A 144,179-nucleotide genomic window follows, 5' to 3' on the forward strand; every position below is an offset into this window, starting at 1 on the left:
ATCATCCTTGTGCTATAACCCTTCCCCTGTACATGACCTGCTCCCCTCCGAAGGCCTTCTGTGAGGTATCTCACAGCTTGGGATAGAAGTCGGGAAATATGCTTCCCATTCCTGTTGTTTTAAAACATAGGGGCAAAATATGCCAGGCTTTGTTGAGCAATTTGCTTCTGGGAGTTTTGCTCAATTAAGGATTCAGAAGTTGTCTTGTGGTTTGGCTGGCTAGTTCGGAGAGAACTGACCAATAGTCAAAAATTATTCAAAACCATGTGACCTTGTCTGCACCAACCGGCCAGTTCAGCAGGAGCTCTGCCTGAACCACTTAAAGAAAACTGGTTCAGAACATGGCCTCTCTTTCCATAGAATTTTCGCCTAGGACAGACCAAAAGTTGAACAATGCCCTGTGATTTGTTTTTATTTCTTACCTTTTTTTTTTCTCCAGTAGAATTGACAGTGTAAGAAAAGAAACTGTACAACCCTCTAATTCAAACTAGAGCATGTCATTTCAAAATAAAAATATCTGCTTACTTAAATGTCAAATTGAGATAAATGTTCAGACATACCTCAATTTATAAGAAATGCAGGCAAAAATCAAGCTCCTGAGAAAAACATGTAAATTACAACAATATGGATGAAGCTTTACCAGGTTAATTAAATGAATGAAATACTTTCACTTTTAGAAGAGTCGCGTTGAAGTAACTGCTCTCGCTGCAGGCAGTACACTTCTCCTGAATATTAAATGCCATATTCTGAATTGCTCTGGAAGACTGCAGAATTTGCCATACAAAAGGCATGTGAAAAATATCGCTAAATGGTAACCCACTTCTTAATTATGTTAACCAAATATTACCCACCTTTGTTGTGCTAAAAGCAAAATCTCGGGATTGTCAGTATGTTATGATGCAATAGAATGCTCTTGGAAAAGGTGCCTGACTCCATAAGACCTCATTAATAATGATCAACACAATTGGTTTTCTACAAATTGCCAAATACTGTTCTTGTCTTTCAAGGACATCTCACTTGCAGATGTGAAGAGCACTGGTAAAAGTGCTCTTCTATTGAACCACTTTCAGAAGACTAATCACATTCCTCTTTCATTTAAGTGAAAGACCTTAATTCAAAAGCAAAATACTTAACTGTTATCCATCCATATGGGCAATATGAGAACATTAATCCAATGTATAATTATGCTAAATGGTGCATATGCACATCTGTATGCCTTGTGCTGCTTACTCCCTGCTTTTCATGGTTTGCATTGGTAAGATTCGCAAACTATTTTATTGCAAAATTAATGAAGATATAGTGATTCCACTTATATGATCCAGTCTGCTCCCAACCTAGTGCCAGTGTTAGGGCACAGACATTCTCCTGAGCTATGCTCTGAGGTCATGCAACATCAAGATTTTCTTCTGCATGGATGCCACTTAACTCGAGATAGCTAAGCACCTGAGTATGCATAAGCACATTAACAGACAGTAAATCTACAGTGGAAAATGTGAGAGGCTGGATAGGAAAATATCTCACTATCAACTATTGAATTTATAATGGTAAATTATAAATATGTGCATATTTTTCATTGCTTTTGAGCTCAGGTAGATAGATGACAAATCATTCCTGTGCAAAACACTAAAAGAAACCCCACCCCAAAACCCAAGAAAAAAACTCTCATGCAGCCAGCCCTATCCCCACAAGCAATTCATACACAACATCCCATCTATACAGTTCTTATTAGGCCTCTGTTTTAACAAACAATATTCTTTCTGTGACTTTCACTGCCCTTTCCTCAACAGCCAGCATTAATCGTAACTCTTCATCATGCTTTCTAATGGCTAAATATTCAGATATTTGGATTACTGGTGCATGGTTAGGCTACTGTCTATGTAATCACATCATGTGGTTTTCTGCAGTAGAAGATTTATTGGTATTTTAGACACAGTAATACTTAAGTGGAATTGCATGGGATGGATATCTATTTCCTCTTCTTCCTACTGGGTGATGCCACTGATTACAAGCATGCCAGTGTATCAGAAAAGATTAACAGTTGCAAGACATTTGGTAGGATATTTCATTTGTGCACTCACTTGTGATGATACACGTTAGTGACAGTCCTAGATGTATGTCAAACTATGGAAATTATTATTTCATATTTTGGAGGATGGATATGCTCTATTAATAATCACAATTGTCATTACATATTAGCCCTTCAGGATATAAACTGAGACACCTGCACTGAAAGCAGTGGAAGGGCAGTAAGCTCAAAGTGAGAAATAAAACACAGAAGCGGACAGTGCTCTGTGACTGAGACATTTAATTATTTTCTTTTCATACAGTGAGCAACTATAACTGTTACAGTCTTGCCTGAAGTTCAATGGTGATTTTCTACAGAAATATCCACATTTGTTAAGAATTGCATCATACTGGTACTGAAATGTTCCCTCCCTGTACAATTACTTTCCCTCTCTCCAGTTCTCCTCCCCATCAGTACCCCTGTCTAGCAACTTCTTTCTTATAATCTCTCCATTGGCTCCTGAAAGATATATTGGTAAATCTATTCCCTCAGGAATATGGGAGCCCAGAGCTTTTACAGCATGGGGAAAGCTGGAAACAGACCCAGTGCCTCTGTGTCACCAGTGCTGGAAGAGCATCTCCGCAGATGTTGCAGCAGTAGCATGCCAGAGCATTACAGCATCCGCATTATGAAGACTGCAGGATAGCACAATCTGCTCTCATCTAGACTCCACCATACTGAACTCTGTGGTCTGGAGTAGAATGTTAGTATGAGAGCAGCTCATATGGGGTTCATAATCTCAGTATAGGCAAGAACTCAAATTCTGAAGAATTGAAAGGAAGGAGTATTAGAGAAACAGCTGCCCAACTCCAGCCAATTTTCAGTTGAACTTAATTCCTATTAGCTGACAGTCATGATTTTGCACACAGTATTTCTGTATCACATCTATACTTAAAAGGTCCCTCAAGACTGTTGCTTTTATACTGGGAGAACAGGTATTAGGGTAAAGCACAGGCCTTCATGTATCTTTGCAGTAGCAAGCAGTTGTTCTTAACCCTGAAACGCTACTGCATCTGGAGCCATCTCTCCCTCTTAGATAATCCCTCTCTTTCTAAGATGAAAGTTTATTCAGTCATTTCAACAAATGCTGTGGAAGCAACATTTCCACAAGGCCATTTGTGTCAATGCTATTTCCCCAGGCTTTTTAAGCCTAAGGATCTTTGGTGACCTGTAGACACTTTCTGAGGTGTTACTGACAGCTTAGAAAAAAGATACCTAAAAAAAAATCTACTAGTCATGTCAAAAGACGGCATATAGGAAACCAAAAGAGGCTGGAAAAGTTTTAGGATTTTGCAAGTCAAGGAAAAATAGCATACCATGACTAGTCCTCTGAAGTGAAGTCATTAACCATTCTTCTGTGGCTCCGGTCCGTTTTGAGTAACTCTTAAAAAAGGTGATAAAACCATGTCTTCTATACTTGTACAGCCTCCTTGCTAAAAAAACACATGTTTTGCATATGTATGTCACTCACAACCTACTCATTCTCTGTGCATGGCCCTAATCTGGTGAAATCTGACACAAAGACATCCTTTTAAATGTAAGTATTGCCATTGACTTCAAAGGGACTATTTCTAGGAATAAACGTAGTCATGTGCGTGACAACAGGATCGGGGAGCTGGTATGAGCATGTGTCCTCGTTTACTGTACAAAGCAGATACACATTGCTCTTTTTGCTGTTGTCTCCTGTGGTGGAGACCTCATTCTGAAACAGACTGAAGTGTGATAGGTTGGCAGGTGGTCTTTATTAGAACGGTCATTGACATTGTCAAGCACCTTTTGAAAGGTGACATTGCACCTAGAAGGTTATCAGGCCAGAGCCATGAAGTCTACAACAATTTCTCTAACAACATTGTAAACAGGTAATATCTCTGACCCTTTTTAAGACCTAACAAAACACCGGAGATTGAAGTTCTTCTGAGTGTCTTTCATCCCTCTGTCACCCATGTATACACTTCCCCTAAGCTTTGTCTTGAAGTACCCTGCAGAGTAGTGAAGTTGTGAGAGAGATACTTTAATTATAAGTACCACAGTAATGAATTCAAGTACACTCATTTATCATAAAGGGCTTCCCCATCTGTCTCTAAAGTATGCTCAAAAATGTTGTGTATTTGATAACATGAAGGTTGAGAATTTAACACATTTTAGTTTCAAACACTCCATTTTGGCTAGCTTTCTGAAGGATTGTACAAAAGCATTTTGACTGAAACAGCAGATGGGGGGGGGTGGGGGTGGGGGTGCGTGCGCACATGCACGTGCGTGTGTGTGGTCTGTTCCTAATTTATTTGCAGTTCCACCCATTGGGATCAAGCTGCAATCCCTGTAGGCAAAAGGAGATTAGGGAAAGCAACTGACTGTTTTTTCCCAGACACAGAAGGGAAAGCGACTTCTCAAGTACCGCAAGTTTTTCTGGCCACTGTACAAATTGTTCATGAGTATGGAGAGTTTCCAAAAGACCTAATTAGCAACTCGCTACAAACATTTCTTTGCATTAGCTAATGATCCGACTACACTTGTAAGCAAACAGTACCAACGTATCTAATCAATGCAGAAAAACCAACAGAATGCCTATTAAACATCTGGATGTAATTTTCTAGTTAGACATAGAATAAAATGAAAACATATGCAGGTTTCTTTGATCCATGCCTCAACAAAGAAATTGTTGATAAAAAAAAACCCACACACTGGCCAGTCAATGTGTCATTTTCATAAAGCCTGGTCATTTCTCTTCAAATGTTCCCAGTTTAATTTTGTTGGTTTCCTGCAATCTCTAATTTTACCATATTGTGTGAAACCACAAGGGATTCTTTGGATCTGATTTTTTTTTTTGAGGTTTTACTGCTGCACGATCTGCTACTGACTGTTGTTTTGTTGTTTTTTTTTTAATTCAACTAGGGGAATTTTTAAGGGCGAAAGAATGGGGGAAGGGACGATGAAATGACCTAGCATAACTTTTTGAACATTCCTGCCTTCAAGGAAAGCTACTAATTAAAAAGAAATCAAATTACAAAGAGGGTATGCAATGGCTATCAGCCAAAAGATAGTTAATAATTAGAAATGTAATTGCTTTACCCTGCTCATATCATTTGCACTTCATAAATAAAGAAATATTTTTAAAGTGATATTGTTTTGCATGCTCTCACAATAATTATTATTCTTGCAGCTGTATAGGTAGTCACTACTATACCACATGCACTCTGTGACTCAGACACCATTTTTAACTCTATTCTATACTTGTGCCATCCTGCCATTAATAAAGAACAGTCCCATCCTCCATGCACATACACATAATTCTTAAACATACACTGTTTCTCTTTCAGTTGAAAATCAAACGATCTCTCAATCTAAAATTTCAAAAGCTTAAAATCTATTGAATTCTGTAATTGCTTCCCCTACTGATTTTCTCTCACTGTATAGATAGTAGAACAGTGGGATAAATCAAAATTTGCTAAATAGTTTCCCGCCCACCTGCAGCCAACTCCTAGTGATTAACATCATCAACATTTTTATTATATGTGCCAGCCTGTGGGAAGTTAAAAAATATTGTGTGCAATAGTACTGTTAACAGCAAAGGAAAAAAAACCCTCAACCAAACAGTATGGTAAACAGAACATCATACAATAGGTCATTTCCCTAAAGAACAGATGCTATATCTGAAACCCTTCCAATATGTTCAAACTGCATTTTGAACCCAGTACTTGTTTTTTGGCTCAAAGCTCCAGCTGCTTCCAGTGTGAGCTTTCATTACATAGTAAACGCAGGATTAGGTCCTTGGCTATATGAGATAGGAGCACTACATTAAAATGCTTACGGATGATTAAACAGAACAGTTTTTGGGGGGTTAATACTGAATGCAATTTTTTAATTGCATTTTTAAAACATAAGACAAAGGTTTAAACACAATTACACTTAATCCAATTTGAGAATTCTGTAGCATATGTATAGTTTTGTGGCATAATGATCCGGTATAAAATACTACCTTCAGCTGAATAAGGCTCTTTACTATATGCTCAGACATATTTTGGGCTGTTTTTCACTGGTGTAAGTAGTGAGTACTGCCATGGAATGAGCATGTTCAGTTTTCCTGGACTAACCTCGATTTATACATGACTAACAAAAGGAAATTTTTATGCTGTAGTCGGCCAACGATGATGCATTATAAATAAAATATCAGATCATATTGGTTATGGTTCATGTCATGTAATGTCAGTGGCTCTCATTTTGAAAAAAAAAAAAAAGTACAAATAATTACATTTGATTCCACTACTGCTTTTACAGCTCTTTATCTTGATTATAATGAAGAAGATTCAAAATGCCCTAAAGTGTGTGAATTCTGAATCTAAGTAGGTTAAAAACACTTGTTAAAAATAAAAAAGAAACAAAACCAACAAACAACAACCTTAAACCTAACAGTAAAATACAGCAATTCTCTTTCTGTTAAAACATGCCTTGGACATTTTAATGATGACAAGTAAAGGTTACAAGACATTTCACATAGGCAAGCAATCAAAATAAAAAAAAAAAAAAAAAAAAGCTTCTGTTTACATTCCAAAATGTTGTAATGTCGTATCTGTTAATATCTCATTAACAACTTGCACCGGCAGGTTAAGCAAAGTACAACCAAAGTTAGGTAAGTGTTACATTATTACAGACTCCATAGCTACTAGGTATACACACAAAGTATATTTTTACGGCACCTTTGATCTGAAGAGCTAAGTACTTTATAAGCATGAACTAATTAAGCTTTCCAATGCCATAAACAGAGGAGTGATTTGGCTTGTCCAAGACTTCAAGGAAAGAGCTGGGAACAGAAAGCAAGATTTTTAGCTTTACTTAGGCAGGCAGACCAACAGACAAGTTCTCATTCCCTTCCTGGGAACCACAAGCTATCAAAGGTCATTATCAAGGGTATTCTGCCTCATCCCTTAAAAAAATTAAGACCCAAAATATTCAAAGGCCTCACATCTATGTATGCATAAATGTATTGTATAATACATACAGACAAACACACACATATTCATAGGTACAGACACTATTACTCATACACATATACATATACACGCATAAAGACACATGCACTCAAGCATATATGGATTCATTCAGTCTGGATTCCCAAACAAAACCCAAAACTTCATTGCAAAAGACTGGGGGAAGTTTAATTTTCTTTTCCTTTGGTCGTTTCTATGTAAAACTGGGAATAATGTTGTACGGAAATAAGCACTCTGAACAAGAAAAGCGGTATCTTGATATTGCAACACAGAATCATAGAATAGTTTGGGTTGGAAGGGACCTTCAAAGGTTGTCTAGTTCAATCCCACTGCAATGATCAGGGAACATACCGAATTGTGTATCAAATTTGAAAGAGAGACTGCTCTTTCCTTAGGATACAAGGTGAAGCATAATACAATTCTAAGTAAGTGTGTTTAGAAAACATTAATGCGGAATTGTAAGAAAAAGCAAATTATAAAAATTGTCGAGTTTAAATGATCCAACATTTTGAGGCCTCTTTTTAGGGAGTATAAAGGCGCGCTAACAGCATAAATACATCTTAACGCATTAAGTCTGAAGGTACTGGTATTTCACACTCTACCGCGTAATTCTGGTACGAATAGGGTGGTTGTTAACAGAGGGTACGTTTAGAAGTTTACTTCCCACTGCAAGCTGCATCGCCGTTTGTCATCTCATTAGCGCCACACGCAGAGTCTGTGGGATTTGTCTGACCCTCACCAACCTCGAGTGGGCCTATAAAACAAGTTACTGCAGCAAAGCTCTTGACAGCTTTCCCCCGTGAGACCCCTCTTACGCACAAAACCACTTTCCCCCAAAGGACGCCGTCCGCCCTACAGGCGGGCACCGTGACCCACACTTCAGCTGCCGCGCTGGAGGTTCTGTCCTCCACACAGCTTTCCTGTGCCGCCGGCAGCACCGTCAGCAGGTGCTACCACGCGCACCGGTACCGCCGTGCACGCAGGACGGGTGAAGAGGCCGTGACGGCCTGCCCGACCCACAGCTCCGGCTCCCCGGATGGGGAAGCCTGGGCGCGCGTGCGGGCCGCCGGCAGACGCCGACCCGCGCTCGGTGAACGCCCGCGGGGGAGGGCAGCGCAGCCGCACCGCCGCCGGACAGCCCGCCTTTGACCAAGGGGCCCTCGGACTGGAGGCGCGGAGTCCCCGCTCGCGAAGAACGGCGGCCCCCTCACGACGGGCATGAGCACCCCGGGCCGCGGCCCTGCCACAGCGGACGCGCAGCCGCTCCTGCCCGCCGCTCCCCTCCGACCCCGCCCACCGCGCCCGCTCGCTCTCTCGCCCCACGTTACTTTGACTGACAGCCCAACCTCTCCACTCCTTCCCGTCGACCTTCCTCCCTCCCAGGCGCTCCGCGCGCTTCGCGCCCTCCGATTGGTTGGCTCGCGGAGCCCCTGCCGCTCCGCCACAAACGGCTCCCAGCGAAAGGCCGAGGCGGTGAGAGACGCCTTCTCACCATTGGTCCGCGGCGCACTCGCGCATCACGGCCCCACGTTGGCTCCGGGATCGGCGATTGCTAATGTAAGCGGCGCGGGCGAGCGCGGTGTGTCCGGCTCCCGTCCCGTCCCGTCCCGCGCCTCCCGCCGGGCCCTCCGCGATCCACAACGCTCCCGCGGCGGTCGGTCGGGGCGAACTTTGTCCCGGGCCGGCCGGGAGCGGTGAGGCAGGGCCAGGAGGAGGAGGACGATGATGATGATGATGATGGTGGTGGTGGTGTCGCCGCCGCGATGTACCGCGCTCGGGGGGCTCTGGTGAGACACGCAGCTCCCCGATGTGCGCTCGCCTAGAGGAGGCCGCAGTGGTACCCTTGCACGAAGGAGCTTCCCGTCTGAACTAGCCCCGATACGGACGCTTTTGTGTTTTTTTCGTTCTTCTTTTTCTTCTCCCCCGACGGGTCGGGCGGATTGGCCAGTCGGGCTAGCGGGCTTTAGCGTTAAGTGTTCTATTCGTTTCTCTTTTGTCCGAGGGACCTATCTGCAAGTAACGGAGGAGTCTCGGCAGCGTGTGTGGCTCCCTCTCCCTGCCCCCTTGCGTGTCGTGCATGTGCTACTGGAGCGGCTCCGGTCGGGGCCGGCTGCGCAAAGCTCTCCCCCGCCGCCTCCCGCCTTCCTCCCTTGTTCGCCGCTCCGTGTCTTGCTGATGACCTCGTCCGTTCACCGACTCCCGGGAGCAGCGCGGCTGTCTGCGGAGACTTTCTCTCGCCCCCACCGCTTGCGACGGTCCCGCCGCTGACACCGCGTTTTCCCGGCTGGATTGCCCCCCCCCCCCCCCCCCCCCCCGCCCTTGGTGAGGGGCAGGAGTGGGGAGAGGAGTTGGCTCCGCCCGGGCTTTCCAGCCTTACAGCTACATTTGCAATTCCAGAGCCCAGGAAGGGGAGCCGACCGTTCATCCGGACGGCGGTTGTGCCCCATCGTTACGCCGGATCCCGTCCTGTCCTGCCGCACCCAGGCGCTGCGGAGCGGCGGTGAGAGTGTCCAGCGGAGCCCACCCACCTCTCCCGGGCCCCCCAACCCAGAGCAGCAGCAACAAAAGACTCCGCGGCCGGAGGATGTTCACGCGGCGGGCGCACTGAAAGGCGCAGCAGAGGAGGGAAGGCGGCTGGCGGGCGTAGCTGCTCCTGCCCCTTCGGCGCCCCGGGCGTGAAGCCGGGGCAGGGGGGGGGCTCCCCGCCAGAGCCGCGCTGCGAGGGAGATCCTCCGCGACCATGTTTCCTCAGAGCCGGCACCCTGTAAGTACGACCCGGGCGCCCCTCCGCGGGGCTGGAGGCGCGGGGCTGGGCATTGCTAGCTGTCGGCGCTGCCCGTCGGTGTGCACCCCCTGCTCCCCGCCCGAATGGGGGACCAGAGTGGCTGGATGCCCTCTCAAGCTTGTCCTCTCCAGGGAGGAGCGGCACATCCTGCCTGCGGGCGTGGCCGGAGAGGGGACGTTTCCCCTGATCCCCCACTTCCCCCCCATCCCTTCTGCTTCGCGGGCAACTTATTTGCCTTGGGGATGCGGCGGGGGGTCGCCGCCCGCCCGAGCAGCACCCCCATCCCCGCCGGATGCGACACCCAGCTGTGCCCCTGCGGCGAGGGTCTGCGGGGAGGAGCCGGCACGCCTCGCTCTCCCGTAGGCGGTGGCGGCAGGATCGGGTGGGCCGGGGCCGGAGCGGCTCCCTGAGCGTGGCTAGCGTCACCTCGCAGGTGAGGGACGGGAAGGTGGGTAACAAGTGAGCAGCTCCCCGGGGCGGCGGCAGCCGGGCCGGGCTCCCCTCTGCCTCCTCGCTTCACTCTCTGCTTCTTCACATCCCTGCGGCCCTGCCGCGGCGGGCAGCGCCGTTCTCCCCTCTTCCCGCGGGGCGGCCGCGCCGTGACTGAACGTGCCTCTCTCTCCCGTGCCGGCCGCCGCCGCGCCAGACCCCGCACCAGGCTGCGGGCCAGCCTTTCAAATTCACCATTCCGGAGTCGCTGGACCGCATCAAGGAGGAGTTCCAGTTCCTCCAGGCGCAGTACCACAGGTGAGGGACGGCGGGCCGCTTCGGGCCGGGGGGTTGTTCTCTCCGTGCCCGGCGGGCATGGGGGACTGCACTGAGCGGCGGCGTCCAGGCGGTGGCGTGTGGCGTTGCGGTTCAGCGCCGCCGCGCGGCCGGGCCCGGCCCCCGGCAGCGTCGATTAGCGCGAGAGTGGAGTGGAGAGCCCGGGCCCCAGCAGCAGCGGCGGCGGAGGGTCCGGGGCGCTCGGAGCCCGGGGGGGGAGGGGGGTGTGGGTCAGGACGGGACAGAGCTGAGGCCCAGGCAGCGAAGGGAGGGTGGTACAGTGGAAGCTGGAGCTGTTCAGCGCTTGTATGCACTTAACCCCCCCTATTTGTTTGGGATCCTTAAGTGGAAGATTTTTTAAAGTATAGAGAGAGGACCTGCGCTAATTCTGTGGCATAGAGCATTAAGGAGGCAAATTCTCATATTTGCTCATTTTGTGTGTGGTGATAATGGAAAGGTTAATAAATTGCCAACATACGGTGCTTAAAGAACTGAGAAGGATTGTGAAAGTACTCAAGTACTGGAGTACTAACACAGAGTTGATGTGAATATACTGATGTGTTTGACTGCTGTGCTGTCCTTTAGGTGTTCTTGTTGAGTTTTACGTTCTTGCTGATGAAGTCCCAATAGAGATTTAGGCTATTTGGTTCTTGGCATACGCAGGGCTAGTGCCATTAAAGGGCATTGATCTTACTTAATTTTGTACTTGCATGCACCAGCAAGATCTAGCTAGGAATAAAGCGCTTTGCAGGTTTCTCAGGTAGAAATAGCCTGGTGTTGCTTGGGCTTCCTTTTTATTACCTAAGATGCTGCATTTTTAGTTTTACCTAAAATTGTTTGCTTGTTAAAATCATTTATTACTTTAGAAATACAGTGTAAATTGTAAACATTCAGTATTGCAACGGTAAGTGAAAAATGCTGACTTACACACTTAATAGTTCGCCAGGATGCTTACTACTGTCACTAAAAACGAACAAACAAAAAAAAAATCCAAACAAATATCCAAACCAAAACAACAGTAGAAGACCCAAAACAAGAATAGTTTGCAGAGAACAAAGGGACCATGGAGGCATTTGGCCTCAATGAAATTAATCAGAACTGTGCTGTGGTTAGTGATGAGATACGCAAGTACCAAATTTAACTTTTTTTCATTTATGGAAACAAAAATAAAAAACAAACCTGCTATCAATTGATCGAGATACCGATTTTCAAACTGTGGGAAGATAAAGCTAGCTTGAGATTACTTAACCTTAAGAATTATAGACGTACTCAGTTGTAATTCTAAACTTGAGTGGTGTTACTTGGCAGTAATTTACTAAATGCTGTGTACAAAGAAATGCCTCTGACTTCTGAGAAGTAGTACTTGAGAGAAATTCAGATCCTTTTATAGCTTTAAAGTTGTAGCACTTCATGGCAGCTCCCCTGTCAAAGCATGAATATTGGATATATTTGAGTTCTGGAGGCAGTTTGGGTTTCACACAGCACCCACGAAATGCCTTTTAAATTTCCTGTTCGGCCTTTGTGTTTTATGTATGAATTAAGTTTTTCTCTCTGTATTTGCCTGTTAGTTTATGATTTTTTTAATTAGCTGCTTCTGTCAAAATACAAATAAAGAGGGTACATGTCAAAACAAATGACATGTTACATTAAAGTGTGATCTGTTTTGTAGCCTTAAATTGGAATGTGAGAAACTGGCAAGCGAAAAGACAGAAATGCAGAGGCACTATGTGATGGTAAGTATATTTGGTTTTTCTTTATTTCAGTAAATATCTCCTAATATAGTGTAAGTCAGCATAACAAGATAACGTATGCTCCTTTATTTGCAGTATTATGAAATGTCGTATGGATTAAACATTGAAATGCACAAACAGGTAAGGTGCTTTGTTTTCTAAACCACAAAATATTCAGTCTGTCTAGTGCATTTAAATGTAGCCATTCTGTTTACCTTCAAAGGACTGTATCATGTGTCTGAATCAATAGCTGTGATTTGTAGCTGTGATTAGTAAACCCTTGCCTACCTACTGTCAAATGAGGTATAGATTAGGTTGAGCAACAAGGCTTTCTTGGTATTGGTCCTGTAAGACCTTGGCAAAAAAAAGAAAGGTTTTGTGTCTGAAGCTTCAAAATACAATTCGGTGCTTTACACTGTTTTATTTTGTTAGTGATAGAGCCTTTGATGTGCAGAACTGGTCTTATGCTTGTGTAGCATACCTATTGACAGTTGCTCAAATCCCTGCCGTTTAAAGGTATGAAAAGATTAGTGACTTGGAAAGCTCTAGTTATGACTATGAGCTTTCAAGTTCCCATAAAATTCACACTTATGGCCACTATAATGGTGAATAAAAAGAGTATTGAACTGGAACAAGACACTAAGGACCTCAAAAGAGAAGAAAAGCTAAATGATTGCTCAGCCCAGAGGACCCTCAATTGAGTAGTCATTGTCTGCCAAATAAAGCATTAATGGCAGGGTGTAAGTATTCTGTAGATATGCTGACATTCACTTTTTCATCAAGATGCTAGTACAATAAGTCTTTCAGAAATCGATGGCCTCTTAAAAAAAATTATCATTAGATGAAGTTGCACAGTTGGACACATTTCAAAGTGCAACAATACAATTCTTTCTTGATGTGTATGTGCTATTTCATCTAAAACTGTTGTTTCATTAAATTAAAGAGCATGGCTGACCGGCTAGGGCACAGTGAAGAAATTGATTAGTTCAGGCTCGAGATCTTAAGTATATTCAAAGACTTTCATTAAGCAAGTGAATTGCAGAGTTGAATTTTGCTTTTGTAACTGGACTCTTGATTTTATTTTTTTATATATATATACATTTTCTTTTCCCCCTGAAAACACTATATTTGGTAAGATGGTATTGTAATTCCATGGCAACTTTTTGTCTGCAAAGCTGAGTAGGTGTTTTCTTGGTTCTTAGAAGTATACTTGCTTGAATCCAAAATGGCAGTGAAAAAAGAAATATTATGACAACCTCTTTTGGTGTGTTCTTTTAAGGCAGAGCAGCTACAGTTGTGTTTGACTTTGTTCTCTGCTTAGCTGCATTAGTCTGCATGTTTCTAATGTTCAAAAAGAACTTAAAAGTTTTTCTGTGATGTGACTTTTCCACGCTTTGTGATTTGGAGATTTCCATCTTGAATTTCTTTTTTTTTTTTTTTTTTTTTTTTTTCTTAAACAACTTTCTGGCACACTGTATCCCATGAGGAAGCCAACATCACCTGTGTAGGAGCCTTGTTTGGTGTGAAGTGGATGTTGTTTTCAGAAGACATTTGAAGAGAACATGTGACTTCAGGAAATGTACTGGGAGTTAATTTTAGATGAAATCAATTAAGCCCAAAGGACTAAAGAGTGGAAACTGAGGTTTCCACTTCGACCTTAACATCTGTGTATTGCAAGGGTTTAATGTTCTGTATGTATGGCAACTATAATTCCATACCCAGTAGGCAGTGATACTCTGGGAGCTTTTAAGATTTACGACAGGGCAGTATACTTATATGGATTCTAGCCAAGGAGAGCAGAGCACCCTTGCTCTGTGTAGGCTGCTAAAAGAGTAATAAGCATTTGAAGGGGTAATACATTTCCCTGCATACGAGTCTTAGATACTATGCTTTTACGTGTTAAGTTGTTCCAATTTCTAATAAAAGTAGCGCCTTCACGTTAAAGACTCCTGATTTAGATTCCTGCAGTGAGGATGCCAAATGGTGTTACAGTGTTGTGTGTAGGTGGTCTTAGATTACAGGAAACAAAAAAAAAACCCTACCAGTGACATTCTTCTGTATTTCCACCGTTAACAATAAGTTCTGAGGAGGCTTTTGGCAGATAGTAATCATAATTCTTATTAAAACTGGTGACGTCTAGCCCCAAGTGTGTAGCCAGGCTCAAATTGATGCTTTTTGCTGGCTGATCACCAGCATGGCCTAAGTGCTCATTATGTTGTAGAGAGGGCCTTTGGAGCTCTCATTACATTTGACAGGAATTCTCTCTAAGGGGAAACTGGGCATTAGCTAGACTCCTGACAGGCTGAAATTATTCCTGCTTTATGGCTTATAACCAAATGCTAGCAAGGCATCATCAAGGGACGTGAAAAATTGCCATTTCTGACAACATCTTTGTTACCGAAAAATGCAGTGATGGGGAAACTTTCCACTGAACAAGCTTTAATGTTTTTAAGGCCTGCCTGCTATGTGGATGCTGCACTCAGTCTGTGTGAAACCCTTCAGAATGCTTGGGCTGCTGATTGAAAACCCAAAAATTAGACTGCGGCAGTGTTTCCTTATGCAGTGTGGTGTGTAAGTAATTGTTAAGGTAGAGTCATGTGGATAAAATGAAGTAGTCACAGTTTGCCCGCATGTGAGAAGGTTGACTTGTACTGATACAGTGGCATCAGCCAGTTTCTCTTCATTTAATTTGGTAATTGTTTTGATGAAACAAAGTTACTTGGGACTTAAATGTTGTTATAAACAGATTTAAATTGAGGTGAACTTCCCATACATACTGAGCTTTCCACTTGAATATGTTGCATTTAAGTCCAGAAGTGGCCGTGTAAGGCTTCCTTCACAACTTCAGCTTTGTATCTTAGCTGTGTTTAATTGTTTAACTGCATGCTTAAATTGAGGTACTGCTCCTGCATTTCAACTTGCTGTCTAAACAGTGGTCAGGAAATAATGTTTTTGGCATATTTGTGTCTAGTGGGTTTTGTGGTTTAGTGTGTGGGGGTTTGTTTTTTGTTTGTTTTTTTTTTCCCTAGTTTCTCTGAGTTGTTTTTTTTGGTGGGTTGTTTTTTTGTCTTTTGTGTGGTTTTTTTTTTTTTAAGAATTTCAGAGGTTAGCTAGTAAGAGGATGCTGTGTGTGGATTCTTCTGTCTTGTTTACAGATAAATTATTTTAAGGTGAATAGTCACTTAAGTTTTGCACACCTGAAACAGAAACAAGCGCCTGAAGATTCTTTTAGGATACATGCAAATATTGTTTTCATATGTGTCAAGAAGACTGAATGAGTTAAGGATATATTAGGTGGTCTTAAATTTCTCTTCTGTGATACATGGTCTGAGTCAGATTTTTCCACTGTGACATCTGTGGCTGGCAAAACAGATGCATCAGCTGCTAGTGCCAAGATGTGGAGTTGGTTGGGTGTTAAAAATCACACTGTACTTAAAGAGTTGCTGCGCTTGGCTATTCAGGGCAGCGCCTCTTTATTTTCACCAGCTGTGTGTGTCATCTTATGTCATAAGCCAGAAGATAAGGCTTCCTGTGCATTCAATGCCTTGATTGTTTAGGTGAAAGATTAGCTTTTGTTCAGTGGCAGACAGCCAAAGAAAGAGAAATTCATCACTGCTGAACCAACTGACAGACTATATAAACTACTACAGCATGTGGGTTTCTGCTATCCCAGCGGTGACAGCTAAGTTTCCTTTTGTTTGGGTGGGTTATTGTGATCTCTGTGACCTGCCTGAAGGCAAATCTGTCATTCAGTACCTAGCCTCTTGTAGAAGAGTATACAAACTCTAAAACTGTATTATGTTAACGAGTTATGCAAAAGTCTGGTTTAACCTGGACTGTTTTGTGGAATAATTGCTAGTGTTTTACAGCAAAGGACAGAATCTTGCACTGATACCTCATTAGAACATCATGATGTTCTTTAGAAGTGGGTTAAATAGGAGGGATTTAAGGATCTTAGTTAGCTCTCTACAGCTTCTGAGTAGGATGGCTGTGCTGTGGAAAAGGGTTTAAAGAGAATTTTCTTCCTACTTGCATCTCAATTGTTGAAATGAAAGACTTGAATCATTAAGGTTTTGGTGGTGTGCAGTGGGTGTTTTAAGAACATTTTACAGTTGGCACTGCCACATAAGATGTGCAAAACCTCCTGTTTTGTTTTCTTTTTTTAAAGAGGAAATGGTAAGGTTGATTGGGACATAATACTTTTCACTCAAAAAGTTGTACGTATTATACAAATGTTAGTTTTTTAAATGAGTATGGTTGTTTCAGCAGTGCAGCCTATTCTACCACAACTGGAGTTGCCAGTTTGAATGTAGAGAAAAGAATAATGACCTCAACTTCTGAACCACATTATAAGGTCAAGGCCAGAGTTACTGTGAGGAATTATCTGACAGATTCAGGGCACTGTGTGAAATACATTTCTATGTGTTTTTTAGATAACCAGGTTGTCAGGTACTGTCTCCTATGTCAACTTCATATATGACTTGATCTGAAAGTATGTCACAGTGTAAAAACTGTACTTACGTTAAACACTGCCTGATTATCTCTCATTTTAGACTTGATCTACAAGATTTTTGGTTCCTCATAGAACCATGGAAAGAGAGATGAAACGTGTTCCTCCAGCATTCCTCCTTCCTTGCGTTGCTGGAATGTACATTACCAAATGTCTGATGATGCACTTTATATATTGGTTAAAGTGGGCAAAAGAAAAAAAAAAAACCCTGGTAATTTTTGGGGTAGGAAGAGGAGTAAGGGAGTAAGAGGGAAGATGTTTTGTGAATGTATAGTACCTTTCTGTCTGAACAGATTCCAGGGAAAAGAACTTAATGCTTTTCCTCCTGCTGGTTGTTACACCAATTCAAGCTATGCATTTGAATTGCTTTTCCTCCCACCCTACTCAAGCACTTAGGTGTTCCTAGCCAAGCAATAAAATTGCATTGTGTCTCCTGTGCAAAATGAAAGAGGAACTTTCAGGGTTGATAGTAGGTCACCATTGGCATACAGTAAAAGCCTTTAAAAACAGCTTTAGGTTAACTGGCTCTTACCAAAAGACTGCACAGTACTATTATTTTAAAAATGATAACAGCTTTGAGTAGAACTGGTGAGGTTATCTTGCCACTCGAGGTAAGATTTAGGGAAATACAATGGCAATTACGTCAAACACTACTATTTTTGTCTTTTGCTTCACACTTCTTAGTTGGACTCTGAATGTAGCTATTTGAGCAATAGTAGTTTCTTATGTAGTTTCTTTCAGAAAGGGGAAAAACAACAACCAACAGGGAGAAGTTCCCATTTTCCCTCATGTATTTGTCAAAACAGATAATTTAACAGATTAGTCCTCAGGATTACCTGTAGGCCATGGCTTTTGAAGTACTTGCAAGTTGGTTCCATGTTCAAACAACCTTCTGCGAGTATCAGGTTTCCATCTTAAGTATTTTGTGGGGGTAACACGGTGTGACATTTTCTGGGCAACACTTTTCAGTGTTTGACCCACCCTCATAGGGAAGAATTTTTTCTTTCACTAACTGTGACTTTGCCTTTCTGCACCGATGATCGTTGTATGCCTTTTGTTACTGGCTGAGCACCTCTCAGAAGAGTCTGGTTTAGTCTTCTCTATAATCATCTCTGTCAGCAATCAAATCACCTCTCCCATTACTCCTCCTCTTCTTGAAACTAAACAAATCTAACTTCTTCCTGGTACATTGCATGCTTCGATTGCCTGATCGTCGTACTGGTGTCACTTAGTGACTTGCTCCACTTTGTCAGCATCTTCCTTTTTGCCAAACAGCGGGAACACTTTTAATTTTTAAGCAGGTAGCTGCTTGCAGTCATACCATTGCATTCTAATATGGGGTGTAGCCTTCACCAACATGAGGGTTAGGGGCTGATGCATATTCAAGAACCAGGACACCTCTTGACCCCTTCTACACAATTGCTTTATGGTGTGTTTCCACCCTGGCTGTGGTGGAGAGGAGGTTGGCCCAGGTGTAGGGCAAAAACCCAACCTTTCTTTGCTTTGAACTTTGTTTGGTTGCCCCTAGTTCTCAGAATAGACAAGTCGTTGATGCCTACCTGCTTTTTTCAATTAACTCAAAATTTGGTATCTGTGTTGGGTCCTTTTCAGGTTGGGCAGTCCCAACCTACACAGTTGTTTGGCTTTCTTTGGTCATCTTCCTTGCTTTTCCCTCAACCTTTCTAATTTTTAACTTAGCCTGTTGAAATGAGGGGACTAGAACTACATGCAGTTCTAAGGTGCAGGTGAACAAGAAATTTATATTATCACATAATTCTGTTTTCTGTATGCTTTTGTGTATTTTTTTTTAATATTTTGTTTTGTTCCCCCCCCATTTCTTCTTTAAATTTCCCAACATTTTATTTCTCTTTAGACTGCCATGAAATGCTGAACTGCTGGACTTGCCTTTTACATTTGAGTTTTGGCTCATGAAGGATGATTTTAATCCCAGGAGCCATCATTTAACATTGAGGCTAGGGATGGCTACTCCCATCGTGTGAAAACTTTGTCTAGGTAAAATTCTTTTCATTACCCACTTAGACTTCAGCCATTGTTTTTACTTTGAATGAATTATCTTATGGAGCAAGCTTTCTTACTGCTGGCTGTCTTTTCCAACTCACAGCTGAACATACTCTTTAAGTGGATTGCAGTAAAGGCCCCAGTGAAGCTCCACTGGTGACCTGTTGATGGTACAGTGCTGGAGATGACTGAAGAGTAGAGCTTGCTGAAATTGGATATATTCTTAACAGAACTCTAGTTTAAATCTGACTAAGTTTGAAAATCTGTTATTTCCTAAGGTTGTCCCTTTTAAAGAAGGCCTAGTGATGCATCTTTTTTGGTACTTAAGAAAAATGGCCTGTCCTGTTGCTGTTTCAAGATTCATATAAACAAATTGAAATAATGTTGAATTCTCTCAGTTGGAACCATAATCACAGTATGTTTAAGTGAAATTGGAATACAGAAAGGTTTATAGCATTATTTCATAGGGTAGTAGTGGTACTTCAACCTTGTGTTGAGTATTTCAGTTGTTAGCAAGCCTAGCTGTTACAAAACATACTTTCTAGTATGGGGGAAACAGTTCAGGAAATGAACCTGTTTGGTAGGTTTCACTGAACTTTTATAATGGCAGTAGTATTCTGTGGGTAATGATGGTTTGCACAGTGTTTAAAGACTGTCCAGTCTCTAACTGGGGTTAGCCAGTAGCATTCACCTTTTCTTTATATTCTGCAGATGTGTGAACAAATTAGCACAGATGATTAAACTGCAGATTAAAGTTCTTTGAGGGGCGTTGGGTAAACTTTGTGTCGCGGCTGCTTATCTGAAAATATTTCCTACTTAGGTGATCCAAAGAGCTAACAATGTGATAACAAAACAGAAACTGAGGTTAACTTGTGTTTTGATGTAGGGGGTTTTGGTATGTGGTTTTCTTAATTTATTTTGTTTGGTTAGTTGTTTCATTTGGTTTTTGGTTGTGTTTTTTTTTTTCCTTTTCCCTTCCCCAAGCAGTATTGATGTTGGTTTTTTTCTGTTCAGTCTTTTCTTATTCCTCTTGAAGCTTTTTGATGTTTATGTAAACAGCCGGTCAAAGCAACTCACTTGTAAGATGACCAATCAGTGTATTGACAAGAACAGACAGAATAGAAAACTGCATTAGGAGGCAAGCTGTTGGGATTTGCAGTAAATATATTACAGAACACAAGTGAATTGCCGATACTGCTTGTTTAGCAGTTTGCAAGGGCAATGGTACTATGGATTTTTGAATTAGAAGGGAAGGACTGTTCTTTCTCTGTGCTGGAACATCTAGTTGATGGCTGAGGATAAAATTGATTTAGAGAACAAAGTGCTGCTGCCTCTATTTGTGCCATTTTAAAGGCTTCTATGGATTAGCAAGCAAAACCAAAAAAGATAGCTTTCACTTTTGGAGATGGGGAGCAAGAACTGGTATGCTTGTTCAGCTGCATCTTGATTAGGTGTTAAGTCTGTGAGGAAACCTGTATTTTTTAGGTCAAGAAAAAGAAAGGACATTTGAAGTTAGGTAGGGCTTATGATCTGTGGAAATCTGCCTATTCATGAAATTGGTTTTAAGTCTTCTAAACCCCCTGAATTGCTGTGCTCTATGCTTCATGGTATGATGATCTCAACTTTTTTAAATGTAAAACTTTGAATTAAATCCTGGGGTGGGGGAGGGAATAAAAATTCCATGATTTCTTTTGGAAAATTACTAATGGATCATTCTTTTGCAGTATTGCCACAACAGTTCTCATTCACAACATTTTTGCTTTGTTAACACACTTCCCCCACCCCCCCCAAAAAAAAAAAAACAACCCACAACTGACTCCCCCCCCACCCTGAAAAAATCCCCAAATCCAACAAAGCCAAATCACAAAACCCAAACAAACTTGAAATGTTTACTGCTATTTTTCATGTGTGAGTTTGGGTGTAAGGTCACTGAATTTGTTTTTTTGAATTGGTTGTCAGGTTTCCAGCTGTTACTTTGCAGACAGCTAGCTGTCTGTGACCTCAAATGATGGACATAAACTGCCAGTTAAGCAAACACAAAATCTTCGGTTAACAAGAGCAGTGGAAAGGTCTTAGGTTTTTTCCTTTAAACTGAAATATGAACTAGAATTGCAGCACTAGAAAGGACCTACTGCACCCTGTGTCCTAGCAGGGTTGGCTAAACCAGTGTCATTGCTAATAGGGTGCTTGTCCTATCTGTTAGCAAAGACTTAACAGCAGGGACGACTTGCAAGCTCTCAAGGTAGTAGGATGCTTTTATGTCCTTGCTGTTGAAATGCTGCTTCAGTTACAGCTTCAATCTGCTCTTTACTATTCATTTTCTTCACCCGGGGTAGGGAGAGCAGATCCCTTCCAGAGCCTTCCAGAACCATTTTGTATACTTGCGCAGTCTAATGTTCATTCTCTGAATGTTGTTGCCCAGCTGATGTACAGTGCCTGAAATAAGTGCAGTACTCCAGGGGAGGAAATGCCATGCTGAGTAGCATAGAAAGCTTACTTAGCATATGGCTTACTGTGGCGACAGTCTTTTTTGCCACAGCATGCTTTTGACTTACGTTCAGCTTCTGATCTGCTGTGACCAAGAGATTCCTTCCTGGCCCATTATTTCCTTTTCCTTTATGTTTCTGTCTAGGCATGCTATGGTCCTTTATCCTCATTTATCCCTATCCTTCTTTCTCCTTTGTAGTCCATTTTCCCATTCACTGCAGAGTGAGTTCTGAAGCTATTCTCCAGCATATTCTGTCTCAGTTCGAAGCTCTCAGCAAATTAAGGATTAGGGCAAATGAAGAAATCTTTACTCTTGTTAGTGGGAAATACTTAAAAATACTGGACCTATCAAGCATGCAGATCTTCTTAATTTGCAGAAGAGAAGAATGTATTCATACATAGGTTAATTATCAAGCAGTTTTAGCTGTGCTCTGCTGTTTGTGTCGCTTCTAATAGCGCTACCAGTGTCATTCTTAGTGTAGATGTTAACATCATCTGCCTCTCTTAGCCATAATTTTTGGACATTGCATAATTATGGTGGTGTTTATCCTGAAAGTACTTCTGAGTTGAGATTTATATCCCTGTTTCACAGAGATGTTTATGGATAAGAAGCTTTTCACTGCCCCAGACTTCAAGAATAGTGATTAAGCTGGAGTATCTTTGCTCCTTCATTTTCTGTTTTCTGTCCATTAGGCACTGTTGTTTCTTAATTTCCTATCCACTTGACATTGGCAGGTTCTGCAAGGTGTCCACAGTCTTCTCTAATTTGCTTTTTTTTTAATTTCATCAGGCCTGGTCAATTTGAAGACTCTGTTTTACTTTGAACTCTCTGACCTATTGCTTTTCTGCTTAAGCTGCAGTGTTGACCTTACATGACTATCAATTTGTATTAATTATGTGCTTGGTGGTAGTTTTTGTATAGTTAAGATGGATGCAAAAATGTATAGACTTTCTGGCCTTCTCAGTGTCCCTTGATTATATCTTTTCTAATTGAAGGGATTGCACCTCTTTTGTTCTCCTCCAACTATTCCAATCTGTAGAGCAGAAGCTTTACTTCAGTTGTTATTTACTAGTGGCAAATAGTTATGTACTTGTATGTGTGTGCTCATACTGCCTCACTTGACCTAGTTTACACTTCCTGCACATTTTCCTGTATGTCAGTTAAGAATTTGGGATTTAGTCTGTTGGCACAATTCCATTCCTTCCCTTTTTTCTCTGTCCCTTCCTCTTCCATTCTCAGATGTATTAACTATCATCCATGTCCTTAGTCTTGTTCCATAAAGAAAATGTGAGTTCTCCATAATGCCATTTTATCTACCTCCTTAGTAATGGGTCTTACAAAGCTGATCTTACAAGTTGTCATTTGCTTTCCTGAAGTCTTGCTGGCTTTCTCATTCTTTGCTCTTGACCGCATAATGATGAACTCTGCAGTGATTGTTGGGTTTTAACAAATTAGTTAACTGTTTGGAGAGTTTCATTCAGTTGTTCTCTCTTAGTAGTTATAGTATCAAGTTTACATTCTATCTTTCTATTCTGTGTGCAACAGAATATATATAAAACCGAATAAAATGGGCAAGAAATTGCTGACATGTTCCCAAAGTTTTGCTTGAAAGATTTTCAGACCCTTTTCCCACATAGTGAAAATCTGTTATTTTCACCTTTCTTCTCCCAAATCCTATGTGGTAGATAACTCTGCTAGTTGCTGACAAAAGGGTTGTCGGTCTTCTTAACTTGTTACTCTATTAGTGAGTCGCCTGATGGCACCTGAAGCACTGACATGAACACGGCTTTAAGGCCTTAAATTGGTTCTCCGATGTGACAGATTTTTGAAACTGAGCTCTGGATGTAGCTCTGGATAAGTATTGTGAAACAGTAAAATCATATTTAAGATACAGCAGTGTGTGTGACTTTATTGGTAAGTTTAATTAGGTAGTTAACTGCTAAAGTTCTTGTGAATGTAGTGCATTTGATTCCTCTTTGATTCCCCTTCCTTTCCTTCCCCCAGATCTTTGTATTACGGGGGGGGGGGTGTGGGTGTGGGTTATTTTTTGGTGGTGTTGTTGTTGGTTTTGGTGTTTTTGTTTTTTTTTTCTTCTTCCAGATCTCATGCTTATTGTTGTCAAATCCAGATTCTACCTGCTATTATAGGCTTACTTAATGTTGATAAGGACTGAATCCTGACTGGGAGTTTTGTTATTGACATGGAATGCTTTTGTTTGAGGAACTTTCTAAAAATTAAAGCATTAACTGTGTGGTTCTAGGCACATCTTCAGCTATACAAGAGCTCTGACTTTGCATTGCCATCCTAGTAAAGTAGTTTGGTGATGCAAGGTTGTATGCAGAAATTTGGATGCGGCTTGTGTAAGGGAAAGCAAAATAGGATGTAGCTTTAAAATCATGTCCTGAACTAAATGAAAAGCTAAGAGGGCTCTTTTCTGATAGGGGTATAGCAATTAACAGATACTGGGGTGTTTTATGCCTCCTTCCTTTTTTTCTTCTGTCTCCTTCTTCTTACATAATGTGGTGTTGCTCAGCTGCCCACAGTAAATTAAGTTCTTAATGTCCTTGAGCTAATAATGTGGAGTATGGTGGATAATTTTGAATACCATGCTGCTTCTAGTCACCATTAGAGTGCAGTCTTATTGGATGAATTCCCCTCTTCCTACAGTTTATTTTTCCTCACAAACCCTCTGCTCCTAGCTTGGTTGCCGTAGTACTCTGGGGTGCTTGAGCAAGATGGGCTGAAGTTGGATTAAAGGAGAAATGTGGTGACTTTCCTGTTTAGCCAAGGTTAAGAAGAGTCTTGACATAGTGGGGATGTGTGAAAGGAGGGTTTTAACATCCTGACAACAGCTTCTTTGTTGCCAGTTGGCTTGGGTTCAGCAGGATTTACAGCTGTAAATGGGATGGGCAGTTTTGTACAGTGGTTCCTTGAGAGCTGTGCAGCAGCCTTTCTCTATTATTATAGAGAGCTTTGAAATTAGACATCTGAAATATAGCCAGTCACTTGACTTTACAGTTGAATGAGGTCCAAATGTGTATTAGATGTTTGGCAAGTGTGTATGTTGACTTGCGCGTCATATGTAGCTTATGTTTAAATTAACATCTAAGGATTCAGATAAATGTACTTTAGGTACTGAATTAAAAAAACCCAACTGATTTCACCTTGGAAACTATCTAGTATTCTGTGGCTTTATCATTTTGAGATTTTATTCTGTTAATATTTCTGTTATTTCCCCACACTCCCACTTGCAGTATGGAGGTGTTTTGGGTTTTTTTCATAGCTAAAGATTTTTTTTTATGCCAGTGTTTTGGAGTTCTAATATCATCTTGTGGACAGCTGATTTTGCAATTAAAATGTGTAGTACACATGTGGGGCAAAGGAAAAGCTGTATTTGTTAATGATACTTTATGGTAAACTGGCATTGTACACTGAAAATACAGAGATTGTTCCTGTCACAGAAATGAATACTACTTATTGCCGCTTGTCAGATTGAATTTAAAGTATCTGTTGAGAATAAACCTTCCCACCCCCTTCTGTTGGTGAGAATGTTAGTAATGACAGTGTTTATAATTTAAAATAGAGTTTGAAGGCCAACTTCCACAGTTTGTCACAGGGTGGTTAACACGGCGGTAAAGGGGAGATGAATGCGGCTACTTGTGCGAGTCTATTACTCAGGAGGCCTGTAAATTTGATTGGCCGCTGCAGTTCTAGCAGAATCATTTGATTTGAGAGCAGTAGAAAGATAAGATACCCAATTACCCAAATGATTTGCAGAGTTAGCCAATGTTGTCATGGAGATGCGAGTTGGAACAAATTAAATTTTAAGCAATAAAATAATCCTAAAGCACGTCTGGGAACAAGAAAATTTGTCAGTGGCACTTACCTGAATTGAATCTTAGCTTGACACGCAGTTGTTTGACATTGATATACTATGGGGGGGGGCTAAACTTTTAAATGCCATGTTGCCTTTATTTTTATTTGTTTTTTCCTCTTCATCCATCGCCAAAACAGATTGTAGCATATTCATTTTAAGTGAAAGGGCACTAATAATATATGCATATCTCTGTGCTCAACATGGATTCAACTCATGAACAGCAAAGTTCACAGAATGCTAGCCTTAATCATTTGAGGCTCTTGAATATTTAAATTTTGAGATTTAATTATACCTCCAACATCCTCTCACCCCCCCAGTTCTTAGTAACAAATTTTTGGAAATGCTTGAGTCCTTCTGTAGCAAACTTCTAACAAAGCATGCAGAGTGCTAAGCACAGTGAAGTGTTTCTTTTTTTGTAATTGCTTTGTGAATGTGTGCTTTTTGTTGCCTTTGAAGATCTCAGTGATAAAAAGAAGGCTACATTGTTTGAATGTACTGCTTGTTTCTGTGATTCTACTAAATAGATACTAAACTTTAATTCAAGACTAAAATATACACATGCAGTTTCTTACCCTAGATATTTTGAAATATAATATCTAACTGGTATCTGTCTTGCAACTGGGATTAAAAAAATGGACAATCATGTCCTATAAAGATGCCTTTTATCCATGTCTGTTAGATGGAAATGAAAATTGGTCTGAGGTCAAGACATTTGCAGCATTCTTATAGCCTTCGATAATCTTCTCATCCCCACCGCAGATAGTCTCAAATGATGCAGTAATGACCAAAAGTACAACACAGACCTTTACTCCCTAGTGGGTTACTGTGTTACATGCTGTAAATGGCAGGGAGTCCATTTTGTTCTTCCAGGAGTTCCATGTTATCTTTGTGTATGTTGCAAGTGGAGGTAGAATACAGAACAATTAACCTTCTAGAGGTTTTATGAGTGTGAACTTACAGTATGTTCTTTTCTATGAATTAAAGGCTGATTCTCTGAATCTTTTGCTTTAAAAGAATGGATCAGGGCATGCTTTTTTGGTATCATCAGAACTTTTGGTTTTCTTGCTTTACTTTTAATTATATTAAAATGTGTTCTTCCCAGTCTAATGGCAAATATGATTGTCAAAATTGGGTTGAAATAGTTAAATAAAAATGTAATAAATGAGAACACATAAGTCTGTCCCTAAGAAGTGGTGATAGAGTGCTTTCAGATACTGATCTCTATGATATAGGAAGTGCAGCTTTCAAGAAAGAATAATAAGCTTTTGACATAAAATGGACAATTTTTTGCAGAGCCTTGTTTTGTAAGGGAAGGTAGGAAGGTCTGGACAGCTCTTAGGAGTCTCTTCACTAATAATATAGCGGTTATCACAACACGTTAAAAATGATGTGTTGTAAGATACAGTTTTTGCTTTAGATGACCATGGATGCTGTACTTAAAGTCACTACTGGGACATGTATGGTAGGTACTGATTGGAGCAAACCCCAAATTCTTATTGTTGAACCCCTTGAAGCTGAAAGGTGATTTAAGTCTTCACTCAGAAGTGAGACTGGTGGCTCCCATAAGCTAGGGCTTCCACCGCTAGTGATAAAATACACATGGGTGTTAGGTGTGATGAGAAATAGAGTTTGGTTACTTGTATTATACTTACTTCTTTTCATTTCAGTGTAAAAATTGGTAGTTAAAAAAATCATATTGATTTAAATATGGTATGTTCAATGGTGCTTTGGAAAGTACAGGTTGTCAAAATGTGAAATAATCTGGAATAGACTACTGTAGATGAAAACATATTCATGCCTTTTTTTTAAAAGGCAGAAGGAAAAAGTAAAATTGTATATCCAAGCTCTGTGATGTGTTGAGTAAAATTACTTATTTAAATGTGTATTTAGTAGTCTGGCTGCTTTGTTCTCTGCCATTATGTTAAGAATTCACTTTAGCAAGGGACTAAAGTACAGACACTTGAGTTTGGGAATGGTTAGGTCAAAACAGTTAAGTCTTTCATTAGACAGAACAGAGGCCAAAAAAAAAAGAGCTAAGAAAAATCCATTGACTCAAGTTTATAAATTGCAGCTGAATTCTGTCATGTTAATTTTTAATGATATTTCAGAAAGTAGGGTAGTACTTCAGTTAGGGGTCTAGTAAGCTTGCCATTTGCAAATAAATCAAAAGACAATCATTACAACAGCAAGAATTGGTGAATGATGTAGTTTTGCCATGCTTTGATGGGCCCCCCTCTCAGGTCCTCTATTAAAAATGAATGCATTCAAGAGGCTCTGTATTAAGAACACAAACAGTTAAGGGCACTTCAAATGCTTTGCTGAGAGCTGTCATAGAGCTAGGAGGGCTTTCATGAGAGATGCAGGCTTCCACAGTCTGCTTTACCAAGGAGCCAGAGAACACGGGCATTTAGTCATGTTTATCTATGCTCAAGTAGCTTTCTGCAGAATTTTCTTCATTTACTCATTCTTCTGACTTGCCCTATGTATCTCAAGATCAGCGTTGAGATAATAGCTATGCTACTTTGGGAGGCCTCTAATAGTAATTGGTAGGTACCTTTCTTAAGACTTTCAAATGCATGAGCCCCAAATCCAGAATATATAGCTTTTTCTAATGCTACCAATTACTGATGTCTACTCTTGATTAACAAAGCTCTTCTATACTCCTTCAGAAAAGGTTTTAGCCTTCAAGAATGAGCGCGCGCGCGTGTGTGTGTATATATATATATACACACACGTGCATAATACTTGGAGATAATTTCACCTTGAAAATTGAACATACATTGCTTTTTGAAGTAATGAAAGATCTTTTTTTTTCCTCTCTTCCAAAAACAACCTCTTGAACTCTTAATAGGCAAGATTAGGTGAATTGTGCATTAAACCTTAATTTTCATAACTCACTAGAGAATGAAAATATATAACACGTTTGTGAATAATTTCTACTAAACATTTGAAGCCAGGAAACAGGAGATGTATGAAATCTCATAGTGGATAAATAATTTTAAATACTTTATTTAATTGTGTGAGGAAAATACCTCTAGTAGGCAAACTGCTTTTTAAATGCAAGCAGACTTTTGTTATGTAGTATGTAGTCTTTTCAGTTCCTTTTCAGTGTAAATGTCTCTTAACTGGCACTTGAAACAGCAGCAAGGAATCCTGAAATAAACTTACTTATGGCATGTACATTTACATTTATTGTGGATGGATATTAAAGGTGTTATTAGTATATGATCATCAGTGATGCCCTCCTTTGGTAAAGACAAACTCTGAAGGATACGTTTTTTTTTCATACCTGTGCTCAGTACTATCAGTTTACTCATTATTCTGGCTTGCCCTATATGTCTCAAGATCAGCAGTTAGATAACAGGTGTGTTACTTTGGGAGGCCTGTAGTAGAAACTGATTAGTACCTTTCTTAAGACTTTCAAATGCATAAGCCGTAAATCTGGGATATATAGCTTACTCTAATGCTGTATATATAGACAATAATTTTAAAGTAAGATTGACTGGGAAAGGGGAAAAGTTTTTTTTAATTTTTATCTTTAAGAAAATAATAGAAAACAAACCAAGACACCCCCCCCAAAAAAAAAAACAAACCACCAAACAACCAAAAAACAAACACCCCAAAAAACAAACGACCCCGCGAACAAGTAAAATTCCCGACAAACTAACTGATACGTGTTTTGGGACTGGTAATTATTGCACAATGTTGCATTCTCTTGAGTGTGTGCCATCCTTTATGCAGTGTTGTCAGAGTGAAGCTTAGCTATTTGGGACCTGCCCTGGAAAAATAATTTGACAACTTATGTATTTTATAGACTTTATTGAAACATTTTTTTATTTCCTTACAGCTACAATAAGGATACTTATCTCAGTATTACAGAATAGGGAGACCTTTGTGTAGGCCATACAGGCCAAAGAACTTTTCAGCAGAAGCCAATTTGTGTTTTGTACTTTAATCTTCTTTCCCCTCTTATCAGCTGCTATGATTCATCCTGGCTTCTGTCTTGAAGGTAATCCCGTTGGTCTAGGGCAATTAACTTCTTGGACCTCGAACATTTTAGCTAAACATCAGCCAGATAGATTGCTATGTAACAGACTTCCTTTCTGTAGCTAACATACCTTGCTTTCTGGGGAGACATACTAAACATGTGAAAAAATGCCCTTCAGTAAGTAAGTTCTCACAGTTGGGGTGGAGGAGTTCAGGGGTGGAAGTGTGTGTGTGTGTGTGTATTTGTGTAGTGGTTTTGTGTTTTGTTTTTTTTTAATGTGGTTTTTGTTTTATTTTTTTCCCCTCTGCTTGTTAACAAACACTGAAAGCACCAACAGAATTGGTAATAGTTAAGTCTGGTAACTGATAATAGTTAAGCTAGTAACTTCCTTTAATTGCATTTGCTGGTAGGTGTGTAGTACCAGTAATAAAGGCTATCTGTGCACAGGATGATGGATATTTTGTGGTCGTGGTCCAGACAAAACAGGAACTGCTGTGGTACCTTGTGAAATACGGCTGAGAATAGGGATCTGTTCCCCGTGTCCCAGGGGAACAAGGTTTGTTGTAAAGCAACTGTCACTTCATTGCCCTTACTTAAGCAGAACCATTCTGTCCTAGGGTGAATACATCCCAGAACTACTTTGGAGACTCTTGTCTCTGCAAAACTTTTGAATGGATGTGTCAGATTTTGGTTAGGTGGAATACTTCAGGTTATGTCAGAGGCATAGTGTTTTACATACTTCAGTGCTATTCAGCATTTTCTTGTGTCTGTCAGAGGTGGGGAAAGAGGTCTTAAAGCTTGCCAGTTGTATTTAGATCCCAAATCACCTGTTTGCTGAAACATACCAAGTGGAGGGTGTATCCTGATTACTGCTTGACTGATGTGTAAGGATCAGCACATCACGGTGTCTTCCTGAAAACCTCAGGATGATGGGAATGCAGGATTTGTCTGACAAGTTAGCAGTGCTTTCATCTGACTTTGAAAAAAGTTTTTCTTTGCTCACGTTTGTACATGTCATTTCATGGAAGGTCTAACAAGTCTCAGCAGGGATCTGTTGTTTCTTGTCTTAAAACAGAAACCCCAGGAAATACCTATATGGGTTAATGATATAACAGACTGACAAGAGCTCTTCAGAGTGTTTTGTACATAGGCTGTGTTCACATGTAGATGCTAATTTTGATTTTGTGTAACTGTGCTACAGAGACTGCAGAAGTTTTTAAGAAAAAATGTAGGAGTTGTGCAGGTACCTTAAGGGTTAGTTATAGTGGTTGTTTTAAATAGGAGACAGATGTATAGGCCTGAAAAGCTGTAAGCACCGGTAAGACTGAGTAATGAGAGAAGATCCCCATTCCCCTCCAGAAATCTTGTGTTCAAATTTACAGGCCAAAAGTGGGAGATAAGGCTGTCAAAAAGTGGGACTCAAACACTTTGACCTGCTGTCTTCTCTGCTTGTTTCAGTGGAGGATTGTTCTGTTCTCTGCTGGCTCCTAGCCTTACAGTTTTCCTGTTACTCATGGTTTCACTAATTCACTATTATTGACTATAGCGTTTTCTGATCTGATACTTTCTTGTCTGCATTATTTTAATTCTTTCTCAATATGAATGTTTTAGAAGTCTGTATCTTTTGTCTCCATTCTGCTTTGCTTCTGTTTTGGTACTTCTTTTGTACTCATGATGGTCTGTTTCTGTCAGCAAAAATAATTTTAGCTTCTAATAGGCAGATAAAATCGATTGTGACAGAAACATTTTTCTTCCATGCCTGTCATCTTCATGTTATGCTACTTGATAATTTGAGCAATAACAAATCTACATTTTAAAAGGCTTTATCTTGGACTTAATGGATTTTAAAAATGCTTTATTTTTTAATGACCAATATACAAGGACCAGATTTGTGCATAAATGTGTATACGGATTAGGTGCTTTAGACATGGCAGATGTCCTACAGTAGCTTACTAAGTCTCTCTCCTCATATGGTCTTATATATTAACTTATATTTGCAGTAGAATGAAGATGTGGATTTTCTGTTACTTTCTTCACTGTGTGAACTTAATATAATCTTGTACACTAGTTAATGTTTGTCAAAAAACCTGAACCACAGTTTTAATCAAAATACTTTTCCTCTATAGACAGAAATCGCCAAGAGATTGAATACAATTTGTGCACAAGTCATCCCATTTTTGTCTCAGGAAGTAAGTAAAACTGTTCAGCTGTTAAAGTGCAATTAGGTTGCTTTTCTATTTGCAAATTAGCTAGTTTTAAGATGTTAATTTTATCACAATATACAAGTGTAAGGAACATCTGTTATAGCTGAAGTGTGCAAACCCCCTGCTAATTTGGTCTAGCAAATCTTGAGTTCAAACTAGTGACAATGGCTCAGCCTCATTCATTTCCTGGGGAGAGTGGGAGTCTGTAAAATATTACCAGTGCAACAAGATGCTTTAGTTTCTAATCATGGTGATTAGTTATTTGATATTCAGTTGTCAAATGTGAAGCTAGTGAAATAAGCATGCTTATCTTGTTGACATAATTTGTATCAGATCTCAGTTGTAAAGGTGTGTAGTTAGTTCAGATGCAAAATACTGTTTAAGGTTGCAAACCTGCATCTGGGCTGAATGACTGCAATTGTAGTGTATTGTGAGCAGCTGCTGTTAAATTTTGAAGCCTATTATTTTGGTTATGGCTTTTCAAATTCTGGAGTTTAGGAAGAGTATTTGTAATTCTTGTTTAGTTCAGCACTTTTTTTCCCTGTTTGTAATTTCAGTAGGTTTTGCTATATGGCCACAGAATGTTTAAGTGTCAAAACCGACACTAGTGTGAAGTTGACATTAGTGTCCTGTCATCTCAATTAGAAAGTGATCATTTGTTTGCCAGAAAATTAATATTGAAGTGGCATCTGGAAAGAGGTGAGCTGGTTGCCTTCAGGGCTGTTGTTTAATTTCGAACAGGTGAGAAAGGGGGCACTGTTGCATTTTACCTGTGCAAGATGTCTTGCAGTAGGTAGCTTGAGTTTCTGCAGTTATTCAGGTGTTTCTTATCTTGGTTTGATTTGATGTGGACAATACCTTAACACAGATTCCTCCCCATGCCCCTTCTTTTTTTAATAGCATCAGCAACAAGTGGCCCAAGCTGTAGAACGTGCCAAACAAGTGACCATGGCTGAGCTGAATGCCATCATCGGGGTACGTGGCCTTCCAGGTCTACCTCCTACAGTGTGTATAACTTGCTTTCATATCTTATTGCTTTTCTGTTTTTAAAATAAGCGTGATATTTTGATATCTCAGTGTTGCTGAAGTGTTTGCCTTGCTGCACACAGCTTTTAGCAGGAATAAAGTTAACAGCTTACTTTGTTGTTCTGTACAGCAGTGCTGAGCATAACAAAACTTCTTCTGCAAGAAACATAACAATTAGGAGAATTGCTTGTTTATTTGTAGGTATTGTGTGTCAGTTGATCTAGTTACCTTTGCCTCATGCTTTTTGTGACACTTGAGTTCTTGGAGCCTGTACAACTATTCATTCTTCTTTATTTCTTGTGAATCTTTCATGAATTTTAAATTAGCAAGCTACTGAAAAGAAACTTCACTTGCTTTTGAACTCGTATTGATTGTCTTGACACGGTGTTCTAATAGCCTTTCACCATGTATGTGCTTCTAAATATGCTACTACTTGCTTGTGACTGGTTGTCAATCACAAGTCATTTGGTTTGTATTAAGGAATTTCAAACCATACGTTCATTCCACTGTATGAGTTCATTTCCCCTACCACTAAGTCTAGAATATTTCTCATGTTTTCTGCCCTTCCAGACGAAGTGAAAGAAGTAGTCGAAACAAGAACCTGTGCTTTCTGATTTTATTCATATGTTAGAGCCTTGATCGGATTCAAATTACTCATTTATCAGTTTATGTTAATTGCTTGTGAGAAGATGCCCTGCTGGTCTTTGTAGTTCCCTCAGACACTTTGTAATGGTAATTAGACATGCTGCTGTATGGATTAACAGTGCCATAGTCCAATGACGTCTACAGACAATGGAACCAGTTAATCCATCTGTGCTTAAAATTACATCCCAACTGGAGATAGAAAAAAAAAAGGGGGGGAGTGAGGAAGGATTAAAAGAATGAGCCTCAGCTTGAAAATGCTCCTTTCATCAGTTTCTCAATTGCAGATCTGCAGTTGGTTTGCCTGTGGTAAGCTATTGGCAGTCAATTAGGTGAAATAAACTGGGAGGGTGACCTTCATTTCCTTTTAATAGCTTTTCCTTCCTGAAATGGGGAGATTCAGTGGATTTCCATCTTAAATTTTATTCAAGCTGCTTTATTACACTTGACAGATTAGTTTTGCATAAACATAACCCCCGCCCTTTAAATATGTGCTGTTTTTCCCCATTGTATCAAATTTTTGACTGTTACTCAGTTGATTTGCTAATCACATCTTAGAAACCCACACAATTACATCTGTATTTGTCACAATCTCCTCTATGCTTTGTTTGTGTAATGAATTACTGTATAAATACCTGATTTGATCTTTGAAATACAACACATATGTTTGTGGTATTTGATGAGCAAAGATTAGAGAAATGTACTTTCTTGCCTTTTTTTTTAAATAATTCTTTAGGATGAAAAATTGAAAGAAAAACCTTTTTAATGAACTAGTTTTAAAGAATATTTTATGCAGTAAAAAGAAATACGTATTAAAATAGATCTAAAACATTCATGCTGGACTTAGTGCAAGTTAGCCAAACCAGATTTTATCATCTCGAGCATGTCACGTACCCCGTTTTATAGTCTGCAAGATACAGGCTTCTAAAAGCGATAGGATCTACAAGTACCACATGCAATTAAGATTTTTTTTTTTTGAGGGGGGGGTAGAGGAGGGGAAGTGGGAAGGTCTTTGGGAGCAGGCTTCTATGTCTCCACCTTTTCTGTTTTTCAGATACTTGAGGTTCATTAGAAGAGATACTTTCCTACTTTTCTGTGTCTTCTGAAAGACTTCTGAATGCTGCTGTACAAATTCCAAACTACAAATTAGGAATTTAATACCTTGTGCACAGAATTTGCCTGTGTATATGCATGCATGCTAAAAAAAAGATGCATGCTAAAATTAGATATATGTCCCAGTGATCTTTTACAGTCTTACGTAATCAGTAATTACCTTGTGCTGCACAGTAAGTTTCATGCTCCGACATATGCTTGATTTTTTTTTAAAGGGATGGTGTGCATCCTAGAAAACTTGAATAACATAAAATTGGGTTGACAATTCGGTGGACCTTTGCTTCCTTGCACTGAGCACACAGTGTGTCAAGCCCTCTCTCAGAAGGGAGGACACATCAGAAGCCTGTCTGTTCCTACAAGCGGCAGCTGCACTGAGAGTGAGCACACCCCAGTTTGCTAGCAGCTGTCAGTATTGTTCAGGGATCTGACTTAGTGTAAAGAACAATGGAAGGGCCATGCTGGTAAAGTGCAGAGTCTTTCAGATAAGAAAAAAATAGTTTAGACATCTATTATGGCCATGAAAGATCATAAAACTTCTTTTCAGAATGCAAACAGGCTGGGCCGACAGTAAGAGATGCAATCAGGCAGCTTCTGACAGCATACTACTGAGAATACTTACGTACAATAAGTTTTGAGATGGCAAGAAAGTTTAATTTTCATAGCTGATACTCACTTTTGTATTTTCTCTTGACTGGATAAAATCTTCATTTTTGTCAGAGTTTGACTTTTATCCATTCCTTCCTTTCTCTCTTTATGGGCCATTGGGTTCAAAAGATTCCCAGTTGGCTTTCCTGTGTTACAGCAATTCCTGTTGCTGCTGGAAGGGAACAAAGACTTTAATTAGTGGGAAAAACTTTCTGAAATACAAGATGATTTTTTTACTATATTTATTTCATACTTTACATATCAAGATAGTATATATAAGTATATAACAGTGTGTTTTTTTAAATTTTGTTATTTATAGTTGAAAAGGTGGAAGCCTATTAGATGGCAGACTGAAGACAGGAACTCTGTAGTCTCATGGGACTGAGATTTCTTTCACACAGTTTACCTACAAAGTCAAAAGCAAGTTTGGAATTCGTGTATATTAAGGATGTACAAAAGAGAATGAATTGACACATTAAAAAATGAAAAAATAATATAGTTGGACTCGGTGAGCTTGTGAGCAGCGGTAATCCTCTGTGTTGAGTAAAAGTTCTTACTTTAGGAAAGAACTGTGGATGGTACTTGGTTATTACCAGTCATAGCGTTATACTTTTGCTGCATGTTTTTGGAGGCTTTAACTTCCAACCGTGGGCTTAGCAGTGTGGCTAAACAACCTCCTGGCTTTTTTATTTTTATTTTTATTTTATGACCATTTTTATACTGAAGTTGAATGAGTAGCAATTTTTCTAGATAAAGAACAAACAAACCAGAAAGCTTTAAGAGATGAGTGCACTTCTTAATTCCCTGATACTGCTACAGCTGCAGGCAGTATCGATATGTGGGGTTAAGGGAGAATCCAAATTATGATATGATAAAAATTAGGTAGATGATTATGGTTTAACTTAAAGTTGTTGGGTTTTGTGTTTTTTTTTTTGTGTTTTTTTTTGTGGTTTTAGTTTGTTTATTTGTGGCATTTTTTGAGATAATTCGGCTGGAAAATCAAAGGTGCTCAAAGTTTGTGGTAGGAAGTATAAGGGACAGCTAAATTGGTCTATCTAGATGTAAACAATGCAAAATTTGTTAGATGTGCTTTCAAATTAATAAACTAGGCGGGTTTATGGGTAGAATATGCAAATATTTGAATGGGGAATACAAGCAGCAAACTGGATCTTTTTTAGTACTGCATTTTAGATGCATGATTTTGGTGTACCACTGGGTAGCCAGCTAACTTATTTTGCCTTTTGAGGCATGTTGCTAATGGTTCTGTGAAATATGTATCTTTTGGATTGACAGTACTCTTGAGACAGATTGAGTTGTAGGCCTTGGAGAGGCCTCTCCACTGTTGCATGAGGTGATTGGTTAAAGGATTAGCAAGATGTGGGATTATTTTTTTCTCTCTCGGCTGTGGTCGCCAGCTGTCTCTGGGATTGTAGTGTGTGAAGTTTAAGAGGATGAGGTTAACCTCTTGAGGGTTTGTTCTTATGAGTGCAGTTAATCCTTAGCCTATAAATAACTTGGCTGTATGTTTCATTATAAAATAGAAATACAGACTAGAGGAGAAATGAATGCAAAACTTAGTGCAAGGGAAAAGCTAAGCAGCTGTAACATTATTTTAGATCTCCTCAGTCATGATCTGCATTATGTGCTGAGAGAGGGAAAATTGCCCAGTTCTTTTCAAATTAAATAAAATGAGATGTAGTAAGCACAAAACTATCCTCCCTTTTAACGTTAACTTGCTAACCCCAAGTCTGAATTACTTAGCTCTGACAATAGGAACTCTGTGTGGCAACATCCTGGGTTATTCTTCATATTTTGCCTTTTTTAAAATACACAGAAACCTTAATTACATACTAGGATTCTTCACAGTAGATGATTTGGAATAAAAAAGCTTCAAAGTTGTAAACTAAGTTTAAAATAGCGAAGGAAGAAGGCATTTGTCAGCATGACAGTTGGTATTGTCAGAATACTAGTTCCTGAACAATGGTCAGATTTTTGTTGTTTGTGTCACTAAGTTTTGAGGAAAAACAAGAAAGTGTTATTGATGTTTTTGGTAGTTTGTCCTATTCAAAACAGGAAACCTGAAAAGAAGGCGTGTAAAATGTGAATGAATAGGTAGTATTAACCATAATTGTTTTCCACTTGACATCCTCCCATCCCCTTTGTACATACTATGTACCGGTGGGGAAACAGAGAACCTCAGAGAAACAATATAGAGAGCAGTGTCTAAATGAGACATTTCCTGGAAAACAAAATTCTCTCATGAGTGACTCTTCAGTCATTCTGGAGAGGGGAAAATTGCATCCAAAAGTCAAATGTAATTGAGTAGCAGCCCAGACCTCTCTTATCTTGCAAAGTTTCATATGTGGGTGGATTGAAAATGCTGCATCTTGGATGTTGTTCAAAAACAAAAAATTGTTAGATCTAGATGGGGAACCACCTAATGTCTAAGGTAAGTCAAAGGTGAGACCAAATATATAGTTACAAATCTGTGAAGCTAAACAGCTTTCAGGAAAGGAGTGAAAGGGAGATGGTTGGGGAAAAACGTGGTTACATAGAAGATACGCAGCTGCAGCTGAGAATGCAGAGGGAAGGTAGATTCTGATGAGATGACTGTGTGAGGTACCAACAGTGAGTTGGTACTACTTGCTAGATTATTGTCCACTGAGCAGATGGTGGGGATAGGGAATGTACGTGTTGAAGGGTGTAGAGCTTGTAAATTGGTCTGCTTTGCAGCAGGAGAGAGGTGCAGGGGATGCTGCTAAGATTAGAAAAACCTGTATATGTGTAAACAGAAGACCAGAGAAGTTCATGGGAAATGTGGAGATTGATATGCTAGCAGGGATAATTCCTTATTTTTGTGAACTTGGCTCCAGGTGGTTCTGTTAAACAGACAGGTTTGGAAGGAATAATTTCAGTGGAATGGAAAGGATTAAACGAGTCACAGTGCTTCAATATTACAGTTCAAGGCGAGAATTTACAGGAAGTGTATTCAGTGAGCTTTAGTAAAGAAAACATGGAAGGGCTGTCAGAAAGACAAAACGGGTTTAGGAATAGGTTTACTTTTGAATCTGGTTGAGGCAGAGAGGTGTTGATACATATATATATATATATATATATATGAAGTCACTGGCACAGAAGGGTAGGTTATTTAATCCCAGAGGAAAGTGATTAAAAGTACCTCTCTTGATTAAAGCATATGCAGGCAGAGAAGCTTTCCATATTTGAAGATAGTTCTTGTGAGTATTATACATGTTTCCCTTAAGTTATCAAGGAAGTAAAAATAGGCAATCTGAAAAGATAAGCTTACCTTCTCTCTTACAAATACCTCCTTTGCATTCATACTTGAAGCTAGACAAGTGGGGGAATTGGAGTAAGTAAAGAGTCAGTAAGCTCAGATAAAAACGGGATGTGACCTTCAGTGCTTGAGTAAGAATGAAGCAATCCACACCCAAAAAACACCCCAAGAAACCCACCTCCAGCCTCACCCCATCCCCTCCAAGAAACCCCAATGAAAACTACCCCAAAACAAAACTAACATTACTTAAGGGGAAAAAAAAAGAGCAAACCCAAACATCATTAAAACAAGGGCCTTTAGAACTTTTGGCTTGTTTTTATTTCCTTTTTCTATTAGAAACTGTTTGAGACAGGAACTGTTCTTAAGCCAGCTCTGCAATATACATTTTTAGAAGAATGGCTGTCAATGAAAAAGCTGTATATACAGACATAGAGAACAACTTAAATATTTTCATCTTAATATAAGCAATCAATATACGTGTAATATATACTGAATATTATACGTGGGTATCATGTATGTAGTGTATAGCAATATATTAATGATACAATATATTAAAATGTAAAAATATACAATTGTGTATATGATACATAAAATGTTATATGTGTGTATATAATTGTTAGATTACACTAGCAAAACGGCTTTAGTATGTGGACTGTTTGTTGTGTTGCCTACGTAGCTGCTTATACAAGTAGTAGTCATGCTTCAGTGTGTCTGCACTTAGTACAAGCTGTTAAGATTTAGGTTAACTTACAGTGCCTAAAAGTGTGGAGGAGGGAAGAAATTTTTTTTTCCCTTTGGCAAAAGGTCTTATGTGGATGCAGCTACACTGGTGGAGTGCTAACGCACCTTGGGGAGAAGATGTCACTGAACTGGAAGACTTCCATCTGCTGGCAATATCCGGCATCCTCACTGCAGGGCTCTGCCAGCATGGGATGATCTGAAGTCTCCACAGTGTAGCTAAGCTGCTAGCTCAGATCTACTGTTGTGAAAGTACTAGTCATGCTGGCAGTACGATGTAGTTACTACCTCTATGTCAATGGGGTGTTAAAAATCTTGCCATTTAACACTTATCACTAAACTTTTGTTAAGTAGTTAATTGCTGATCCCTTTAGCAGAAAAAATAGTGGATGTGCTTGTTCACTGGGTGCAATCGCAAATCATTTGGGTGGGATCACCCACATCTGTCATTACAGTTTACAAGAGTGATCTTTCTAAAGACTCCTGAAGTGTAATTATCTCTTTATCTTTCTCATTCTGGGGCTTGGGCTTGCCCCGCAAAGTGCTAGAAGAAAGGGTGAGAGAAACCTAGCTGTTTAAAGTGAGACAGAAAGGCACAGCAAAGATTAGAGTTGTTGCTAAGCATATTGCTGAGGAAGAGAGAGTGCTGTCTGAAGTCTGTGACTGGTGTAAGACAGTGATGTGAGAACTAATCAATGATTAATAGGCTGCTCTTGGAAATTATTTTTGTTTGCTACTTGTGTTATACTGGGGAGCATAGCAGACCTGTTTCTCAATTCTATAGGTGTAAAGCTAACTAAAATATTAAAACTTTAAGATGAGATCTTGTGATTCAGCAAAAGTACTGTGTCTACTAGTAGGTAGGCTGGTACTGGCTATGTAGTTCAAACTGGTAACAACCCAAGCCTTTCTCATGTTGAAAAAAAAAATCATTTAAATATCCTCATGAAATACAGAATATATTCTAAAATACAACCTGAAGAATATATTTAGCATTTATGTCTTATATAATGATTTTAAGGAGCTATTAAAAAATTTCCTGTTGTAGTAATGCAGAGTGAAATTTAGAGTGTTGCTAGGTAGATGAAGGCTTTGGTGTAACTGCTTTGACGCTTGTTGACTCTGTGGGTTCTTTGGAGGTGAATCGTGCACACCAGTGGTTTGTTAGCCCCATATTAGAATCTGTACTCTCTGCCTGTGTTGTAACCTTTCTCTGGAATCAGATTTTCTCTCAAGCTACATCACCAACCAATAAATATATATACATTTTTGTTTCAGAGAAGTTAGTGTGGCAGCTTCATGACTGCAACTAGTTTTTATTTTCTCTCTTTATATATAGAACTATTAGCCTCACAAAGGAAGTAGATAAGGAATTAAGCTTGTGTTTACCTTAGTGTGCCTTACTTTAGTAAGACTAAATAATGCGGTTTACTCTCTAATGTTAGCAGAAAAAAAGAAAAAGGACTGACTCTGGAGCTGGCCAGGTTTAGTATGCTCTGCCAAACGTGTAGCATGGATTTGTAGAAGAAATTAAATTTATAGTAAAACATGCATGCATCAGTGTAAAACTGTAATGAGAGCACTGGAGCATAACGTGGTCTTTTTAATCTTCGTAAGCCAGTTGAAATCAACATTGTTTTTCCTATTTTGAGTTTTCTGAAGAACAAAGAGACAAGACTTGATTCCTAAAGGAGGGTCCCGTAGCAGAGGACTCAAAGGGAATTCTGAAAAGAAGATAATACAGGGAGGAAGGAATTAAGAGAGCAGGAAAAACAGAAGTTAAGAAAGGAAAACAGAAAAGACTACTTGAGAACTGTAAACTTCATGTTGGTTTGCAGTAGCTTCATGGAGTGCTTTGGACAAGCTAAGGGTCTTGCATCTGATTATTTTTTTTAGTAGATAAGGTGGCAAAAGGGCTTAGTTTCTTAGTGTTCTTACAATCACTGTATCAGCAGAGCAGTGAAAGTACAATTTCACAGCCTCATTTCACTTACCTTAGAGATTATGTCAATTTGTGACAAAAGGACTGCTTGGGGAGTGTGTTGGTGGGGGAAGCTGCCGTTATCCCACTATTGCATTGGTCTTCTGGTTTGTGATGCTATTTATGCAACCCCTTATCTGCTTTGAAAAAGTTGATGTGCAATTGAGACTTACTAGTATGGTCTGAGTTGTTTGAACAAGTGGAAACGGGAGCTGTGGAAAACTTTGAAGAGCCTTCTGTTCAAAAATTTAACATTAGTTTGAAGCAGATCACCACATAGAAAATAATATCAAAGAACAAAGTTAACTTTTTCATCTTCTTTCTGACTTTGATACTTGCTTTGGCATCAGTTCTGTACACAGTAAAAAGCTTGTTTTGGTGTGTTGTTTTGTTTGTTGTTTGTGGAGTGGAAAATAAATAGACCTAAATACACTGTACTCTGCATCTTCTGTAATAAAGCATGAAAAAGAAATGCGATTTTTTTCCTATGAGACAGTTGGGCCTTTAATCATGCTGCTGCCACACAGATTTTATATATGTGAAGTATATTGCTTAGGATAGGTTTTGCCATTACTGTCCTTCTGTGGACTTAAATCTCTGTAGTACAATGTCATTTTACATGCTTTATAGATGGAACAGGTTTACTGAAGACACTATTTCATTGTTTCTGAGGGCATTCACTTTCCGTGCCCAGGCCACTGTGGCTTTTTCTCATAATAGATAGTTTTCAAATAACTTCTACAAAACTACAAAGGCTCCATTTTCTGCCTAGTGGCTAGAGATTCAGTGGTGTGTACTTTCAAGTTTATTTACTGTGGTATAGTGTAGTTTCCTATCTGTCAGAATAAAATCTGAACATTTAGAAGAAGAGGAAGTAAGGAAACAAAATGAAACAAAATAAACATTTGTTTCAAAGGAACTGGGAAGAAAATGAAGCCCTGATTGTAGCAGCTGACTCTCATTTTTCTAAAACATGTTTAAATGGGAGGAAAACAGTAAGCAATAACAATTGCAGAATCACAGAATGCCTAAAAGGGACCCCTGGAGGTCATCTGGTCCATTCCCCTGCTCAAGTTGGACCATTTAGAGCCAGTTGTATAGGACCATGTCTCTATGGCTTTTGACTGTCTTTAGTCAGGGAGACTACCACCTCTCTCTCTGGGCAACCTGTGCCAGTACTCTGTCACCATTGCAGGAAGAAAGTGCTTTCTGAGTTTTAGGACAAGCCTCCTATGTTTCAGTCTGCCCATTACCTCTTGCCCTGCTGTTGGGCCATCCAGTGATGGGCCACAAAGTTGATTAAGAGACCTTGCATACGAGGACAGGCTGAGAGAACTGGGACTGTTTAGCCATCTCTGTGCCCATCACTGGATGCTGTCCAGTATGTCCATGTCTCTCTGAAGAGCCCAGAACAGGACACTAATTCAGGTATGGCCTTAGCAGTGCTGAGGGGAAGGATCACCTCTCTCGGCCTGCAGGCAACGCTTCTCCTAACGCAGTCCAGGTTGCCATTCACCTGTTTTACCACAAGGGCATATTGCTGGCTGATACTCAACTTGGTGTATATCAGGACTCACCATCTGCACTGTAAATAATTTCTTATCTCCGGTCTAAACCTGACCTCTTTCAGTTTAAAGCCGTTTCCCCGTGTCTTGTCACTACAGGCTCTGACAAAAAGTCTCTATCTCTTTTATAGGCCCACTTTGTATACTGAAAGGCTGCATTAAGGTCTGCCTGGAGCCTTTCTCCAGACTGAACAACTCTGGCTGTCTCAGACTTTCTTTGTAGGAGAGGTGCCCCATCCCTCTGATCACTTTTGCAGACCTTCTCTGGACCTGCTGTGACAGGTCTGTGTCTTTCTTGCACTGTGGACCCCAGAACTGGATGCAGTGATCTGGGTTGGGTTTCAAGACAGTGAAGCAGAGGAGGATGATAGTCTCTCTCAGCCTGCTGGCCATACTTCTTTGGGTGCAGCCAGGACATGATTGGCTTTCTGTGTTGCAAGTGCGCATTGCTTTTGCATGTCCAAATTTTTATCCACCAGTACTCCCAAGTCTTTTTACAGAAAGTGAACACAGGGCTGCTCTCAGTCCATTCATCCTCCAGTCAAGGGGGATACTGGGGATTGGCCAGACCCAGGTGCAGAATCTTGCACTTTGCCTTGTTGAACTTAATGAATTTCACAAGAACATAATGAAGGTCCTGCTCTTCAGACCTATAAAAGTCCATCTGGGTGCCACCCCTTCTCTCAAACTGCATTACTCAGTTTGGTGTCATCTACAAACTTGCTGAGGGTGCACTTAATGCTATTAGCTGTATGTTCTGGGTGATTCTACTGATGAAGATATTGAGTAGAGTTGGTCTCATTATGGACTCTTGAGGGACACAAATAGTTACTGGTTTCCACAGGGAAATTGAGCTTTTGACTCTTTGGACTGAGTCTCATCGGTTCTTTGGATGTAGTCATCCAGACACTTCCTCAACTGTCTAAGAATCCATCCATCAATCCCATCTCTTCCCAGTTGTGTGGCAAGAATGCTGTTAAGGACTGTATTAAAAGCTTTCTAGAAGTCTAAGTAGATGATGCCTGTAGCTCTTCCCATGCCCACTGGTGTAGTCAAGTCATTGTAGAAGAATGTGGATATGTAGTTAAGGGTGGTTGGTTGTCATCCTGTAGCGAGTTCTTCTGGGTAACTGAAATACTCTTGAAAATGCCTACAGAAACTTATATATGAGTTTTAATTAATGGCTTAAACTGTCTGAATAAGTTTACTCCTGCTAGTTTTGCATGTTAGTAGTGTGGGTGGTGTGTGCAGGGTTTTGGGTTATTTTAGAATGAGGAAGAAGACTGGATCCGACAGGAGCATAATTTTGAGTTTTTTCCTTTTTTTTTTTGGAGGGTTACATTTGCAATGTTGGTTCTGTAAGTATTTCTAAACAGTGAGGGAGAAGGTTATTGCTTGGCTGGCTAGGTGGTATAGGGCTAGCCCTTGTATGTTCATTGATCATAGGTACTTCATGCAGGCTCTCCCTTCTGCTAATGAAATAAGAAAATAAAAAAACCCTGATTTCCCTTTGGGAAAGAGAGGATATGACAATGAAATTGAACACAGTAATTCTCTCATGACTTTCTGCCTGCTTGAGTTTACCAAAATCATATTTCTTAGTTTTACAGAAGTTAACATGAAATCATTCTCTTCAAATGTCAGGTCTCTAAATGACTTGTGGTTGCCAGATTTTCTTTCACAACACCTCGATGGAGCTTGGGGGAATCTCTTGACAGTAACACTGGTGCTAGTGCTGAAAAGGTTTCTGAGAACTTTTTCTGCTCTCAGGCATTTGTTTAGAAAGGCATGAGAGAAGTCATCTATTGTGCTTTGGGACCAGGTATAACCTTTTTTTTGCTGTTCATGTACAGACACATCTGAACTCTTAATTTGGTGCTTTTCAACAGATACTGAATAGCACATCACGCATCTGTTGAAGACCAGAAGAATATTCTATCTATCTGTTTACTGCTAGGAGTTAAAAACTACACTTTTAAGTAAGCCATAGGTGTTTGTGACCTCAGCAGAGCTACTTTAAGGTGGGAAGTAGGGATTGTAGGAGCTCATGCTCAATCTTGGTAAGGAGCCTAAAGGAGGTGTGCCGTTGTTTTATGTACAGGAAATCTGTTTCACAAAGATTTATTCTGTCTCTGGCAGAGATTCAAAGTTAATCACAAATTTTAAGTCCCTGTTAAAGAGTTCTTTATAGCTGGAAACTGCCTAGGATGCTCAAGGTGAAAAACTGTACTGCTTCAGAAATTGTTAGGAGATGCTTGCTCAGCAAAGCAAGTTTTTTTTTTCATGTGTTGATTTTGGGGCATTTGTGGCCTGATTAGAGGAATGCTGGGAAAAAAAAACTAAGGCAAGAAAACCTACATCTGGAAGTACAGTAAGTTGAATTTGACATTCGTTTGGTCCTTTTGCAAATATGAAGATCTTCTGGTTTTGCGACAAAATGGTGGGTGACCTACTGATGATTTTAAAATCACTGCTATAGCTAGTTATCTCAGTGCAGTCACTTATGTATGCATCATTGCAGTCTTCTCTACCTTCCCACTTCCCTCTGAAAGTGGACACAGCTGTTGCTCTGCAAGTAATGATAATAATTGGTAGTAAGACAGATCTGTTACTCATCCTTTTTTGAGCACATTTCTTATGGCAGATGTCTAGTTTTTAATTAACTGCTAATGAACATGCCTAGTAGACCATGATACTGCTGCCAACTTACTCTGTTTTATATCTCACTGCTGCTGAGCTCTTAAAAGGTGACAGAGCAAGCATTAGTGTCTTTGAAGTGACGGGAAGGTGATAATATGCATAGCATAATTGTTTCTAGGATCTACTATGGCAAATATCTAGTTACTAAATACATCTGGTCAATGCTGCTGTTACCTATCTCCCTCTTCCTTTGTGTGCAGCACATATTCCTTTTTCCACTTCTAGGAAAAGAATACTTCTTAAAATTGACGTTTTTTTCTAAATAAAATGATCATGAACTTCTGGAGAAGACCATCTTTATGTGTTATGGAGAACTATACACCTATTATGAATGGGTAATATATATCAATCAATATTCTTCAGTCTTAAACAGCAGTGAGCCTCATATAACAAACATTAATTCACAATATACCTTTGACTTAGAAGACCATGATCAGGTTTTCAGTCTTAAGTCTGTTTATTGTTGTTGGATATTTAACCATTTTTTGGGTACCATTTTCCTCTATTACCATCAGTAACCTTTTTGTAAAGCTGCAAAAATGTTATGCAAAGTGATGCATTTCCACTTGCAGTTCTCATCTGTTCTACACCTTACACTGGGCATTGCTCCCCAGCATTTGTATATAGTCCCATCAGAGAAACAGGACATAGCTCTTCTCAACATGTTCCTTCAGATTCAAAACCTGTTTAGAAGGGATTAATCTGGTCCTCAGTTATGTGTCTTTCAGAATACCATGCGTGTAAGCTACAAAGCAGAACCAAGGAAATTGTACGTAATATGTCCCTAACAGTTTGCTTTCTAAAGACTGAAACTGTGCTGGTTAACTTGTTTGCTGATTAAGCCAAGCAAGAAGCATGAATAAAGGAAATTTTCAGAGGCTCCCTGAAGGCATATGGACAAGAATGGAAACAGTTTAACTTTATTTCCCCATTTTGACCTTCCCGTGCCCTGCAGAAGTTATTTTGAGGTCACTGTTGGAGAAGGGAGAAGGTTTTTCTCTGTGAAACCAATTTGGAAGGGATAAATGACATTTTCTTCTTAGCCAAAATTGAATGCCACAGCAGGGTAATCCAGTGTGATAGTGCAGTTGGAGACAAATAAGATCGATGCCATGAATGCCATACAGTACTGCTGATATATGTTGTCTCATAGCTAAGAGCAGATGACTGACCTGGCTTAAGGCCATCAGTGAGAAAGGGAATAAATGAAATACTGTCTCTCTGAGAGAGCCTGCCAAAACATCAGGTTATTTCCTGATTTGAGGAAACACGTTGGAAACTGCTATAGTCATCATGAAGTCTATACTTCATAAATGAGAAGAGAGATGTCGCCTTTTTCCTTAGAAGCTGGATAAAAAAAAAAAAAAAAACCCCGAACAAATGAACAAACAAAAAAACCCAAGCCCTGCAGTCCTGTCAGACTTTGCAGTGCTCCTTACTGATACTTCTTCAGTTAAATGAACTTTAAATAGTAGTAGCTCCTTGATTTAGTAGAAGGTGGTCTACTGCTTTAACTACTTCAAATAAAGATAATTCTTAATACTTCCTTCAAAATGGTGCTTTTCAGGTTGTTTGTAAAACACATTAAAATAGAAGAGTAGGAACCACCTCTTTCTTACCTTGCTTTTTAAGCATACTTAAAAGTTGGCGAGAATAGCTATCAGACACATGCATTCCAGTGAACACTAACGAGGCTTTTTATGCAACATATGGAAAGAAAATCCTGATATATGTTGTGAGAGATCGGGTAAACTTCTAAGCGTGTAGAATTGACTAAAGGGCTTGTGGTAAATCTTATTTGTGTTGTGTATAAAAATAAGTACATGATGGCAATGTTACACTTGGAATAGTAAGAAAGATTAGCAGGTCCAGTCCACAGTTCTTCATATCTGTCACTTGTGTCTACATAAATTCATAAACTGCTCAAGGCATGTCTTGGGGTGGGGTTGTAAGAAATATAAGTGTAGGGCATAGTAGTTACATAAATAGTAATAAATAAAGTCATTCATATGCCAGTAGATGTTTGCAGGTTTTGTTGACAGCTTGTCTTGAAGAGGCTTGGGACCTATGGAAGCAGGTAAAATACTTTTTGGATTGAGTTATTTTGTAGTAACTTGTGAAATATTGTGGGCTTTAGGTTTGATTTCAGTAGCTGTCAGCAGTACTGTAACAATTCTGCCTGCTCTTACAGGACCACTAGCATTCACGAGGTCAAACTCATGTCTAGCTGAGCTCATCCTGTCCAGACGTTTCCTTATCTGTCTTCTCTTTGATCCCATAAATTGAATGGTACTCTAGCTTTTCTCATGGTACCTACCTTCGTCAGAGGGATGGTGGAACATGGCCAAGGTGGAGAGGTTTGTTCTGTCTTCTGTTTGTAAGACCAGGTGCAAGGAAGGAGGAAAGGGACGGAAAATCTGTTTAGTAGACTGAAGTGGAGCTATGACCAAGCTAAAGATTGTTTTGAAGCATAATTTTCTGAATAAATCTGTGTTGAGCATTTTGGATGAATTAAATGGTTAGCTGAACTTACAAAATATTAATAAAACCATAACAGCTTTAACTAAAAAATGCCTTAATATTTAAGCTGTGGGGAAGACATTCTATTGTAAGGACTGCTTCTAATAAAATTGCTTAAAGGTTATTTTGCCAGATTGGTTACAGGGTTGTGTGTCTAGTCATTATGATACCCATCTTGCAAGCTGCTTTTGAAACAGATGGAAGTATTTTAATTCATTAATACCATGTTTCTTGGTGGGAGTTCCATGACCTTATTGATGCTATCTGGAATACCTGGACTTCAAACTTACAGTTGGTTCATAAACACCGTGTCAGTTCATGAATAATTTTTTTTCCCCCCACAAAGTTTGGCTATAATAAAACATAAATTTAGTACTCAGAATACGAAATTGAGCAGTGTCTTTTAGTTAAGATTCAAAATAAAAATGTACTTACTTTTTCCAGATTAGGGGAAGAGAGGGATGTAAGTTTGAATCAGTCTTGCCAGTGAAACTTAATTTTTTCCCAGAGCAGTGGTACTCCTTTCTGTAGAAAGGGAATGGTACTTGGGCTTTTTGCTGCTGCTGTTTGTCACCCATGATCCTGTGGCAGGCAGTAGCTGCCTGGAACAACCTGCAAGTAGTTGAAACTATTCCTTGGGCTGCAGAACCATTATGCAGCGAGCCTTTTTTGGTTCATGGGACACAAGCACAGAGTGTAGTATAATGTATGTGTATAGCTGGGACAGAAAGCAGAGATTAAATTTAAACCAAACAAACAACTGATAAAAGTCCACTGTTGATTCCTGGTAATTAACCAAACTTCTTGCTTCTCCTTCCCCATCTATGTGCTATGTGTTGTTCATCTGGGGATGATGATACCACTGGGAACAGCAGCAGCAGTTGCAGGCTCAACATCTCTCCCATGGCCATGGACCTCCAGTGCCTCTAACACCACATCCGTCAGGACTTCAGCCTCCAGGAATCCCTCCACTCGGAAGCAGTGCTGGCCTTCTTGCCCTTTCTAGTGCTTTGGGTGGGCAGTCTCACTTGGCAATAAAAGATGACAAGAAGCATCACGATGCAGACCACCACAGAGGTGAGAGGCATGGCAGGCCTGATTAGGACATTGTCACATTTGCGCATTGCTGAAAATTATGTGCATCTCTAAAGATTCCAAGTTATATAGAATGAGAAAAAACTGTTGGCAAACTTAAAAATGTCTGCATATATACCACTGAAGCAAAATTCAGCTTGGAATTTTTCACTATTTTAAATGGGGATCACTAGGTGTCACCTGCTCTATAGTTTGCAGGGCATTTTGACATCCTGGTAAATGCTTAGTTGTAATAGCAGTAGCCTGCACCATATTGTGGAAAACTGTTAAACTGCATAATGGATAATTTTTTTAAAGAAAGTAATGTTGTTAAGTGGGTGGGTTGGAAGGTAGGGGGAATGAAAAGTTAAAATTTTGAAGAGAATGTGTTCAAACAAGAAATTTAGATAATTGCATCTGTTACTTTAGTTTCATAGGCTTAAATTCTAGTACTCAAATATTGGGCAAAATTGCACTTGACTAATTTTTGAAAAGAAAATAATTTATTCTGTCATGAAATAAAACTAGGCTTTGTGTATGGTTAAACTGTAAATCATGTTTACACAATACTGTAATTTTCAGGAAATCACTGTATTAGGAATGTGCAATGACTTACATAAATAAAAGCCATTTTAAAACTGTTTGCGGCTTGTGTTCTAATTTTTCCCCCCTTTTTTATTTCTGTTCTTGCCTCTGTGTCTGAACGGGCATGTCTGTGCATTTCTTGGTTACTGCGGGAGCAGAGAGAGAGCCGGGCACAGTAAGTACCAACATTCCTGGTAATGTTTCCACTTCTACAAAATTTAATAATCAAACCGTGCACTGTTTGTGTGTTTTATCTTCCTTCTAGTCAGTTTCATGCCACTTAAGTGTTTTCTGCTCAGATACTCTTGTTTTATGCAGAACACTGTCAGTTATTTGGAGGACTGTATGAACCAAGTTTGTTTCTGAGCAGAATGATTTGGGGGAAGCTTGAACTTTAGTTTGGTTTTTAGAAGTGTGGGGGAAGCTGCAACTCAAACAGAACGTGAACTGCAAATTATAGTATAACATTGTTAGTCAGAGTTAAGATTTTTCCTGTAGGATTTTCATGAATTAAAGTTGCAGAACAGGTGAGAAATTTAAAATTCATGTGTCATGATGGTGTTTGGCCCTAGTATTTTGTTTAACTGAATCTCTTTGAGCCTTACTAATGTTTTCACTGCTTAATTTGTGCTTCAAGAATAACTTCCGTAGCAGTACCTTTTTCCCCTTTATGCATAAGCTGTAATAGAATTAATCTAAGGCACTCTTATTCGAAAAACAGCCAAAGAAGTACATTGTTAACAGCGTTTTATATTGTTGTGTTTTCAGAGATACTGCTATATCAAACTTTTGGAGATAGGCATGGCAAATTTCACATCATTTCAAGTAACAAAGCAAATTCTTCTTGTTGAATTCATAGGTGAATTTGGGCTCTTGTTTTGTTTCTTTTCTCAATCAGAAAAGACAAGAACTAACTTGACATATCTTTACATAGTGGACACTTGATTTTTGTTGCCTTTTTTTTTTTTATATATAATAGGGCTTGACATTTACTTACTGGAAGCAATAAGCATTCATTTCCGCTCACTTAATGTTATTAATGATAGTGTAACTGTGGAAATAATTTTAAGATGGGTTTTCCTGAAGACATACCAGCAGGTCTGTGTAATTATTATGTGTGGTTCCAATTGAGCAATAGACTCTTATTGGGCAGATTAGCTCATAACTTTTGGGTCACCAAAATAAGATTTTTATTTTCAGAGTAATGTTTTAAGTGTAATGGTGCTGCTAGAAATCTTGACAAAGGCTTGCTTTCATTATCCCAAGACACCAAACCCCATGCTGTCTGTTGGTTACCTAAATTAACCGTGAGATTTGTTATTACTGTGCATCTAGTGTGACCTTCCAGTATCATCAGTAGAAGCTGACAACTTTAAATGTGCAATTTGAAAAGACTACAGTAAAGCACTTGCTTATTTGGTTTTAAGTTGATTTTAAAATAACTTTGAGTTAAAGCGTATTGTAATGTATTATTTAGGTATATTTATTTTTAATGAGATCTGGTTTTATTTTTTAAAGTGTCCTTAGGCAAATAAGCATAAGCTTTTATTATGTGTTTAGGAAGACTTAATAATACTGTGAGACTCATGTATTTATAAAGGAACTTCAGTGATTTCATTATTCTTGATTGTGATCAGTGTCTGTTTAACCTCTTTTTGCTATATCTAAATGGCAAGGGCTAGTGTATTATTTGTTGTGTTACTTAAATTTTTGGGAAATAATATGAAGGAAGGTTCTTTGTAAAAGACATGTTTGTGAAACATTTAACATTTAAGTTAGTAATAATAGTATACCTCATACATGAACTGCTAATATTATGTGGTCAAAACTTAATTATATGACTATATGGAAATGGCAGGTGGGGTTTGGCTGATATAGCTCTAACCATCCAAAACTGGGTCATGTTATTGTGGGAATGCAGGCATCCCTACTATTGTGACGCAGCCTGGCTCAAGGTAATGAAGCCAGGCAAAGTAAGCAAGTTTTGCAGCTGAAGTTCAGTAAAAGTTTTGGGAGACATCAGTACAAAACATCTTTGATGTCTACATTTTTTTTCTCTAGGGAGCATACTGGCAACATTTTCAAACTCAGGTGTTCATTTATTATTTGTCTTCTCACTATTCTAGTTTGGACAGGATATAGAAGTGCAAATGTTCTGAAGTGCTCTATTGTATCAGTAGTAATTTGTAGACAGTGCAGTCTGACTTTGTTACATGCTTGGGATTTACATTGAGGTTGTCCTCATGAAAGACATTGAGCTTGTTTTCTAGTACTTGGGGAGTACTCACAAATTTTCCAAGAAGTTTTTTTTCCTCAATTTTAAGCATTAATATTGGTATTGTTTTGTAAAGCACGTGGTCTTTTTTTACAGCAGTAAATATATTCTATGTCCTTAGCTTCTGTCCTGTTCTTCCAGTCTTTGACTTAAGGGGGCATGCACAGTTGAATGATAGTTTTTGGTTGATACTATATGCAAGCTGTTCTTGGTTTGTGTTTTAATTCTTCTAAATGAGGGGGTGGGTAATCATAGAAGGAGCTACATTAAAATATAGGGTACTTTTCAGTGTAGTACGTGTGTTCTTCTTGGCCTTTGTGAAGAAGGTAGTATTTTCTATTATATAGCATGTAATGGATGAACTTTAATTTCCTTAATCAGTTAAATATTTTCTTTGTTAGCTTTGTCAACTTAAAAAGAAGTTGATTTTTTTCAGTCTTTATGGATGCAAACCACAAATCAGCTTCTGCAGGAGTTGCCCATACGGAAGAGCTATGGGATGCTGTGGTACAGTTTAGTTTGTAGCTGATACAAAGCAACATGAGGCTGATGATGAAGGATGAAGGGGTTGGGGTGGTCTGGTATAACTTTTCATGGATACTCTGATTCTGACAAACATTAACTGGAAAAAAAACAGAAATCAACAGAAGCCTTATTCTCTGCTAATGTCTCCTGATTACTGCATCAGTGTGGACTGTGATTCAGATCCATTTAGGCTTTAGATTTCCTTGCTCCTAATACAAAGTAGTCTAAATATAACTTTAAATGGTGGACAAAAAGAGGGCAAAGTCAATAGCTTTCCATCACTGATAATTTAAAACAAAACCTGCTGACTTTTTATAAGTCAACTTTTGGGTTGTTGACATGTGCCTGCAAGAAGCGTATTCAACAAATGGAACTTAATGATTCTTGACTTGAATTACTTTGAGTGTGATCTTCTTGTGCCTTGCGAGGGGGTAGAGGAAACACTGGTCCCTCTTCCAATGTCGAGTATATTCCTGTTAATGAGTCCTGACAATGAGCAGTGGTAATGCTGAGTAACTGATGTTTTTGTTGTAGATGCTAGACCTGATCCTGTTCACCTACTCAACAAGGGATTGCATTTGTTCCTGTCTACATGCGGACGTCTGTAGACAGCACTTGTGTGTGGTGCTTAGGTCCTCTGTAGTGGTTAAAGAAACTCAGTGGCCCTGCTTGGTGATAAGGGCAAATGCAAGTTAGATGTAGTAACTGGCTGTAATGGCAGATGGGTGCAGTTGGTTTGGATTAACAGGGAGTCAGTGTTAAGCACAGAGCTTGTGTTTGTGTCTTTGGGAGAGAAGAGAGGGAGAGGGATAAGGAGCCCATCACTAGAGAGGTTGTTAATTGGGACCAGGTGTAGTTGAACGATGAGCACAGATGTGATGTCAGTACTGTTATTTAATTGCTGTAATGATCAGCATAAAGTTAGTTGTCAGTTCTGTATGTTCTAGTGAGTTGTCTGTGCTGTATTATAACTCAGGCTAAATGAGATACTGTGGGCTCTGAGCCTGTACCTCTGGCACTCAGACTTGTGGTTTGGAAGTAGTTGCAGTGGGGAGCAGCATGGCAGTTGAAGAAGTGCGTTTGAATAACGTGCCTTGTATTCCTAATAGGGAACTTTCCTTCTCTGTGCCTTGTGATTAGGTTTTCGTTTCACACTTGCTGCTGGTGGTTTCAGTGTTTGGCTTATGCTGGCAGCAAAGTTGGTTCAGGATTGTAAATTGCCTGTTACAAAGCCCTTATGTAGTCTGGTAACTGACAGGAAGCGGTGCTGCATCAGGCTTTTTTTTTTTCTTGGATAAATTTTGAATGATTGGAAGGAAAAGAAAACTCATAAAATTGATTTTGACCATTTTTTCTGAACTGAGATTCATGATTTGCGGATGTTGCACTGGTGATTCCTAATAAATTGAACTCCTACTATGAAAGCAAGGATTATCCTCAATTATGCATCTAGTCTGTTGAAATTAATACAAAATGAAAACTTATGCCATGCAGTTTCTCCTTAGGAAATCAACTACGTTTTTTTTTGTACAAACTGCTAATTATTGAAGATCAATCCCAACTGAAAATTCTGTAGTATTAGAAAAAAAAAAATTGCTAAAATAGAAATATTTGACCCACTTTTGAAAATTAGGTCAGATATTAGCAGGCCTGGTAAAAGAACTTAGCAGTTCTTCTTAGCACCTTTTTTTCTCCTATAGAGGACATAGGGAGAACTCTATCATTGTGAAGCTGTTACCGCTGTCTCCTAGGTGATAGTGAACATACAGCAAATACAAACTTTACCAGTGTTGAAATGAGGAACAGCTATTTTTAAATCAAAAGTTGTAGTTTACCTGATTTTAGTCACAATTTTTAGAACTTCTTTATACTCCTAAGGGAAACAAAACAGTAACTTCTTAATTATTGAGTTTACAGGTAAATTTTGCCAGAGAACCAACATGATCTTATTTGCAACTGATGGTATAGCTATTGTAAAGTAAGCTGGTCTACAGCAGCTTCTGGATTTGTTACTCTGATTCCAGAGAACAGTGCCTTTAAATGAAAATGGTAAATTAGAGAAAGGCAGACCACAGGGGAGATGTTTTGCAGAACTGGCTTATAAGGACTGTAGATTACTGTTGTAATTATACGCTTATATGATAACTAAGCCACCAGTTCCATGAAGAAAAATTGGATAATCTTGGCTTGAAATTTAGGACACAATGGGAGCTAGGTGTACCTAGGAGTTGTACCTTTCACAGTGTTGAAAATCTGCGAGACAAACTGTACAGAATGTTGTCAATATTGTCTAGGTAAACTTTACATTAAACCAGGAAAAGGGTCAGGAGTTACAGTTACTCATATTTGCTGCTGTGTGGTAACTTCAAATAGCAGGGTTGCTAAATTTTTCCCAGCTGTTTCCCCTTTGCTGTCTTTCTGTTACACATAAATTTTGACAATTTAAAATGAGAAACTGAGTTTACTCACTTTACTACGTTAGTTGTCTTTGTTTTATGCTAGGATCTTTGGCAGTAAAATACATTTTTTTTAATGATTTTTTGTTAAGGGAAGTATCTCTTAAGTAAAAGGCTTTTCTCCCTTTTTCAAGAAAAGACGTTTACAGTACTCAAATCTGTGGTAAAGTTTGAATTGGCAGCTTCTAAAGATTATTCTACTACTACAAACATATATTAAAAATGTCTATTAAATATTAATATTATTAATATATTAAAATGTTGAAGATGTGTTTTAATGTTCTTCAAACGTGAATCCCTCAGTTTGTGTGCATCTGTGAGGAGATAAGGGGTTAAATTTGGACTATATTTGTCAAGGCAATTAATTCAGTGATCCAACGAGCCCACCTTTTAGTTGCAAAACATTGCAGCAAAGACATTATTTTGAGCTTCTTTATACTGAATTTCATTAGACTCTCCTGTATGCTTTATGTAAGCCCCTTGGCATTTGTTTAGCTTGAATAGTCATGAATAAAAGAGCTTAGAGTTGGCTTTAAAGTGCAGCTTCTGAAGTAGGAAAAAGAGGATTCAGATTGCCTTATGTACCCTGTTTTGTTTTCCTTCTTGGGACTAAACAATGTCTGAGCAAAGCTACTGAGTTGTCCTCTGGTTTTAAAGGGAAAGCCATTCAGTGCACAGTTCACTGGGTATTAGTATGGTTATGATATATTAAAAGTAAGTATCTCTGGCTCTTTGGCAGATCTAAGTATTTCCTTTTGAGGGCTTACACTTACTGAATATGTGTTATGTTTTTTCTTGAGAGATGCGTGTATGTATGTAAGCATTTACTTACATATGTGTGAGCATATATTTATTTATGTAAGCATGTAGTTGGCTTTTAGGAAGTAGGCTTACCAAGTCTTTGTGAAAGGAAATCTTTTTTCTCAACTCATTCAGTATTGTTCACAGCATTAACACATCACTGAACAAATTGCTCTCTTGCATATGCTAATCCTGCACTTAAAAGAACTCATTGTAACACGTTTTAATGCTTTAGCTGGAACAGAGATGGAGATGGGAATCACAGGCATGTCAAATTGTCATGTGACTGAAAAACGTCTAAAATGCCTTTCTCTTTGGGTCAACAGTTTGTACTTAGCATACCTTACCATGAATGAAAGCAGTCCATGTAGTTTGAGAAAAAGATTAGTCTTTGCTTTTGTCTTTTGTGTGTGTTGGTCTCAGTTTTTCAGGTCAAATCTGATTAAATAACACTTTAGCCTGAATTTCACACTAGTAGTGAATGTTATGCTGGAAGTAAAAATATTTGATCTTTGTTTGCCATACCTTTATTGAAGGCATCCAATTGGAGTTTGCCGCAGCTAAAGAATGATTACTGCATCATCTTATTTGGTAAATATTTATTTTAAGAGTTAAAGGCAATTTCCCATGCCTGCAGATGTAAACATACCAAAGCATGATCTATTTATGATGACCTAAAAGTGAGCAATCAATCAGATTAGATTTATGAGGTCTGTTTTATTAAATGGGATGTGAATATAAAAAAAAAAAAAAAAAAAAAAAAGATTGTTACCTGCTCATGAATAAACAGCAAACCTGCTTCTCCTAAAGAATAAATTCAGTTGAATTAATTAGTTAAATAGTGTCTGACAAGTGAACTAAACTTTTGATACATTGAACAATGAAAAGCCAAGTTTCTTAGAATACATGAAGCTGTACATGTTTGCCTGGAGGACTTTGAGTTGAACTAAATGGAATGAAAGACTATGTAGGTATCACATTTCTAAAGTATCTATCAGATCCAGTTTTTAAGCATTTGTGAAGGAATCTTTAAAGGAATTTTTGATTGACCTTGGTTTTTGTCTTTACAGAGTAATTCTCTTTTGGTCCAGGACAGTCTGCGGAGCACAGATAAACGCAGGAATGGCCCTGAATATACCAATGACATCAAAAAGAGAAAGGTGGATGATAAGGATTCCAGCCACTATGTAAGCAAATCTGAAAAATCAAAGAAAAAAAAAAGAAATTATTAATTTATTTGCACATACTGTGCTTGTATGAGGAGTAAAAGAGCTGAGAAGAATGAGGCAATGTGTTTCCTATGGCTGATATAGTACATGAATATATGTGTCAGAGAGGCTGTTATTCATGTTGTGGGAAGAGTTTGAGCTATTGTCAAGTAATACTCCTCAACAGGGAATAAAAGCCAGGAGTAGCTGTTTGGGATTCACAAGTTTCCTGGGACATTTCTCAGAGTTGGAGCAAGAGATCCTTTCTGGACTGCTCTAAAATCTGCATGTTTGTTTGAAGCGAAGGATTTTGTTGATTTGATGGGTTTTAGTACATTTTTCTGATACTGGCTGTTACGTGTTGCGTTAGGAGGCTGTACTGTCTTAACTAAAGTCTGCTTTTGGCTGATATGGCAGTTTCAGCAGAAAGCAGATTGAAATATAAAAAGTTCATGGTTGTGTTCTGCATTTTTGAGTAGCTTGCTTGTTGCTTGGTTTCCAAGAGACACATCACTACAGCAGTGTGGCATACATGAATCTCAAAAGGTTCATACAGGCTTTCAATTTCCAAGTCTAAATGCTGAGCCAAATCACAGGGTGATACATGAACAGGCTTTAGAGACTAGGACTGGTGCGAAAGTACGGAAAAATCAGGACTCTATCAGAAGATGCTGTTCTTTGACATAGCAATAATGTGGCAAATTGGTTTGAATATGAATTTAATCACTAATTACTTCCTGGTTACTGAAACCCAATAGAAAATAAGGTGCCCCTTTATTTCCTCAGTATTTGGTAGGGTAATTTCTCTCCAGTTTGACTAAGAGTATCTCTGAGTAGCTATTGGATATCGCTGGTGCTACTGACAGTAGTTAGGACAACTTTCCCCTTTCTGCACATTGTGGTGTTGTAGTACAGTTACAGTTTTGCAAGTTGTATTTCCACCACTTTCTAATCTTGTTTTGATTACAGAGGGGTTTGGCACACTTCCCCATGTTACTCCCTCAACTTTGAGGTTTTGATATTCTATGGGCATTTTTCATTTTAAAGTTTGAACACTAAGCATTATTAAGATACGCTTGATAAAAAAAAAGGAAGAAAAAGCTTACCATGTTTGTTTTTCTTGGATTTCTGCCAAGAAGAGATGAAAAGGATATTTTGGCACTGTAGAAGCAGTTTGTTTTAATCCACATTTAAATGTGTGGTTCTGTTTGTTCTTTGCTTGAAATGGATTTTACAGATAACGGCAACATCAAAGAACTGAGCAAAACAAGGATTGTTAAAGGTTCCAGGTTTATTGTAATCTGGAATTTTTAACTTTATTTTTAAAGGTTCCCCAGTTCTACAAACAGAACTGCTGATTTCCAGCTCATTTTAGATGAGACCCTTTTAGGGACAAGGAAATACTACTTCTGTCAGAAAGGAGACAGACAAGTTGCAGGAATGGTCATTAATGAAAATAAGATGCAAAACCACGATTATTTTTTTTTCTTCTTTTGATTTCCATGTTAGGACCTGCATAGTTTCAACCTGTGGGTTTGTTACTGAGGCGGTATTTTGATACTACATAGTACCTATAGGACATGCCTTTGATAGTCCCAGTAAATTTCAGTTTCTCAAGATGACAGTCAGTGAAGTACATTTAATCGTTGCTCAGCAGCTATTTTTGCCCTCCTCAGGAGTGGTATTTCTGGTGAACAAGTGTCCCACCCACTGTGCTCCCACATGCTCAGATGTGTTCTAACCTATTCTTGCTTTCTGGATGTTTCATACTTTTGAAGAGGTGGCAGATTAATCAGGGGTAAAATTTTCCTATTCCTTCTTTTGCAACCTTTGTTTGGACAGCTTCCTGAGTGGCAGAAAGAGCCACCATTCTGTCTTTAGTGGCACTATTGGGTCCTAATATGTTTGCAGTATTCCATGGACCAATATTCAGCTACGAAAACAGAAGGGAAGTGTTAAAACACTACCTGTTGGGGTGGGTTTTCTTTGTTCGGGTTTAGTTTTGTTTGTTTATTATGAATATTACTTGTGTTGGCTTTCTTTTTGTTTGTTTTGGGGTGGTTGTGTTTGGTTTTTTTGTTTGTGGGTGATTTCTTTTTTTCTTTTTCGTGGTGGTGGTGTCTTGTTTTAAATGTTTATGGCCTGAAGTGAGGAAAAAGAGCTGGCATTTTACTTTACCACTGTTAAAATTGGGGTAGCCCAGGCACATTGAAAGCAAGAGACACGGGACAGTTTGATCAATCTTGTATGTCTGGTTTATTTGCCTAGAAACCTTTTAACTAAAAGAATTTCTGTTGGAAATGTCCAACTTGTCCAAATGAAAATTTTAAGTTTTTGTCATTCACTTGATTTGTTCGTGAGTTAAGACTCACTTTCTGGTTGAACCACCACAGTGGACTGTGAAAATCACTGTGTATCATAGAACAGGCATTCCTGCCTGTATTGGAGACAGGGACCAGGAGACACTTGAGTAACAGCTATTGTGAGGCACTAGAGCAGCTCAGGTGAACAGATTTATGTGAAACAGTCAAAATGCAGCTTGACAAGCCATAATAAATCGTTTCTGTTTAGGAATGTCAAAGTATTTTGGTTTTGTTAGAAATGTTGACATGCCTTGGCATTTCTGAAGCTTTTTCTTCCCCAGAATTTTTCATTTCAAAACTTTCCTTTCTGGAAAATGAGAAAAATTGTCCTATCACTTTGAGGAAGATCACTCATCAAACACATGCCAAAAAGCTCCAGTTTTCTGAGGTCTGTTGGGTTTTTTTTTAGGTATGCACAAGTAGTAATTTCCATAAGATTAACACATGAGATTAGCATATGAACAGAATGAGTTTCTCTTTTAGAAGTAGTGATAATTTATGACGGTAATGAGAAGGAGCTTTGGACCATCTTGCACTGATGGTGAGACCATCAGATTTCAACTAGTTCTACCTTATTTGGGTTTTATTACTGAAGCAGAAATAAAGTGTTGTGTTCCTGTTTTCGTTGTTTTCCCTATTGCTAATAATGAAAGGCTGTTTGCTGTTTGTTTAGGAAAACAAAATGTCTGAGTAGATACATAGTCTTTCTCTCTGGGCTCTTAATGTACTAATTTAAATGAACACTATATTTATTTATTTTTAACAGGACAGTGATGGGGACAAGAGTGACGATAACTTGGTTGTAGATGTATCCAATGAGGTAACTTTTTTCATTTTTGTAGTCTTGACGTTTGCCCAAAGGTTAAAGGAAAAGTGCATTTAGATGTTAGAACAAAAAGAATCCTGTGTGGATATGTTAAAATATTCACAACTTCTCCTTTTTTTCTAGTACTAATCACTATGTCTTCCTTAGAGCTTTATCTGGTTGCCCTCTCAGCTTTTCCTTCTACTGCTTTGTCCAGGTCTGTTCCCTTGGCAGTTATGTTCTGATGCTTCACAGCTGCTCTGTTGTGTAGAGAGTTGTGGTGAGATGCAGGTGAAGGGCTCTGGTTTTCAAACTACTATCTTCAAATGAAAAAGGAAGACATTATCTAACGTTATATTTAGTAGTAGGAGTATTATTAAAAACCTTTTTGTACCTTAAAAATTATAATTATTTTAATATCCTGTGTTAAAGACAACATTTTTCAGAAATGCTTGGTTTTTGGAGGGAAGTCAGCTGAAGTCAGAATGAAGTCAGTCAGTTCACAATATTTTCCAGAGGTTGTATCACTTTTTTTTTTTTTTCCTTCAGGGCAGAGACGTTTCAGTCACATCAAACTGAAGGGATGGGCCTTATCTTTTTAAAATCTTTTATTTCATGCAACAAAGAGATTTAGGAAGCCTGAATATGGTAGCGAGGTTCTGCTCTGTGAAAAGCACAGGGAGAGAAGCTGCCAGAGAAATGTCTTCTGTGGCTCCAAGTGCCCAAATGATGTCAGCCAAGTAGCAAAATAGGTATCAAACAAGGGATTTTTAGTAATCCTTTCAGAAGCCCTATTTAGGATGAAATTGCTCAGTAATCAGCCAGTATACTTAGTTTCCTCTTGTGAGGACTGCTTCCTTCCAGCTGCTATTCTCCTGAGCCAAAGGAGCATGGAGAACCTGCAGACTCTGATGACATGGTAGCTTAACTGAGCTGGCTTTTTCAGATTAAAGTAAATGCTGAGAGTACCTCTGGAAGAAAGATAATCACCTGAGAGATGATTTCAGGTTTTCCTGTAGATTGAAGTAGCAAGGCAATTGCAAGTGATAGTTAGAAAGAAGTGACAGATATTAAGACATAAAAAACATTTCTTTATTTCTTCTTCTGAAGATAGAGATGAGCAAGGTTTGTATGGCCTAAATAGATTATTGGTGTGCTTGTTGTCACTAGCAGTGTGTGGAGAATGTACATAATAAAACCAGTGTAAATTTACTGCATTAGTGTTGGTCTTTCTTGCTTTTACCATGTGTCATTTGTGCTTGCATTAGTTTGTACTTAGATATGCTTAGATGGCAAGCTTTATGCTTGGAAACAGTTTATGATTACATATAGTATAAAATAAAACCAGATTGTTTACAATATGAACTACGTCTCTAAACCGGTGAAGGGATTTCAGCTTTTTTTCTATAGATATAACAAAATGTCTTGTAATTTGAACTTGCTCCTAAAATTTTTCTAGCTTTTTTCCCATAGACTCCTTAGTGACGATTCTGTACCAGCCCATGACAGGGTTCTGTGCTGTTCTTCCCTTCCCATTGTTTTAGGATCCTTCTTCCCCAAGGGCAAGTCCAACTCATTCACCACGTGAAAACGGTATAGATAAAACTCGGCTGCTGAAGAAAGATGCCTCTAGCAGTCCAGCATCTACAGCCTCTTCAGGAAGTTCCACTTCCCTCAAATCCAAAGAAATGAGCTTGGTGGGTTGCAGTCTGTTGTCCAGATATATGTTGTTCTTTCTTGTGAGGTCTGTGTCTTCATTCTTTTGCAACTATTTGTGGCAGAAAGTACATGGCTTTAAACGTTTGAAGCTGAAATAGACTACTGCTTAAGCATTGTTTATTCTTTATGAGCATTGGCTTATGGTTTAAAATAGTCTGAATATAGACGCTAAGAAGTCCTGCAGGCTTTTGTTAAATTCTTCTAAGTAAGCTGTTACTCTTTGAAAATATTTACTGCAGTATCACTTGTAGCTTGATGAGATTCTCTGTAGCTTTTGTGTCACAATTTTTTGGTACTATCAGCTGTAGAGGTATTTTGGTTTTGTACTTAGATTGGCTGTGTATAGTGTTAATTGAGATTAATGTTTCCAAGCTAAAATAATTTTGTGGTAACATTTTCTCCTGAAAAAAAAACAGTTCAGGCATTTTTTATTATTTTTTTTAATGCCAGTGGAAGAAGGAAAAATAACATTGGGTTGGTTTCTTTTTCTTAATTTTGGCAGCAGTCAAAAAGGTCAGCATTTCTCTCTCACAAGTTAATGTTGTCAGCGTTGCCTGGGTTTATAAAAATTGGCTGAGGGACTAGGTAGTAGGCGCCCAGCATCCCAGCTGCTGTTGTGATAAATTGTATAATATGGCCTGGATTAAAAATAATACTCATTTAATTTGTTTAATGATACCAGCATGAAAAAGCCAGCACGCCTGTTCTGAAATCCAGCACACCGACTCCTCGAAGTGATGTGCCAACCCCAGGCACTAGTGCAACTCCAGGACTTCGTCCAGGCCTTGGCAAACCTCCAGCAATGGACCCTCTGGTTAACCAAGCTGGTAATGCATTACCTCACGTGTTTCTGTGGTTCCAAAATTAATCTTTTTTTATGTATGTAGTTCTGTGCAAATGTTAACTAAATATATTGCTTTGTTCTTGATATCAAGAGAGGGCTTGATGAGAAGCAGATGTTTGGATTATCAAGAGTTTGAATGTCTTTGTGTCTTATCCTTCTTTGTTTACTTTGTCTTTATCTTTTTTGCAAATAATCCAGATACTGAATGCAATATAAAAAGACTTCTCAGAAGTTTCTGGTGCTCATTCTGAATGCAATCTCTTCTCCAGCTTTTTGCAGTGAATATTAGTAGACTCAGGCAATGTAAATCTTGACAAATACAGGGGGGGGAGTTTACTTTCGCTATTCAGGCTGGTACAGCACAGTTGCTTCAGACATGAGCTGTGTAAACCATGTCTGTCAGTTTTACTGCTTAATTTGGCTAAGGAGAGACTAACGTAAACAGGGAAATATGACAGCAATGGAAATAGGTAATGCTAGAAGAGATTGTTAGAAGTAATCGGCAAGTTCAGACTTCAGTAGATCTTATTTACATTGAGTGAAAAGAGGTGGCAGTACTGATAAATTAGGGCATTTGACAATGTGCATATGTGAAAGGGGAAGGCTAGGTATTATGGGGAAAAAATGGACTGGTTTCTTCCACATGTGTGGGAATATATAAATAAAACTGTTTCATTATTCCATAGCTGCAGGTTTGCGGACACCATTGGCAGTACCAGGACCGTACCCTGCTCCATTTGGAATGGTACCTCATGCTGGCATAAATGGGGAGTTAACCAGTCCAGGGGCAGCCTATGCCAGTTTGCACAATATGTCACCCCAGATGAGTGCTGCGGCTGCTGCAGCTGCTGTGGTTGCCTATGGAAGATCTCCTATGGTAGGCCATATATTGCATGCAATCTCAGTTCTGTGTGCTGTGGTTCACTGGGAAGAGCTGCATGCTTCATTTAGCACTGTCGAATTCCCAAGTTATAACAGTGCCAGAGGCTTGACAGCTTCACTGTGTTTCATTTTCTTGTGTGGCTAGAGAAACAAATTTGCACCTTGAAAACAGAGAATCTTGGTGTATTTATTTCCCTTTTTTCTTTCACCTTCATCAGTGCTTTGACTAATGAATAAATGGCAAAAAAAGGTATTTTGTGCTTTGAGAAGGTTGTTTTGGTAGCTATGAAGTATTTCATTGCTGCTGTGGACATCATCTTTTCTCTTGCTGAACCAGATTTATGTTCCACGCAGACATAGCAAATTAATCTTGAAGCATGTAGAAGAATCTTAACTTTGTTTCTTTCCTTGTATTTTTTTTTTTTTTTTTTTTGTGGAAGTTGTTTGTTACGTGTCTTGGAGCTCTGTGATAAGGTGTGTTAAGAATAATTGTGGGTGTAGCAAGTAAGTGCAGCATAGCAGTTAGAGATGTTGTCAACCAGAATAACCTAGGGGCCTGATTCTGCAAACATGAGCATGGTGGCAGTTTTCTGCGTAGACAATCTTACCTACTTGTAAATTTACAAGATTGGATTTAAGCTTGTATTCGTCTCATTAGGGCAGAAAATGTGGAAATTCTCAATAGCAGATGTGCTCCTTAAAGCAAGAAGAATTTTAACTTGGGTGAAAAATAAAACTAGGTCTGTTTAGTCCAGGATTTCTGTTTGTATTATTTGATGTATATCCTCATCCAAGATATGAAAGTTTAGTGGCATTGCAGTATGTAAAGGGAACATAGTATATTTAAGATCTGCGAGAGATCTCCTAGCTGATGTGGCTACACAGTGCGATGTGGAGCCATGCAGGTACTAGCAGGGGTCTGATGCTGTTTTCCAGCACCACGCTGTGCCTGCATGGGTGCACACTGCTGTCATAGAGTTTAAGAGCACTGGCGTGGCTACACACAGGGGTATTTGTGTTCAGTGGTATGAATGCATGATACACATTACTGGTTTTCTGTTCTCCTATAAATGCAAAAGCATTCCTAGGGAAAACGTCTTGTTCCACCCCCCACGAAGGGCCGTGCACTTATCTAATACTGTGTATAAAAGACACATTTGGTTAAATGCAAGTATCTTGGGAGTGAAGAGAAGGGGTTTGTTGAATTAGAAATTACAAGTGGGAGATTAATTCATTTTTCATTGTCAGGTTGGGTTTGATCCTCCTCCTCACATGAGAGTACCTGGCATTCCTCCAAATCTGGCAGGGATTCCTGGGGGAAAACCGTAAGTAACTTTTAACATTTTGGTAACATCTGCAATAGCTAGGGAGAATAAAGTTATCTTGTGTCAGTGAATAAAGAATTCTAAAGTAGGCAGTGTCTGGTTGTTCCCAGGAGATTTAGATTTCTCCTGGCAAGAGGTACAGCATATAAATTCTCAAATGTTAGTTGTCATATCCTGAAACAGGTGTGCATATAGTTATTTTGAAGGAAAAGCTGTTGAAGGTATACTTTTAAGGCTTTTTTTATTTCCTTCTTTCTGGGAGAAGTTAAGAGGACTGCAAATTGGTAGTGGTAAAATATGTAAGATAAAACTTATTGAAACTAAACTTTTTACTGTGTTGAGCATGAATATGTAGTGCAAACTCACAGACTCCATGCCTGGCACAGGCATGAGAGTCTGCAACTGTTGGTCACAGTGGGTGCCTGAAGCAGCTACTTTAGCAGCTGATCCACACCTTGCATAATAGAGAAAGCTCTTTTAAATGTTTATGTGAGTGTGCAGCTGGAGAGCAAAAGGAATGATGAAGCAATTGTGTAGCGGGTGATGCATAGATGTAAGGTAGCTTTTGCAATAGGTTCTTTTATTGAAAAGTTTCAATTACTGAAGAAGAGGTGGTTAAATAAAATACTTGTGTGATGCTGTGGCTCATTGATGTTACAATAAAATGAATTCATCAAAAAACATACATCAATTTTTTCAGTAATTTGGCTTTGGCAGACTGAGATTTAGCTTACACATGCATGGTAGGCTCATGAGTATGTCACGATAAAAAAGTGATTATTTTTTAAGTATTTCTGGACAACTAGTCTATACAGGTACAAACAGAGCATAGACTGCAAATTTTAACTTGTTTTCTTGGAAAGAGTGAGGCAGAGAAAATTATAAGAGGTTTTTCAGCATTCTGTACGACCTGTTCTTAGAATCATCGAATAGTTAGGGTTGGAAAGGACCTTAAGATCGTCAAGTTCCAACCCCCCTGCCATGGGCAGGGACACCTCACACTGAACCATCTCACCCAGGGCTTTGTCCAACCTGGTCTTGAGGACTGCCAGGGATGGGGCATTCACAGCTTCTCTGGGCAACCTATTCCAGTGCCTCACCACCCTTACAGTAAAGAACTTCTTCCTTATATCCAATCTAAGCTTCCCCTGTTTAAGTTTTAACCCATTACCCCTTGTCTTATCACTACAGTCCCTAATGAAGAGTCCCTCCCCAGCATCCCTATAGGCCCCCTTCAGATACTGGAAGGCTGCTATGAGGTCTCCACGCAGCCTTCTCTTCTCCAGGCTGAACAGCCCCAACTTTCTCAGCCTGTCTTCATACAGGAGGTGCTCCAGTCCCCTGATCATCCTCATGGCCCTTCTTCTCTGGACTTGTTCCAACAGTTCCATGTCCTTTTTATGTTGAGGACACCAGAACTGCACACAGTACTGCAAGTGAGGTCTCACAAGACCAGGGGCAGGATCACCTCCTTTGACCTGCTGGTCATGCTCCTTTTGATGAAGCCCAGGATTCTTCATCCCTTCATGCTTGGCATGAAGTCCTGTCTTCTCTTTCAACTGGAAGTTGCAGTTAGTTTCTGTCTAGGTATACAATTTTGAAATTCACTTAACACTTTGCACTTTCTATGCTGTGTGTTCCTGTTACAGGCTATCTTCCTTACCAGTCTATCATGGTTTAATTTTTCTTTTTGCAGCTTCAGGAAAAATTCAGAAACTTATTTTTAGAATACTAAGCTGTAAGACATGCTGTAGTGAAAGTTACACACTCTTTGCCTTCATTTTGAACTTCTGTTAATGGTTAGTGATACATTGTAATGACAGTCATGCAGACATCCTAAAAAGTACACCAGATTACAGGCAAAAGTGTGTTTTTTCTTCTACTCTTTTTCCATAGCAGTAGGAAAAGAGCAGACTTAAATTAGGAAAGCCATTCATCGTTGTTACCCACTGTGCTTCTAGAACAGACTTAGCTCTCTGTTGGCAGCATGAAAAACCTGTTAAATCTTTTTTAAGGATTTACTTAAAGAAAAGTTGGTGGTATGTTAACAAGATTCCTGAAGTGAGGGCTCAGTGAGTTGGTGTAATGTGTCGAATGGTGGTATATTTCAATTTAGTGCAGTAAGGAACAGGCTTTGTTCTCAAAACGTTCTTTTATTGAGGGTCAGGGTCGCTCTTGCTGACTTCAGTAGAATTTGACATACTTACAGAAAGTATTTTTTGAGATTGCATAGTCCAGTGGCTGTAAGTTTTTACCTTTGAACACGTATATTCATCAGCTTTCAATGACTTATTCCATTAGTAATGCTTGTCAATATTTTATATTACAAGCTACGAAAGCCTATTTTTGTTCAGTCAGAAATTTCCTATTGCTGAGTTTTAGTTGTTGCACTACTCAAGGCACAAAAGCAGTGCGTGTATGCTGCTATACTTTGTATCCTGTGATTTCATAGCTAAGTTATAGGTGGGGGAGGGGTGTGTGTGTGGTTTTTTGTTGTTTTTTTTTTGTTGTTGTTGTTTTTCGTTCGTTTGGTTGTTGGTTGGTTTTTTTTAATCTTTAGTATTTTCAGCACTTTATTTACACTGCTTTGTAGGTCACCTACAGTGTTGCTACATACTCTCTACTTTCCACTTGATTTGCTGGTGTGCTCTGTAATATTTTTTTGTGGTTGTGTTAGTTTGACTGAGTCAGTCATTTTGTCTTAAAGTGACTTCTTTTCTTATCTTTATTGTGAGGCAAGCCTAACATTCCATAAATTGATCTGTTATCTTTCCACTGACAGCTTTAGAACAATCTTGTTTTACTGTTGATTGCTGTAGCTAGCTAGATGCTGTTACCTGCAGCATCTTTGAGTATCTCTTACTTATGCTAGGCAAATCTACTGTGTTTTCTATACCAAGTACATGGTTATATAATTATGAAAACTAGTGGAGTATTCCTGGTGCATTTACATCATTTGCCTTTTCCTAGAGCGTAGTTAAGATGCCACACTGATGTGATGAGATGCGGAGATTTAGTCTCGTTTTGCAAGTGGTACAGTTAATTTTCAAATTGAACCATTGGATCCCAAGCTATATGTGTACGCTTATGGCTGCACCATTTTTATCAGTGGTTATTTTAGGGCTTTTCTTTGTCTTTTTTTTGCTTTGGTTTGTTTTTTGGTTTGTTTTTTTTTTTTCCACCCGACTCTTCTTCCAAGAGAAAATTAAACTATTCCCAAGGGGGGTGACATTTGTTACCACTCACCTTTTTTTTTAACCCCTGTGTGTTCTGAGATCTGTCAATGAGTAGCTTGTTAGAAAAACTGGTAACTGCTGAAGTACCCACTCCTACGTGTCTGTCTGCCTTTTATCAGTGGACTGTTATGTGGAAAGCTTGCCTTTTTCTTGCCTTCTTCTGTAACTTCATTAAATGCAAGTCTTCCTTGTCATCTATGTACGTTCCTGAATGTTAATATTTCAGTTTTGCTCTTTGCAGAGTCTAATTTGTTAGAAGTGGTATAAATGTACTTGGGAGATTGGATAGCAATCTAGAAAGTCAAAGTGTATTCAGCAATTTCTTAATTATACAAATGAGCTAGTCTTCGCATGTGGTAGCAGGTTGTGGGTTGGGTTTTGGTTTTGTGTGTGTGAAGTTGTTTTGTTTGTCTTTTTTTGTTTTGCGTGGATTTTTTTTTGTTTTCTTTTTACTTATTTCCTGTAAGGCTTTTCAGGTTTTACATTTTGCGTGGATTTTTTGGTGTACGCAGATATGATCTCATGTTAGTTGTTTTCTCTTCAGTTGTTTGTAGTTCAGTAATTAATTTTGCAGACAAGGACTTGTCTGTATGAATGTGCATCAAGTAAATTTCCATATTCTTGGTTTCAAGGTTGATTCTGATCAGTAGTAGATTATTGTCGTTTTAGGAGCTCTTCTGTTTGTTTTTTTGTTGGTGGTGGGGTTTTTTTGGGGATTTCCTTCCAGATTGTTTTGAGGTATCACCTAATCAATAATTATCTTTGTCTTAGGTTGTGGGCAGGAAATCAGGTCTAGTTTTGGACATGGACATGTGGTGTCAGAGTTTTGCCCTCTGTCATTCTGATACATTTAACTGTGCCCTGGATTGCAAGTTCTTGGTGTGTTTTTGTAATCATGTTTTTTGCTTTGCATAGCAAGGTACTTATTATCTTTTAGTCTTCTATAGCTGGTAAATTAATGTTCTTGTGGATTTCTCCTTGATGTGAACCACACTTTCTCATAGCTGAATTGTGCACTAAGCACAGATTTTCAGGCTTACTGGGAAGATTTATATCCATGTTATTGCTTCCCTGCAGTTTAAAATTGTGAATTAATGGTAGGATTGAGAGCAAACGTATTTCCCCGTATTTTTTTTTAAGTGTGGTTTTAATTGAAGCATGAGGCGTTACAGACACAGAGCTGAAAATACACATTTCTCATTTTAGTGGGAAAAGGAAATTCCACGTGAAAACTCTTTCAACTTCTAGTTAGAAGCTGACTTTTGTATGTGTTTTTGGAAAGAAATAGCATGCTGTTAGTGAATTGCTCAAAGCAAAAATAAAAAATATTTCAGTTCTTCTGACCTTCACATTTGTTCAGTGAATGCACAATGAGGAATACTTTAATGGAAGGCTGTTTCCAGTACTTCGTTCTGGAGTCAGAAGCTTTCCTTGTCCAGGGAGTGTCAGTCTGGTAAATGATGAAAGATTTTTTCAAAGTGAAAGGTATGTGTAATGCAAAGTTATACCATAATAGCTAGTAGATACAGGTTACTAGTGCACAGAAGTATGCTGACCGTGGTGATGTTAGCATGACATGACTCACATCTTCATGCAAATGGGAACATTTACTGTTCTGTGTGCTTCTCTTGGGAGGGACAGAAGGATTTGGCAATGTATAGCCATTTCTTTATACAGTGGATTGCCGATAACTTGCACTGCAGAAAAAGCTGTCTTGGCTTGTAAAAAATTATAGATGGTTTGTTAAGCCCTAAAACTCTGTCATCTTGAGTCCTGACCAGCTGGTCTTGGAAGCAAATGCCTACTCAGGATGATAAAAAAGAGAGACTACTTTTAAGATATATATAACTTCACTTTAAATACAGGCACACTGTGGAAATTCTGTGTGATTAGATTAAAAGTACACTGCATAAGTCTCTGGTGTTTCAGAGCGGAAGAGTCATCATAATTCTACAGTATGCGTGAAGTACTTGAAAAATGTTCCTATTGTCTTCCTCCCACCCCATCTCAGCCAGAATTGAGAAGCCTTGTGTATGCACAGAAGCATTTCAAGATACCAATTATTTAGGTGTTTTGACTTGAACAGAACATTTATGTTGCAATCTTCCGTTAAAAGAAAAAAGTCATGTAAAGTGGATTGTTAATTTTATTTATGCCGGAAAAAATGGTTTAATGCTTGCTCGATTATTTTTTACAGTCCATGAGAAAAGCAGGGACAGGCTGAGACTTCAGAGTTGTGTGCAGATCTGTGTACTCTTACTGCTACTCTTACTGCTAATACTCTGCAACTGACTTTGATCTGGAGCCCAGGATCGGGCCCATCTTTTCAACATCTTAAGTGCTATGACTAGCTGGATTCTGTACCTGAACCAGAGCAGTTTTTGAGCCTTGACTAGTCTTGTTGCCACTCCTTTTCTGCTTTCTCTCTCATCATCTGTTTAGTGAATAACTACTTTGGGACAGTTCTGTCTCTACTCCTTTTCATGGAAATCAAACAAATTTCTAGTTAAGCCCTTATCATTACTGTAATTCTTCATACAAATAAAGATAAAGGGTCCTGTGGGAAGAAATACATTTGATAGGCTGTGAATCTTGTATACATGTAATGGAGTGAACCTCATGTTTCCTTTCTTATCTTGCATTTCCCATTCCTGACATTTACGTGACCAAAATGATTTGTCATCTTTTGCACTCTTTCATCCTCCATTTCTGTGTATTCTTTGAGCAGGCGTATTAACTTCTTTTGTTTAATAGCATTATTGTTAACCAGTTTTTACCCTTTTGAGAAAACTGTGGTGTTGCTTGGGCCTGTTTCCACTGTTACCATCTGTTTGAAAGAACTGTAAAGTTCTTTTGGTTCTCCACTTCTCACTGTTTTTCAAAGGAATTATCTTCTGCTCTGTTCCTGGGCATGTTCAGTTGCTTTGTGATGTCTGTCACAGATCCAGTCATCTTGCTTGTTCTTCCTTTCAAACTGTGCAGTACTTGGTAACGTGCAATAAAATGCTTTGAAAATAGTAGCTCAGAACAGAAGATTAAATTGAATTATCTGTTGTTTGGTCCTTGCTAGAGTGATGCAATACTAATATTGAGCTACAGTGACTGAAGATTTCTGAGGAAGAAGGTACATTTGGAAAAGAAAGGGCAATTTTGAACACAAGAATGTATTAGAAAAATGAAGTTATCACTATAAAGACCATAGCTTATTAATGGGGAGATAAGGGGAAAAGATCTCAACATTTTTTTATCCACTTTGGCCTCTTGAATAATGACGTTATGACAGCATTAAAAATATGTGCTATGGATGGGTTTAAAAAAAAAGAATTGAAAAGAGATCACCAGTGTAACAAAAAGCAGCCTTTTGCAGGAGTATTTTCATTATTATTTAAAGGAAACAAAGAATCCCCCTCTGCACTTGAAACCTTTATTACCCACTGTTTGTGCTCTGGTCTGTAAGTACAGCTGACTTTCAGCATTGCCATGAACATGAAGAAATAATTTTGTGTACTTTCCCTAAAGAAGAGTTTTTCTTCAGTGCTGGGATTCACTTTAGGTGTTACAGAAGTGCCAGAACTACCTGGGAAACCAAGCGTTTCAGCTTTTCTGAAAAATTCAAGAAAATATAATAATGGGAAGATGGTATCGGGTTCATTATGAAAGGTGTGCACAACCGCTCTGCAAATTTCTATTTTCTGTTTAAAGCACTAGTTACCAGCTGGAAAGAGAGGTATGTGAGCACAGCTAGTGCTGATGTTAAAGATGAGGTGCAGAAATGGAGCAAAAATTGCGCTTTGGCTAGTGGTTCTGCAAGGCAACATGTGCAGGTCTCATGGAAGAGCACTGGAAGAGTAGTAGTGCCTGGTGAGGGATTGTTGCTGCAGGACTTGCAGGCTAAGACTTGGAACTGCTGGCTAGAAACCAGGGCTTGAAAGTTCCTTTGATTATCCAGGTGGCTGACAGATACCAGCCATGACCTTAGTGCACAGAGTTAAGAGTAGAATTTAACGTGTTTATCCACTGCACGAATGCTTCAGGTGAGGCAAGCTGAAAATACCTTTTGTGAATCCTTGTCTCCTTCTGAGGTTTCATGTGCATGCATGACTTGGCACTGTAGCTCTGATTGTCATGAAAAAAAGATTGAAAGATCAAATAAAAAATACTCGTTTTCTTGCACTATGCCACTCTAACTGGCTGATGATTATACTTTTGGTTTTGTCTTCTCTCTCTTCCCCAAAAGAGCCTACTCCTTTCATGTTACTGCAGATGGTCAGATGCAGCCTGTTCCTTTCCCTCCTGATGCCCTCATTGGTCCAGGAATCCCTCGCCATGCCCGTCAGATCAACACTCTGAACCACGGGGAAGTTGTGTGTGCAGTTACCATCAGCAACCCCACGAGACATGTATATACAGGTGGGAAAGGGTGTGTCAAAGTCTGGGACATCAGCCAGCCTGGCAACAAGAGCCCTGTCTCCCAGCTGGACTGCCTGGTAGGTCAACAGGAACTTGTGTATAAGGGTACCTTCTGCTTGGAGACTCAATAAGGAAATAGCTGGCCTTGTCTGGATTCTCTTCATATTACATGGAAATAGCAGGCAGTTCTGTTTCTTGATTTATGTATTTAGCTGTCTTTTTTTAACACGTAACAGGTGGAGTTGTGGAAAAGAGTTCTGGTTTGTTTAGGGATAAATACCATCACTAGGGGTCAAGTAACAGATCAGATAAGAATTCTGAGTAGAGAATGTAGCTGATTTTTTTAATTTTTTCCCCTTCTAGTCATGCTGATGATTTTTGTGCATGAGTTTAAAAGGAATGTAGCCAGGCTTATGCAGGGCTGCACAGAACTTTCCTAGGTGTTTCACTCACACCAGCAGTGACAACCGGATTTTTGTGTAAGAGGACAGCAACCACATAATGAAATAATGTGACAAAGTATGAAGGTCAGTTTAAGTCTCTGTGCTTTTGTTGGTGATCCACGAGTTACACATTTTGGTTGGTTGTTCCCACATCTGCAGGATCTGAAAGGGACTGAGTGCATCAGTATAGGTAGCAGAAAACCTAATTAAAAAAAAAGGATGGCTCAATTAAACATGCTTCTCATGTTAGAAGCAGCATAAACATTTGTGAAATGTTAAGAAGACTTACTGTCACAAAGCACACTAATATATATTCTGAATGAAAATAATTCTAGATTCAGTGTTGATCCAATTAAATGTAATGTGGTTTTTGTTTTAGTTTAGTTTGGGTTTAGCCTTTACCCTTTATTTACTGCTACTCTTATGTTAGTTGTCTAGTAGTAAAAGTATGGTTGAGTATGTATTCTGTTCTGTGGCAGGTATCAATCTGAATGCAAAGTCCTACCTGCCTTCATTTTAGCTATGGAGCAGTAATGACTGACAAGACTAAGCCCACTGCACAAAATACTGTTCCCTGTTTTTATGAATAAGAGAATAGTAGTAGGAATGCTCTTGACTACTTCTTGCAGTGGTTTTTTGTATGTTTTCAGTTACAGATCTTAACCCTCCATTTCTTAAAGAAGTGTTGGTTAATTCAGCAACTGTTATGGAGAAGTGGGTATCCAATACACTTAAGAAGTCAAGCTTGTAATAAGTGAAGGTTGAAATGTTTTCCAGTTCTAAATCCCCTGTAGTACCTCTCAGTCAGCAATAGTATCATTAATGTGAAACTAATGATACAAGTATGATAAGAGTCATGCTGAACAAGGACCAACATAAATTCAGGAGCACTATGGGATTACTTCATATTTTAACTTTACAGTGGTGAATGCAAAATAGTATTTGAAAGGAACTCCAAAACCTGAAGGGCATGAGACTTGAAACACACTTTTGCATAGGGTTACCTAAATGCCAAATGAAAGGTCATTTGATTTAATATTTCTGTTGTTGGTGACCTTCACTGGTGGAGTGCACTTGCAGAAACGCAAACTTACTTTGGCTCTGTTTTTGTGTAATGAGCTGGCAGACTCGTCATTCATCAGGTTTAAAACAGAGTAGATTGTGACAGCAGAAGTCTGCAGTTTGGTTTCTGCAGCTGCAGTCTCTGGTTAGTGATGAGAAATAGGTGTCTGAAGCCTTTTAGAATTTTCTGGTTCCTCTTCAGTACTCTGATAATGGAAAAAATTGCATACTGTTTAAAACTTGGATGCAGTCGGAATTGTATTAGTGGTCATTATTGGCAGGGCATGTATTAACATAACTGAGGTGATTTGTGTTGTACAGAACAGAGATAACTACATCCGCTCTTGTAAATTGCTGCCTGATGGATGCACCCTAATAGTTGGCGGAGAAGCCAGCACATTGTCCATATGGGACCTGGCAGCACCAACTCCTCGTATAAAAGCAGAGCTGACATCCTCAGCCCCTGCCTGCTATGCTCTGGCTATCAGCCCTGATTCCAAGGTGTGCTTTTCGTGCTGCAGTGATGGGAACATTGCAGTGTGGGATCTGCATAATCAGACATTGGTCAGGTGAGTCATTACTTATTTACAGAAAACTTTGATAGAAGTTACTCTTTGGACAGCTGCATAAATATTTATCTTCCTGAATAATGGTTCCTGACAGCAAAGTAAATAGTATTTCTTATACAAAGAATGTGGTTTGCCACCTGAGTTGAGCAGAAACTAGTTTTGGTAGCGTCAGCCTAGTCTTGGAAGATGCGCTTCAGGGCCTACCTAAAGGGTTGGACCATAACATGCTGAAAGTTTCTGTTGGTTTTGGTTAGTTGGGATTTGTCTGCAGGTTTCTACAGTCAGCAGTTTTGCTGGTTTGTGGTTGGTGTAGACTGAACATAACTTAGGGAACTCTTTGAGGTGTGTTCCTCTGTCCTAAGCTTTGTTAAGTAATAAAGAGAATTTTCAGTTCATATTTAGTGATGGTAAGTATTAAAATTAAACTTACAAAAGCAGTTGAAAGTGTCAATTCCTCAGGAAATCATAAAGAACTGATATTAGGTCACTCATAAAAAAAGCTATATGAGTTTTTTGGGGGAATTTGATCTCTAAAAGTTTTAGAGTGGGTTGCACAGAGAATAAATGGATTGCAATGTAAGTTACTTTTAAAATCTTTTGTTAGACCTTTGACTAATAAATGTATTAGAGGAAGATTAACATTTCTGACAGGTCACTATCCAGTATTAGTGCTCTGACGGTGAAATGGCTTCAAGCAACTAGCTGTGTAGTTCATGACAAGAAAAATTTTGGTTTATGCTTACCAAAATAGTAGTGTTATACGCTATTATGATGTCCTGGGTTCAGCAGTAGCAGTCATTTTTCTCCTTAGTAGCTGGTGCAGTGCTGTGTGTTTGACTTTCAGCCTGGGAACAGTGCTGATAACACTGGTGTTTTTAGTTGCTGCTCATTAATGTTTACTCTGACCGAAGACTTTCTGAGTCTCATGCTCTGCCAGGGAGGAGGGGAAGCCAGGAGGGAGCAGAGACAGGACACCTGACCCAAACTAGCCAAAGGGCTATTCCATGCCACAGCACATCACGCCCGGTATATAAACCGGTGGCAGTTACCCAGAAGGGCTAGATCACTGCTCGGGTCGGACTGGGTATTGGTCAGCAAGTGGTGAGCGGTTGTATTCTCTTCCCTTGTTATTTCCCTTATCATTATTATTATCGGTGGTAGCAGCAGTGATTTGTGTTATACCTTAGTTACTGGACTGTTCTTACCTCAACCTGTGGGAGTTACATTCTTTCGATTCTCCTTTGCTTAGCAATTATACATCTTTTTCCCCCTCCTCGTGTGGTCAGCCTGTGAAGGAGACATTCCCTTACACTCCCAGCCCCCCAACAGACTGTTTACAGCATCATTTGAGAGTTCTGAAGGTTTTCAATGGCCTTTGGGTATCCTTGAGACCTGCCTGCTGATTGGGATGGGGATCACCATGGTGGCATGCATACAGAGCGTGTTTTACCCACAACCATTTCATCTGATCTCAAAAGTTAAGCAGAGTCGGGTTTGGGTCTTGTCTAGGGTTAGACAACGATATAGGAGGACCAAGAGATTTTCCCCAAGGCTGGACAGTCATGAGTGACAGGGTGTGTGGGATAGTATGGGAAGTTTCTAGGCCAGTGGGCCCATCCAGGGCTCTGAAAGTTCACAAGTGAACAAGCTCAAAATCCAGAAAAATTAGTAAACCACTTAGATGAGGTGTGTGGTCATTCTGGTCATACCAGAGAGAGACAAATCATGGCAATGTGCTGGGGCTTGCCCTGTGCTTACAGAGCCCTGTTCAACACTATCCAGCACCTTCAAAGGGAAAAAAAATGTCCTTGGATTGAGGGCAGAGCAAGAGACAATGCAGCTACTCCAGCTCCAAGCACAGCAGCTACACAAGCCCCAGCAAAAGTACAGCAGCTACTCAAACTTCAACCACAACAGATAATGCAGCTACCCCAGCTCCAAACACAGCAGCTACGCCAACCCCATCAACAGGTACAGCAGCTACCCAAACCCCGACAGCTGATACTGCAGCTACTCCAACTGCAGTGATAATCACTGCAGCTAAACCAGAGGATCAATTCGTACTGATATCGGTTGCCCCTGTACACAAGGGGAAAAGCAAAAAAAAAATAAAGATGAAGGAACAAGATGAAGAAGCAATGGCTATGCACTTACTACCCTGGACAGCATCTGGTCAGAAGTCATCATCACATGAATCAGAAGAAGGAGGTGACTTCTCGACCTCGGACCTCAACCAAACTGTGGAATGTGCGAAAAGAATTTACCCATCAACCAAGGGAGCACATCATCGCCTGGTTGTACCGATGCTGGGGCAATGGGGCCGACGATCACGAACTTCCAGTTCATGAAGGTAGGGAAGCCAAGCAGCTGGGATCACTTGCTAGGGAAGGGGGAATTGACGAAGCAATTGCAGGAGAGAAACAGACCCTCAGCCTTTGGAGGCGGCTCTTGGCAGCTGCAAAAGAAAGGTTTCCATACAAGGACAATGTTATGAGTCATTCAGCCAAGTGGACTACTCTAGAGAAAGGCATCCAGTCTCTGAGGGAATCAGTCATTGTAGAGATCATCTATCACATCAAGATGAATGCTGTGGATGCATACATAGATCCAGATGCAGTTGAATGTACACGACCCATGTGGCGGAAATTTACACGGAATGCACCGTCATCATATGCCCATTCATTGGCAACAGTAACCTGAAATGACATAGTACCACTAACAGTGGATGAAATGGTTCATAAACTCTGAGAGTTCGAAGACAATCTCACCCCTTCCATCATTTCAGCTGTGGAAAAACTGTCCCAGGACCTCAAACAATTGAGAGATGATCTATCTGATCTATCCATCTCCCCACATGTATCAACACACGTCTCAGCTATTAACAAAAGGCATCCTACTGCTCGAGAGAGAAGATATAGAAGGTGCATGCCACGGGCCACCCTGTGGTTTTACCTGCAGGATCACGGAGTAGACATGAAGAAGTGGGACGGAAAACCTACCTCAGATTTGGAGGAACGGGTGAATTGAAGAGGAGAACAAAGGTCAAGGCTGATCATCCCGTGAAAGCTGCGGCTTCAGTCTCTGGTGAGCAGGCTCCCAGATGGAGTGGAAGAGCTGATTTTACTCCAGCTCCTGTGATAAAGACTAATCCCTGTCAACATGACGTTAACTGAGTCAATTTGCTGAGGTGAAAGCCATCCAGCTGGCCTTGGACATTGCTGAATGAGAAAAGTGGCCAGTACTTTACCTCTATACTGACTCATGGATGGTGGCAAATGCCGTGTGGGGGTGATTGCAGCAATGGAAGCTGAGCAACTGGCAAAGCAGGAGTAAACCCATCTGGGCTGCTGCACTGTGGCAAGATATTGCTGCCCGGGTGCAGAACCTGGTGGTGAAGGTACGCCATGTAGATGCTCATGTACCCAGGAGTCGGGCCACTGAGGAACACCAGAACAACCAACAAGTGGATAAAGGGGCTAAGATTGAAGTGGCTCAGATGGACTTAGATTGGCAACATAAAGGTGAATTATTTTTGGCCCGGTGGGCCCATGACACTTCAGGCCATCAGGGCAGAGATGCAACATATAGATGGGCCCGTGATTGAGGGGTGGACTTAACAATGGACACTATTGCCCACGTTATTCATGAGTGTGAAACATGTGCTGCAAGGGTATATCACATCCCCTACCACGCACCAGCTTCTGGGAAAATCGAACGGTACAATGGGCTGTTAAAAACTACACTGAGAGCAATGGGTGGTGGGACTTTCAAGCATTGGGATACACACTTACCAAAGGCCACCTGGTTGGTCAACACCAGAGGATCTGCCAACAGGGCTGGCCCAGCCTAGTCAGAACTTTTACATACTGTAGAAGGGGACAAAGTTCCTGTGGTGCACATAAAGAATTTGCTGGGGAAGACAGTCTGGGTTATTCCTGCTTCAGGTAAAGGCAAACCCAGTTATGGGACTGGTTTTGCTCAGGGACCCAAATATACTTGGTGGGTAATGCGGGAAGATGGGAAAGTCTGATGTATACCTCAAGGGGATTTGATTTTAGGGGAAAACAGCCAACGAACTCAATTGTATGCTGTTGCCTGCTATGTAGCACTTTTATAGCCCACCAACTAGATGTCTTTAGGTCACCAATGACTGGTCCTGACTTCCCTCCAACTGTCATCCCAACAAAGACTGAACTTTGATGAAACCAGACGAGTTCTGCGGCATCATCAGCAGGCAACAGTCCAACACTGCACACAGCCTCTCCTGCTCTGAAAGACTGTTACAAGAGATGGAGCCTGACATCATGGACCGGATGGACTCAGCAGCTTTATAGGGATTGGTCCATGCACTTGGGAATAATCTATCTCTTTCTGTGTATGAGTGTATATATATGTATGCATACGAGATAAGAGTGATGTTATATTGAAAATGTGGGATCTGAGCACGATGTGAATGGTGTGGAATAAGGGGTGGATACTGTCCTGGGTTCAGCAGTAGCAATCATATTTCTCCTTTTTTAGTAGCTGGTGCAGTGCTGTTTTTTGACTTTCTGCCTGGGAACAGCTCTGATAGCGCCAATGTTTTTAGTTGCTGCTCATTAACGTTTACTCTGACCAAGGATTTTCTGTGTCTCATGCTCCTCCCCAGGAGGAGGGAAAGCTGGGAGGAAGCAGAAACAGGACACCTGACCCAAACTAGCCAAAGAGGTATTCTATGCCACAGCATGTCATGCCCAGTATATAAACTAGGGGCAGTTACCCAGAAGGGCTAGATCACTGCTCGGGTTGGGCTGGGTATTGGTCAGGGAGTGGTGAGCAGTTGTATTCTCTTCCCCTGTTAATTCCCTTATCATCATCATTATTGGTGGTAGCAGTAGTGGTTTGTGTTATACCTTAGTCACTGGACTGTTCTTACCTCAGCCTGTGGAAGTTACATTCTTTCGATTCTCCTCCCCATCCCTCCGGGAGTGGGGCTGAAGGAAGATGGGGGGAAAGTGAGTGAGCGGCTACATGGTTCTGAGTTACTGTCTGGGCTTAAACCATGAGAGCCTGAACTGGGAAAGGTCATGATAATTTAAAAGTTCCAAATGCAAACAGTGAAGAATTTGCTTCATCTGCTGTGTTTCAGTTATACTCCATTTATCAATAATTATCCTAAATTTATATTCAGAGTTGTACTAATGTACATGCAAATTTTACTTTCTGTTGAACAAAGAAGATATTAGCTATATACAGTCTTCAGTTTGCCCTTTGTGTGCTTGGTCTCTGTAAAGGTGCACCCAATCTTGTGACTGCCTTGCCTTTTAGATGCTTGCTGTAGGTGTTCCACCACTTGCTGACTGATCTTGCTAATTTATAACATGAGGTATTTTGAGACCAGAGCTGCAAAACAAAATGTGTGGTGTGACCTTTATGTGGTGATTCATATGCTTCATTCCCAAGCTAGTTGTCTTTTTCCCCACGCCCTCCACCTTTCACATTGAGTCACAGGATTTTTCCTAATGCTAATTGCTGATGAAAAATGCAGGAGGCTCGGAAGGCTTTTGACGAAGGGTTAAGGAAGACTTGAGATGACCTTCTGGTTGCTGAAGACAAAGAATCACTGATGAGAAGTTTTTAGAACGAAGTACACCATTTAGATTTTTATGATCGTCTGCCACAGAGTATGCAACTTTGCTGACTCAGCAATGCTTGTGATTAACTGTCTGGATCGCTATCTGAATCCCTTTCTATTAATATGTCTGCTTTTATTTATCATCTTGACTTGCAGCCAAGGAAAAATACAGAAGCTGTGTTCTGAAACTGGAGTTTTGTTCTTTTAGCACTTGTTTTAATCTGAGTCGTCTTAATTGCTTTGAAGTATAGTTACTGTACTTTACTGTTCTCCCAAGTTTTGGATTTTTTTGGTTTTTTTTTTTGCTTTCAAAACCCGATCGGAAGTACTTGCTTTTGTTCAGCTAACCATCATGTAATTAATTTCTCCTAGCACCTGGAAAATGTTTTTGCAATACTGTTGTATTTCATGCATGGTAAAAATTAAGGAGGGGCTGATTTTTACCCATCAGCAGACACAGAGAGTCCAAAACTAACACCACAACAGTGTTTACCTTGAGCTCTGGCAGGAAATCATTATTCAGTCTGGTTTGTTTTATCAGGCAATTCCAGGGCCACACAGATGGAGCCAGCTGTATTGACATTTCTAACGATGGTACCAAGCTCTGGACGGGAGGTTTGGATAACACTGTCAGATCCTGGGACTTGAGAGAAGGAAGACAGCTACAACAGCATGACTTCACATCACAGGTATACCTGGATTTTCTTACAGTGTGGGGAAGCAAGAGGGGAAGGTGGGAGGGAAACATTTAGGATGAAAGCTGAGATTGAGCCCAGTGCAGCTGGCAGATTGTTCCCGCTCTTCCTTTTGGCTGCTTACAACACAATATTTTGGAGCTTTCATATGCTGAGCTTCCAGAACAAAATGATAGCTTGACACTACTCGCTTTGCCTATTACTCTAAGTTAAATATGTAAGATCAGAATTATTTATAGTCACTTGAATTTTGAGCAGCAGTCTTGCTATTGAACAGTGTGAATTTATTTGGCTCTTTCTCTCCCTCTCCCAATCAATTTAATCACTGTAGAAAAAAAAAAGTATTTGTAGGAAAAAAAATAAGTGTAAATGTTATTTAATTTTCAGATATTTTCCCTTGGTTATTGTCCTACTGGGGAATGGCTAGCTGTGGGAATGGAGAGCAGCAACGTAGAAGTGCTACATGTAAATAAACCAGACAAATATCAACTGCACCTTCATGAGAGTTGTGTATTGTCACTCAAGTTTGCTTACTGTGGTAAGTTGCACTGAACACAAAACTGGCAGTCAGGGTCTAGTTCATATTTCACTAATTCATTAATACATAGTCATAGCTCATTCGATAATCATAGAATCATAGAATAGTTTGGGTTGGAAGGGACCTTCAAAGATATTCTAGTCCACACCCCCGGAATGAGCAGGGACATCTTCAACTAGATCAGATTGCTCAGAACCACATCCAGCCTGGCCTTGAATGTCACCAGGAATGGAGCATCCACCACCTCTCTGGGCAGCCTGTTCCAGTATGCATACTACAAATTAATTAGCGTCTCCAAAGTAGAAATGTAAGTGAAACCTTTATGTTCCTCAGCACAGACAGGCTAAAAATTAACAGAGCACAGAGCAGTATCATAACTACAAACCACTGGGGAAGAGTCAGTGTTACATGCCTCAAGGTGCACATGTGGCCAGCACTCTCCGTAGCAGGAGTGTATCTCAGTTTCTTAAGTTATGAATAAATATCTCTGCTTTATGAGTTCAAAGGTACTTACCTACAAACAACCATCTGTTTATCTAAAAGCTGCTGTGATGGTTGATTTGTGTGCAAAAAAAAACATTTCAATTTATAGAATCTAGGGATTTCCTAATATGTTAACACGCTACGAAAGCATCAGTGTCCACACCGATTGTAAGCAAAAGTATGTGATTAGTAGTGAGAACTTTTACAGCAGGAATTAGATAAAAGACTTCATAGGTGTGAGTTGAAAACCCATATGTGTTTCATGTTTTTCATAGCCCTTCTGTTTTATATTCTAGGTAAATGGTTTGTCAGTACTGGGAAAGATAACCTTCTTAATGCATGGAGAACTCCTTACGGAGCCAGTATCTTTCAGGTGGGGATGATGATGATTTTAAAGATAACTAGAACACCCAGAGTCCCAAGAGCGGACTCAGATATCTTCACTTACATCTCTACCCAAACTGGGATGCTGAGATGAGGGTAACAGACTTTTTTTTTTTAAATTATGTAATATATTTCTATTTTTCTTCTAGTCCAAAGAATCTTCGTCAGTGCTTAGCTGTGACATCTCTGTGGATGATAAGTACATAGTCACTGGCTCTGGAGACAAAAAGGCTACAGTCTATGAAGTTATCTACTGAAAAATATGATGGGGATATAACTTTTAAAAGTTGAACTGGGCCAAAATTGTTCTTAATTGTAGAAGTAGAAAAGTTTTGCCTTTTAAAAAGGAACAAAAGTACTGAGGTTCCAGACCTTGCCATGAACCTGCTCCAATTTTTCAAAATAGAAGGCAACATCCAGCAACTAAATATTGGCTACGTGGACCAAATGGAACACAGAGGCAAGATGGACAGATGTAGCGTAGGTTTTTGACATAGTTTTTAAAAGCCGAGTCTACTGAAGACTGTTGGAGCCTTTTATTTTTTTTTCTTTCTTGTAACCTCATGCAAATTGTTCTCATTGCCTGATTATGGGGGATAAATACTTTTCTGTTCTGTGCAGTTCAAGTTGCATTCTGTCCTGTGTAGAGAAGTGGTGTCTCAGATGAACTTGTTTTCTGGTTTTGCATCTTGTGATATGTTTTGTATTTTTGTTGAAGGTCAAGCATTTGTATAAATTGTAAATATCTTTAGTTTATTACAGTAAAGGCTTTAGTACCAACAACCAGTCTTCCCCCCGTCCTCTCCCTGCCTACCCTGCTTATTTAAAATTTAAAACCTTTTGGGGATATAAGTACCTTTTTAGAAGCAAAAGCAAACACTATGTATAGTTTGAAAATGGTGTCTTATTCTTTATAACTCTTCCTAGATTCCTTTATCATACTTCAAAGTAGTTGTTTTGACATATTAGGGTATCAAGTCCAGTAGAATACTGTCTTGTGCTACAGAAATCTTAAAAGGCAATTTTGTACTAATGATAGTGTAAATATAAAAATGGAACATTTCACAAAGTTGTGCAGTTTAAGTTTATTCTGATGTCCCATGGATATGTTCTTTGGCAGATACAGTAATACGTGCTTGATCATAGTTCATTTGGTCATTTCTCTAGAAGAGGGAGTGACTTCCCTCTCTTTTCTCCCTCAGCTGAACAGAATTCATACACGAACCACATTTCAACTAAATACATCAGAGCTTTTATTCATTAACTGAGGATGTCTGTGATTAATCAAAGTTAGATAAGTTGCATCGTTAATATTTTACAGAGAAGTGGTAGTTAAGGACTGTTTCTTTTTTAATGTCTTGTCTATGCTTAGATATTCAGGTGAATTTAATCAAATTACCAAAAGTGTTAAGTTTTACAGGGAATCACCTAAAACAATGTTAGATACTTGCAGGGATGCAAGTGAAGTGGATTAACCTGAATTAAGTTAAACTAACTTCTTAATTTCTTGTGAGAATATTGACAAAGAAATATTTTTATTTTTAAGTAAACTAATCCACTGTACATATTAATTAGAATTAAATTCCCTGAGTGTCCCATGTTATGCGGGCCTACAGGGTCTGTATATTTGTACTGAACAATCTTTCAGTCCTTTCCCCTGTTCAATCAGTGTAACATTGGTGGAGAGCCATGCTAAGCAGCCAGTTACCAAAGTTATGCATCTTCAAGTTTTTGCGGTGTACTCGAGAAATGAATGAGGAGAGAATGTGTACATTTTATTCTAACCATGTTCTTTCAGATTAATGAGTTCTACCATGTTGTGCTGGACAAATCTAACTGTTGCACCAGTGAGGGTCATATATTTCCTACATTCTGAAATTTAATTGGAATTTCTGTTGCCAAATGAGAGTACAGATGAACGAAAAGGTATCTTTGAACAAATAATTCAGATTACACAAACTGGGAGACTCATCCGTGAAGAGCTGCTTTCTCATTTTGCTAGAATTTGACAATGGCCTATATCTGTGCTCTTTAAAGACATGTAACTAGGAAGAAACAAGTTTGACTGACAGATACATTCACTGGATAGGAAATTTCTCATCTGGGCGCAAATTTTCTCTCTATTTCCTGTCTGAAGCGACATCAGTTTTCTTCTCAATTTTCATGACCATTCTACTGAAACCAGTTTTATAACATCTAGAATTGTAATAGCCTTAATACATTAACCTTGCATTTGGAATGTAAAATGTTAACCATTCAGGATAATCTGGTCTTCTAGACATTTAAAATTAGTGTTCTATCCATATATATCTGTATCTTTGCCTGTTGCTGTGTTGTGAGTATGAAATCTGTATGAAAATGACATCCCAGCTTAGGTGGTGGTCATGTTTCTTTCACACATACTGACACAAAAAGGAGAACCATAATGCTTTTCAAAGAAATAATTGTATTTGATACATTGAAACAGTGAAGTGCTATGCCATTTTAAAAAGAGAAATCTTAAAAAGAGAGTATGTACTAGGATACTTGAATTTTACACTGACCATGTTTTCATATTGAAGTTTTTGCAAATGTCTGACTCTGCCAGTGATCATTGACTTTATTTAGCAGCAGTGGCAAATTTGGAAGACTTGGATTTCTGCCACACTGCTGTCACCTTGGCTTTTACTTCATAGATGTTCTTTTGCCTTTCTTTAAAGTTGGTATCACAGGAACATTTATATAACGGTTCTGCTATAACTTGCAACATAGTGGTTGTTAGGAAGACCACACTCTTTGCAATAAGGAAGTTCAAAATCATAGTATCAGGAAAATAATGAAATACCTTGTCTTTTCTTGTTAGCTTCCAGAATGCACAATGAGTTAGAGAAGTTATGGAATTGGACATTATTTATGTGTGTGAATGAATTTAATCATATTTGTACCATATATTTCTTTGTAATTAAGAAAGATTTTTTTCCCCCAATCAGACCTGCTTTAAGCTTTGGGTCTGCAAATTTGGGGATGCAGCATACAATAGTCCTCTCCAGATGTTTTTTCAGGTTTCACTTGCAGTTTATGAAATTTTTGTCTTTCGTTTGTCAAACAGTAAAGCCTGTTCCACCAGATGTAATTTTTAATGAAAAGATACATTTGGTGAAATTTTGGCATCTTGGTCTATGCTATTATGTACAAGATTTAAAACTAATAGAGCTTAAAACTTCCATAAATTCTTGTAGTGCTGTGTAAATAAGTGGATGAAAATAATTGTATATTGAATGAAGAAGCAGACCAACCCTGACCAGCATTAACAGAAAAGGCACTAGGAAAAGCACATGGAAAAAAAAGAGGTACATCAATAACTATGGTGCAGGTAATTTATTTGTGTGTGTGTGGGCGCGTGTCAATTTAATTACAATCCTGAAACATTCCTTTGATTACCCCTTCCTGGGACAGTATTTGTTTGCTGGGTGGTCCTCAGTGTTCAGAGATACTTGGGTGCAGGTCTGGCAAACACTAGCGCCAGATAGAAGCAGGGAATCCTTACAAATTATGTACTAGATGTCAGTGCAAACAATAACTGATGAAGAGGACATTTGTGGTAATACCAGTTCAACTGAACAAAATCCTTTGCCAGCTGTTATATATGTATATATGTATATATATATATATTTTATGTGCACCAGGCAAAACCTTTTATAAATCAATTGTGCAGAAAAATCGTGATACTATTCCACACAATGCATTTGTCTATGTCAGAATACCTCTTGGATTATAGTTACAAGGAAAGATCCCGACATTAACCCACAAGCCTTGAGAGAGAATTTTTATCCACATTAATTCTTTCAAAGTTGCTTGGCATTTGAAAAGCTTTTGCCCCTTTAAAGGGCGGAGGGAGCACGAAACAAATATGAAGTGCACAGACTGTTAAAATAGTGGTTTTTTTTAATATAAACATCAAAATAGAATCTGCCATCTGATCACATGCATACTTCTTTGTATAAACAATTGACCATAATTTTTCTGTCACAGTTTTCCATTGGTGATGCAGGTAGAATTTTCAGAAGTGTCTAAGTGACTCAAGTAAACTCAGATTGACCAGCTGTTTGTTTTTTGGTTGGTTGGTTGGTTTTGGTTTAGGTTTTTTTTGTGAAAGGCTGCTGCACTTGTGAGCTTGCCGGGATCATGTAATCTGGTTAAAGTACTCCTTCATATTTTCTATTGTATTGGTACAATTTTGAGTTGGTGAGGAACTTCAACCATTCTAGCAACTAAGAAGGGTGGAATTTATTGTTTCCAGGCTAAGGAAGAGTACTGAATTCAGATTTAACAATACTGATAAATTGTTTAGCCGTTAAGCCAGTTCACTGGAGAAGCTGTGCTGACTCCAACTGTGCTGTCTCTTCAAAGGATTTTGTCTGGGCTTTCCTTAACCACAAGTGTATAGAGAGAAGGTGAGAATGTAGGTGTATGCAAGACTTGAGTTACAGTGTCCTTCCAGAGAGAGTTCTTGTACTACAGAATAGAAAAGGTGAAGCAGCTCAGAGTAGGACCCAATGAACACCAAAAGAAACGGTTCATGGCGTGGGATACATGTGGGGACAAGGAAGGATGGGAACATGCACACACATACATTTTAGATTTCACCTGATACCTAAACTGCAAAATTCACCTAGAATGAGATTCCAGTATGATGGCACATTTCACTGACATATGTCAACATCAAGTTGTTCAGATGTTTCTGCATAGTAATTCAGTGACACCTGAGATGTGTATTGGAGCTGGAAGCGAGCATTTCTTTGACATCCATAAGCAGTCATCTAATCCCAAGAGGAAAGAGAGTTAAGTCACAGCCAGTTTTCAGTATTTCCCATTACCTAGTATTTTTTGTAGCTCAAGATCAGCTTTCCAGCAATTGATAATCCTATTTTCAGCAATATGCTCCCAGATGTCCAATTGCAGCTTAAGTGCTTAGTGCAGCATGGTAGATTTTGTAGGGGAAAACAGACATGTAGGACCTGGGTGCTTTAAAAATTTGCCTTGTGAGACTACTGACATTTCTGGGAAGTTTACTCAAAATTTCTGTTCAACTGTATAGGAGAAAAGCTTGCTCACTCAACATTTTCTAAATGAGCAAAACCTGTGCTTTGAACATGCTTTAAGCACATGGGTGTGGCTTTTTTTGGTTTTATTTTTTCTTTATTTTTTTTATTTTGGGGGGGGTGTAGATTTTTTTTTTTCTTCATACATAATTAAAAACATCTATGAATTGAATACACCAAGAAAACACCAAAGGGAAGAGGAATGAATGAATGATTGCCTTCAGCAGGCAGACTGTTCTGAAAGATGCTGTATATCAAAATAACATATTGCTTCTACGATATATTAATTCTGGAGAGCACTGGATTTGTGTTTCCTTGGAACTAAAGTGCTGTTCTTATTAGTTACCATTTTCAAATCTAAGCAAAGTTTTGAGTTTACATTATTTGGGGGGGGGGGTGGTTTTTTTTTTTGTTTTTTTTTTTTTTGTTTGTTTTTTTCTGCATTGCTAGTTCCTACACTTCAGTCAAAGCTGAATGACAGGCTGTGCCCTTTCTGGCTCATGCATTACTAAGAATTTTGTTGCTAACAAGTCTGTTGGTGATTGAATCTTCTAGTGGATAGCTGCATAGGTATCAGCCAGCATCTGTTGTAATAATTTTCATTACCAAGGCCAGAACCCAAATATAAGATAGCATCATTGTTCCATACTCATACTTTAACTGTATGTGAAATTACTGATGAGTGTAGTTGACTCTGTAGAAAAATTCTGAAGTGGTAGGAAAATTCTTCTGAGGTAAAACTTAAATTTTGAGACCTTTTCTCCTAAAGCTATGTTGATTCGCAGAAGAAATGCTGCAACGCACACTAGACAATTGCTTTTGCATAGAGCTTGGCAAGGATTGCCTTTGCTATGTTCATAATACAAAGGTATAGTACCTCTTGAACCTCATTTCTCTTTCTGTTTTCTGCCAAGAATTAGTCAGAGGTGAAGATAATACATAGTTTGGAGATTAAGTAATCAAACATACTGTTATCATTGTTCATTTTGTATACTCTGGCATTAGTATAGAAAATTGAGATGATGGCTTGTAACTGCAAATAATAAATGCTGGTTTTCCTTCAAGGTCTGGTTTTAATGGCATCTTAAAAAGGTTAACAAGCAGAAAGAAGGGGTCATAAATGAACATTAATTCATAGTGTTGGGAAACTTAGAAATCACTTGTTAATTTCCTGGTAGTGAGCCTAATTTGTTGAAAATAAAATCCATCTGTTTCACATCACAGTCTTTGTACCACTTCCTTACGACAATCCACAGTGGATTACCCCATTACTTCAAAAATTGGCTGCAATTATGATAAGCTAATAATGCTTATTTTGTGCTTTGCTAGGAAAAGATGTTTTGGAGAGCAGTGAAGCTTCACTTTATTCTTAAAGGATTATCAGCTATTGTTTGGGTTTGTTGTTTTGTTGTGGGTTTGTTGTTTTTTTTTTTGTTGTTGCTTTTTTTTTTTGTTGGACCTGAGTATTTTCTTAATTAAATTTCAAGTAAATATACAATCTGATGGCTTTGAAAATTCAAAATATTTTTTGATTACCAATGAATCATCCAAACACTGCTGTTAAGTCCTTAATGTCAGTTTGGTATTGCTTAGCATGCCATGCATGCAGCAAAACTTTGGACTGATTCAATTTTGTCACCACATTAAATTTACTTCCTAGAACAAGTTTCCTTTCAATACAGGGATCAGTTTACTACTGTGCTCCCCCATGTTTCCTCCTGCATATGTATTAGTCCTTTAGAAATGTTTTAATGCAGTATACACGCATAATACTTATACATTTCTCTTTTTGATTGTTAATTATGTGAAATGTGTATTTCTGACAGCAGTTGAGTGCATATTTGCTAATCTATGATATCACTGAGGTTTTGAATGTGTACTTCAGAATTCTATAGAGAAATCATTAATTGTTACTTGTTAAATTCAAGATTCTAGAGTCTTGATACTCTTGTGTTTTTATCAGTGAATCTCTTTAAGGAAGTACTTCTTGGGTTTGAATGGGTTTCATAGTTTTTTTTGTTTATGTAGACACTCTTCTTTATTGAGTGCAGGTTATTGACCTGGTACTCTATTTATAATTCTGTGTGGTTCTTCAGTATTTTATTGAACTACAACTTACTAAAAACCACAAATATGAAATGGGGATATTAATGACAAGTGGTTTAGATGTGAGAACTTCAAAATGCATGTTAGAATATTTCAACACTTTGTTCATTGTAATTTTACACTTTTTAATTACTTAAATAATTAAAAAAATCCCTAAGGTTGAATTATAGTAAAATTTTATATCTCTCAGTATTAATTTTGTCTCCCAGTGGACAGCAATAATTTAGATGGGATTGTTTTTTACTCTACTTAATTTATTCTTAGTGGGGAGGAGAGGAAAATATTAACCTTGCAGATTTTTCTAATTATAATAATTTGATTAGTATTGGTGGTTGTTTTTAATAATTCCCATGCTTTCAGAAACTTGCTCTTCTATGTACTGAAGAAAAACATACAGATATACAGGGTTCAGTATTAAAATGTGTTTACAGTATTTATACCGGGGTTTGCTGTAATAGTAAGGGGAAGTACAGTGACAGATATAACTTGCAGTAGTTGCTGGTGTTATGTGCCTTTGAATAATCTTCTTTAATTCATTGATTTTTATTTTTTTTTTAATATGTGTCTTAGGTGAGGGTTAGCAGCTTTAAATCCTTTCCTTTCCGTTAAAGTGGATATGGTGATACATTCTTATAGCTTTACTAGTTTTAGTAACTTTCTTTTTTACTAAAGTAATTTTAAATTTGTAAGCTAAATGTTTTCATGGATGTTTTTGAACTGATTGTAGACTGTTCAGTTTAACTTTTTTAGGTTTCAAGCGCTACTAGAATAGGAGAACTTAGCGTTATATTTGGCGCCTTTTTTTTTTTTACACTTTCATTTTGTATTACGTAAGATCAGTGGGACTTTCTTACCACAATAGGTGTACTCACTGTAGTGACTTTTTAAAATATTCCCATAGTTTGCACTGTGTGATTGATTTGAATGTAGCTTACAAATGAGTCCGTTTCTGGAAGCATCTGCTTTGTACCTTGACAAGTATGAAAGTAATCTAAAATATCACTGTGTTTGACAGTGAGACGGTATATTTCTCTTAAGTGTGAATAGCATTTAGCAAGGCTTGTCTAGTTAAAAGGCAGTTAAACTAGTAATCATACATTATCCATGTTTAACTGTCATTTGTAGAGAAAGTGCTACAAAGTGATATGTGGTGGTAACAAATTTAGAAGGAGAAGAATATGAAATTCATATAGCAGCTTGAATGATTTGCTGTTAGCATGGGGCCCAATAACACTACAAAGCTATAAACTCTGTCTTCCTAGATTGCCCAGTTAGGTGGCAGAGATGCAATTTTTCTTTTCTGAAGCTGCCTGCTGCTTTCTAGCTCCATCTCCTGTCACAGCCTATTAGCTCCACAAGAAAATTGGTGGGAAATTGCCTGCAGATTGTAGGAAATTGCATCTCCAGGCGCTGGAAAAAATGTAGGATAGCACAACACTGATCCTCCCAGAGCAGCTATTAATACAGCAAAAGCTGACCTTTGGCATGGTGTGAAATGACTTTGCTATTTTCTGAATAAAGACTGTATTATGTGTGGTTGAAGGAGGGTGCAAATTACTATCCTAGCTATACTTGTAGACAGCCTGCTCCAGGAAGCTTAAGTTTTAGTCATAGGTTTTGTTGTCCCCATCTCCTTATTGGAAGATGGGAAATGTTAGAGCCTTAACCAGAAATTCAGGTCATCATTGTGCAGGTCATCAAAAGCCACTATGTCTTTTTTAATGATGTTAGTACCTATGAAATTCAAAAGTTTAGTGAGAAAAAACGAAAGGTAATTTATGAAGCTAATCTCAAAAAAAAATGTTAATTGCGTCTGCTTGATCTAGTCTTGGTCAGAGTAGGAACATTGGTTATGTCATTCTGTGTGTATATCCATAATAAACATTTGATTTTGGAGCAGTTATGGTGAAATTGAGCTGATTTATACTGTAACTGTTGAGTGTAAAGGTCATGGGACACACATTAGTTCTCATAGATTTTAGCATTAAATTCTTTGCCGCTAGGACTCAGACTCACTTCTGTCTTGCTTAAACAAATTCCCACGTATTCTTCATGGTGTGATACACTGTCATTTCTACTAGAGCTACCTTTCTAATCTTGTTCTTTACCTCAGTTTCAATTAAAATCAACTTTTTCTTGAATCCTGAGTGAGGAGATACGTAGAATTAGTTAGCAACATAAAAAATAAATGCCAGCATTTTCTTTGAGCTTGCAATTGTACTGAGTTGGTTCAAAGTCTTTTGAGGAAGATGTGTGTGTAAATCAGAATGATGTATTGATCAGAAGTGAGTGAGGGGGGAGGGACCAGCAGCAGGGGAATAGCCATTTTGCAAAGAAAAGCATTGCTGTTTTCATACTCAACTGAGAACTGTCGGTAACTGGCAGCTACCCAGGGGATCTCAGTGAAATCAATGTGTTCATTTCTTACTGTATTAGTGTCCACTGATGTAAATGAGCCAACAAGGCTTATTAACACTCACACAACTGATAAGGAAAATTAGTGGCCTGCTGGAGTTGAGGGCAGAGGTGCTGAGAATAGGGCAGCATGGCAAAACAGGTACTACTCATAGTTCAAAGCACAGCTGAAGGGGATCAAGAACACTCTCTGGACCCGTTTTGAATTCTTACGCATGCTCACTGATGTCTATCTGAAATGCTGATTTGTTGAAGCATTGTCTTTCTAAATTAGTTATAGCACCTTTTATGGAAGTTATGCAGCTTAGTGCTGTGTATCTTTTCTTGTTGAAGAAAAATACAGGAACAGAAGAGCTATGCTTTAGCCTTTATTCTATATTTACAATAGCTGTTCATCTTCCAAGGTATTAAATACTAATTGCATTCTCAAAATAAACCTTTCCATTTACTAACAAACACAGAGGGGTTTGTATAGTGCAATACCTATATTGAAGTGAGCAAAGAACATTTAAAGGGTACACAAAATCTGTCCATTTTATAGGACACACAAAATCTGCCCTGGCTAATCACTGAATTTACCTTCTTTTGTAACAAACACATACAGTTGTGTCACACAGTATCCAGGAATTAATATCTCCTTGCTGATGTGATGTGAGCACTGCTACTGAATGCCTACTCTTGACTTTAATGAGGCCAAACCCATTATTCTGCATAGAGCAAGGAAGTAACAAATCATTCTAGTAAAAAAAGCAGAAGCTTCTTATTTTAAATTTGAAGTTGCAAGCTCTAGCTTTGTTATGGAAAGAACAAAGTTCAGACTGGGATGTAAGGGATTTGAACTCCACCAAATGCTGCTCTAGATAGTGGATGCTTTAAGAGAGGGTTAGTGGGGGAAAAAATAGTTTGGACAAATGAGTTCTCAGCCAACACTTAATTACTGGAAAAGATGTGCAAGCCATAAGTAGCACCCTTCATCCTGTAACAGCTCATGAGCTCCAGCAAAAGACAGGACACTAAGCTGCGTTTGCTTTCTTTTTCTGTAATTAAAGAGAGTTTGTTGTCAGTATCTAAGTTGGGTCAGTCTGAGTTTGGTCAGGCTGTTTTTCATATTGCATAAATACAGCCAATAACACATCAGAAAAGCGAAATCTGAGTTCTTTAATCAGCCTGACTTGGGTTGGTTTTTTCGTTTTTTTTTTTTTTAATTATGTCTTCCTAACTCTTCTCGCTATGCTAGGAAAATGCAGCTTTTTTTTGCCTTTATTCAGATTTCCAGCATTCAAAATGTTGTAAAATGGTTCCAATTTACTGCAGTATGCTGCTGAATATCAAATGTTTTGCTGGTGTCATTTTTCCTAGCCTTAGCAAAAATTTTTAAGCAGTGAATAGTTTGTTGTACCTGCGGTCATATTCATGGTCATTCATTGAAACTATTCATAATATTTTTCAGCTTCTCCATCAAAGTTTTTCACTTGTTGTTTTTTTTTTTATGAAATAGTTGATCTGAGCATTGCTGGGCTCTACCAAACTATCCTTTCTCCTGCAGGGTACCTTTCTGGTAATCCATCTGAGGGTAAACCAACCTAGTACCCACTGTTTGCCACTATGAGACAAAATCCTCTAGTGTTTTGTCCTGTTAGCCAAAAATATCCCAGAGGTTTTTATACCCTCATAAAGATTCAGCCTTCAGATTATAAAAAGGCACTAAACAGGCATATAGCAGTATCACAGCCCTTAAGGCTTTTGGTGCCAGGATGGGATCAGAGGCAATATAGGGAGGAAGGGGGGAAGATGAAGAGCAAAGCCTCTCATTTGACTAGGTTTTTCTTATTGGCTCTTGGCCCTGAGGGGGAAGAGCCTGGTGAAGAGGGTAGCCTCAAGGACAAGTCATGTTCTGGTGGACCCCCAGTTAATGTCAGTGATTTTAGGGGGAAGCAGCAGTGTGAAGGTAGGGTGGGTGGGGTACCAGCTTACCCAGCCGGCCCCTGTGCTGCTGGGAAGCGGGTTGGATGCTAGGCAAGGAGCCGAGGAATGGGGAGCTGAGGAAGGGGGACTGGAATGTGGGCCCTGCTGGGAGAAGAGTTGTCAGAGGAAATTTAGGGGGGTGGTGTGGGCAGTGGGAAATTTGGATCACAAGATGCAGTATAGATAAAATTACTGTGAATAAGAATGAGCTAACAAATATATGAATAAATAATTTATGGCCCCATCACTAAACACTCGTTTGGGTCTGGGCTTGTCTAAGGTGGTCAAGCAAGTGAGGGGGCAAGTGAAGAAAAAGTCCTGGAAGAAAGGGGTTCTTGAGGTGACATCAAGTGTTTGGCTTGTGGCTGCTTCCACCTGTGGGGTGTCCACTAAATTAACAGTGAACTTCTCATCTTCTTCACCTCCCTGCAGCAAGCTGCCTGCAGCAGATTTGATGCACCTGAGGGGAAGGAATTGCACACCCTGGCTTTGCTGCCTCTCTTCAGCCAGGGAGAAGAATTGCTTTATCTGGGTCTTGTTTACTGGAAAGGAAGGTGACTGTGGATTGGAAAGGAACATTATTTTTCTGCAAGGAGGGAAGACTTTTCCATTTACAGAGGAAATGGAAATACATTTGATACAGCGCATTCAAGCAGCAGCAAAGATGTAACACCAGAAAGGTAAGCCAAGACTTTATACTTGATTGAAGCGATCTGGGTGAAATATTACTTCTGTGTTATTGAACGAAATACAGGGAGGCCAGAACACACTGCTGGTTGTTCTGAGTTTTTTCTTAGTACCCTCAGGAAAGAAGGCAGTGAAAGAGCAAATATAAAAGCAAATGTTTATCTGCATGTTTGATAAGTTCCTGAGAAATGGTCTTATCCAACCAGGTGGTGGCTAACAACTGTGGTTAAAATGTAATGTACTTTTGGCAGAGACCTCAATGTTCTGGTTTGAGCTAGCTTGCTTGAAATTGTTCTAATGAAAATAAGCTGTATGTAAGTACCACCAGAGGTCCTCCTCTCTGTTCACAGGAAAATACCTTGCTTGTAAGGAATTTCGCCTTCCTGTTCAGGAACACAGTTATCTAGAAAAGACTGAAAATTTCCAGTGCAAATATGTTGATGATTAACTCTTGATAAGTCATGTGGAGACTTTGGAACCTGGATATAGGAAAGGAATGGAGAAGGTATTTGCCCAGATGAAGCCACTGCCTTTTGCAGCATGGGCGAGCACAATGCATCACTAATAGTTCCTGTTAGGAACTAATACAGGCCAGTGTCAAAATGCTGAACACTGTGTGCCATTTACCTCAAAAAAAGGATAAAATCCTTTAGCAATCCTACTGAACGTTCCGTGCTCTCTAATCTTTGCAAACTGGCAAATAATACAGAAAATTGCAGGTATCATTCAAAATCACTGTTGGTTTTCTAGGGCTGGTACTATAGAAATCCTTAAAAGTGGGTTTTATATTTGTGTGTGTTTTGTTAATCTCATATAGAGTAACAGAATCTTCTGTCAGGAACAGAATAATGTTCTGCTGTGTTGCTTTGAAATGTTCCACAATCTGTGCTATAGTGAAGTGTCTTCCCCACTACACCACTACTTTAAAGTCTGAGGCTTATCATAGCAATTTCCCATGCTTTCATCCAAAGCCTGAAAATACGCCTCAAGCAAGACATTCAATCAAAAGTAAAACATTGCCAGTTATTTGACTGTCTCTCCAGCTCCTTGGGAGGTAACTTGCTTCTACGCCAATGTGAAGAAATTCATGTTACAAAAGCAAAATGAAAGAAAACAGCACTTAGACAAAAAAAACCAGCTTCAGCTCTGAACAATTGTCCGAATATCCCACAGCAATCAAGTTTCCTCTTCTAGAAGAACTTTAATTTGATCTTACTTTCACTGATTTATTTTCCATTGCAATTTTGAGCTTTTTAAAGCTAGCATTTCCTTTTTGAATGTCTCTAAATGGAGATGGGGAGGATTTGAAAGGCCTGCCTAACATCTCTTCTGTTCTTTTTTTCCTCTTGATCTTTGTTTTGGGATTGAACATAAGCAATTTTCTATTTCTTATCCAGTCCTGAGGAACCAGCGTGATGAGTGGTTTGGGCTGCTGAGCTATTCTGCACAAATTGGTAAACCAGGACCAATCTCTCTAGATTAAACTAGTTGGAAGTAGTATTAAATCCCAATCTGCTGGACTTGGCAATTTAAGAGGCTACAGTGTTTAGTATCTTGTTGTACTGGAGGAAGAAGCTGTTTTGTTGTTTCTGTTAGCTTTGCAAGGAATGTCACGTTGGGCGATCAATATGTGCTTGATTTCCTACTGCGGATGGAAGGAGGCTGTCTCATAACTATCAATTCAGACATCCAGCAGGAAATCTAATGGGGAAAAAAAAAAACACCAAAACAAAACCCACAAACTAGCAACCAATTACAAAAAACTTTTTCTTAAGGTAGCAGACTTACTTGCTCTACCAAGTGAAGCTTGACACATGCACATCCACCATAGGTCTCCTCAATTATACATCTAAACCAGCCTTTGCTAAAATCTAGTTATTTTTCAGCAGCTTCTCTTGTATTGTCTCATAAAAATAACCCATAAAATATTTAGTGTAGGCCTCGAGCTTCATGTCTTCTTACTTCCTAGTCCCTATTCATGTAAAAGAATAACTTCAGTAAAAACAAGGAGGAGCCATAACCCTTATGTAGATGTTTATCATAAAGGCTTCTGACCTCCTGCCAGCTCTTCTTCCCACAAAGCTGGTTCTTATCAATGTTACTGATATAGCTTGGAAAGTCTCATGAAGTCTGTGTCTTTTATATGATCATTGAATAAAATTCAGGTCAGAAGGGATTGTCTTGTGCAACATTTGCTCAGATAGGACCTTATTCAAAAGTTAAGCTGGGTTGCTTAGGACTTGTCCATTCTCATTTTGCATAACTAGAAGAATGGACATATCACAGGTTTTCTGGAGAGCATGTTGCAGTGCCTGACCATTCTCATTATGAGTTATGGGTTGTTTGGTTTTTTTGGTTTGTTTGTTTGTGGGTTTTTATTGTGTTGGTTTGGTTTGGTTTTGGCTTTTAGTTGGTTTTGGTTGGTTAATTTGTTTTTTTTTAAATGGAGTTGGAAGAAGTTTGGGGCAGAGTGATTTGTCGGCTATTCCTTCTGACTAGCTTTCTTTCAGAGATGAGACACTGTCTTCCTCCTCTTCATTGTTCCACTTGCAGTCCTTGCTCAATTTTTATTATGTATTTCTCATGTACTGGAGTGGGACAAGTGATAACTCACATGGGTGGCAGAAGATAAATGGAATGAAGTAGAAGGAGAGTAGCTTAGATGGACATGGGGAAACAGCAATGCAGGTGATAGCCGGCTGGTATGAGAGAAGCTGGAAAAGACAACCTTATGTGGGGGGAAAAAGAATAAATGGTAATTTTAACTCCTCCATGGATATGACTCAGTCTTGAGTGGGCTGCAAAATCTTGTCATGGTTTTCTTTTTTTTTTTTTTCCTTTCATTTGATGAAGAAGGAATTTATACCTTAAAAATACCATTGTGTTTTCCATCCTTGAGAACTGTTAAAGCTCTTCTGTATATGAATCATTCCTTCCCATGCAGTATCTGAGATGACTTCTTAACTGCAAGTGTGGCAGTTGTATGCAGCACTGACTTTATGGAGGACTTACTCCTGGTTGAACTGCAAAAGCTGTAGAAAGCTTTATGTGCTGCTATCGTGTCCTAATTCTCCTAAATGTTCTTTGTATAACCTGAGCAGTCACAGAAACATTGTATGCGCTGGAATAAGCTTGACTAGTGGTAATAATACAAAATGTGGATTCAAAAGGATAGCAACCTTTTCATAACTCTGGGCATACTTACTGGGGAAGAGCTGGGAGTACTCAGCTCTACTGTCCGTGCTGTTAGCTATGCACATTTGTCCAGAGGCAGTGTTATGGACCAGGGAAGATCCTAAGAGCACTGTTTTCCTCCTACTCATATTTCAGCTAATTGTAATCTCATCTGTTGTAAAGGCCAGTTAGACACCATATACTCTACCATGGCATTGAGATACACAGATTGTATTTGCTAGTTATCAATTGTAAGGCAAAATTCGTGTGAGACAGAAAAGCTGCTTATTCACCTGTAATGACCATAGATCAAAAACTGTGTGTGGATATTGATGATGAGATAAAATTTGGCCACCAGATGGAATGCAGCACATAATGTGGCTTGTATACACAGCTGAACAAATTGCTCTAGAAGCTTCAGGTGTCACTGCAGTGTAAACAGAAAGCAGGGGTGACCCGTGCTTGTTCTCAAGACATAATAAAGGTATTATTAATGCTGCTGCTTACCTTCTGCTGAATCAGATATTTTTAAACACTGTGGGATTCCCTCTCTGGGCAAAACTTTAGGTCTTAACTTCCTGTGTTTCAAAACAAGAGTTCTTTTAGTTGAAAAGTTGCATTTAAGTGTGTTTGAAGCTTCAAAATCTTTGTGTAGTACAGTGTAAGGTAGTGCTTGTAAAATTCCTGCTTCCAGCAAATTCATCTGTTAATTGCAGGACAGAGAATTAAAGGATTTTTTTTTGGAGATGAGTCTGATCTGCATGTAAGTTGTACATAAATTTGTTGAGTTCGGTGAAAGTACCTTGTGCTGAATGCAGCCCTGAGCTACTTCAGTAGCCTTTGAACCTTCTTTTTCCCACTCACCACTTCTTACGTACTGTCTGCATACTTTTATTTGTTGGTTTCCATGTTTGTTGTTTGTTGATTCTAATATAAGAAATGTAGCTTGTCTGTTCCTCCTTTCAGGTGAGTAGGGATTAAAACTGGAACATGCATCTAACTTGAGGAGAGTGGAGGAAGTGTGATAAATTCAAGTAAGTTCTGAGCTATGCATATTTTGCACTCCTAGGAGCTTATGAATAACAGGGGTCTTATGGGCAGGTACTCATTTTGTCTTGGATTTTTGTTGTTATTTTCTTTTTGCTGTAAAACACAAGATAGTAACTGGTATGATAGATGGACTTGGCTGTCTGTAGCTGCTGCTTGCTGAGTACATGTTATGGCATCAGAAAGAGTAATGGTAGTGGCTATCTTAAGATTATGAAAATACCAAATGATGCCTTCTTTGGCTGTCATTTATCATGATGACTACAATTTGACTTCCTAAGTTTGGAGCAGGTATCAGCAGACTTTCAAAAGAGCCATGGAGCCTATCAGAGGTTACTGCTGTGACAAATATGATGTTGCTAGACGTATACGTGGGACTGAAGGAAGAAAAATACTCAGCAGTCTGCCATAACTTAATCCAGATGGTCAAGTGTGTTTTCTTTAAAATGAAAACTGTCTCCAGTGAATTCATTAGAACCATATTGTAGCTTTCTTTTTCTAGTATAATTTTACCTGCTAGGTTAAAAAGCCTGGGACTGCCAAACTAATATCAACTGCCTAATTGTTTGGGGGCTTTTTGTATGTTTGGTTGGTTTTCTTTTGGTTTGATTTTCTTTTGTTTGGTTTTTTATTTCGTTTTGCTTGGGTTTTTGTTTTGTTTTGCTTGTTTTTTTTTTTCCTGAAGGGTTTAAACTGTGGAACAATTCTTTCCATTTTCGCTTCTTGTCTTTCCCTCTCCCCCCTCTTCCTCTCTATCTCCCCTTCTTTCCCACACATCACCCCTTCTCTTTCCCCTTTGCATTTTTTCTTTAAATTAAATTTCTGCTAATTAATGCTTAGGTTATTGAGAAGTAGTGTCGTGGTTTAAGCCCAGCCGGCAACCCAGAGCCACACAGCCACTCGCTCACTCCCCCTGCCTTCCTGCCCCTGCTCCCGGAGGGATGGGGAGGAGAATCAAAAGAATGTAACTCCCACAGGTTGAGATAAGAACAGTCCAGTAACTAAGGTATAACACAAATCACTACTGCTACCACCAATAATAATAATGATAAGGGAAATAACAAGGGAAGAGAATACAGCCACTCACCACCTGCCGACCGATACCCAGCCCGACCTGAGCAGTGATCTAGCCCTTCTGGGTAACTGCCCCCAGTTTATATAGTGGGCATGACATGCTGTGGCATGGAATACCTCTTTGGCTAGTTTGGGTCAGGTGTCCTGTCTCTGCTTCGTCCTGGCTTCCCCTCTCCCTGGCAGAGCATGAGACTCAGAAAGTCTTTGGTCAGAGTAAACATTAATGAGCAGCAACTAAAAACATCAGTGTTATCAGAGCTGTTCCCAGGCTGAAAGTGAAAGCCACAGCACTTCACGAGCTACTAAGAAAGAGAAAAATGACTGCTACTGCTGAACCCAGGACAGTATTTAATACAGTGTTTTTGTCTTGAATTAATCTAAATGTTTGAATGACAAGGAGCTGTAGTTTTAATGTATTCAGCCAGGGTATCTGCCTTATTCTTATCATGGGTGTGTCACTTACTGAATAAGAAACATTACTGCTAATTAACTAGATATCTCTGTCTACCTGTGTTTCCAGACTGTTTCTTCATATACTATTCTGCTTGTTTGCTTTTTCATTTGTTTTAAAGATTGGTTAAAGTACCCCAAATTTAGGACAGGTGTTGCTCTTTAATTGTTCTATCAAAGTAGGTTAAAGATGAAGCAATTCTGAGACCCTAAATAAAATGGTTTTATACAAATTATTTCTTATAGAATTAAAGCCTCAAAGAAACTCTAATACTTATGACTAGTGATGTAAAAAATAATTTTGTCTGAGTAAAACACCCAAGAAAACCCAAACCCACCAGCAATTTGCACCAGATGTCTTATGAAAGACCAGTAGGTGTTATTTACTGATCTTTTCTGATAGTTTTACTGATCTTTTCTGATAGCAACTTTTCTGAGAATTCAGGAAACCAAATTTCTATTGAAACAGAAAAAGCAGATACAGGGACAATAATAGGATACTCACTGACTCATCTGTAAAGGGACAGTCTATTTTTATTTTTTTCGTCTATTTTTAAACTTGGGAAAGAACAGTATAGAAAGGACAGTTCTGGGTGTTCACTACTTTGCATTTTTGGGGGTTTTGGTTTGTTTAGGATTTTTTTTATGTCACTTTTAAAATAAAACTAGCTTTAATCCTTCTTTTCTTATACTTCCTGAAAGATGGAGGAAGTGAACTCTGCCCATTTACAATGAGAAATGGTCCTATAGTGAGCAGTTCGGTCTGTAAATAGTATCACACTGCTACTTCATTGTCTTAAGTTGATTGCAATAGATAGTATGACTATTCTCTGTGTGTATGGGAGAAGTACTGACATGAGCAAGTCAACTGGTGTCATCTAATGCACCATGAGAAGGAGATGAAGATTGTATGTTTTTTCTTCTGATATTTGTTTAGTTATAAGGAAATATTTCTTGCGAGGGTGTGACAGTTAAATTGATCATGTCCTCTGAACTATCCAATTTGAATTCATTCATTGACAAAGCATCAAATAGATATATAAAATTTTGAAATCATAGGATTAAGTTTCCATTCGCTTACTTAATTAAGTAGATTGAATTAGTGCTGGAAACAAGAGTTGTATTCTCCCTGTCAAAACAAATGTAGCAGGTGTAAAACATGTCCTCTGAAGGTGTCTGTCCATCTATTTCAAACTCTTGATTGTTGGCCTCTGCTATTTTTTCTGAATGCCCTTGAATATACCAAATACAAAGTTACATTGCCCCACATGCATCATAATAGTCATGCAGTGGAGCATCATCTCAAGACTTTTCACAGCCCAGTAACAGGCCAAAGTCTGATCAATTTCTGTTGCAGAATTGCATTGTGTTGTAGAAACGCATCTGGAAAATAAAGCACAATAGTACCTGGGACCACATAACCCATCTGTTACGTGCATCATATCACAACAGTGAGTCAAATGTCAAAGGACGAACAGATTATGAGGTGGGTAGGAGTACTGTAGTAATACCAGATGTATTAAAAATATAAGTGTGGTTGGCTCTGTTATTATATAGTTTAGGTGGTTAAGCAAAATTACCTCTGCTTTCTAAAATGCTTCAATTTCTATAGTGAATTTGGACTTAAAATACGCAGAGACTACTATTTGCAGATGAAACAGGGAGATGCAATCAACCGGAGTAATGTTTGGACTGTTTACTGGTCTGTATCTGGTATGCAGTAGGTTTGCTTATTTTAATGCGGTGCTGCTTTCAGTATTACAGCAGTGTCCGGTAGGGATCAGCACTTCATTGGCCTCTGTTTGTTGGAACAAACAAACAGAAAGGCATCCTATGCTAAGGACCACAGGATCTACTTTAGAAGCAGTAAATTAACAAACTGGAAGGGTGGAGAGGTGACCTAGGTTTAGCATGTTTTAGCACTCTAAATGCTACTTTCTAGAGAAAAAAAAAAAATTTTTGAAAGACCAACTTTTCTGTAACATAAGAGAAATAGGCACTGGGGCATACAAGATGTCTGTTCTTATTTGTGAGGTAGCAAAATATCAAGGGAGCATGCCAGTGTTGGTCCAAGAGCAGGACAAGGGATTATGTAATAATTATATATATCCAGCCTGCTTCTGTCAAATCTTGTCTTATGTGAGAAATGGAGCAAGAGTTTACAGGTTAGAATTAAGATGCTTAGAAAATTGTCACTTGTCCCAAAATCTTTACAAGTGCATTTCAGTTGTCGTGGGATAGAAGGCTTTGAGATGCTGAATAACTTATCTCTGCCAGGAGATCTAGGAGCACAAGATAGACACCTGGTATAGGCTGCTAGAAAGACACATTCCTGAAAGCATGTGGGATGCAAACTCTGGACACTGGGTGGAGGGATGTTTTTTGTAAGCTTGTGAAAACATGCGCACACTGAAGCTGCTTTCAGAGGGACTGTCACTAAGAAGGAGCAGAGAGAGGTTTAGAATATGCCAGTGGATGGCCTTAGGCAACATGAATGCTTTTCCCCACTTAATGGTCTTCAGTTTTCTCTCTAGCTCGATAGCCTGCAACTCTTTTGTGAAAAAACAGTATAACAAAGACCATGACAGCACAGCTAGCACTTTTAACTTACAACTGTACCTCATACAACTTCATCCGTCTGCTTTTTTTTTTTCTCTACTGCCAAGAAAAAAAAATCTGAATAACCAGAATTAGTGCTCCTTGAGTACCAGTTCACTTGCTTTGCAATTTTATTCAGAAAACAGATGGTTCAGTATGTGAAAGAGAGCTGGTAGGGACCTCTGTGTGAGGTCCTTGGCAGGGTAATCTCATTCTGAAGACCTAGGTGGCTGGAATTCCCTCCTCCTCCCCTTTAATACAAATCCTTAAGTGTTAAGTCAGGCAGAAAATTAGTCTAGTCTACATTTATCTTACTGAATGGCAGTCAACTCCTGCCTAATCTCTCAACATATATTTGTTCAATGGATCAACAGATTGTGTAAGCAGCATGACGGACAGGTTTAGAAATGTGTCTACTTATGTTTGGTTTGTACTGAACCATTGACCGGTTTGTTTGTGAATTCATCATAAATTACATATCCAGGTTACTCAGTACGAGCGAGGAGGGGAAATACTTGTTCTCACTGTGTTGAAAGGCATCTTACATAGCTATCAGCCTCCAGAAGGGAAGCTGAATTGCATCAGTGCTACTTTAAATTTGTTTTTCTAAAGGTGGATGGATATGGCTCTGCTTTCTCAAGTTTTTCGCTAGTTGCAACTGTACTTCTCATTGAAGACAGTACAAGGCAAAGGCAAGAACAGTTGTCAAATACATACGTAATAATTTGGGAACAATGGTAGTGATTGTGTTTGCTTTTTTAGCTGCAAGGCAAAAATAACACCAGAAATAAATGCAGTATTTTAAATAATGGAAATGCATATTAAAATTTTATTGTTGCAACCAATGGAAAAGTGACCTAGCAAGCTAGGAGGGTGGCACTCCCACCATCAACAGGAGTGTGAACTACATAGATGCTTCAATTTACTATTCCTAATCTGAAAATTCTTTTTAGCATAGTTGTGATATGACTGCTGCTGCTTCATGTGGGAGGTGAAAGAACAGATGAAAGTTCCAGGGTCTAGAAACTCCTCTACTGCAAGCTTGCCTGGAAGTGAGTGAGGAGCAGGGAAAATGGAGGTGACCAGAATCTTGCTGAACACCCCTTCCAGAGGCCAGAAAAGCCAGAAAGATGAAATTCAGTGTCTGCCACTTTTTAGTGATTTCATTGGCTTTGAGCTGCTGCCTACCCGGGGGAATAGCCATGTGGCACAAAGCTTCCTTTCCTGTATGCATCTCTTCACCAGCATTGAAGAAGGGCTTAATAAAGGGAAAAAGATGAATAATGGGTCACTCTTATTGTTGCCATCCATCTTACTTTCCAGCTGAAAGTTGAAGCTTTGAAAATAATCTAAACAAAAAGAGGCTCACCTTGTCGTAGCTATGTATCTGAAGGCAGTAAGCTCTAGCGTGACTTCTGCAACCTACTGCAAGCTTTGTTTAAATGGGTTTGAGCTGGAACTAATGGCTGAGGAAAAGGAAGTGAATGAGGAGAGCTGAAGAAGAAGAAATGACATTTGGGAAAGGATTAGGTTTCTTTATGTAGTCAGAAGGAAGAAACTGCAAGAGTGTGATTGCTGTTGGCTACTTTGCTGTTTAACATGTCAAGTTTTTTGATTCACTCGGGTTTTTTTGGGAATTTTTGTTAGGCTTTTTTTAGTCTCTGTGCACTGAGGTTTTTTGACACTGGTAGGAACTGACTGAATTTTTTGTAGTTTAAAAAGCTAGCCTTCAGTGGAAAGTATGTACTAATTTTTTTTATTTTTTTACAGAAAGCACGTTTTTGTGTTTTTGTACCAAAAAAAGCTATTTTTGGCAAAGTGCACATAATTATGTTTTAATTTAGATTGAATAGATTTGCCGTTTCTCTGTGAATAAATGCTTCCAACTTTAATAATTTCTTCCTAATCATGTCTAGTAGTATTTGGAAAAAAAAAAACTGGTAAGGAAAAAAGATTAGGAGGACAGCAACCTTGACAGAGTGTATAAAGGAGAAACTAAGAATGAAGAGTTGAGCATTTCTATAGAACTGGATTTGGGGCATAGAGAAAAAAAAATGGAGTAGATCTGAGAGTAGTGTGAATGTTACTCTGTGAGCCTGGAACCACTTTTTCTAAACCCTGGTCCTCTAAGAAAAAATTCCAACATCTATTCACTATAGTAATCCCTGGAGTATCATTTCAGTAATTTTACCTACTATATTTCTTTTATATGGGTCATGATGCTGACTGAAATTTCCCTTCCTTACTCCTCCTCTGTCTTAAAAAGATGTAAAGGGCTTTAGGAATTGAATTGCTTCTCAAATTCAGTGCTTTCCAAATATTAGCACAGGGAATAAGATGGCTATGAGGTTCTGTGTTTGCTGGAATAAATAATCCTATACTGTCCTTGTGAATACTTCTTTGGGTTTTTTTTTGTTTTTTTTTCTCTCTTTTTTTTTTTTTAATACATTTAAGCATGGAATGGCTTGAGTACCATCTTAGGTGCCATTAAAACCTTTGAATATAACTTTTTTTTAATTTTTTTTTCATTTCTTCCTCTATACAATATAGCAGTTCTTTTCTTAGCCAAAAATTATAGCATTATTGCTAGTTTCTCAGAGTTTTGAAAGAAATTAATTACATGATGTAAATCAAAACAAAAAGCCTTTAACCTAGCAGCAAATGCATAAGTTTACAAATATACAAATTTTGTATACAAAAACTTATACAAAATAAGTTTACAAAGATACAAATATTGATACGTAGCTTCACCACTTCTTTGACAGCTAATGTTTAATATGAAATACTAAATATTATTAATACTAAATTAATAAATGACTATGAAGTTTAAATGTGCTTTACAGTGTTTATACTTTTTTCCATGCACTTGTGTGTACATACAGTAGCTATGAAGGGGCAACAATTACTTGGACACAAAGTTCATAATTTTCTCTCCGTGTGTGTTATCTGTCAGGCTGGTATGTTGAAAATTATAGTACAAGACATATATTAACCTGCTCATTTGTAGAGTAATTCCTTTAGAAGTGTATATTGCTTTCATATCAGTATCTAAATAGATAATTTGTTATTTATTGTTGTAATAATTAATTGCATAATTTTGCTTAGAATAGCTGCTGGCTATTTGCCAATAAAAAGGTTGTAACTAAGGCTAAATAAAAATCAGAATTTTTGGCAAGAAGCTTGTTGTCTTCTCCCCAGCAAATCTATTTTTGTTGTTGTAAATATAATTCTTTTTATTCTGAGATGCTACACTGCTCTAAGTCCTGAGTTTCCTTTTCTTCCCAGTGCTTACAAGTCCTATCTGGGCTTCACAGGGGAGAGCAGGAAGGAGAGCACAGCCACTGTGAGCTACAAGTCGTGCATCACAGAAGAACTTGGGCTAACTGGGAAGACTGATCTAGGCAGGAGAATATGAGCATGAAATCTTCAATCTAGAAGCCCCATATAATATCATTATGAAATATATTTTAAAATATGGTTTATTTGGTTTTGGTAGGGTTTTGTCCTTTAAAAGTGTATCTCATTCTTGCTTCTTTCTTCTTCCTTCCATTAGATTTAGTAATTTTCAGGGGGAAGTGCAAGTTCTGTTTTGAACTCTTCCATTTTCATGAAAGTCCAACAATTCAAAAGTAGGTCTTAGAGTGTTTTTCACTCCATGTTTTGAGTTCTGTACCCTGGTATGCAAATTAGGATTTTGTTTCTCATTCCAGCTACTTTTAAACCATGTTATATGGCCAAAGCATCATGAGTCAGCTCTTAAAAAAAGACTTGGAAAGAATAGGCAACAGAAAGCCTATGCTGTGTCACACCAATCCCTACTCCAACCTTAGCAAATGTTTAGGTGTTGATGAGACAGAAAGAGTGGTACTGAGGGACACACATGTATAAAGATGTTAGATAGTGCTGTAGTTCTCTCCAAGATGCCTTTCAAGTATCCTTCAAACATGTCAGATGTACAGGGATTCAAAACTGCGTAAGCATGGTCCTCTGTGCATGCTATGCATTTACTTCCTACTGTAAGTAGCCAAGAATTTCAGCTCTGGATATCCAGTTACGCTTCACAGATTTCTTTTTTGAAAGCTGTAGTTGAAATAGCCATAGCCTTCTCATTGAGATGCTTTGAAATAAAAATCTGAAAAGAGGTTAACTTTCGAAAATGAGAGTCCTATTTTGTCACGTTACATCTAAACAGGCATAAACTAACTTTGTTGTATTCTATCAAAACAATGTTTAAATATTGTTTTTATTTAGCTTTGTTTTGTCTGCTGCTTAACCTGTGTTTTGTCAGAGACTAGACTGCGTGCTCACTAAAAAAGGCTTCCATTTGCTCTAGTGAAAGAAGATATGGTATGGCACAGCAGACTAGATTGACTAAAAGCCAGTTTGGTTGTAATCATCTGCTAAAGAAATATATTGTGGCTTAAAATGGTTACTGGCATTTTCATATGGGAGAGCATTTCAGTTACTCTGATTTGCAGGTATGAAATTGAAAGGTTTCTAGTGGTTTTGGCAGTAGGATTGGGTTTGAGCAGAGTTTCAAAATATGACCGACACGGGAGAGTGCTGGAATTGAAAAGCACTCCTGGTGAAAAATCAACTGGAAAAACATTTTAAGAGAAGGCCAATCTGTGGAAATGCATTCATATAGGGAGTCCTCTGCCTTGTCTTCTCTCTTTTGCAGTAGCAAGAGTTGAACTTCCATAACACTGTGTGGAAACCTTGCTTTTCGGATGCATGCAAGGTGTTTCTGAAGGTTTGCTGGCAGGCAGGCAGGCAGGGAGCATCCTTGTTCAAGATGTTATCAGCCCCACTTGCAGTGGCTAGGAACCTTTCTTCCTGAGCTGCCCCTGGCAGGCAGTTGCACTACACTGTCTCTCACTCTTTTCTGTCTGCTAAATGGCATGCTGCTTACCATCTTCTGTAGCATGCTTTGAGATTCACAGCTAACATGCTAGGTAGTACTAATTTATGCTGGCAGCTTCTTAAAGTGTCATGGTTTCAGCAATGCATTTGTAACCACTCTAACATAAGATAAATGTGACAAGTGCTAATTCCAAACACCCACGTTACTGAAACTGAGAACAGCTTAGCTAAAGCACTTTGAATTTCCTGAGGACATCTAAGGTCTATAGTTACACCATCTCAGGCTGCTTTTACCTAAAAAATCAAAATGTTACGTTAAAGATCCAAGACTAAAAGACAAATGATTGTTTTAAAATGGGTTGTGGGAGACATACATATGTGTGTGTTTGAAACCTGCAAACACTTATTCTCTGATGAAAGTGAAGGAAACTGTACGATAAGAGTATGTTGAAAAAGAAACAAGCTACTGCCCAAGCACCAAGACCTGTGCATTAGCGCAACTTCATTTGTGAACTGTCCCTCGACATGAGATTTTTCTTGTGAGTTTGTGTCATGGGCAGCAGAATTGTCTGTGTGAGAAAGAGACCAGCCAGAGGGAGGAAGAGAAAACTATTCTTCAGTTGGTGTGTTGTTGGTGTGTCCTTTTCTGGCTTGAGCAGGAAGTTCAGCATGGCAGTGGTGAAATATGGTCCTATCAGCTCCACTGCAGGCAGCGGCATTTCTTGGAGTTTCTAAATTGCGTGAGAGAGAAAAACTGTATCATTTACAACTGACTTTTTCCTATGGGTTTTCTGTATGGAAGGTGGGAAAATACTGAAATGCCTGATGTCAAATTACAAATGCAAGCTGTAAACTAAATGCTTTTTTCCTCTTGCTGCTCTTAACCCATTACAATATCCTAAAAGGAATATTTCTTTTGGTAGAGAACAGTATTTTTCCTTTGCTATTTTCTTCTTGTTCTGAAGAATGTAATGCAGTTATTCTGTATTCTTATAGCCGTTTTTCCTGACACACCAGCTAAATCTTCCTTTTGTTTTTTTTCTTTCATGTGATCTACGGTTTTGTTGTTGAAGTTATAATGAGCTTATCTCCATGAATCGCTAGAGATCAGCCAGGCTAAACTGCATTCTCTTCAACAGTGACACTATTCACTGTAACACAGTGTTTAACTGAATGTATCATGTTATAAAACCCAAGTGCAATAATAACTACCTTAAAATGACAGATCTATCAAAAAAAATGTACTTAGAATCTATAAATGGTCAGAAAACCATTTTTCTGTCATGTAGCTATTCTACAATTCAAAATGGTGCAATTTTTAATATTTTTTTTTAAATACTAGTTACATGGAAACAAAACGTTAGCCTCTTCAAAATACAAGGAAAAATTATTTGGATCAAAAACCCTGAGAAACACATCTGTATACAGCATAAGGAATGGAAGGAGGATTGAAACTCTTCTGTGTATACTTTAGTTACTTTGAAATTGTATGGTTCATGTGTAACTCCTTCTCATATCATACGGTTTCTAATTGTAAAGTGAACAGGAGGAAGAGAAATTTTTTTCCTTGGATGTGGTACAACAGTGGGAGTCTTCAAGTTACATCCTGTATATTTGGAAAATGATCCTTCTGGCCCACTTTTAATGTATTTCTTTGTAGAAAATAGCTTCTTCATGGTTAAGATTGACAACTGGGTGTTGTCTGGGTGCTTAAACTTGCTCTTTTGAGATGAAAGGCATACAGTGAGTTAGCATCTTGTTCATCTGAAGTAGGAGATATCTTGTAGAACAGCATGTACTGTCAGGGGTGAGACTGAGATGTGGGAAAGTTTGAGGTAATGAGAATACACTCAAAGGTCTGCCTCTCTTCTTAGTTTCCTGGTAAAGACTACTTTTAAAGGGATAGAGGAGTGTGGAAATTCCACTAAAATCATATCTTCAGGGTAATCAAAATCTCTTAGTCAGACTTCTGATAAATACTTTTAAATAAAGTTATTTGTAGTTCTCTAACCATAGCTGTACTTCTGAAGTATTTTTCCTTTGTACACAAACTATTTCCTTTCTGCTTCACTGTATACAATGTGGTACTTGTTTGTATAATCCCCTGAGGTTTTATTGTGTGATCAGTCTGCAGTTTTTTGTTAAGCTTAAAGTTGTTCTGTAATATTTCCCTTCTCTTGTTCTACTATTAGCAAATCTGGGAAATGGTCATTTCTGCCAGAGAAGCAGTGGAACATGACCATCCCAGGAAACTCTCCCTTGTAGCATCAGAATTATCAAAAAGACAGACAATGGATGACGCTATTTTTTGGGTTGTGGGCTTTTAGATTTTACAACTTCAGCTGTGGACTCTGCTGCTGACTGAGCAAACAGCTTAATCACTCCGTGCCTCTATAAAATGGTTATAATTCCTTATTGCATCAATGTTATAGTGAAAATGAAGCAGTGTTTCAAAGTGCCTGGGTAGTGTGGCCATGAGGTCAGGCACTGAAAGCTAATCCAATTTCATCCTGATTTGCAGACAAAAAGTTATTCAAAAGTAGCGTAATGGTAGTCCTTGAATTATTATGCATGCTCTGCCCAGCTAAGTGATGTAGCTATTAAGCCATGGCTCAATGCAGTTTGTGAGTGAACAGGGGAGAGACCAGAGGAGGAGGGAGAGAAGTACTAGGGCAGCTTCTTGGGCTGCATAGAGAGGAGAGTACTGATGAGTCATGTCTAGGCAAAGATGAAATGTGTGCATGTTCTTCCCCAAACTCAATTTATTTTTATTGTTTTGGGCTTTGCAATAATCTTGATCTCTCTTCTTTTGGCACTGCTTGTACCTCTGAGTAATGCCCATCACAGACATTTGATCACAAACACCAAAATTATCTTACGACTAAATCTAGCTAGCCCTGAATCTTCTCATCTCCCCACATGACCACCACTGGCCGTGAGGCAGCTTAATGCTAACTGGCAGTTCTTGTCTCTTTTGGGATATGCAATGGACAGCCACAACAGAGCCACATAAAGACCTTTTGCAGAAAACAGACTGGGAACACAGGATATAACTGTGCTCCATAGTGAGGTAACCCCATGACTAGAGTGATTTCTGCCTAAAATACCCCTTATCAAGGTGAGCTGATTGCATCAGCTTGGTGTGAGCAGCTACTGGAAGCTTGGGGAGGGGTATCATCTTTCTCTCAAGAGAGCCAGGAAGAATTGGTGGCATAGCTGAAGGAGCTAAATGTTGCCTTCTGCTGAGAGCCGAGCTGTGCGAGTGGTCTGTGGGTCCTCCCTGGTTGTGATGGTGCTAGTGGTGCATACACCACTGGCTACTGTGAGCTGCTGCTGGCTTGCCTGCATCGGGCCAGGTTGCCAGGGCAAAATCTGCCTCTTTCCTCATACTTAGGGTGGCAGATGAGCATGTCCCAGCTCCCCCTTGCATCAGATGCCTCCATAGGTCTTAGCTGCCATTACTAATCAGGTGGCTTTTAGAAGGAAGAAAAGAAGATCACTTTTAAAATTCTTATGTTGAGAGTATCAGATGCATGCATGTGAGAATACAGGAAGGGGTCTTGTGCAGAAGGTGCTCTTCCTTTTCCAAGGTGCTCCTTTTTTTATGATGATGATTTGTCTACTTTAAGATACCAGAAAATGAGAGAGCTAGTCAAAAGTCAAAGATTCTGGCTTTCTGCAAACAGTAGTAGAAGACCAAAATTTCCTACAGAAAAGGAAAGATCTTAGAAAACAACTGATGACTTTATTTGGAAAAATTCAGGGTGAAATGGAGTGGGAGGACTCAACCTCTAAGTTACCCTCTTGGCCACAGTTCTTGCATTCTTTCAGTTCCTGAAAAGTGATAAAGTGCTTGTGGTTCTGGTTGGACAGTTTACATGGACCTCGCAGTCTGTGGCAAGAAGTAAGGGATGCCCTCAGCCACAACGGGCCGTGCAGACCAGCCATGCGATTTGCAAAAACTGGTGGTTTTGGTCAGTAGCTTTTAGAATTCAGGGAGGGTTTGAAGAATTGGGAGCTCCATGCTCCAACCCTCTGTGATGGCAGAACTCTGCTAGAGAAGTGAATTTCTGAGGCCTAAACTCACCAGCAGGCTTCGGATAGATAGTGAGAAGGATTCAGAAGTGGCCATCAGTTTTAACAAAGTGCCAGGTCTGTTGCTGGTTCATGAAACTTGTCCATGGAGCAGAAAAGTAATCAGGAAATTTCTGAGCTATACCAAATAATGACTGACTTGTTTAGAAATGATACCGAACAGTGCAGATCCTCCTGAAGAATAATGTGCATGAATGTGATGAGTGCACAAGGTAGAGTGACCAGCAGATATATGGCATGTTAAATTCTTCCAGAGTAAATTAGGCCTGTTGCTGATATGCACATTCTGAGAAGGATTAGAATTAATTAGTTATTTTAAATGGTGATAAGGTACCCTTGGGAAGCATTAATGTTAGAGAATTAAACCTCATTGCTTATCTCAGCTTCATTCACCATCCTTATTTATGCATCTTTACTTCAGTTGTAGTACTAGAAAATAATTTAGGTGGTGAGGTGGAGTTTTTGTGTTGGCGCAGGGAGTTCAGGTTCTCTACAGTGTGCCATGCAGAAATGCCATGTCAACTCAAAGACAAAGGAAGAGAAAGTCTGAGGTACTTAATGCCTTCCTTGCCTCAGTCTTTCAGCCCCCTGAGCTGAAATACAGGGACAGGGAGCAGAATGAAGCCCCCATAATCCAACGGGAAGTTGTCAGCCACCTGCTACACCACTTAGACACACACAGATCAATGGAGCTGGATGAGATCCACCCAAGGGTACTGAGGGAACAGGCAGAAGTGCTCACCAAGCCAGTTTCCATCATTTCTCAGCTGTCCTGGCTAAAGAGGAACATTCTTGTTGACTGGAGTTATGCTGGGGAAGGTCATGGAGTGGATCGTCCTGAGTGCCATCACATGGCATGTACAGGACAGCCAGAGAACGAGGCCTGGTCAGTGTGGGTTTATGGAAGGCAGGTCCTGCTTAACAAACCTGATCTCCTGCAACAAGGTGACCCGCTTACCGGAAAAGGGAAAGGCTTCAGTAAAGCCTTTGACACCATTTCCCACAGCACTCTCCTGGAGAGACTGGCTGCTCGTGGCATGGATCGATGTATGGTTCGCTGGGTAAAAAACCTGCGTGGAGGGTCAGGCTCAGGGTGGAGGTGAATGGAGGTAAATCCAGTTGGCAGCTGCTCACGAGTGGTGCTCCCCAGGGCTCAGTACTGGGGCCAGTTCTCTCTAATGTCTTTCTCAATGATCTGGATGAGAGGATCGAGAGCACCCCCAGTCAGTTTGCAGCTGGCACCAAGTTGGGTGGGAGTGCTGATCTGCTTTGAAGGTAGGAAATCTCTACAGAGGGATCTGGACAGGTTGGATCAATGGGCAAAGGCCAATTGCATTCAACAAGGCAAAGTGCCAGGTCCTGCACCTGGGCCACAACAGCCCCATATAATGCTGCAGGCTGGGAGAAGAGTGGCTGGAAAACTGCTTGGTGGAAAAGCACCTAGGGTGCTGATCGATGGCCGCTGAACATAAGCCAGCTTGTGCCCAGGCAGCCAAGAAGGCCAATGGGATCCTGGCCTGTATCAGCAATAGTGTGGCCAGCAGGGCCAGGGCAGTGATCATCCCCCTGTGCTGGGCACTGGGGAGGCCGCACCTTGAATTCTGTGTTCAGTTCTGGGCCCTCACTATAGGAAAGATAATCAAGTGCTGGAATGTGTCCAAAGAAGGGTGAAAAAGCTGGTGAAAGTTCTGGAGCACAAGTCTGATGAGGAGTAACTGAGGGAACTGGTATTGTTTGTTCTAGAGAAGAGAAGGCTCAAGGAAGAACTTACTGCTCTCTACAACTACCTGAATGGAGGTTGTAATGAGGTGGGTGTTACTGTCTTCTCCCAGGTAATGAGAAGAGGAAATAGCTTCAAGTTGTGACAGGGGAGTTTTAAATTGAATTTTAAGAAAAATTTGTTCACCAAAAGGGTTGTCAGTCATTGGAATAGGCTGCCCAGGGTGACTGAGTCACTGACCAGTGCTTAGGGGCATGGTCTAATGGTGGCTTGGCTGTTCTGCTGTAATGGTTGAACTCAATGACCTTAAAGGTTTTTTCCAGTCTAAATGCTTCTATGATTCTATGTATGTACAGCACCCTGGTGGAGGTTTGTAAGAGACATAAGGAGGGTTGGGATTGAAGTATTACTGGATTATCTGAAGCACCAAGAATGAATTATAAAATCAAAATTATAGTTGCATGTTGCTGAGGACATGCTGATAAAAGGAAATATTTATAAATAGTTGATCATCCCACCATGAAATTTTGAGATATTAAAAGTAATAAGAAAATAGAGTCCAGATTTCTATTGCTTCAGAATTCCGTTCTTCCTCTGGCAGATGTGGTTAACAAGAGCCTCTATTTTCACAGAATGATAGAATGGTTTTGGTTGGAAGGGGCATTAAAGATCATCTAGTTCCAACACCCCTGCCATGGGCAGGGACACCTTTCATTAGACCAGGTTGCTTAAAGTCCTGTCCAACCTGGCATTGAACACCGCTAGGGATGAAGCAGCCACAACTTCTTTGGGCAACCCATCCCAGTGCCTCATCACCCTCACAATAAAAAAAGGATTACTAATATCTAATCTAAATATTTTTTCAGTTTAAAGCCATTCCCTTTTGTCCTGTCACTACATGTAAAATGTTCTTGTAGGCCATGTTTAGGGACTGGAAGGCTGCTCCAAGGTCTTCCTGGAGCCTTCTCTTCTCCAGGCTGAACAAGCCCAACTTTCCCAACTTGTCTCCGTAGGAGAGGTGCTACAGCTATTTGAGCATCCTTGTGGCCTCCAGCAGGTCCACATCCCTCTTGTGTCCAGAGACCTCGGGGCTGAACACAGTACTGCAGGTGGGATCTCATGAGAGCAGAATAGAGGGGCAGGATCACCTCCTTCAACCTGTTGGCCACGCTTCTTTTGGTGCAGCCCAAGACACGATTGGCTTTCTGGGCTGCAAGTGCAAACTGCCAGCTCATGTTGAGCTCTTCAACAACCAACATCCCATTTGTTCTCCTGAGGGCTGCTCTCAGTGTATTCTCTGCCCAGCCTGTAACTGTGCTTGTTCTTGCCCTGACCCGTGTGCAGGACTCTGCTCTTGGCATTGTTGAATTTACGAGGTTTGTGCTCACACACCTCTCAAGTGTGTCAACACAGGTTGGTGTCGTTGGCAGACTTGCTGAGGGTGCCCTTGATCCCACTGTCTGTGTCACCAACAAAGATGTTAAACAGCGCTGATCCCAGTACCAACCCCTGCAGCAAACCACTTGTCACTGGTCTCCACTTGGACATTGAGCCATTAACCACAATTCTTTGAGTTAGACCATCCAGCCAATTCCTTGTTTTCTGAAAGCCTACTAAGTGCCACATTCAGCCAGCATGTGGGGGCTAAACAAAACAATAAAAAGATAAGTGCTGTTTTTTCCTGTGCACTGTAATTGTAGTATTGCATGTTTCTAGCATGATAATGTTTATGGGATGATGTAGACGTAGGTTATTGTGTCTGTGCTCTGAGAGGATAGTGAAATTAAGCCTGTTCTGCTTTTGGTTAAATGATGTATTTTTAAGTCAAAGGGTAAATTGGATAAGTATGTAAATTGGAGGGAATAATAAGATGAGATCTTTTTCAGCATGGTAGATATATGTATTTCAAATTTTTCTATACCAACTGTCAGCAAAGCTGTTCTAATTTATAAGCTCATTTAGGGAATTGTTTTTGAGCTGAGTTTGCACATACGGTCATTAGAATTAAGTGTCCCTACCTTACCCCCCATGCATAAGTGCACATAAAAATTTAGATTGTGGTGCATTGTCTCTGCATTATATGATCCTGTAATTCTGTGATATAAGGGTTTTATTGTAAATGGTCATTGTGTTTATAATCTGGTAGATTTTTAGGTAACAGGTTATAGTTATCTGAGATGACAGCTTTCTTTAGCTAGGGCTACCAGTATGTGTTTACTGCGTTTCATACCAATTTAATCTGAAGAAACAATTAGACTGTAAAATACACATTATGGATTTAAAATTCACACAAAACCCAAGCGCAAGTCTGTGTGATACCAATACCAATGTTTTTCTAGGTAGAAAAGAAACCTAAATAATGATGGAGTGAAAAAGAATACAGACTTCTAATGAGTTCATTCATACTTGCAGATATTTGTTGTTTTCCTATGAAGGACATCAGGTGTCATTTTGATGGAGGCAGCAGAATTGCCTGAGCATATTCCAGGTTTGAAAATCAGATTTTAATTTTTTTAGTCATAAAATGTGAATTATCTTGCACCTAAGTTATCATTTTGAATGAGCAAGAGGTACAAGAATTACATGGCTGTTGCTAGTGTTGTAAGAAGTTATTTTTTAAAATGCATAGTGCTATATATCCTCTACTTATACACACAATTATTTAATCTGACAAAGTAATAGCAAACTCAAAACCATAATCAAGTACACCGTTATGTAAACAAAACAAAATAGTAACCTCCGCCAGCCATTAAACAGTGCATCTGTAATACCCACTGTGAGTAGACAGGTAACATTGCAAAAGCCTGTTTTGGGCCTTGCAGATGTTTTTATGTGCTCTAATCTAATCACCACCATTACGCTCTCATCTTGGATTGCCTGAAGATGAAAGATCTCTTAACACAAAGTTTATCTGCTAAAATCCAGTTTTGATCAGGCCTTGTGACATACCGTTGTTCTGTCTGATCTCTCCTTCCCATTTCTCATTCTAGGGCAGCTCTCAGGTGTGCAAGCTGTTGTAGTCTCTGGACCCAGAGAAGTTTTGAGTTTATAACAGCTAGTAGTTGTTCTAACTAGTCGTTAATAACAACTGGTAGTCTTTTGCTCGTGTTTTTTGCTGTTCTGTTTTGCATTCCCTCACTTTTTTTTATGTCCCATACTCACTCTACTCTCCCAGAATTGCTGCTTGCATCTGGTTCAGAAGAAATGTTTGTCTGCTTTTGTAGTTTATGCAGGAAAGTAGTACACATGTGCAAGATCTTAGGATCTATTTAAATTTCAGTGAAAAGTAGATTATGTAGGAATTAAATCTTCAACAATTTCTATGACTAGTTGTCTATTTTTTGAGGATAAGTAGTCCTTTGTGTTGAGCAAAGGCAAATTTAATTTTGAAAGAGGAATTGTAGCAGTTTTTTGGAAAGAACAGGGTTTCTAAACTTACCCTCCTAGTGAAATTCATTCTTTCTGCAGAAGACTGTAAGAGCTGTAGCATGTTAGATGTGAAGGGATGATAGTGTAAGCCACTTCTTATGCCTCGCATCCTTGAGCAGAGCATAATGTGCTCGGATGTATGTGGACACATATGGGCATTGAGGACTATTAAAAGGTTGCAGCTGTTTCTGTTCTTTCTCCTTCCTACTAACACGTACAGGAACCAGTGCTGGTTTTACCACCTTCTCTGTATAGATTTATCTTCTGATACGTGATAGAACATTTTTTTCAGGTAAAAAATGTCATTGTTCTGGGATTTGATGAAGAGTGGACATAGTTAAACAAATCAGAGTATCCCCTAGAGAAAATGCTAAAATCCTTCAGCATAGAGCTTGCAACAGGTCTTTACTGCACATTCAGCATTGAATAATCTTGTTATTTTTCCACTCACTTGGATTTTTATCACTCAGTATAGTAAACTTTGCTGGAACATTAAATATGCTGGATGATGCCTTGGATATGACAGCATCTGTAGAGAAGGAGAAAATGAAGTATTTAAGCTTGAAGGTAAGACATCGCATGTTTTTCTCTTCTCTGTAAACTTTGCTATTTAGCAGATGCTTACTATATATAACAAATACACATCAGAGCTCCTTGGCCTGAGGAACATTGAGGATGATCACAAGAAAAGTCTGCTTATATCTATGTGTCCCATTCTGCGCAGAGGACTTTCTTTTTAAAAGAAAGCCTCAAACCTTGAACATGTTTTCCAACTGAGCAGCAAATTGATTGTGGGACCATGCTTAGTACCCCTCTGATTTAAGGCAGATGGAAGAATCATCACTTTTACATCTCTAGGATGGCCTGTAAATTCCCCCTGGCAATGACTCAAGTGGACGTGTCTGAAAGAATAAACATTTTTCTCACTTAAGAGGCTATAAGGTAGTCTACTGACATAGTGGTATCAGTAGGCATGTGCTGTCATTCAGATCTGTGCCATGCAAACCAGGCTTTCCTGGGAAAGTCTGTTCTCAAGAAACACATCAGAAACGTGTTGATGAAAAGAGCACTGAACTTTCTTATGGTACAAATGGTTGCTAGTTAATTAATTTCAGTTATAATGTGCCAGATCAACTAGCAGAGAGTTTGGCCCGAGAAAGATACTGTGTTTTATGCAAGGTGACTTTTTTGCTATGACTCATTACAGGAGCTGTTACTGGAGGGTGGAAAGGACTCTTTTTTTTTTTTGTTTCTCACTTTCACTGTGATGAAAGTCTTACATTTTATATGACCAGATTTGCGTAGGACAGAGGTGAAATGTTATCCCTTTTTTTTGTTGTTATTGACAGAAAGCAAGATGACTCATAAAATTATTTTGTGTTAGAAGAATCAGCTGAAAATGGGAAACTGCTCCTTCATATCCCTTTCCAAATATCCTTTGCATTTGATAGATGGATAGTAATGCACTGGAAAGATCACTTGGTAGTTCATAAAAAGGAATAAAAAGCTGCAGATTATCCAGTAATGTTAGGACTTTTAATGCTTTAAAATATTTAGAGTGGCTGACTACATGCGGTATGTACTGTATCAGTTACTTCTAGTTTCAAAACCCAGTTTTAAACCAAAATCTAAAATGTATAAGTTCATAGTTTTTTAAAGAAACAAATCACTCTTAGGTTATGTATTTTAATATGGGCCCAAAGGGACACTGGTGTTCTCAGCTCTTTCTATTCTGTTCAATTTGTACTTAAATGTTCTAGATGTTTAGAAGGGCAAAAAGACTACTTGATGGCTTTTTATAACAGCAGAACAATCCTTTGCTGGAAGGAATACTACCAACATTTAAGCCTGTAATTTTAGCCCTAAATGGATATGAATATAAGTTGACTATGAATAAAAGCTAGCTGAATTATGACCTACAGAGAAACCTTGATATTATTCTGTAAATTATTGAGTGTGTAAGTTGTATGATATAGCAGTTAAAACAGGCACAACATTAAATCAGATCCTTAAGAGTTCTGTATTTACCTTGATATTTAAATGACTAAAAATGTACTGTTGGTTTTATTTACTATGGGGAACATCATTATGTTGATTACAGTTGTTCTAATTGCTGTGCATTTGTAGGAAGGTGAGCTTCAAATGGAGCCGTGTGGCAGAAGTTAGGTATACTAAGCAACGGTTTACAGAGATAATGGTGGAATTTATCAGTTATCTAAACAATCGACACATTATCCCATGTGATGTGAAGATGCCTGCTGCAGAAAATACCTTCTGTTCTGCAAGTACTTAGCAAATTTTCTGGTTTTGTTAACTTACACTGCATCTAGTTTTAGTGCCACTTTGTGTTAAGTTACAAGTTAAGGTAAATACCAGTTTCTGATCCTCTATGCTCCCTCTTGTTTTAAAATCATAGCTACTCAAGTGGGATCTGACTGTGCTTTATGCAAACATATGTTGCATTTGTGGTTTTTCCTGCTGTATTTAATAGAAACGAACCTCACTTCTGTTCTGGCAGTTGGTTTGAATCTGATATTATGTTAGTGTATCTGATAATTTCACATTAACATGGTTACCCTGCAGTAGGTGGATGAGAATCCATTAACATCTGTTGCTATATTGTTCTAGAGAAGATGAGGTTCCTGATAAGTACCTCACAACAAACCTTCACTCTCAGCAGTGTTATAGTGCTCTAAATGGGCAACCTATGCATTGCAGAGCATGCCCTGGAATTTATGAATGACACTATAAATTAGGATGTAAGATACTCTGGTCCTTTTCCAACTGTAGTGATGGCAAGGTAAAATACAGGACTTTTCCTCCACATCATAAACTACAGACACAGCTGCATAATATACACAGTCAAATGCCAAGGACCTAATAAGATTTTGCTTTCCCGAAATATAAATAATTTAATCAGATTAATGATGTTGTTCTACCTGAGGAATTCTATAATTAGTAGGTTATTGAAGCAGCACACAAGTTATCTACCATTAGCAGCTGGAGGAATTCCTATTGTTTTAAACAGTGGAATCAAATGAAATGAATATTCCTGTCATGCAGTCTGTAAAGATAATAAGCCTCTGGCATTTTGTAAGCTATTTAAATCCATGGATTTCACATTAAATATTTAAGGCACAGGAGGTGTTATTTGTTCGAATACTGATAAACACAGTTCAGCCATTACAGCTGCCTTTCCCATTTGGTAAATCCCTCTTTGTTTGAGTTGCTTTCAAGCCTTTCTAATTTGTTGTTGATTTTTTGTTTTCTTTTTTTTTTTTTCCTTGTAGTTGTGTATATTTCCAGTTCCTCTGGAGATGATTTTTTGACTTTCTATGATAAGCACAATGTTTTTATAGAAGTTTTATCCTTTTGATACAGGAAGGAGATTCAAAACAGGGTATAAACAGATCAGCAGGCAGATCTTTTTTGAACAAGAAAGAAATATTGCTTGAAATCCTGGGAAAGGGTGTTTTTCTTCTGAATATATTTACAAAGCAGAAGCTTCCCTGATGTGTGCTCTATTCAAAGAGTCTGGGGCAATACTGGGAATGGAACTCATCAAGGTCAAAGATACATTAATATATCATAGTGAGGATATTGTATAATTCTTGAAAAATACAGGCCATGGGGAAGATGGTTGATGTCTTAATAGACTGCAGAGTTGAACAGAAGCTTTTAAAGATGATAAAAATATGATGACTATTTGTTTGAGAGTGACCCCTTAACAGTTTCAGTCAGCCAGCAAGTTAAAGTGAAAAAAATTGTTGGGAAAAGTCTCTCTACTTTTAATGGATTGTTATGTCAGGCTTGAGGTGCAGCCAGGATAACTGATGACCTTTGAAGTCCTTAGAATAAATTATGGTTTGTGTGCAAGAGATGATAATGCAGTTAAAAAGATTTATGTAATAGTTCTTCAAAGAGCTTGAGGCATTAACACAGGGTCATAAATTAGTAGGATTTACAAGTAAGAAATTACTTTAGTGGGAAATTACTTTTCATCCCATATGGTTTTGCCTCCAGGCACTTGCTGATGTTTAAGTGAAGAGATAGATGCCTGATGAGCCCTCCAGGCAGCTGTGAAATTACAGGGGCACCTATGTTGTTAACAACCCATCCAACTTTAATAGCATCCAGGTACTTCCCCTGTAGAGAAGTGAGCTTCTACTTGTAGGACATATGTCAAAACCTTGTCACAAACTATTTTTAGACCTCAGGCTAAATTAGAGGCTGAAAGCTGTTTTTACTCTTCTCTCCTTTATGGGTGGTCCAAGTAAATGGCTTCTAGTTGTTCTAAAGTATATTAAGAACTCCAGATGACTTGTGCCCATCAATGCATAGGTATTTCTTTAGTCTGTGAAAAGAAATCCCATATTAACTTTTAGCAGTCTTGTTCAGGAGATTGCTTGACACCTATGCAGAAATACATTCTAAGTCATTATATTACTACTACTGATACTTTTCAGTATTAGACTAGAAAGATTTAGACATTCAAGGATAGAAGAAAGGGACTTCAGTAATGGTATCTGAGCAGAGGCAAGAAATAGTATATCCGTCTCCTCAGCACATTTTCCTTGGAAATTAGAGAAGGTATTACTCTGTTTTTTGAGGGGTCAGTTTTGTTTCATTTGTTTGTGGGGTTTGTTTTGTTTGGTTTATTTGGTTTGTTTTCTTGTGTGGTATCCTTCGGGTTCTTTTTCCTCTTTCTTCTCTCCAGGCCTGGCTTTTAGCTGGTAATCTGCTATAATTTCACAGCCTCTTTCACTGAGGAAGACTTGTTTTAGAGTATGTGCTGATTGCCTGATGGGGACAGCCACATGAAAGTCTAGAGCTTTAAATGTCCAGAAGCCTGAGTATTGGGTTTGGGTTTTTTTTAACAGGCTAGAAAAACAGCCATTATTTGGGGGGTTTGGGTTGGTATACCCTATCACTTGCACTAGCTAATATATTTTAAAACATTTAGAAACATATTTTTTCCCTATCTTACTATTTAAAAATAATATTGTGGTAAACTTAATAAAATGGGAAATCTCTGAGTTCACTGAAGTCTACTATTTCTTGATTTTAGTGTGTCACCAATGAGATTTTCCGAGATCAATCTATACATCTTGTGTTATTTTGGTTTCCCTTTCTCTTAGCCTGTAACATCAATATGTAGTTCTTTGGAATCACTGACTCATGCTTCACTCTCCTAGTCAAAGACAAATTGAGTTGGGCTCAAATACTAAGGGGCACATTTTGTAATCCCATGGGAATGCTGATGCTTTCCAAAGATAGCTATTTATTTAAAGCATATGTTCAGTCCCTGGAATTTAACTAGGTGTAGATGCATCTAGAAAGATTCTGGCAAAGGGAAATATTAGAATCATGAATGATAGAACCCTGAATTGGAAGGGACCTTAAGGATCATTTAGTCCAACCTTTCTAGGCAATGCATGAGCTCGACTAGATGGCCCAGCACCCTGTCCAGCTGAATCTTAAATGTCCAGCCTGGGGAATCCACCACTTCTCTGGAGAGATTATTTCAATGGCTATTGTTCTCACTGTGAAAAATATTCCTCTTGTGTCCAATCAGAATCTCTCTGGGAGTAACTCGTGTCCATTATCTCATCTCTTTTCCACGTGACTCCCTGTAAAAAGGAAGTCTCCATGTTCTTCTAGTCACCCTTTAGTTACTGGAACATGGTGATAAGGTCTCCCCTGTGAGTCTTCTTTTCTCAAGACTGAACAAATCAGGCTTCCCAGTCCTTGTGGCCCTTCCTTGGACCCTCTCCAGCCTTTTTTTTGTATAGTGGGGACCAAAACTGAACACAGTATTCTAGTGGAGGCCTGACAAGCACTGAGTAGAGGAAGATAATGACTTCTTTATGGTGATGTCCTTGTTGATGTAACCCAGAATCATGTTGGCTTTTTTTTGCTGTAGCAGTACACTGTTTGCTCCTATTGAGCTTGCTGTCCTGCAGGACCCCAGGTCCCTTTCCACAGAGCTGCTCCCCAGCTGGGTAGATCCCAGCCTGTGCTGCACTCTTTTGAGCTGTGTTTACCCATGTTGTCCTTGTTGAATTTCTTGTTAGCCCACTCTTCCAGCCTACCCAGCTCATCCTGCAAGGTGGCTCTCCCTTCCAAAGTGTCCGCTTTTGCACCCAGTTTGGCACTGTCAGCAAAGCTGGCCAGGGGACATTTGATCCCATCTTCCAGATCATTTATGAAGATATTAAACAGCCTTCAGCCCAGTATTGATCCCTGAAGGATCCCACTAGTGACAGTGTCACCAGTTTAAAAAGGAGCTACTTACCACCACCTTCCGGGTGCCACCTGTCAGCCAGTTCCCCACCCACTGAACAGACCACTTGTCTAGACCATAACGTGACAGCTTCTTTAGGAGGAGGCCGTGGGAAACCATATCAAAAGCCTTGAAGAAATCCAGGTAGACAATGTCTGCTGCTCGTCACATATCAGTGAAGCAGGTTACTTTGTCATAAAAGGTGATCAGGTTTGTTAAGCACAATTTACCCCTGGTGAATTTGGGCTTTCTTTTCCCAGCCACATGCTTAATTTGATTTGATCCCACCCAGGAGGAGTCGCTCCATAACTCTCCCAGAATCTGAAGTAAGACTGACTGGCCTATAATTTCCTGGATCCTTCTTTAAGCCCTTCGTATAGAATTGGTGGCATTAGCCTTCTGGGATGTTCCCCCAGTCTCTGTGACTTCTCAAAGACTGTGGAGAGCAGTCCCATGGTGCTCTCAGCTAGCTGTCTTAACACCCTTGCACAGATGTTGTCAGGGACCATCTTTGTGTAGCAGATCAAGCTCCTGTAATAGTTTGCATACCAACTCTTCCTTCACTTATGGTGGGTCTTTGTCTACATCAACCTGGATTTTTGACCCCAAGGCCTGAGGCCCAACAGTGCTGGTAAAGACAACATCACACTGTTATTTCATCTAGAAAGCCAGCTCATCTGTGTTTTGGCAGTGTGGTTATTCACAAGCAAAGCAATATGTCTTTTCATTTTTGCCTTCCTCTTTTACTTTCCTCCACCAAAACCACTCCCACACTCTCTTAAAAGAATGTCTATAGAAGAGTTTGAATTTGATGACATTATATGACAACCTAAGGACATCATGTGTATTGTCTAAGACAAAGAAGGGCTATATCAAATAACCAAAATGAATATAGGATGGATCTCAGTGCACTACCCCTACCACTCCCCTCTTCCTACCTAGGAAGCCCTTTACTTTGCTCCACCTCTTATATATTTTCACACACATTTTTCACACACATATCTTTAACAAGTGCAAAGATTAGAAGCTACTATAAACTCTGAACCATACTTAATTCACCTTTTCATGTGTTTACAAACTCTTTGTAAAGACAATAGAGTAATTCACCTACCTGGGTCAATAGGGTATAAAATGCAAATATGGAAGAGAATGAAGACCAAGACTCTTCATGATTTTTGATGCTGATAATGTAGAACCTGTACATGCCTATGTAGACTGAGATCTGACATCTGACAGGTATAAAAATTGAAGACTATTCTAAAGGAAACATTTATGCGTTTCACTAAAACTTGTTTTAAACATGATACAGAGAGGATAATGGTTTTGGATGTGACAGGTATTTAATCAGGGCAAATTAGACACCTGTGTTTTATCACTGCTTCTAATTCCAGTGGAATGAGCTTTAGTTGCATCAGTGCAGTAGACTCTGTTTATCTCTCTTGGATTATTCCTCTGCCACTTGGGCTTATTAGCTTACTGGTTAGATAAGCTTGTTACACCTACAGCTTGGATGGAATTAATGGTTTTTCTTTCCCTTGGCTAGCCAAAGATTGTTATTTTTCATGCTGTTCTTCCACTCTGATTTCTAAAGCTTCTAATTCTCAGTTCAGACTTTATAGACCTTAATAGACGAGACTGAGTGAATTACGATGCTATGGCTATTTACGGCTGTGCAGAAGGATGTGTTTATGCATTGGCTTTTCTCGAAATTTTGTTTTAGTAAGCATGAGAGCCTGATTACTGATAAAGGGGGCAGCTTTCCAACTGGCTTTACTGAAATACTTACTTTATTCAGCCACAAGTTTGTTACTTAAACTAACCTCAGAAGTAGTTTTGTACTTGTAGCTTTTCTGTGTTTCTATCTCCACTTTGGTCATCTAGCCATCCCATTTCCTGAAGCACAGTGGCACTAATTTGTGTTGTAGCTCACCCTGCCAAAGCCACCAGGATGCAGCACCACAGGCATGTGTTATGTGTAACGAATTGTGGTATCAGGCTGATTGAGGTCTATGGTCTCAAGAAAACTGTGTTGCTACTTCCAGATCTTACCTCAGGCCCCTGTTCTGATACTTAGCTGTGATGCAGTAGTTTACAGCTTATGTGGGTCTGCACTGCCAGGATGGCCTGAGTTCAGTGCTAGCTGGTGCCTCTTGGAAATTGCTGGCTGAGGGAGCCTGCTGCTTTTCAGCCACACAGCCACACGTGCGGCCATCCATGTAGTTAGTTGCTGGGCGTTAAAGTGGTGACTGCATTTGCTCTTCAGCTGTTTAACAGTTGAAGCCCATTGTTGATCCAAGCCCCTGGCAGCTGTTCCTGACCTTTGGCTTGTATGTTGGCTCTGGCTACCAACCCTTGGATCATGTCTTGGCTCTGGTTCCTGCCTCTTGGCAGCTTATTGGGTTCCTGTCTCTGGCTTCAGCCCCAGTTTGTATCCTGGCCCTGGCTCCAGACCCTTGGTCATTAGGTGAGTTCCAGAATTTCACTGTTAGTCTCTGTTCCGACTTCAATCTGAATTGGCTGTGCCTTTGTCTCCTGCAGCAAATGGTCTGCAAACATTTAATAACACTGGGTTATGTACAATGTAATTGATGGGGAAACTTGTCTCTGGAAGGCCATAATCTGTCCCTGAGAACCACCAGGGAGAGTCCTTACCAAGATTCTTCGTAAAGTTGAAAACCACCAAATATTTTTCCCATTTTTGAAGTATGTCAGAAGGTGTAGTCTAAATGCTGTTTTACTATATGTTTATAGGACGAAAAGAGCCATTTTGGTGCCATGGAGTATATATTTGCGTTGTAAGCATTCTCTACAAAAGATTAAAATAGAAAGTAAAAAAAAAAAAAAAGGAAGAGTTTGATGAGTGAGGGATGAGAGAGACTGCCTTTCTGAAAGTGTACCAAGTTTTAGCAGATCTTCTAGAGTAGGAGGGCAGTGGACAAAAGGGAGACACTGGACAGCACAAGAACAAGTTGTAGGGCTCAGAACAGAAACCAGGCTTGTAACTAATCTTTAGAAGACAGTTTTCCTAGGAGGAAGAAATGATTGCATGGAATTAATTGCAGTCCAGGAAGGCACTTGTCGGAAAGCAAGGCTGGTAGAAAACGTGACTGATTTGCAGGATGGATGTTCCTTCCTCCAGTGCCAAAAATCAGTCGCATTAAACTCAGACCCCTTTAAAATATGGAAGTCTTGTTTTCATTTTTTTTTGTCTCCAGCTGAGGCCAAGCTAAAAACCAGGATTTACTATTAAACATTTAAATCCAGAGTGATTGTGTTTGTTTCCTCTGTCATTCCTGTCATATTTATTGACCTATGATCCTCATAACAACACTCCCCATTTCCTGATTTAAATGTTTTCTACGCAGATCTTTACTGTACATGTTCCTTTTGGTCCCTTCCAGTATCTAATCTCTGTATGCCATAGTTCCCTAAACTTTTAGGAACAGAATTTGTTGTCTGATAGTAGATGTCTTGATTTAAGTGTTCTTTACTGGATTTTTGAAGAATGGTAGCCTTGTATCAGTCTACTAAGCAGAGAGTCTGGTAGATGCCTGCATATATTTGTTATTGCCAAAGCAGACAAGGGTAAGAGCATTGTTGTATGTCTTTCTGGATAGAGGTACTTAAGCATTTCTCTCAGTGGAGACCTCAGGCTTTCCCTCAAGTCAAGGAGACTTGGCTGCTTCCAATTATATTGTCTTGGGATTTAGTACTGGAAGGTCTGTGAATTGTATCTGGAAGGCTCATGTGTTCAGATAAACACCTGTCCCAAAGAGGTGATACAGCAGATACGTGTTTTCCTCTCTGTGATTCTCCACAGGCGGTATGTGTGCAATTTGTGAGTTGGGACTGAAATGATGAAATGTATGCAGTTCTTGTCTAATAAAGTGGATTGCTGCTTAATTCAAAGTCACATTCCAGATTGCTGAAAAGCTGTGCCCTCTTGTAACCTCTTTTACATATCCAGTGCAGCAAGCCATCTTGCACTCACTGGTGTGGCAGCAATGTACTCGCTTCTTCATAGCTGCAGACTCTGTTTCAGAGCACTTTTCTCAGTGGTTGCAGCCAACTGTCTTTTAGATGAATACCCTTGGGAAAGACTAGCAGTCATAGTGGGCCTTCTTTTGCTCTTGTCACTCTTCTTGGGAGTTATTTAATTGCCTAGGCATGAGGCCTGGAAAACTGGCTGCACTAACCAATTAGGACTACATAGACCAGCCGTCTGAGTGGTTTTATTCTGTGCTGGTTTCGTTATTGTGAAATGTTCCTTATATTGATGATCTAGGATATAGCAACTGAAGAATTAAAAGACTTATTCCTGTCAAATCATCCGTTGGCTGTGGAGAAACAGATTCAGTGGCTTTATAACTGGATCTGGTGTCTGACTTTTAGTTTCTTTAAGGCCAGCAGATTCAGGCCAACTTTGTCAGCTACTCTGACCAAGTAATGTTTCTTGCGATACACACAGATCTAAGTCAAATCACTCTCATGCCCTTGTTTCTGCTTTTCTGTCTCTTCCCTGTCCCATGAATGCAGTGTATTTTGTCAAATCTACATCTCTATCAGTTGCTGCTGTTTACTCATTGTCCCTACTGTTTTCACGCTTGCCCTCAGACACCTGATTGTTTTCTCATCAAAATCAAGGCACTTCCCTGTAATTAAACAACATAGGACATTGTGTTCCTGAAAGTAGGTCAGTGTTTCAAGGGCCCACATTGCAAAATAATTTAGGTTAGAAGTGGTATCTGGAGATCATCTAGTTCAAATCCCCTGCTCAAACCAGTGGAGTCCTTTCCCCAGCTGAGACTAATCCTGCAGATCGAGACGGCACAAAAGTACAAAATGTAATCAGTTCTAAGTAATGTTACGTTTGATAGCTTTGTAATGGAAAATAACTGCGGTGCTTGAAGGTAGTTAACATAGTTTCAGGCCCTCAGGACCTCAGTACAAAAGGTGTGAGAAAAGCAGAATAGAAGGACAGGACCTGGGGATGGGGAGTATCTGGGACTAGCAGATGTCCAGGGTGGACACAGGCAAACTAACTGATAAGTAAAAGGATAGGAAGATTGAATGCTTGAGGTGTTAATAAACCCATTAAGCTGGTGTAAGCATTTACTAGGGAGTATCCGGGACTAGCAGATGTCCAGGATGAGAGCAGTTAAACTAACTGATAAGTAGAAGGCCAGGATGATTGCTGTGTCTGTAATGTTAATGAAGCTTGTTGGGAAAAGTAAACGACCCTTAAACACCACCACGTTTTTGTATGCATGCCGGAAACCTTTTAGAAAATGATGTAATATGCTCAGTGACCCTATAAGGATGGCCTGTATAGCAGCAATTCGGGGACACACGTTAGGAGGAGCTATCCCCGTGTCTCCCGGCGCCGCAATAAAGAATACCTGCTCGTCAACTTGAAACTGTTGGCGAGTTTGTTCCTGGAGTTTTCTCCGAATCAAGATCAGTCTCTGTTCTGTGCTGATAGGTGCCATCCTTGCATATCCTACAGACCACTAAGTTTATCCTAGTCTCAGCAATTTACTTTTTTTTTGAAAAGGAACCTCTAAAAGCTAATAGTTTTAACAGAAGAGCCATGCCTTTAAAAATAGTTATTACTTCAGTGTTGGTGCAAATTATGGTATAATACCATAAATTTACAGTACACACAGAAGTGCTTGGGAAGAGTCTGGAGTGGACTATTAGACTATTGTTTTTTCATAAAGTAGTTCTTCTGTAGAGTTTGAAAACCACTAAGACTTTGGGTTTAAACAATTGAGAAAAAATGCAACCAGCATATTATCTACTTATGTATATATTAGCACCAGCTGCCCTTGTAATATGAACTGCCTGGATTAATCAAGCAGCTACCTGATTAAAAATTAGACTACAAATGAATGAATAAATACTTAGTTGTTTTGAGTAAGTCAGAGTTGGGGGGGTTTGTGTCAGCACTCTTGCTGCTTTTTTGGCAACTATATTAACAAGCAGCTTTTCTTTCATTGTTCAAATAAAAGCAAAACAGCCTTTGAATTTTGTACTCAGAAATTCCACTCATCTGCCTAATGTTCTTTTTTTAATTAGAAGGATACACATATGACTTAATTAATCAAGCCTGTCTTAGGGAATTATGCGTTTATTAATGGTTTCTGCACTCAAACACATTATTAAGGGATTTGTGCTAAGTACCTGACATAAAACAGCCTAATTTTGCTTGCTTTGCTTAATGTATTGAGAAACATCATGTTGATCAGATTTCAAAACATTCATGCTATGAAGTAATGTCCTATTTAGAATGTTTGAAAATGCAGCAATTTGGCAACAGACTACTTCAGTGGTTTGTATTTAAAACAAAGTCAGTGCCAGACAGGAAATAAGAATGGAACTTCTTTCACCGCAGTGACAATGGAAGCAAGTAAAATAAGAAAGATTGCTTTGAGTTAGGCTTGGTTGGTTTGGTTTTGTTTTTTGATTTGTTTTTTGTTTTCTGGGTTTTTTATGTGGGGTGTTTTTTTTTTGTTTGTTTGTTTGTTTTGATTCGGAGAAAACTCCAGGAACAAACTCGCCAACAGAGTTTCAAGTTGACAAGCCGGTATTCTTTATTGCGGCGCCGGGAGACACGGGGATAGCTCCTCCTAACGTGTGTCCCCGAATTGCTATACAGGCCATCCTTATATGGTCACTGAGCATATTACATCATCTTCCAAAAAGTTTCCGGCATGCATACAAAAACGTGGTGGTGTTTAAGGGTCGTTCACTTTTCCCAACAAGCTTCATTAACATTACAGCATAGCAATCATCCTGTCCTTGTCAGTTAGTTTGCCTGTGTCCACCCTGGACACCTGCTAGTCCCGGATACTCCCCATCCCCAGGGCCTGTCCTTCTATTCTGCTTTTCTCACACCTTTTGTACTGAGGTCCTGAGGGCCTGAAACTATGTCAACTACCTTCAAGTACCGCAGTTATTTTCCATTACCAAGCTATCAAACTTAACATTACTTAGAACTGATTACATTTTGTGCTTTTGTGCCTCCTTGTTTCAGTTTGTTTCCCTTTTTAATGGAAATGAAGTGGACTGGACAGTTTTATCTGCTGTTCGGGAACTGGAATTTTTGGGGGTTTGGGTTGTTTTTTTTTTCTTGTCATGCATCTTTGAGTTTAGGAACCACATCTTTAGCGTTGTCCTGCTTTACATAGCATTCCATATCACCTGGAGGTGATGCCAGGCGGACAAAAACAAGGCGCTTTTAGCTCACTGCCACTTGTGCCCATTGGGCCGTTACCACCCTGTAGAATTCACTTTCCCCTTGGGAGCACTCAGAGTAAGGAAAAATGTTCTCCGAATTCTCTTCATAAAGAGTTTAGTGTCTTCAGGGAGCATGATCACATTTCCAAAACTCCTGCATGTGTTTGCCTTCAATAATGTTCCTTCATCTCATCCTATGTACGGAATGGCTACCCTCATTTTTGTCTATATGTACAGCTGCAGTGCCTCATCTAAAGAGAAATAGCAGATATTTGTCTTTAACAAAAGCTTTTCTGTTTTGAAGCTATTAAGAAGTTTATGAGAGTGATACAGTCTGACTGACATGCACTCTTGCACTAACGTATATGAAGGTGAATGTAAATCCTTTCTAGCAAGGAAGAAGAACCTATACTGGTGTGGTTTGGAATAGGGATATAACCATTTTGGCAAGTTTTCCATCTTTGAAGACTGTCTGTCAGCACAAGAAACTGGCTTCTACCAGTTTTGGTCTAGTTCTGAGTCTGTTCAGTCGTTTTGAGCAGTATATTGTTCCCTCTTTAATGTTCTGCCTGAGATGAAGATGCTGTGTTAACATAATCATGCCAATCTAGACAGCCAGATTACTTAAACTGATCCTTTCCACAGCTGCAGTTTTCGATACATTTCAAGCTGCAGCCTACCTGCCTGGAGAGATGTGAAGAATCCTTGTGAGAAGGATGATTGTTGCCTTAGCCCCATGGAGCCATACAAAATAAAATACTTTCTAAAGCTTTAGCCTTCTCACTGGTTTTAAGTGTTTCCAAGCCTTGTTTACTCAAGATTTGGGATCCTCTCTCTCTCTCCTTCTACCTGCTTTGTGTTCCTCCATTGTAACATTCATTCTCAACTCCTCTTTCCAAAACAATTGGCGAGTGTCCTTCTTTGTAATGAGTCTCATTTGTCTGTTGTCAGGTGACTTGTTATGAAAAGTTCACCTGGAACTCCTAGGCAGTAATTGCTAACATTTGTCCACTGGTATTTTGAGTGAATAGAAGCTAATCCTGACTCATTCTCCTTTGTTAGTCCAGTTAAGTCTACAGGAAAGATGCATGGGTGATTTGAAAGGAATTTAAGTCCCACATGTGTACTTTCAGTCTCATAAAGTGTGCATGGGCAGTTTCTTCAAATTTTAAATGAATGCTTGAAAAATACGTAGAAAATTTTGAAGAAGCAGAAAAGTGTCTTTGTGGTGTATGGAAAGAGAAGAACAGGAAAGGGAAAGAAAGAGAAAATGGAATTATTTTCTAAAGGTTAAACCCAACATTTTGAATTAATGTTCAAGTCTAATTTCCACCCCTCTGATAGTTTGCCTGTCACTGAAGATGATTAGTTATATGGGATCTGAATTCATATAAATGTTAATGTGTTGACCTTATCCTGCTTGCTTCATTTTTCTACTCACCATGGTATTAAGGCCAACTCTTTTGAAATGGACTCCTCTTCCATGTTGTCCTGTTTCTTCAGAGAAAAATCAGAATGAACCAGTCAAGCAAGCAACAAATTGTATAACTCTTTGAGCTGCACTTATTTATTTCCCATGGAAAGCACTAGTTACTTGTTCTGGTTTTTACTTCTTGCTATAAGTAGTAGAAAAGTGGTGGTTCACAAATGATTGTTTTTCCTCTCATGAAAATGTCTTATGCTTCTAGCATAGTTGATATAATATGCTTCTAGACCATGTCATGTATTTTAGTCATGGCAAAGGAGATAAATTAGTGTGTTGCCAGGACATTAGATCTCTAATTAAAATTAAAGTGGCACATCAGAGACTCAGGGACTTTGGGGGACTTCTTATCAGTGTGAAAACTCGCACAAGTCAAATACTGATAAAATTATAAAGAAATAATGACACTGTTAAATAATCACAGATGAGAGTTGTTTACTTCAGAGAAGAAAAATAATTAGTGTTTGATAGCCAAATCAAAAGAGATACATGGTAAAGGTGAGAGAATGGTACAGCAGTATATGGTCCTATGATTCGTACCCTACAAATTTTGAGACTGCATTGCTCATCCTGTTTTTATCTCCTAATCTGCTGGTTGTCCTTACAGAAATAATTTCTTGGTTGGCTGTCTTTGTGCTGCTCCACTTTTAATGACATCCTGGTGTCTTTGTTGCTGCTCAACCAAACCAGACATCTCCTCAGGCTATACCACAGCTTCATTTCAGTCTGTGTTCCTGGTTTGGTGCTATGTGCCATGTACTTGTGCTGCATCTTGCCATTCTTCCCTGGGGCCACATTTGACTTAGGTGCTAACAGTAGTCCCAGGCCCTGCATGCAGTCTGAAAGCAACTTAGATCTTTGCAACTGTTTCTGCTACCTAATTTTTTAGTTGATTTTGTGCAGAGCATTCTTACCTAAAGATTTTACTAGGCAATGTCAAAATGGGTCCTTGTGTTGTGTGGGAAATCAGAGTTCTTGTTCCAGTTAAATGGAGGATTTATAGTTGAAGTTAGTAACTGTAGACTGCAGACATTGAGGCGTCAGCTGCTTGTGACTTTTCATCAAATTTTGTAACTCCAAACATTGTATTTGGATGTACTTTTGGACTAGTTAAGAAAAACTTGAAACAAAATTTCTGCTTTTTTTCCTGTAGTAGAAGTATCTGAGCACTCTTTTACTACAGCATTGGTAAATATAAGTGTGTTTTGTTGTTTTTCTCAAAGATCTGCTAAACCCTTCCATGGTTATATGTTTGTAATATGCTGGAAGATACAGTGCATGTTTCTAAACAATTTTGTGGGTTATCTTCTGGCTGTAATGGAAACTTCAGCAAGGTGTTTCTGTCACCAGGAGTGGTGATGTCTGATGCAACTTTTAACCTAGGCTGTCTTACTTTTCCCCAAAACCAGACCGAATTTGTGTAGTGTATACTGGATCCTCTCCAGCTCTGGCCACAAAGAACCTTCAGACAGTCTTGTGGTATCTAATGCAGTTTTCTAAGTGGCGAAGCAAGACCAGGAAAATGTTAAATTATTTTGCCAGTTTCACTGGTGGCTGCAGCCTCTGAAGAGAGCTCCCTTTGTTTCCTCTTTCTTCCTCTTTTAACACAGCCGTGGCCATTCCTGGAGCCAATTAGGCTGGCTCCTGCTTCCCACTTCCAGCTGTTCCTGCAGGCATCCCAGCTCATCTCCGTAATAAAGTCTGGACATCTGTAGCAACAGTTGGGAGCAGGAAAGGAGAGCCACGGCTTTGAGGCCTGCCAGCTTGCTATTGAGTGGTCTGAAGCCTCGCCGTGTGGTACACATGGAGGCTGAGAGGACGGCTGCCTCTGGCTTCCCAGTCCTGTTAGGGCAAGCGCTGGCCCTGGCTTCCTCAGGGCTGCTGTGGTGAGGAGCACTGCGTGCAGGATTGTTCTCACAGCCAGCTTGCATGCTTGGAGTTGGGGGGTTCAATACCCTTGGAGTGCAGAGGCAATAGTTTTGTCAGTGCTCTCAGGGAAAGTTATTTTCACTGGTGGATGCATAAGTGCAGATGAGAGGATAAATAATACACATGTGGCTCGTTAGGTGTGCTGGCAGTCCCACTGGACTGGGTGCGGGTAAAGGCTGCAGACTGGGAGCCCACTAGAATCCATGAAGCTAACTACCACTCTTCTCATCTCCTAAGCACACAAGAGAGTTGGAGATATAAATAAAACCCACTTCCCTTTTGTGAAGATGCACACTGCTTATGGCACGTGTCAACTGCATGGGCTGAGTTTGCTTTACGAGCAGAGATTCAGGCACTGCTGCTCTTTCCCAGAGTATAGCTGCTGAATGAGCTGTCAAGCCACCGGCTGCAAATCTTTCATAAGTATGCCCACAGGTACACCTTTCCACAAATATAAATCAGCCACAAAAATAAATGTGTGGAGTACTTTTTTTTTTCTTTTTTTTTTTTTTCTTCTAGGCAATAATTAGGCTTTTGCATGTGTGTGTACAAATACGATCATGCTGGTGGCTAAATCAGTTTATATTATGTTCAAATTTCCCAGCCTGGCATTGCATTAAATTGGTTTTCATCCAAGCAGCGAAAGGTCAAAAGTTTTCAGTGATATTTTTAATGCCTTGATTTTTGGCTAGTGTTGGAAAAATTTTGCTTGGGAATCCTTTAGGAATCTTAAAGCAGCTGCTAAGAATATTTTGTACCCTCACATACTGAAATGATCTTGAAATGTAATGTGTGATTAAATTTATATGTCCTCTCATGCCCTTCACATGGAATACCAACTTAGTGCACAGATGTCTTCATGTGGAAACCTTTCACAAAAGCTAATTTGGCTCAGTAGTGTAATGAAACAAAGTTACTGTTTGCCTGCCTTGTTGCTGTTGTAGTTTAAAGAAACAATCAGTTAGATTACCAGAACTTGAGGGGGAGAAAACAGCTGCTTTTCTGTGCACTGTAAAATTTCTTTCTCAACTTCCGGATTTACTTGGCAGGGTTTTTGAATTAATGTTTAAATAGGAAAACATCCTCATCAGCTGAAAAGTCTTGTGTTTCTAAATGACATTTATAAAACAACTCCTGACTATTTCACAAATAAGTGCATTACTGCAGTCATTGGAAATATGTACCATATGTTTCCTTGGGGATTAAGCTTTTATCTCTAGATACGGAAGAGCAAATAGAATTGCTGTAAATAAAAGTGAAGGCAGAAACTAACAGAGAACATGGGTGCTATGACAGCTTCCCCAATAGGCATTTTTTACACAGTGTGGGACAAATGGTGGGAGTCCTGCTGAGGGCAGGACAATTGCAGTGGGCTGGGCTTCAGAATGTGGCAAACTCTCCACTTTGCAGAGGCTTTTCAACCACATAGCTGCTGAAAACATTTCTATTTTACAGGAAAATCAGTCATGATAGGTTAATTTTCTTCTCAGGTCAAAGGCCAGCCAAACTTCTCAACTTGCAAAGCACACTGTTTCTGCAGACCCCAGCTTCAGGTTGCCTATGTCCTGAGACTGCTGCCATAACTCACTGATACATCAGCCTGAGCTTGGCAGCTGCTCTGGGGCTTGCTTGGCTGTCCCTCCTCCTATACAGCACTGCTATTTCTCCTCCCAGCCTTGGCTGTTATGCCATGGCAGAGCTGTTGAGTTGAGGCTCTAGGATTTAAAACATCTCCCATGCTGCTGCACACTCTACTTGCACTTGCAAAAGGGATGATGGAAGTCTGTGAATAAGCCTGGGACCACAGACCCTGGGATGGCATTCTGTCCCACACCTTTTCATGTTTTCACTCAATCAATCTTCCAGCCTTTATGCCAGTTAAAAATCTGAAATCAAAATCTAAGTTTCCTAATTGAGAAAATGAGAGGAGTTCCTTATAATTTTCTGTTATTTTCTTGGTGGTGCATGTAGTGTACAGAGTTCAGCTGACTGATCTGAATGTTGGAAATGATAAAAGTAAGGATGCTTTTTCCCCCTTTTTTGTACAATGTAATTATTATCCAAAATATAGCTGTTTCACATATTATTATCTAGTGGAGTTATTTTTACAGTGAAAGTAACTGTGCTATCAACTTGTAAAATTCCACAAAATCAAAGTCTCATTCTTGGGCAGTGGCTCTACATGCATGAGTTGTAGAGTTAGGTCATAAGCCAGTGACTAGATGTCAAGATAAATTTAAGTATCCTGGGTCTTTATAGATTTTAACTTCATGATACTCATGTAATAAGGAGAGACAAAGAAGGAAGAAGCAATCCTACTTGAAGAAGTGGTGTTGCTGCTGCTGTTTTTGGTGTGGTCTTCTCAGACGTATGTAGGCTTCCCCTTTAGGTAGATGAGAGTATTGCCCATATTACATTTCAGTATGCTCTAGAAAACTGAACAGCTGGTGACATTGTTGTGGACTTTTTTTTAGGTATTTTTATTAGGGTATGCAATTCTGCACACAGTTGACATAAAAGGCTTCAGACAAACAAAATCTGTTGATGTGTAGTATTCATTTAATAAAGGACATATGTGTATATGCCTTCCTGGAAAATTTTTTGAAGATTTTGGAAGAATTGAAATCTGGATGCATCTCACCCTTTCCAAAATTTGATTTGAAAATGGGTATTTTATTTGCTAATAAAATCTTTTTCTGTGTTAAAGAAAAAAAAAATAGACATTGCTTCTTTCTCTGTTGGACTAAACTTACCCTGAGTGTTGAGTATTTCATTACCTCAACCTGACATTTGAGCACTTCAAGAACAGAAGCATTCTGTCAGAGTCACAAGCACAGTTGGTTCTCAGTAATGTGTTATATTTGTGATAGCTGATTCTCAAGTATGTCAGTGCACAAACTCAAGCACTATGCAAGTGAGTAAAGAAGACAAAAGGGTTCATAGGACTTGTTTGACAGCCCAATTTCAATGAAGTCATAAGACAGATGTAGATGTTCCAGATGTAAAAGTAGAGGGTATAATGTTAGTGCTTTTTTTGTTTTGTTTTGGTTTGTTTTTTTCCCATTAAAACCATATTGTCTCTTTTAAAGCTGTTTTAGGAAAAAATATCTTTTCACTTCTGTTTCACTGACGGTTGAATATTCAAGGGCTAAATAGTATTCTCTTATCTTAAGAGCAAAATTCCCATGGGCTATTTTCTGGTATATCTCTGGAAATTATTGAATAGCTAGAGAATGATGTTAAGCATATAATCTTGAAGTTTGAAAGCAAATGATGTAATATATATAATGTATATTGTATGATATAATGAGCTTATGCCTCTCTAAATGTTGCAACTTTCAGCAACATTTCATACAACTATTTCCATAAATATTTTTTAAGAATGTTTGGAAAAAACCCAACACACCTCTGCCAATACTTTTGAGCTTCAACTTTTTTACAAATAATGATAACCTTAGGATTACTTAAGTGGTTTCTAACTTCTAACATGGGAAAACCATCTTTTTTCAAAGACAAGAAAAGTAGTGACAAAACTAAGATTTGAATGTGAGCTTTGGACATCAGCTTGAATATGCTGCTTCCTTTAATTGATGTAATTAGACTCAGCATTCCAGAAGTTGCTCTCATTTCCATGCAAGTGCTTAAAGCAGGACTATGATCAAAGCCTATCTTTGGTAATGTAAAGTCAACCTTATGGCAAGGAAAGTTGTGACAGTGGTTGACATGTGTCTGGCACACCTGCATTCAAGTCCTCTGTGTGATACTTTATTTTCTCAGAAAGCTGTTCAGCCCCTATGTAAGTGGAGCTAGGCATCAGATCCAAAAGTGTGATCCACAACTCTGTGCACAAATTTTTACCTTTTCTTTTTGGTAGTAAAGTTTTTAATCCCTAGAGGTCTGCCCAAAAAAGTTTCCCTTCCTATTGCAGAGATGCTCGATGCCTGCATCTTGCCAATATTCAAAAGCAAAACTTTTCCAGTTTCCACCACCTCTCTCCCCAGGCACCACCTCCTACGGAGCCTGCTCAGGCAGGTATGTTTTTCATTCATCTGAAGTAAACTTACAGAATTGAAATCCCTCTTTTTCTTCTTGGACCAAGTATAGTAAACATGGAGGTCTAGATGGAGAATGGAATCAAAGACTTAAGTTCTAGTTTCTGGTATTACAGTTAGAACTATTTACATATTTTGAATCAAAATTAATAGAGAAATATTAATATTTATAACTTGAACAAAATATAGGTCTTTTATTTCAAGAATATGCTCCCACTGGTTCAGGAAATTTAATTGCATGAGACTGTTCATAGATTAGTGACATTTGCTATTGGAACTATGCTGAATGGCTCACTACTTTTAGTCATTCACTTGTCTTTATGGTAACTCTTACTGGGCAGCTTACTGACTTAAAACTGTTTTTTGTTTTGTGTTCTGGACGTTAGTTGCTGGTGCCCTCACTTCAGTAAACTGTCATCTGCATTTTGATATTGGTGCCTGTTTTGTGTGGGTTTGCTCTTTTCATGAGCACAAATGTTCTTTCAAACAGTACTTGTCAGCAGATATCTACAAATAACACAGAAATCATGTCAGACTTACTTCACTGAATGCAGAAGAGATGATTGTTGTAGTTAGCCTTTTCTTGTTTGTTAGTTAATTTACAGAATACATTTAGAGCAACTACTTTTGTAGTCTCTTTTTTTTTTTTTTGCACAAAATGAAAAATAAATACTGCTGAGCCATTTCTAAAATGGAGTATCTTCCCAGCAGCTGGGAAGTGTCATCTATTCACTGTCATTATAAAAAAAATTCATCTATTTCTATTCCACTGGATTATAATTTTATTTTCAACCACTGATGATTGAAAAAAAATTGCTGTGAGAATTATAGCCAGAAAATGTCTTTCATGTGCAATATTCGTGGAACTGAGAAATAGAGTGGGATTTCAAAAGAACTCAAAGGTCACTTATCTCTGTTCTTCTTGAAGTCCTGTTCAGCTTTTTTTCTTATTGGAAGAAACTGTCCCAGTTATTACTATCTGAAGGAATATATATCAGATCCTATTAATCCAGAAATGATGAATTAGCTTTCTGGGAGTAAAGTGAGGAAAATGGTGCTCAAGCAACTTCAGGACATCTTTGAACATCTTCAGCTCACTTTGCCACTTACTAAACTAAATTATTCCTGATGATGCAATGGTGGAACGAAATCTTGGGGAGTCAAGATTACAGAGCCCTTGAGGAGGGAGAGGACAGAGTTACTGGAGAAAACAAAACTGACTAAGGAAACTATACTGAATGTTTGGGCATAGTTTTATGAGATTTGCTAAGGTTATGAAGCAGCTTGAGATACCACATTAACACTGATCAATATGCTGTGTGTGTGCTCTGTGTGATGTGTAGGGGAATTGCTGTCACGGGGTGTAAACAGTTCTCCTCCATCTTCTCTATACCCATGTATATACCCTCTGCACTTGTCAATATGAAATGTGTAGTTTTCAGATATTAATTTGGAAATGGGCAGTGTCTTCCTACAGTTGTACAATTCCTCTACTAATGCATGGCAATATAGGTGAAATAATGAGATTTTTGATAAAAATAATACCTACTTGTGATTAAGTATTAGCTAACCCAACCAAATATTTACTGTGGGAAACACTATTTACAGAGAAATATTGACCATGTTATCTGAGTCATATGCAGATTCAAATCCTGGAGATTTCCTGCTGTAAGCCACCATCGGTAGCTCTTGTCAAAACATAAGAGATGAAGAACTGCCAACTCTCTATTGGCAAAGAAGGAGTGTGTCTTCTCTAGTCCCCTTTACCTTCTGCAAAATTTGCAAGGATTCTTGGCTATATTCTTTAATAGCAGTAGCTCCTAAGGGTGATTAAATTTGAATTAATACTCTGTCTTTCTGAGGTGCTAAGCATTCACGCACTTTAGGGTCAAATACTAAACCTATATATTCTTCCTTTTGCTGTTGTGGTGTGCATGTCCAGGAAACTACTTTTCTACTTCTAACAATAGTTTAATATTCAGACGTTGATCATCCTTAGAATCAGTTGAGTTCATTGGCTGCCATCATCTTTCTGATTTTTGCAGCTTAATCCTGCTCTGTTTCTCTTCTTTAAATAAATCCCCATATCCTTTTCCAGGTCTCAGTGAGGTGATAAATTTATTTCTTTTTCCAAAGTTAATGTGTCCACTGTTATATATTGTTACAGGTAGGAGTTCTGATCCTGAAGGGCAATGTACCATATCTTAACGAAACACCAAAAAAAGAAAAAATCAATTCTAGATGCAAGTTTTAGATGTGATACTTCTAGAGTTTCTGTTCAAACTACAGCTGTGTGTCATTGCTTGTGGCAAATTAAATTTAGGAAGTTTTACTGAAAATAGCTGGGCTGTGAATATTATCCATTATACAAAGAACTGTAAATGCAGAAAAATGAAATCAAATAACATAAAATCCAAATATTATTTATGGGGCAACTATTGTGTAGTTGGGGAGTAAGTTCAGATTGGAATGTTTCAGGGAAGAACCTCAGGGGAAGTATTTTTGTTCTCATAGGGTGAACCTGCAGAGTGTGAACATCAGCACTTTCCACATTCACATACCAAGAAAATCCTCACACCCCACCCCACATGCCAAGATAAAAGTTCTTTGTAACCTTTCAACTTGTTATGAAGTTGAAGAAATATTCTTGTCAGCAATTGAAATGGCTGTAAATAATTGGTTCTAATTTTAACACACACATATATATATATATATATATACATCTTATTCTGTATCAGTATGTGATTTTGTATACTAAGAAGAAAACAAGTTGGCATAGTCTTTGAAATGCTTCTTATTCTCAATTTTCATATACTACATATAACAAAATAATCATTAGTCTACAATGCCCTATTCCTGTGAATTTAACTTTAAAATAGTTGTTGTTTTTTTTTTTTTTTTTAATCTGTTTTAGAGACTGGAAAATGTCAGCCCCAGGAACTCTTGGTTTCCTACACTTTTCAAGCATTGTACTCATCTCTTGGCTATGTAAAAGCAAGGTCAGCATATCACAACCCTGTAAATAAATTGCAGAATGACAGACCTGGGGCCCTTCTGTAAATTCAAGAGGGGTTGATTAAGGTTTTGGGTTACAATTTTATAAATGAGCTTGTATTGCTTTGCCTCCAATTTTTATTCTTTTACTAGTATGCCCTATGAGGAAAGTTTTTAGGAGACTTTAAAGTGTTTATTCAGTGGCAAAAGCTGTGCTTTCATTTAATTCAGTGTAGGTATTCCAAAACCTTTACAGTACTCACTTTCACCCCAGTACATGGAAAGAAAAATTATTGAGAATTATTAGACTTTCAGACCATATTCTGAAGTAAAATGAAGATGATACAATTGTAAGTTTTCCTCCACCTTTCATGATGAAACATCAGTAATTACAAACTCAAATAGTTGTTTACGGCTGCAGTGTTCAAAAGTGAATTTAACATCTGTGTGTAAAGAATATATTTGTTTTTCCATCTCACAGGATACAAGATTCACTGCCTGAGTAAACATGACTTTGTATGCCAACTACAATCACATTCATGCTAGTCTATAAATGTCTCCTTTTATAATCTCCTGCCTATATCTGTTTCAACAGTAACCACTGGATAAAGTTGAATAATCCTGAAAATAGTCCAAGGAAACAGTGCACTGCATATGTGACTGAATGTATCAAAGAGAAATCAAAGCTGTAGGTTACTTTTTAAAATCAGGTTCAGAGTCTGGGGTTTATAGGCAGTATAATTGGTTATTTGAATGTTTCCTTCCTTTTGCCTCCTAGCAAGGTGTTTTGTCTTGGAGATGAAACAAGGGCTAAACTAATTAACTAACCAGCAGTGATCTACAGTCTCAGCACCTCACATTCCTGAAGATTTATCCCATTTTGAATTCATTGCCATTTCCCTCCAGGGAAATAAAGATTGCTGCCTATTAAAGATGGGGACAGAAAAAGGCACCTTCACTGGAGACAGCCTGTACAAGAAAATAATACTGTAATCATTCCCTCCAATCAGCTGAAAAGGATTAAATCTTCTGCTTCTAAAGTAATGTTCCGATTGAGCCTTGGGGAAGAATAATTCATGATTAGGGAGAAGGCTGGTCTAGCAAATGTGAACATTATGTCCATTACTTAAACACACTTCCTGGGCTGACTGCTAATGTACCCAGGGGACCTTGCAGCGGCAGCAACTGATAGGAGCAGTGAAATAGGCCGACAAGGACAAGAAGTATTATCATCTGCATTCAATAGCACTACATAGACTTTACCACTGTTAAATCACTGCCTTTGGTAAATAGCCCAGATAACTCATTTTAATAGAAGAATTCTTCTCTTCTTTATGTGTATTAAACAACAGACTCTTATGAGCTGTGGCAGTGTATTGATTCCTGGGAAAGGCAGTATGAATACCAATTCTGTAATTTATGCTGTTTTGTGGCTCTAGCTGTATTTGTTATGCATAGTGTATTAAACATTCAATAGCTCAATTTAATCTTTGCAACTAAATTGTGCAGCACATCATGCCAGATAGTGGTTATTTAATATACACAGCCCATCTGCTTCCTGTTCTATAATTCATTCAGCAGGCAAAGTTTCTGGCAGCCTCAAGCTACCATACATGTATATGTATATATAAATGCAGACATACACATACATACAAACTTACCTAAGGGTATCAGAAGTGTCAAACACTCCCTCACTTTTTGGTGTTACTCTGTAACTGAACAATTCACTAAAATTATCAAGAAAATGGTGTCTTACTAATTTTAAAGCAATTGTGGGGGTAGTATTTCCACCTTCAGCTCTATTAGTATTTTCAGAAGCTACTGGTAAGTTGAAGTAGGAAAATCTAAACCAAACCAAAACATTCTTTTTAGTTTCAGGAAAATAGCTCTTTCCAAATAGCTGCCCAGGCACACTACCCTTAAGGATATGGCTGTTCTATAGTCTTAACTTGTGCTCTTGCTATTTTGTTTCAGATGTCCCATTTGCTTTGTGTACATCCATTGTGCACACATATGCAATGTGCACTTCTCAAAAAACTGCTTTGAAGTCCTAGCCATAACAGCTGGGGCAATAAGCTGCAGCCTGAGCTGTGGAGGCTTTGCTGCTGGGCATGAAATCAGCTGGTAACTGTGCAGGACACATCATGGCACCTTTGCACAGTAATTGATACCAGAGGTTTCTTGCTCAGCTTTCAGATCTGTGTGTTGGGAAACCTTAGTTAACTGGAGCCTGTTGACATCCACTGATATTACTGGATAGAAGGTATTCTGAAGTGGTTTCAAGTAACTGAAGGTCATTCCTTCTTTATCCATGAGGGGTTCCTCTGACATAAAAGTTACCTTCCAAATCTTTGTTTTTCTTTGCTCCTTCCTGCTATCACCTCTTCAAATTACTTTCTTCTAGTAATTTGTTTGCAGTCTGTGGCATCTATTTGGAACAGAGTATGGTGCTGTGGTGTGGAGAAGTAACATGGTCACTGTTGTAGGTGTACCTAACTTTATTAACAACTGCTGTTAATTGTCCCCACATTAATTGCCTTGGAGTTTGCTCTTGCATTTTTAAGGGCTGAACAAATCTTTAATAAGAAGACAGTCTTTGCTGAAAGGATCTGGCAGTGAAGGTGGGCAAGACTGGTACGGGATGGAAGAGTTTCTTGTCTGAGGTCCTGCAGCAGAGCTGGGAACTGAACTGCTGCCTCCTGAGTCTTACTGGGGGAATTTCCTAGAAATTTTTCTCTCCCTGATCTCCTCACACACACAATGGGAAGAAGACTTTCCAGCACACCTCGTAATGAACATCACAGTTGCTAATTGTCATTTCTTACTAAGAAGTTCTTGTGGGTATATGGTTCAAAATTGGCATACCTCATCTATGTTATAAGCTTAGGTTATCAGATGTATATTTAAGCTTGTGCTCAGCTACAAAAGGCTGAGCAGAATTTATAAATGATTTTGTGCTTGTTTTATTTGGAGCATGACTAAGATATGCTCCACTTCTCTCTTACTTTTCACTTGAGTAAGAGTGCACTTTATGGTATAAATACAAAAATTATTTTCTTTTGTTGGAAGGTGTTCAACTCAAGAAGCAGGATGTAAGTGGGTACAAGACACCCATGCTATTAAAATAAATAGAACCAGGCATAGCATTTTCCCTGTCATTGAGATTGAGAACTTCAGAAATTACAAGCTAAGAGAAAAACAGGGTGACCTAAAAATGACCTGGTTTGCTGAATACATTTTCTTTCAGTAAAAGTTAATGCATGAAAGAGGTCCCCCACATGGTATGAAACACTCTTTTGCAACATGTGTCTGAATTGATAAGCAGCAATGGAAAATGACCCTACTGGTTAGATAGTGAGAAAGGTTGAATTGTTAAGCAGTAGGAACAGAAACTAAGTCCTCTGGTCTCTGTACTTGCTGTTACTTCCTCCTTGCATTATGATACACATATACTACACAATTGCTCATTTCAAAAGCAAAAATGCTATTTTTTTTTCCTTTCACTTTTAACAATGAGATGCAATATTAATAGCCAATTTCTATCTTCCTTTCAATCAT

At 39.1% G+C, this 144,179-nt stretch overlaps 1 protein-coding gene and 1 long non-coding RNA gene across 6 annotated transcripts; both read left to right on the forward strand.

Moving 5' to 3' along the window:
• The first annotated feature begins 9,602 nt into the window (after positions 1-9,602).
• Positions 9,603-82,724, forward strand: TLE1 (TLE family member 1, transcriptional corepressor). 5 transcript variants are annotated; one of them, XM_057396506.1, is made up of 20 exons: positions 9,603-9,814; positions 10,482-10,582; positions 12,270-12,333; positions 12,427-12,471; positions 31,339-31,401; positions 32,317-32,421; positions 48,514-48,718; positions 49,459-49,475; positions 56,428-56,544; positions 59,695-59,748; positions 61,278-61,430; positions 62,135-62,279; positions 62,983-63,173; positions 64,427-64,503; positions 71,977-72,226; positions 73,976-74,223; positions 80,379-80,526; positions 80,920-81,070; positions 81,850-81,926; positions 82,087-82,724. In XM_057396506.1, the coding sequence occupies exons 1-20, from the start codon at positions 9,791-9,793 to the stop codon at positions 82,192-82,194; spliced, it is 2,343 nt and encodes a 780-aa protein (XP_057252489.1). In that variant the 5' UTR covers positions 9,603-9,790; the 3' UTR covers positions 82,195-82,724. The 5 variants fall into 5 exon arrangements, with proteins under 5 accessions (XP_057252489.1, XP_057252490.1, XP_057252491.1 ...); XM_057396507.1 differs by having other exon boundaries at positions 32,317-32,391; XM_057396508.1 differs by lacking the exon at positions 59,695-59,748.
• A 10,974-nt stretch (positions 82,725-93,698) lies between these two features.
• LOC130592280 (uncharacterized) lies at positions 93,699-106,014 on the forward strand. Its single transcript, XR_008970507.1, has 2 exons — positions 93,699-94,184; positions 105,820-106,014. It is a non-coding gene; the product is annotated as an uncharacterized LOC130592280 (long non-coding RNA).
• The last annotated feature ends 38,165 nt before the right edge of the window (positions 106,015-144,179 follow it).

Source organism: Pezoporus wallicus, unplaced genomic scaffold (assembly GCF_028554395.1).
Source record: "Pezoporus wallicus isolate ANWC-B61680 ecotype Strahan unplaced genomic scaffold, APGP_CSIRO_Pwel_v1 contig_2776, whole genome shotgun sequence".
NCBI classification, from domain to species: Eukaryota; Metazoa; Chordata; class Aves; order Psittaciformes; family Psittacidae; genus Pezoporus; species Pezoporus wallicus.

Coding starts and splice junctions, on each gene's coding strand:
- TLE1 (XM_057396506.1), top strand. CDS start 9,791: ATGTTTCCTCAGAGCCGGCACCCT. Junction 59,749..61,277: donor TTGTAGATGTATCCAATGAG/GTAACTTTTTTC, acceptor CCATTGTTTTAG/GATCCTTCTTCCCCAAGGGC. Junction 64,504..71,976: donor GGGATTCCTGGGGGAAAACC/GTAAGTAACTTT, acceptor CTTCCCCAAAAG/AGCCTACTCCTTTCATGTTA.